The sequence below is a fragment of the Sus scrofa genome, chromosome X (genome assembly GCF_000003025.6).
Source record: "Sus scrofa isolate TJ Tabasco breed Duroc chromosome X, Sscrofa11.1, whole genome shotgun sequence".
NCBI classification, from domain to species: domain Eukaryota; kingdom Metazoa; phylum Chordata; class Mammalia; order Artiodactyla; family Suidae; genus Sus; species Sus scrofa.
The window spans coordinates 21,437,259-21,581,437 of NC_010461.5; the positions used below are offsets into that span (position 1 = coordinate 21,437,259).

The following is a 144,179-nucleotide window of genomic DNA, read 5'->3' on the forward strand; positions in this document are numbered from 1 at the left end:
TTAGATTCTCATTTCACAGTTGAAATGCCAAAATCAGAGGAGTATTGTCTCCTGTAGTTTTTAGCCATGATTTATGGAAAAAACACCTACTTATTTGCTCTTCATTACTTTAACCTTCCGTAAGAACTTGTTATTTATCACCTACCACAATTTAGACTGAGGAACAAAACAAGCTCGTGGACCCTCTGACTCATGTTGTTTTGTGATAATATATTGGTCCAAGATTAGATTGCAGCTTTATTAAGAATCCCTATGCTTCTTTGAAGAATTGCCTCACTTTTTTTTTTAAAGCAGGCAAAGCCTTTTAAATCTATAAAAGATGCTAAAATTATGATTGATTCTTCTGCTTTTAAAATCTCCAATCTTTTTTCTCATTTTGAACTGGAAAAACATATTGACTTTTTGGGGTAGAGATGTAGGAACATTCATATTTATTTAGCTGGAGAGGAAAGATTATGAATTTAAAATTTCAAAGCCATTTTTTAGTCAAAGGGTAATGGAATTTTAGAGCCAAAAGGCATTTCTAGATAGCTTTGTGGTGCTGTGTGAAGAGCAGAGAACTGAAGTCGGAAAACCTGAGGTCCAGTTCCTGCTTCCCACCTCCTCACGGTGTGACCCAGCTGAAGAGACATAAATTCTTTAAACTTGACCTCCTCATCTGTGAATGCATGATAACCCCTGCCTTGTTAATTGTATTGCTTTATTGTCAGGATCAAATGATACTGTATACCAAAAGTACATTGGGAACTGTGAGCTGCTTAAGAGATTTGCCTAAATTCACCAGTTGATTAGGGGTAAAACCAGGACTTCTAAATCAGTCTGATAGTCTTTCCATTGGGGTGTAACTTTTAAAACTTGCTCATCTGCTTAGCTGGATACTCAGAGAACTTGCCAGCACCCTAAAGTTATACCACTCTCCATAAACACATGAACATCTGAGTCTTACTAGTGTCTTTTCCTGGAGGAGAGGAAGAAAATGGTTAATTTTGACAACTTGTTCTGCCTGTAGTGGTGGGATAATTATCTAAAGCTGGTTCTGGTTTTTTGTTTTTCAGTTTTTTTACTAGGTATGTTGTGATAAAAATCTCCAGTTTATACTTCAAGTGGTAGTTCCCTGCCTTAAATCAGCTTATCATAATTATACAACATGCTTCTTCCTTGGACCTTTTTTTTTTTAAAAAAAAAAAATTAATTTGGAGCCAAGCACTGCAGAAATGGCCTTTGTTTCTGTTTCTTATTTAATAAACAATATAGAATTCCCCACTCACATTTTACTTTGCCAAATGACTGTGAAATTCTTGATTGTTTTCTTTCCTTTTATAGCTGCTTCTACAAAGTGTCAGAAACAGCTGGAGAATAACTTTCCACCTCAGTCTAAGGTCAGCTGGAACAAAGTGGTCCCAATTCTCTCCCAGAGTTCTCAAGATAATTAAAGGGAAGCTGAGTGCCTTGTGTTTAATAGAATCATTTAGGTTCATTGAATCAAAGGGTCCAGGATAAGGAAATTGAATATGCAGATTTAAGATATGATTGATCGAAGTTTATAATATTGTTCACTTAAACAGATGTGGGAAAACAGGCAGTCAGGCATTCACATAGAAAAAAGTGAAGGTTCATATCCAGCTAAAAGCAAACAAAGAGGGAAAATACGAAAACTTTATAGTCTTTTCATATGATATTTCTAGGGACCAGAATGATGCAAATTAAGAAGTCTGGAAGCTGTGAAGACACTTAAGAATGCTTCTGAATTTGTAGAGAAAGTAACCAGTTTTTCTGGCAGAAACATGTATTTTCCCATTTTCATTTTTAAGGAGAAGACTTGGCAGGCAAATGGTCTGGATATCTGCTTATTATAAGGAAGAAAGACTGAATTTTTTAAAATAAACTTTTAATTTTAGAATAGTTTTAGATTTGCAGAAAAATTGTGATGATGGTACAAAGTGTTCTCATATACTCCAACCGATTTCCCCTTTTGTGCCATCTTACATGGGTGTAGTATATTGTTCACAATGGATGGACCAGTGTTCCTATGTTAGTAATAACTAAAGTCCGTTCTTTATTGGATATTCTTGTTTTATGGCCACACCCATGGCATATGGAAGTTCCCAGGCCAGGGATTGAATCCTAGCTGCAGCTGCAAGCTTTGCCACAGCTGCAGCAATGCCAGATCCTTTAACCCACTGCTCTGGGCTGGGGATTGAACCTGTACCTCCCTAGTGACCTGAGGCACTGCAGTTGGAATCTTAGCCCACTGTGCCACACTGGGAACGTCCCATATTTTCTTAGTTTTTTTGATCTAATATCCCTTTTCGGTTCCAAGATCACATCCAGGATACCACATGAAATTTTGTTGTCATGTCTCCTCTTGACCATGATAGTTTATTAGACGTCCATTGTTTTTGATGACCTTGACAGTTCTGAGGAGCACTGGTCAGGTATTTTGTAGAATGTCCCTTAATTTGTATTTGTCTGCTGTTTTTCTCATGAACAGAATAAGGTTATGGATTCTTGGGATGAAGACCACAGAAGGAAAGTGCCATTGTTCGTTTCTTCACTGTAAAGTTGCTTTTTCTACTCTTTTCCATACTGTGTCCTTTGGAAGGAAGTCACTGTGTACAGTCCATACTTATGGAGTGGGGAGGTAAGATTTAATTTAAATTATAATTAAACAATCATTGCTGGCAAACATTCTAATCTGAAAGTGATTACTATCATATGTGCATTTGGTGGGTTCCCTTGACCGGGACACTTAGAGATGTATATCTTGCAGGTAACATTTTGGTAGGTACAATGGCCATATTTCTTAGAGGAGGACCCTCCTTTAGGGAGCTTTTTTTTTGTCTTTGGGAGATGGCCAGAATTACAGGCTCTGAAAATTCAATCTACCACTGCTACCACTTCTGAGGTATTGCAAGTCCTACCCACTCTTGAGTCAGGTTTAAAAAGTGATTCTCACATCTGAGCAAACATCTACATCACCTGGATGGTTCGTTAAAGTGCCAATCCCAGGGCTCCACCCCCAAAGGGGTGAGGTCGTAGCATTTACATTTTCGCAAGTTCTCAGGGGCTGCTTATTCTGAGGGCGGCACTTGGAGAAGCAATGCTGGAGCGCCCATAAAGAAGGACCCTGAGCCACGTTATTTTCCCCCTGTGCGGTGCTGCTACCTCAGAATTACAGCTAATTGTTAAGCCTATATCTTTCACTTAGGCTGCCACAAGAAACAACTTCTTGTATCTGTCTGCTTCAGGCTTTTCTGGGAATCTGATTTCATGGAGCCTGCTATTTGACACCACTTCCTCGATGTTAAGCCCGATTTGGATTCCTCCACCTTGAAGACTCTCTTCACTAAGAAACTGATGTAGGAACTGTTCTTGGAGAAAGAGGCTGGTATGGTACGTTGCTTTGGTCCCTGGGAGGCTTATAATCTCAATTAACACAAATGTATTGACTCCTCTGGTTCCTCTGTTTCTTTACGCCTTCGTATGATGGTTCCTGTTCCATTTTATTGAATTATTATTAATTATTTTTGGGGGGCTCCTGCAGCACGTGGAATTACCAGGCTGGGGGTCTGCAGTGACAACACCAGATCTTTAACCTGCTGTACCACAAGGTACCAAATTACCAGGCTAGCCTTCTTGGAAATTAATAATAAAACAGTAACCTTCATATACTAAGTACTTACTCATTTAGTCTTTGCAACCACCCTAAGATTTAGATGCATTATTTTTCCACTTTACAGATGAGAGAATCAAGAGTCAGATGAATCCTCTTCCTAAAGGTCCTCCAACTATGAAGTAGTGAACTGGGGGCTGAAACCCCCCTCTCTCACTCTCAGTTGGTGCTCTTCGGTTCTGAACTTAAGAGGCTGCTATGGTTTAGAAGAAAGAACTGAGGTGGCCATTTGTTGATTTTATCACTGAAATATGGAACTTCTTCCAGACTTACCTTCCTCATTCCTACAATATTGGATAATAATATTCTCCTCACAGAGCTGTCTCAAGTATTGAAGAAGATTGTGGATATAAAGTACTTTTAGAACGCCATGTTCGTGGTAAGTACTCAACAAACATGTTCTTTCAAAGCCATTTGCCCACATGAAATTATTTCATTTACTTGTGTAACAGCACCTGAGTTAATAAGTGCACTATTTTTAAAGGAATAAGTTAGGAATGAATGAAGAAAATATCACTAACTTTATGCAAATTAGCACTAGGGTTTGTATCTATACTTAAAATTCTCTTTTTTTTTGTTTTATTTTATATTACTATACATAGTTTTGAAAAGTTTAAGAGACTGATAGGGAAACAGAAAAACCATGCAACTTAAGTATAGGATTGTTGGGAGTTCCCATCGTGGCGCAGTGGTTAACGAATCCGACTAGGAACCATGAGGTTACGGGTTCAATCCCTGCCCTTGCTCAGTGGGTTAAGGATCCGGCGTTGCCATGAGCTGTGGTGTAGGTTGCAGACACGGTTCGGATCCCGCGTTGCTGTGGCTCTGGCGTAGGCTGGTGGCTACAGCTCTCATTCGACCCCTAACCTGGGAAACTTCATATGCCACAGGAGCGGCCCAAGAAATGGCAAAAAGACAAAAAAAAAAAAAAAAAAGTATAGGATTGTTATTTTATCTTTGGATAAAATAATTCCAGTGGCTGGGGAAGATAAATTGAATCTGTGTTCCTAAGAAGCATGGGTCAGAGAACTGAGTATGAAACATCAGACTGTGAGATCTTTGATTGCTACCAGCTTTTGTAGTTGTATAGTCAAACCCTCAATTGTCCACCTTGTGGTTTCATATAACTTTTTTCCTGTGAAGCTCCTTGTTTTGACCTTTAATGTTTTGGTGTTTCATTTTTTAAAACACAAACTGGATAGTAAACATAATAAATTTCATTACCCAGTAAATGCATTCTTGTTCATGATCTCATCTGAGTCACATAACAGCCCTTGCATTTCCTTCGGTTGATTTGCATTTTGCCCCTTTTTATCTGGTTGTCACTTTGCTCGTGTTCTGGTTTGATTTGTTTCTTTGAAGCAATGTTTCTGAAATCAGATTAGTTTTGAGATGGGAGGATTTTTGATCTCCCTTGTTTTTGACATCAGCCTGAACATATGAGCTGATTTTAGGAGAAACCAAGCAGAGGTTGGAATGGAAAATGCCAAACCCCGTGCCTCTGAATCAGGTTTGTCCAGTATGGGATAAAGTCTCCATTAACACAATGTTTTATAAGCTAATGTCAAAGCAGTAAGATCTTATAATAATAAGGAGGTGAGAATTTACTATTAAGATTATTTCACAGGAGGATTTTTTTTGGAGTTCCTGTTGTGGTGCAGTAGAAACAAATCTGACTAGGAACCATAAGGTTGTGGGTTCCATTCCTGTCCTTGCTCAGTGGATTAAGGATCTGGCATTGCTGTGAGCTGTGGTGTAGATCACAGATGCAGCTCGGATCCTGCGTTGCTGTGCCTGTGGCGCAGGCCAGCAGCTGTAGCTCCCATTGGACCCCTAGCCTGGGAGCCTCCCTATGCTGTGGGTGCAGCCCTAAAAAGCAAAAAGCAAAAATAAAAAAGGAGTTTCCATCATGGCGCAGCAGGAACGAATCCGACTAGGAACCAAGAGGTTGCAGGTTCAATCCCTGGCCTCACTCAGTGGGTTAAGGATCCAGCGTTGCTATGAGCTGTGTTGTAGGTCACAGATGTGGCTCGGATCTGACGTTGCTTTGGCTCTGGTGTAGGCCGGCAGCTATAGCTCTGATTCAGCCCCTAGCCTGGGAACCTCCATATGCCATGGGTGCAGCCTTTAAAAAAAAAAAAAAAAGAATATTTCATATGAGAAAAAAACATAATTTAAAGTCAGATATAATTTATAAAAGGTCTCTGTTCCCAGATTGTTTACATGTCCACTCTCCTGTTGGTATAAGCAATCCAGAATTAACTAACAATGTTCAGTATTCTCTGCCTGTTTATAAATCGGACATTTGCATTCATCATTCCTTATCATGCATTCTTGATTGGGAGAGCTGGCTCATTTCAATGCTAAAAATTCTCAGATTAAAATGCTGTTTCTTTTTTGCTTAGGCTCTTATCTGAAAACATTTTCTTGAAGTTTTGACAGCTGCAGACAAAGTGGCAGTACAGTAGGAAGAGCATAAGCTTTGGAGGCAGATAATGAGCTTTGAATCCTTGAGCAAGTTACTCCTCTTTGTGTCCACCTCCATATATACATATGTATATATATACACACGCATAGATATACACACACACACACAGACACACACAGTGCATGCACAGACATAATAGTACATAGCGAGCAAGGCAGTGGTAAAGATTAAATGAAATAACACATACACAGAGCCTTGGATGGTGTCAGGGGTATAGGAAGTACTGAAAAATGTTCATCTCCATTTCTTTGTTTTAATGTGTATTAAATGCCATTGGTTCTATATGAAAATGCCTCAAAGAAGAATACCTTGCAGCATTTTCTACCTGAAGGAAATGGGAGAACACAAATAAGTGCTCTTACAAGTCAAAACATCTCACCCCTGCCCATCATTCAGAATTGACAAATGTCATTAAATGATAAACTGATAGGTACCATTTCCTTCACAGAAATTATACTATCTAGAGGATTTCTAATAGCCTTAAGTCCAGTTGACACTCTATGACTAATATTTAAAATAAATAGTAGACAACAAAATTAATAGCTGGCATTTTAAGTGCTGCAACTTGTCACCCAATACTGTAGCTCCCTAAACCATTAGCTGCCACATTGCGTAATTGGTAGAGCAGTACTGTACTATGCACAGTATTGCTGAAATGTTCTCTAATACCCACAGACAATTCTCTGGCCTATTTTTGGTGTTCCATTTAACTTTTTGCCAAATCTGAATTACTGGGGTTTGAACTATTCAAGTGCTACCTCATGCTAGCTTTCAGATTGATCCTAATTGCATTAATTGATAGTAATTTCCCCATCTAAAATTTTTGGGGAGTAATTTAGTCTTGGTAAGACTTCTGAAGCCACCAAGGTGCCACCACCTGAAGACTTAGTGCACTACAGTGACATAAAAAATGCCCACTAGAACTCGTGAGTTTTAAAAAGAGGTTTATTTATAAACCGTATCTTTGTGACAATAGTTCTCTGAAACTGTTGGCAAATACTCTTACGGATGCAGAGAAGATGTGAGAAAATGGAAGAAAGCTTGTGTTGAGTATGGAATTTTCTTAGGTAGCCTCTAAAACCCACCCTTCTCTCTGATTTCTTGTGTTACCATTCAGAAAATCAACATATTCTGGAAGACATCTATGGGTTGAACAGGCTGTCAGGCGTTATGTATGTCTAGGGGTAAAGGACAGATAAGACACGAAAGATAGTGTCCTTGCTCTTGGATGTCTTTGCATTTTAATTTAAGGCACCTTATATCTCGCAAATAATAGTGCTCAAAGAAGGAATGTTAGCAAAGTGAATGGGTGCTTATTCTCATAAATGTGAGGAAAGAATGAGAGGTGATACAAACTGCCTGTAGGCCCAGTTGACAATATATAGAAAACATACCTGAAAAATACATAACTTTTTTGACCTAGCACTGCTGTTGCTAGGAATTTGTGCTATGGATATATTTGCACACATGTGCAAAGATTTATGTGAAAGGTTGTTCTTTGTAGTATCATGTATAATACAAACAGAAGCAGCCTGAATGTTCATTAATGTGGGACTAATTAAACAAGTCGTGGCCCAACTTGGGAACAAAATACTATATTGGAAAGGATAAGATAGCACTGTAGGTATTGACAGGAAAGATGGCAGACAGACGTTTTTAAGTGGGGAAAAAAAATGAAGAAAATATGTATATTATGGAGAAAACAGGTATGCCATATACACTGATAGAGAATATTTGGAAGGATAAGCTGTAAAATTTTACTGCTATATTTTAGCAGTATTTTCTCAATAAAGTTGGACTCTATGGACAAAAGTGGGGCATTTTATGCATATTTTAGACCCTATACTGTTGTAAAGAAATTTTAAGTTGTTTACATAACTGTATGACTTTTGTGAGTCTAAAAATATCAAAACAGGTGAATATGTTCCAAGAGTTAGAGAATAATGAAACAATGAGAAGCAGATGGCATTAACAAAGAAACATTGTGGGAGTTCCCGTCGTAGGTCAGTGGTTAACGAATCCGACTAGGAACCATGAGGTTACGGGTTCGATCCCTGGCCTTTGCTCAGTGGGTTAAGGATCCGGCGTTGCAGTGAGCTGTGGTGTAGGTCGCAGACGCGCCTCGGATCCTGTGTTGCTGTGGCTCTGTCGTAGGCCGATGGCTACAGCTCTGATTGGACCCCTAGCCTGGGAACCTCCATATGTCTCGGGAGCGGCCCTAGAAAAGGCAAAAAGGCAAAAAAAAAAAAAAAAAAAAATAACATTGTGGAGTTCCTGTTGTGGCTCCGTGGTAATGAACCCAACTAATATCCATGAGGACGTGGGTTTAATCCTGTGTTCCCCTTAGTGGGTTACGGATCTGAAGTTGCCATGAGCTGTGGTATAGGTTGCAGATGTGGCTCGGATCTAGTGTTGCTGTGGCTGTGGTGTAGGCCAGCATCTACAGTTCCTATTTCACCTCTGGCCTGGGATTTTCCATATGCTGCAGGTGTGGCCATAAAAAAATAAAAAAATTACTATTATTAATGGTGATTTTAACTAAATATATCCAGAGTATTTACTATGCCAAAAGTTGAAGACCGAACATAGATTACCACATTTCATTTCTCATACCTGCATACTCATTGAAAACTAGGGAAGCAGGGCGTTGCAAGATTGAGTAACTTGCGCAGGACAACACAGCTAACACAGCTAAGTGGAGGACCTGGGGTGGACTCTGAAATCTAGGCAGTTAACTGCTAGGCATGATTCCTTCTGTTCTGAGGCTTTCTCCATTCCTGTGATGCCTATTAAGGCACCTAAGGCTCCTGGAATGTGATGGCTGTAAGTGCACTGTGGGGCTGGGAAAGTGAAAGGAAGGGCTGTCTGACTTGCAGCATTATTTTGGAACAGAAAGGAAGGTTTAATTTCTGTAGTATCTTCACTTTTGAAATCATCACTTTTTAAATAAGCAGTGTGTAGGTCAGAGCACTGATATTTTCAGCAATTGGTAGTAGTTCCTCTGATTTTATAGAATTGATCACTTTGCTACACATCCATGCTTATAACAGATCAAGAAGGTGGCTTGGGCGGTTGTAGAGGCCGAGCATCAGACTGACCATGAATGGGCATGGGTTCATCCCCACCTGACCTACTGTAGCTGCACACGGATAAGATGACTTAACGTGGGAAAATAATTCTTTTGTCTCGAACCAACACTGTGACCGTCGTCTTGCATACTGGTAGAAAGAAAGCATCCCTCTGCTTCCAGCCACTTTTCATTGCAGAGTGCCCTCTGCTGAAGAAGCGGGGAGGCTTACCAAGATTTTTGCACTTGAATAGCATGGTACATTTTCTCTCATCATTTCTGTTGGAGGGGAGGAAAAATAATTTTCCCTGTTCCCTTCCTTGTTCTTGGCTGGGATAAAAAGACATTAACAGGAGGAAAAAACCCCAGAAGTTTAATGACATGGATACTTATTGTGTACATGGGAGAGACCTGGGAAAACTGTCAAAATACTGAAATGGCCCAAGCCACTATCTTAAGTACCATCTTCAGTTAAAAGACAAAAGAAGGTGTTGGGCAGGGAGGGGGCAGTTTCCGGAGGGGACCAGGCAAAGCACATTAAACATGGGTAAGATTGTAATGTGAATTTAAGTCCTTTGATAAGAGTTTCTAGACATTCATTCATCCTTCTCTTCTTGATACAGAAAGGGAGACACTTTATTTTTTTTTTGTCTTTTTGCCATTTCTTGGGCCGCTCCCGCAGCATATGGAGGTTCCCAGGCTAGGGGTCTAATCAGAGCTTTTGCTGCTGGCCACAGCCACAGCCACAGCAATGCAGGATCCGAGCGGCATCTGTGACCTACACGACAGCTCACGGCAATGCCGGATCCTTATCCCACTGAGCAAGGCCAGGGATCAAACCTGCAATCTCATGGTTCCTAGTCGAATTCGTTAACCACTGCGCCACGACGGGAACTCCCTTTTTTTTGGGGGGGGGAACACCCTTACAAATGGAGATTTCCCTTCTAAATGTCTCTTAGAAAAGAATAGCTTCTACTAGGTTTTTGGAACTTTTCCTATGTCTGCTGTTTCTTAAAAATGATCAGCTCAAGATAATGGATATTTTGGAGTGACGAATCTTGCTTCTCTTCATTATGTTCTGTTATTTCTATGTGTGTGTGTACATGTGCATATATATATATATTCATATATATATGAGTAATTAAACTCATTTACCTGTTATTAGCACAAACTTATATTTGACTCTAAAGTACACCATACATAACACTCACCAAACATAAAACCAAACCCAAACCACACACAACAATGAACGAAATCACCTTGCTTCTTATATATTTTTATCCTTGAAATAGCATTTGCACTCTACTTGTCAAGAACCAAAAGCCATCAACATTTCCACTTTCTGCGTTGTTGCATGAAGTGCACAGAGGCTTCTTGTCTCTTTTTTACATGCTTTTTCAAATTCTTTGTAAACCCTTTGATCTTCTTTTCTCACACTGGCCAGGAGACCTATTTCACTTCACAAGCTTTATAAGCAAACTTGCTTTACTTTGCAAATTGACAAAATCCTTTATAGAGGGAGTATGTTGTGATTAGTTTATCATGTGTCCAGTTTCTTACCCCAAAACTACCACAAATGTCTTAGTTTTTGGCATAACCTTTGTGAATTATGCATATAGATGATGGATTTAAACTTGTCTTACAACCAAGCCATATTAGCGAAATGTACCCAACTGCTTACACAATTTACCATTAATAGTAATTAAATAGAATGAGACATTCTCCTTAGATCTTGAACTTGGCTTAATGTGATGAAAAGGAAGCTCCTGAAGTATATTTTTTAGTAACATGATTGCATTTCTTTGGGCAAACATCTTTAGAAAGCTGGATAATGCCATATAGCACATGAAAATTTTTCAAAATGGATTTCAGAATAAAGAACTATAAGACCATGAATATTTCATATTTCATATTTTATATTTTCATTAGGATAAAACACTACCAAAACTCTCTGTTTCAGTCTCACATCATGTCATATATTCCAAGTGAAAGTTGGAACCTCTTATCTGTTACCTCATTTGATGGTAGGGAATCTTAATTTTAGAATTACCTGGAGCACTGCCCATGGACGTGGGATGGCATAACTATATAGGTAGAGCTATCTCAAGGTTTTGTTTGTTTTTTATCTCAAGGTTTCTTTTCCTGGGATGTTGGTTAATTGCATTAACTATCTTCAACTTTCTTTATTACATTACCAGTGAATTAAAGGCTTGAAACATATATTTATGTCTGTTTTTATCTTTGTAAGAACCTTTTTGAGTTTATTGAACATTTATAGCTGTTATAATAAGGGCAAACCCTGTTAGTTCATATTGCTCTTTGTTTGATTTTGTTTTGTTTGTGGTTACATTTAAGTCTTAGTTTTAATGTTGGAAATACGCTGCTGGGTGTGATTTTAAGACAATTTATTCTTGAAAGTGTTTTTGTTGCTTTCCCTCCTCACCTCATAAATATATTAGGTCTAGTTTACAAATTTACAAAAATTGTATTGTTGGGGGGAACATGTCAAAATATCTTTAAATATCTTCCATTATATTCTTTGTTGCTTAGTTGTCTTTGTTTCTGTTTTATTATGAAGAGGTTTTCTTTTACTTTAAAAATTTGAAGCCTGTCACAACAGTGCATTAAATGATTCTGAATCATCGTGATCCAATGATGCGTTTCTTCTCTCAGAGATGGGCAGCCTGAAATGCATGATTGCTATACATTTGCCACATATCTGTAACCTCCTCCTCACATCCCTACTAAGAAAGATCTCCAGCCTCCCTTGATGTAGGGTTAGGAAGGGAGGAAGTTGGTTGGTTAGTAAGGATGAATAAAGAGTTTTCTGGAAAGCTTGCTACTTCGTATGTTTGGAAGTATGGGGAAGGAAAAATTTCCCTCTACCCTTCGAGGTTCTTTTGGCTGGTCTAAGAATTAATTTGACATGAGACAGAGTAACAGAAAATCACCCAAAAGTTGCATAACATGTAGAAATGGGAGAGACTTAGGAAAACTGAATGACTCACCAAAATGGCCAAAGCCCTCACCTTGAGTACCATCTACAGCTAAAGGCAGAAGAGGATGTTGTGAGTAGTGATTTCCGGCTTCAAAGGGGAGGAAGGCGAGTTTCCTGGACGTGGAAAATCAAGTGTTTGTCTCTGCAGGGCCCAGCAAACAATGGGATACAGAGTGGACTGATTTTTAGGTGCTGCCTAGTTCCCTCTACCATGTCTAGCCCACATTCTTTGCACAGATCTCTGGTCATGGCCCTATTCCTGGAACAGGCCACTTAGCTACCTTAGCTGCGTTAAAGAATTTAACTAAGGTAACAAGAAAAATTCCCGAGTCTACTGTTTCTTAAAAATAATCAGCCTGAATAAATCCCCATGCCAAAGAGACACAATTTATAGAGTGGCAAATTTTGATTCTTTACAGTAGCATGACGTTTGACTTTCTTGTATCTTTTTAGCCTTGGGTATATAGAATGTTAAATTCTTTTTATTTTATTTTATTTATTTTTGTCTGTTTTTAGGGCCACACCCGTGGCATATGGAGGTTCCCAGGCTAAGGGTTGAATTGGAGTTGTAGCCACTGGCCTATGCCATGGCCACAGCAATGCCAGATCTGAGCAGTTCATGGCAACACAGGATCCTTAACCCACTGAGTGAGGCCAGGGTTTGAACCTGTGTCCTATGGATACTAGTCAGATTTGTAGCTGCTGAGCCATGACGGGAACTCCTAGAATGTTAAATTGTCCTTTCCCCACTGAGTAGTATGTTGAAGAAACCCTGTTTTTGTTAGTTTACAACTTTACTGACAGAAAAAGTGTAAATGAAAAGTCTATTTATACAACCTGTATTGATTTTTAATTCAAGTTGAAAACTTTCAAAGATAGATAAATCATAACAGGGTTACTTCGTGTGAGGGTCTGTGCGTTGTACCACTTTGTTTTGGGGTAAATATTTTGGGAGAAGTGTCAGTTGGATTTTGGCAAGTATAACTGGGTCAGCAACTGGGCCACCCAAGCTCTTTACCTCTTCTCATTAGAAGAGTGTTCTCCTAGAATCAGCTTTGACTACTAACATCCCGTGGTTGCAGGCTCCTTTCCCTTGCATTGTACTTATGTAGCAGATGGTGTTGAATTCATGCATGTATTTTTGTGATCAATGTCAAGTTGAAGTCTGAATTAGTACAGTAGAGAAGTGTGTAATGGCAACATTGCTGTAAAGTGTTAGAGTTGGGTGTTAGATTAATTCATTGCCATCTGTCTTTATTTTGCTAATCTACTTGTGTGGACACCACACAAGCATTATAAGTTCTTTTCCAAAACTCGTGTGTGGTGTGTGTGTGTGTGTGTGTGTGTGTGTGTGTGTGTGTGTGTTCTAGCACATACAATTCCAACCACAGCTACAATACCCTTCCCTTTCTCCAGGGTAAGAAAACAAAACAGTTCTTCACACATTTGTATTGACATTTCTAATCTTTTCTTAGCTTGGATTTTATCCATAGTTTTCTGTAGATAGTGAGAGGGGTAAGTCACTGTTTTGAAAAGGTTACAGAGATTTTACTCTAGAACCCTGAAAAACAAATCCGATAATTTTTATATTGCTATTTTTCTCATTTGGGCTCTCAGTATTCAACTACAAAATGGTAATAAGTGGGAAGTTTTTGTAAGTAATATTTGCTCTTTGAAAGAAAAATTTTCTGGAGAAATTTAACTAATACATGACATAGTGGTTCTCAAAACATTCTTATGTGAGATCAAATCTATATCATTAACAAAAAATGGTAGAATCTGCATATTCTGAAGGTAAGGAGCCATTTGCTTTTAAATGACACAAGGGACTTATTTCCAGGACAGTTTATAAATTTACTACAATGCATGATGAAATGAGATTTTAGTAATTTCGGAAAAAGGAGAATGAGTGGGCATTTACTTATTGAGATGTGAGTGGAGCACCCCGAATATGTCTTTTTTTTCTGTAAGAATTATTTTGGGCTGATTATTTTCTAAGAAACTGCAGAACAGGAAAAGTTGTGAAAACCTAGTAGAAGTTAAAATTTTATGAGACATTTACATTGATTAAGGAAACCTCCGTTTGTGAAGGACAAATGTAAATCTCTAGAAACTCTGTCATCGGAGAAGGCAAGGACTTAGATCTGCCTAACCGTCTTACCCTGGTTTACTGTGCTTTGCCTGGTCGCCCCCCATAACTGGCCTCACCCCTCCCCAATATCTTTCTTCTTTAGCTGGAGATGGTGTTTAAGGGTGGCTTGGGCCATTTCAGAGAATTATACTCAGTCTTGCTGGGTCTCTCTCATGTATTTTGGAGGTATCCATGTAATTAAACTTCTAGTTTTTTTTTTTTTTTTCTCTTGTTAATCTTTTATTCTCTGGGTATGTGTGGCGGTGTTGGTCAAGAAACTAAAAAAGGGTAAAAGGGAAAGTGTTTTTCCACTCCCAAAGTTGTTCAAATATATTTTAAAGTTAAAATAATACCAGAATGGGAAATATGTTTTTTTTGCTGGGGGAGGTGGCCACACCTGTGGTATATAGAAGTTCCCAGGCTAGGAGTCTAATGAGAGCTGCAGCTGCTGGCCTACACCACAGCCACAGCAGTGCCAGATCTGAGCTTCATCTGTGACCTATGCTGTAGCTTATAGCAATGCCGAATCCTTAACCCACTGATCGAGGCCAGGGATTGCACCCACATCCTCATGGTTACTAGTGGGTTCTTAACCTGCTGAGCTGCAGTGGGAACTCTGGAAATGCATTTATTAAATGCATTTTTTTGAATGAGTTAAATGCATTTTAAAATCTTTTAAAAAGCAATTATCAAGAGTTTTTTATGCTTAATTATAGAGCTTATCAAAGAACTCTAAATACTGCAATAACTAAAGGTAGTATGTTTATAGCAGGCAGTAAGCTTATTTCATAACCTTTGCTGAGACACTTGTATATCTTTTTATTAGAGTATAGTTGATTTACAGTGTTGTGTCCACTTCTTCTATATAGCATAGTGACTCAGTCATATATGTGTGTGTGTGTACATTGCTTTTCTCATATTATCTTACATCATGGTCTATCCCAAGAGATATACAAACTATTACATTTAGAATGGATAAGCACCGAGGTCCTGTTGTATAGCACAGGAAACTATATCTGATCACTTAGATATTTTATTTCTACATTTCTACACTTTATTTCTACATTTTTGTGTTGATGCTTAATTCCTTTCTAGACCTTATAATCTTAAATGTTTAAATATTTTATTTTAAAGGTGATGTGTTTAGGTGGCTCTGTGTGTGTTGGGGGTTTCCTCTCAGAAATAATACCGAAAATGAAGCCCTCTTTTACCTTGGCTTTCAATATCCACAAATATCCAACCAACACCTTTGAGAAAATAGTATGTTACATATGATTTCTACATGAAATCCTCATGGGCTTATACCCCATACCATAGCTGTCGCAGTATAAGCCCATCGTTAGTTGATGTGCTCCCAGCTCTTTTTGTTTGCCATACTCTGACATTCTTGGCTGATGTAATTTTCTCAGTTTAATATCATATATCTTGTTGTATAGATGGCCAAATCGAGTTTTCCAGCTCCTGGTCGACAATGTTTATATGTGACCAGATGGCCCAGCTTTCTTGTTTTCGCCTTTGCAAGTCTGACCCATCAATACTTGCTTCTTGACATGTCTGAATATTATGAGTGGGTACCTGATGCCTGGGAAGGTCCTTGAATTCTTAGAATAAAAGATGCCCTCTAAATACCAAGTTTTACATTATCGATTGCTTGCTAGAGTGTGCTTTGTGTGCATCCTGTCCAACCTAATTTTCTCACTGAAAAACTTTGCCATCTTGCCTGCTGAGACTTCCTTTTCACTACTTTGTGTTGGCTTCTCTCCTCTCTCTGCCCATGCTGTGATAAAATCACCATGGTTAAAGCTAGACTTGAACCTTTTAAAAACCTAATTAAGTATTGTTTTTTTTCCCTATCTATGATAAAATACCACTGACCAGAAACCTAAAGAGCATCAGGGAAAAGAAAAACATAAATAACTGTCCTAATGTAAGGATATACATCAGTAAGGAGAAAAAACAGCTCCTTGAATCACGCTGCCATGCTGGGGTACTTTGATGAGGCTTAATGTATAAAGTAGTACTTTTATAGCCATTGGTCAGAACTGTAACTGGAATAGCTGTGGCCGCTAGTACTGCTGTTAGTTCTGGTATCTCAAAACTGAGAATCACTTTTTATCTCCTTACCATAAACAGATACCATAGCAAAAATGGACTTATTCATAAATTCCACAGATTGAGAAAGACCTCAAGCTGAAAGCAGGTCAGCTTTAGCTTCATAGGCTATAAGTCCTGAGCATTTCAGAAAAAAAAAAAAAGAGCTTTTCCAGAAGTTTAGACAATTTTGGTGAATTATGAAGTCCTTGAACTATTGTTGGGGCTATAATTTCTCAGGAGGCTGGAAAATCACCAAGAAAATGACTAAGAAGACTTTTAATGCATTGCCATATAGTTACTAAAGTTCAAGTGGTAAACAAATAAAGGATGGAAATGTCATTCTGGTTTCTAAATATACCATAATTTCTTTATGAGATTCCTCTTATCAGGAAACTTCCGCCCTTAGGATTCTTTGACATCTAATTTGTTGAACTGTTTATACAACACAGAAATGTGAAGATGCATTAGATGCTGTTTACAAAATATTCATGGACCAAACTAGAAAAAAACTCCACTTTGAACTCCTAACTATTGAATATAGCCTGATTTTTTACATTATTAGGGGACTGACTTTGATGTTTCTATTCCTAGTTAAATTTTTTTTTCCATTGTGCAGCATGGGGGCCCAGTTACACATACATGTATACATAATTTTTTCTCCCATTGTTGTGCTGTGTTCTAAGTATCTAGACATAGTTGTCAGTGCTAAACAGCAGGATCTCATTGTTAATCCATTCCAAGAGCAATAGTTTGCATCCCTTAACCCCAAGTTCCCAATCCCTCCCACTCCCTCTCCCTCCCCCCAGGCAACCACAGGTCTATTCCCAAAATCCATGATTTTCCTTTCTGTGGAAATGCTCATTTGTGCTGTATATTAGATACCAGATATGAGTGTTATCATGTGATATTTGTCTTTCTCTTTCTGACTTACTTCACTCAGGATGAGAGTCTCTAGTTCCATCCATGTTGCTGCAAATGGCATTATGTGGTTCTTCTTATACCTGAGTAGTATTCCATTGTGTATATATACCACATCTTCCTAATCCAGTCGTCTGTTAATGGACATTTGGGTTGTTTCCATGTCTTGGCTATTGTGGATAGTGCTGCAATGAACATGCAGGTGCATGTGTCTTTTTCAAGGAAAGTTTCATCTGGATATATGCCCAAGAGTGGGATTGCTGGGTCTTATGGTAGTTCTATGTATAGTTTCCTAAGGTCCATCCATACTGTTCTCCATAGTGGTTGTACCAGCTTACATTCCCACCAACAGTGCAGGAGGGCTCCCTTTTCTCCACACCCCCTCCAGCACTTTGTTATTTGTGGACTTATTAATGATGGCCATTCTGACTGGTGTGAGGTGGTACCTCATGGTAGTTTTGATTTGCATTTCTCTAATAATCAGGGATGTTGAGCATTGTTTCAAGTGCTTGTCGGCCATCTGTATATCTTCCTTGGAGAAATGTCTATTCAGGTCTTTTGCCCATTTTTTCAATTGGGTTGTTGGCCTTTTTGCTGTTGGGTTGTATAAGTTGTTTGTATATTTTAGAGATTAAGCTCTTGTCAGTTGCATCATTTGAAACTATTTTCTCCCATTCTGTAAGTTTTCTTTTTTTTTTGTGGTTCCTTTGGTGTGCAAAAGCCTTTCAGTTTGATTAGGTCCCATTGGTTTAGTTTTGCTTTTATTTCTGTTGCTTTGGGAGATTGACCTGAGAAAATATTCATAAGGTTGATGTCAGAGAAAATTTTGCCTATGTTCTTTTCCAGGAATTTGATGGTGTCTTGTCTTATATTTAAGTCTTTAAGCTATTTTTAGTTTTATTTTGGTGCATGGTGTGAGGGTGTGTTATAGTTTCATTGATTTGCATGTAGCTGTCCAGGTTTCCCAGCAATTCTTGCTGAATATACTGTCTTTTTCCCATTTTATGTTCTTGCCTCCTTTGTCAAAGATTAATTGATCATAGCTGTCTGGGTTTATTTTTGTGTTCTCTATTCTGTTCCATTGGTCTGTCTGTCTGTTTTGGTACCAGTACCACACTGTCTTGATTACTGTGGCTTTGTAATATTGCTTGAAGTCTGGGAGAGTTATGCCTCCTGCTTGGTTTTTGTTCCTCAAGATTGCTTTTTCAAATCTGGGTCTTTTGTGGTTCTATATAAATTTTTGGATTGTTTGTTCTAGTTCTGTGAAAAATGTTGTGGGTCATTTGATAGGGATTGCATTGAATCTATAGACAGCTTTCAGTAGTATGGCCATTTTTACAATATCAATTTTTCCAACCCAGGAGCATAGAATATCTTTCCATTTCTTTGCATCTTCTTTAATTTCCTTAATTAATGTTTTATGGTTCTTAGCATATAAGTCCTTTACCTCCTTGGTCAGGTGTATTCTCGGGTATTTGATTTTTTTGTGCAATTTTAAAAGGTATCGTATTTCTGTATTCCTTTTCTAATATTTCACTGTTAGCATGCAGAAATGTAACTGACTTCTGAATGTTAATCTTATATCCTGCTACTTTGCTGAATTTGTTGATCAGTTCAAGTAATTTTTTTGGGTTGAGTCCTTAGGATTTTGTCTATATAGTATCATGTCATCTGCATACAGTGACAGTTTTATCTCTTCTCTTCCTATTTGGATGCCTTTTATTTCTTTTGTTTGTCTCATAGCTGTGGCTAGGACTTCCAATACTATGTTGAATAGCAGTGGTGAGACTGGGCACCCCTGTCTTGTTCCAGATTTTAGTGGGAAGGCTTTCAGTTTTTCTCCATTGAGTATTATATTTGCTGTGGGTTTGTCATAAATTGCTTTGGTTATGTTAAGGAATTGGTGAGAGTTTTTATCATAAATGGACGTTGGACTATTCCTAGTTAAAATCGAACATGAAACTATTCTTGGCTTTGTGTAGTAGATTTGATTAGTTTATTAGTCAGTAAATAATCCTCTCCCTCTCCACTGTCATGGGAAGATTGCATACCACTTAGCCCATTGATTGGGCTTGGTCTTGTGATTTGCTTTGGACAATGGGATGCTGGTGAATGGGATGTGAGTAGAAGCTTGAAATATACTAATGCAGTTGGGCTTGTCCTGTTGTGTCTCTACCTCAGCTGTGAAATATACATGCTTCAGCTAGGTCGCTGGTCCAAGGACGATTCTACTTGTTTGAGACAGACTTGAACCTAAACTGCAGCTTAGAATTAAATCTGAGTCCAGTTTAGATGATCAGAATTCACAGCTGATCACATAGATAGATGAGCAAGAAATGAATGTCTATTGTTATATTTCATGAGTTGGGAGTGATTTGTTATGCAGGAAAAGCTCAGAGATGTTTGGCATTAGTGATTTTAACATTTACAATTTCAGCTCTCCTCACACATGTCCGTGAAATTGAGAAACTTGAATTTTGCTACAGCGTGAAATTGAGTTTTGAGCACTCATCTAGCAAGTGCAGCCAGCACTTCCTTTTCAGTGTAATTTTGTTTCCTCTTTACTGCATGCATATTTTATGCATGTTGTAAGGTAGTATTTGAGAATTAAGCATTTAGTCTTAACTTTTATAAATATCTAAGGTTTACCATACATTTAACTTGAGGATGGCGAATCTGCATTTTACATTACTTAGCCATATACATTCAATTTGGTATAGCAGATTAGAAGGGTTCATTGCCTAATTTTTCTTCATTAATATTAAGAAAACATGATGAAGTGTGCAAGTGTAAAACAAGGAGTATGTGGAGAGCTTCAAAGGCCTGGTCGTACAGTAGAATATCCTTAAGTTCCTCAAACAGAGGAATCTGAAGTTTAGAAGAGTGAGACCAGGGCACCTTTGAGATTTTTTTTTTTTAGTTAGTTAGTTTCTCCTCAAAAGCTACACAGCTTTTTTTATTTCCCTTTGAGAAGGCAAAGAGGTAATACAGCAGACACCATTGGTGCATATACCCATAGCAGAAACCACTTCTTAACACACCTTTCATTACCTTTCCTCCTTTAGCTGGTTGTTTTCTACTCTCTAACAGTGATTTCTGGGATTACTTCCTAAAGAAACAACTTGCAGGGTCTGCTTTTGGGGGAACTCAAAATTCTAATTTGCATCCTAATCTGACTCTTGTTCTGACTGATATAAGAATCCTATTGGATAGAGAAGAAAGTAGTCTTTGTTTTGTTTTGGAAATTTATTGTAAAAAAAAAAAGACTGAATAGAAGAATCTTTTCGTAAATTTTTAGAGTCATATTATAATATAAAATATTACAGAAATACCAGAAATATTCAGTCATCCATCAATTATTTGACCAATGTTTATTGTTTACTACTTTGTAGAGTTTCTATCTCTAGTCCTCATTACCTAATTAGGAAAGGTTTTAGAATCAATGAATGAAAGTGTCGAAGAGTAAAACTTTTCCCTCTACCCTTATTGGTTCTTTGGCTGCTCTAGTAATCAAATTGACATTAGTTTAATAGGAGAAAAACAAATTTAATTATGTATGTATGGGGACCCCATCAGAACACAAGACCCCAAGGGCAAGTTAGGCATTTGGGGCTTAGATGTCATTCTGGGCTAAGGAAAGGCGTGGGGGCCTGAGGCTTCAAAGGAGAGGAGGGAAATTGACAAGATGCTAAGAAGAGTAGATATTACCAAATTAGATGTTTGCCCTGCTGAACAGATAGGTCATTCAGATAAGACTTGTCTCTGGTAAGAGCTCTCTCTCTGACCCAGGCCCCTTATCTAAGTTTTTTTAGGCAGTTGAGGGTATTCCTGAATCTTTCGGGCCTGAGTTGTCTTCAGCTCAAAATAATGCACATGCCAAAGGGATCCATGATGTTACGGCTTCTTCTGAATCCCTTCAGAAATAATGGATAGTACTTTGTTCATTCCTTTCAGGAGCTTATAGTGTAGTTATCAAGATGAACATGGAGGGAGTACCCTTTGTGGCTCAGTGGAAATGAATCCAACTAGTAACCATGAGGTTGCAGGTTCGATCCCCGGCCTCGCTCAGTGGCTTAAGGATCTGGTGTTGCAGTGAGCTGTGGTATAGGTCGCAGACGCGTTGCTGTGGCTCTGGTGTAGGCCGGTGGCTACAGCTCCGATTCGACCCCTAGCCTGTGAACCTCCATATGCTGCTGCTGTGGCCTTAAAAACCAAAAAAAAGATAAACATGGAAACATACTTCAGCAATGTAATCCCTACAGTCACAGAGAAATTGATTTAGGTGCTGTAGGAGCAGAGGGAAGGAGTAACTAACTCAGGTTTCCCACAGATGATGGGTAAACTGAGTCTGAGAGTTGACTTGTCAACCCACTTGTAGGGCCTGTGCAGTTTTCTTCCTAAAGTCTATCTTTCTGAGGGAGGACTATGACTCTGGTATTCATACCTTTGGGTCTGAGGGGTGGCCAAGAGGCTTGGGGAATGAGCATGGAGGATAGCCATACAGACTGAGGTGTCCCTAGCTTTGTTCTTCCTCATGGTGTAGTAAAGAGCCAGACAGGAATGAAAGAAAAAAGAAAAAGAAAGTGTAGGCTCTGCCTGAAGGCCTCCATTTGTACCCTTGTTCTGGGCTCTTTGAATGTTAGTGGTGGCTTCACTCTTAGTTGTGATTCAGATTTTTGTCCCCCGAAAGGGTAGGGGTTTCTAGGAGAGAAGTAAATGCACAGGACACGAATGGTTGAAATGATAAATATTGTGTTATGTGTACTTTACCACAATAATTTTTTTTAATAAAGGAAGAACAGATTAGGTATTTATAGAAGGATTGCTGAGAGTCACTTGGCGGCCACCTGCAGTTGGAGACCATGACTCTGTTAGGAAACCTACCTGTGCCGTGGCCTTTTTTCCCTTCCTCTCAGCAGGCTCAGCAGATTGAGTTTAGGAGAAGAGAAGGTGGTTGCTGGTACTCAAGGGAGGTAGAGTGAAGTCAGGGTCAATACCAATGAGGGATAACAGGTTAAGTGAGTTGGAAGTGCTGGCAAGAAAGTGGTTAAAATGATTCTTCATGGAATTTAAGTTTTACTGTGTGGAACTGAAAGGGTGTGCTAACCAAAGGCAAAAAGGAACAATGAGAGAAATAGTGCAGGTAGTCTGCCTAAATTAAACATTTAGTGGGAGAAGTTCTTTCAGCCAGTGGGAACTTGGAATTTGACATTGAAAGGGAGCAAAATTTGTCACCCCAAATTATGTCTCTTTGGTGTGAAGATGATTCTGAGCTGATTATTTTTAAGAAACTGCAGACACAGGAAAAGCTCTGGTTAAGTTATCCTTTTATAAGAGACATTTACATATATAAGGGAAATCTGCATTTGTGAGGGTGTCTCCTCTCTGTACCAGGAAGAGAAGGAAGACTAATTCTCTAGACACTCTCATCAATGGAGAAGGGGAGGACTTGAATCTGCAAAACAACCATGTCCTTGTTTACTGTGCCTTTACTGACATCCTCCCAAAACTGCCTTCCCCAACCCCCTCTTCTCCTTTTGCCTTTAACTGGAGATGGTATTGAAGGTGATGGCTTGGACCATTTGAGGGAGTTACATCATCTTCCTGGATATCTTCCATTTATAAGGAGGTATGCATGTTATAAAACTTCTCTTTTTCTCCTGTTAATCTGTTTTTTATCTCACAGGAGTCTTAGTCAAGAACCTGGAAGAGTAAAGGAAAAATGATTCTTCCTCCCACATAATATATTTTTCAGTGGAAAATTTCTTGGAGAAATGAAGGTCCAGGGCATGGTCTTAGGAGATAACAGCTGAAGGAGAATGGGGTTAAAAAAAAAATCATGGATCTTGGTGGCTGTAAGTTACATGAGACATGCTAAGGATGTTGACATTGCCTAGCATGAGAGTGGGCCTTAGGTTTGAATGGAGGACTGTATTTTTCAGTGACTGTGAGGGAGCTGCTTAAAATGCACATGTGACTTGGAGGAGATGAGAGGGAAGTAGAGCCAGGTAATAGAATCTTGAAAAATGGACCTTTCTACAGGAGGATAAAGCAGAACAGTGGTTTTGAACAGCTATAGGAAGCAAGAAGAGTCTACTGGGTATACAGATATTAGTATAACATGGCTCGGTCCTCAAGTAGCTTTCAGCAAAAGTGAGGAGACAGATGTATAGCAGAATTTAACATGAGAGGCAAATGACTATAGAATTATACATTGGATACTCTAATGTCATAAAGAAAAAAATATTTTCGCAATATATTGCTTTAAAGAGCTTCTGGGGAGTACCCTTCAGGGCTTAGCAGTTAACAAACTGAACCAGTATCCATGAGGATGCAGATGCCATCCCTGTCCTCGATCAGTGGGTTAAGGATCTGGTGTTGCGTGAGCTGTGGTGTAGGTAGAAGATGTGGCTTGGATCTGGCGATGCTGTGGCGTAGGCCGGCAGCTGTAGCTTCAATTGGATCCCTATTCTGGGAACTTCCACGTGTGAAGGGTGCAGCCCTAAAAAAAGCCAAAAAAAAAAAGAGCTTCTGTAGCCAAAACTTGGCTTCTGTGCACCAGTGCTGAATATAAATGTGGTGACAGGGTTTTGGGTGAAGGTTCTCCTTTTTTTTTTTCCCCGTAAAAATAGCTTTTATTGCTTAGCTAGGCAAAGGAGGCCACAGCAGACTAATACCTTAAAGACTGTGCCCTTTGGGGAAGAAATGAAGGGAGTTTTATAGTCCGAAAGGAGAAAAACAGAATTTTAGATAAGAATCAGGGCTCAGGCAAACAAAGATTTTTCTTTTTGGGGGGGAATTTTAGTCATCGAAACTACTATCAGGAGATCTTGGCCTTCTGGGGGTGGTCCTCTGGGTTACTGCCTAGAGTAACCATACTTGAAAAGGGCATATTGATCAGAGATTAGAACAAACTAGGAAAGTTCCTGAAAAACATGATGTGCTTATAATCTTTAACCCATAGGCAGTTGTGCTAAGGGTGCCTAATCTTTAACTTACGGGTGATTGTGTTTAGGGTGCAAATGAGGGAGAAGCACAGGGAAGGGCTTCAAGCCGTTCACTTTTAAAGTATTTATTCATAAAAGAAGCATAAGGAATGTAACTTTTCTCTTAGGTTTATAAGATACCTGCATCACTATGTGTATCCCTTGAGAGGGAACCAGGATCCTTCCCCAAGGCTGTACTATTGTTGCTTAACTCTTCCTCCTTTGTCTCTGTATCCTCTCCCTTCCCTGATCAGCAGCTGTCTGAACCTGTCCTTTGGAACTCAGGGAAGGCTATTGAAGCTGAATGAGGCCCATTTCCTAAAACAAGAAATGGGGAACAGAGAAAGGCTTTTGTGCCCAGGAGCCCCACAGGGCCCTGCTTGGTTCCACCTCCTGAAAGTAATCTGTTAACAGGAATATGATAAAATGACCTTCTTCACCTGAGAGGATTTCAAGATAAATGGTGGTATCTTGGGAAAAGGAGATTTTAGCTGACTAATTAAATAATAATTAATAGAAAAAAACTATTTTTTGGGAGTAAGTAGGAGAATTTTTAAATTTTTGACAACATCGCAACAGTTGGCTAGTAAATGTTTAAAAATGGGCTCTTCATTGTTAAAAACCTGTGATTGGTAGTGTTTGCTGATTGTCATAGTACAAATACTGCGATTATGGCTGATTTCAGGCTACCAAACATTACTGAATATAGAGTTGGGAGGAGGTGTAGCAGACCTGTTATGAGTCAGCTCCAGGACACCATTGAATCAAAGCTCCAGAAATAAAAGTTTGGCAAGATTTTCAGGTGGAGAAAAGGGTTGCTTAGGGGTGAGGAGATGGTGAGAGGTGAAACTAAATAACCTTAGGTGACATAGAGGGTCTTTTTGTGGCAGCCATCAAGGGTATCAGGGATAAGATGTTTGGTTGGATTGACTGTCTTTTATCAGGATTGCTAATATAATACTAGGAAATTTCATTTGGGGTCTCTCAAGAAAGTTTTGCCTAGGGTAAGTAAGAGATGGCATTTCAAAAACATCAATAGCAGGAAGTTCCCATTGTGGCTCAGCAGCAACGAGCCCGACTAGTATCCATGAGGATGGCCTCACTCAGTGGGTTAAGGATCCAGTGCTGCCATGAGCTGTGGTGCAGGTTGCAGATGTGGCTTGGATCCTGCATTGCTGTGGCTGTGGTGTAAGCCGGCATCTGTAGCTCTGATTGGACCCCTAGCCTGGGAAATTCCATATGCTGAGGGTGAGGCCCTAAAAAGCATACACACACACATACACACACACACACAAATAAAAATATTAACAGCAATGTGGAAGCTCTCAAGGAAAAGAGGAGCTAGGTTTATTGATCTGCAGGCAGCCTAGTTTTATTGTACATGAATGCTGCAGGCTATGGGGAGTGCTGAGGGTGAAGTTGAACCCAGAGCCACAGTCTTGCTCCAGTGCAGCAGCATTTGCCCAATAGGGGACTTTTCTAATGAACATTCTAGTCATATATGGAAGCTGCAACCCTGAGTACACACCCCTTTCCAAGAATATTTGTTTTTTAAAGGTGACATCAGGAGAAAATGATTGCAAGAAATGATTTAATGTTGGTGGAAATTTGGACAATGAGGCAAGATGGCAAATAAGATGTTTTTAGTTGGTATGTTTTTCCATAGCCTCTTAAATGATACGTTGGAGTTCTGTTGAGGCTCAGCAGTTATGAACCTGACTAGTATCCATGAAGATTAGGGTTCAATCCCTGACCTTGCTCAGTGGGGATCCAGTGTTGCCATGACCTGTGGTGTAGGTTGCAGATAGTGCTTGAATCCAGCGTTGCTGTGGTGTAGGCCGACAGCTGCAGCTCTGATTTGACCCCTAGCCTGGGAACTTCCATATGCTGCATGTTAGGCCCTAAAAAGAAAAAAAAATGGTATGCGATGTATTTTCAGGTGGTTGACTCTATGGATTGGCTTCCTTTGACCCAGTAAAGCTAACCAACTCCAAACATAAAGTGAGTTGTAGTTTTTGTTTTCTCACATAAGGAATTAATTTTTTCTTCCAAATAAAAGGCAAAATATAGCCACAAAGCTTTTTCCCACTTTTTTGTAAGGTAGAAATGTGATAATCTGGGTGATAGAGTCAGTATACCCAAGATCCATTCATTGCAATGTTGAAATCCAGATCTCACAGAATTCTGTTTGTTGACATGTTTTTTGCTGAGTTTACTTTTTTAAAATTTTGTTGCTTTTTATGGCCACACCCACGGCACGTGGGCGTTCCCAGGCCAGGGGTCAACTCAGAGCTACAGCTGCCGGCCGATGCCACAGCAACTTGGGATCCAAGCCACACGTCTGCGACCCACACCACAGCTCACAGCAATGCTGGATCCTTAACCCACTGAACGAGGCCAGGGATCGAACCTGCATCCTCATGTTCCGAGTTGGGTTCATTAGCCACTGAGGCATGAAGGGAACTCCCTGAGAGAGTTTAATCAGTGTTGTCTTGCTGGATGCTTGACCCTCAGGGTGTGCCAAATTAAATTTGATGTTGTCTTGGATGGATTATTGAATGTCGCTTTCCTATTTGCTTAGAAATACTTTGTTTCTGTAGCAATAAAGTGAAACTCAATTATCAACTTTGTAGCATCTGTGCCCTAAAACTTTAAGAGTATATAATGATAATTAGGGACATTTAAAGTGTAGTTCAGTCTTTGAATAAGATTTGTCTCTTTCACTAAATAGGGTTTGAGGTCAAGTTCCAAGTAAGCCCTCTGTGTTCATACCAAACAAATTCTGGATGGTCCCCAAAAGAAGTTGCTGACTAGTGGTCTGCTCAGTGAGACAAGCCTGGAGTGCATGGAGTCCAGGCAAGTTAAAAGATAAGATAGTCTTAAGGTGGAACAGTTAAGCTATCAATTCATTTTATGTTGATATTTGAAGAGAACAAATTGCTTAGTTATTTAATAAGGTTAATAGCTTGGTTTCTTAAGAGCCAGGAAGCACATTTTCTACTCCTACAAATAGAAGAAATCTTAGTATTAAATATTTAATATCTAAAATTGAACATTATGAAACAGTGCCAGTGTAAGCCAGAAGCTTCAAAGATGAATTTGGCAGGATTTACTTATAATATTGATTAGAAAAAGTCTGCATTTGCATTGAGAAATTCCATTATTATGGAAATGTCCAAAGTAGGTGGCCACTTAGGTATTTACATACTGCTGCTTATGGTGGTTGTAGCTATAAAAGCAGTGTGAGTAGTGTGATATAAAATCTTAAAAATAATCCACTCAAAGTAGTTGCAAGTCTGTATTTTTTATTTTTATTTATTTTTTTGCTTTTTAGAACTGCCCCTGTGGCATATGGAAGTTCCCAGGCTAGGGGTTGTATTGGAGCTATAGGTGCTGGCTTACACCATAGCCACAGCAACGCAGGATCCGAGCCTGGGCTGCAACCTATACCATAGCTCATGGCAACACCAGATCCTCGACCCGCTGAGTGAGGCCAGGGATCAAACCCGCATCCTCATGGATACTAGTAGGATTTGTTTCCACTGCGCCACAATGGGAACTTGTGCTAGTTATAAGTATAAATCACTGTAATCCATTTAATTAATAATGCCAAGAAAATGATGATGAACTTCCTGGTGATGGGTTTTGAAAGGTGCGATATTGGAGGAATGCAAGGAGGGTTGGAAGGTACAGTGGAAATTTTTGGTCTCGAAGCTTGGTTGTTTGTGTATCTTTGACTGAAGAATGTATCTCTCCTGTCAGGGACAGTTACACTTTTTGGTCAATTACAGAGCTTCTAGGGTAATACATAGGTAAGAAATACCTGCAAAGCAAGATGCAGCAAATCAACCCTTGTGATCTAGAGAGTAGCTACTCTGGCAGCCACATCATTCCCAAACCCAGCTGGATGCTTTAGGGTCCCAGTCAGATTAGTTATGTGTGCTATAATTTACATAATTTTGTGCTATAAATGCTTTGTGGACAAATGCAAGACTTGTCTAACTACTCATACAGTGTTCCTTTCTTCAGGTTCTGCAGAATTTTGTATACAATATGTATTCTTTCCTTAAAAATCTGATTTTTATTTTATGTTTTTTCTGGTTTAGTAAACTGATGTTTATTGAAAAGAACAGCATTGTGTAGTTTACATCACAAACTGCAAGGGCAGTTGATCCAGAAGCACCTGCAGGTCACCCACAATGTCATCCCAATGGTCTTGAATGACAGAGGTACACTCAGCCAAATGGGTTAGGGCCCTGTTTTCCAAAATGTAGTCTACAGATGATTCTCCTCCTTGTCACCTGGGAGCTTGTTAGAAAGTAGACTTCTGGACCTACAGAGTTGAGATCTACATTTTAGCGAGATACCTGGGTGACTCAAAACCATGTTGGAATTTGCACAAGCCCTGCCCTTGTGGGCATGAAAAAACATTCCCCCCCCCCTGGTCTGGTTCCTGACTGCCAGGGCCACATACTAGCTGGGAGACAAGGCATTGGAATTAATAGCCTTTCAAGGGTTAACTAAAAAGGATGCCATTCAGGAGTGGATTTTTTAAAATTCTGTAAGTTTATACAGTCGAAAACTGGGACCCTGACTCTCTTTCAGAAACCCTGCTAGAGACCAGAGTTCAAGTTCAAATCCATTTAAAAATCTATCAGGAGACACATAAGGGGAGTAAGAAATTGTAGCACTTAGTGTCATTTTGCTCTAGAAAGGAGCTAGACTTCAGCCTGAAAAGTAGGCTAGGGGCAAGATCTTGAACCAAAGGAGGGAGACACAGAGCCATTTTTGCTACCATTGCCCTGAGCTGGCAGATGAGGGCTTAAGGAGAATAGAGGCTTAGGTTTGGAGAGGTAGATGGTGTTTAAAAAAAAAAAAAAAATCAGAGTTCGTGTCGTGTCTCAGTGGAAACAAATCTGACTAGCATCCATGAGACCCAGGTTTGATCCCTGGCTTCACTCAGTGGGTTAAGGATCTGGCGTTGCTGTGAGCTGGGGTGTAGGTCACAGACATGGCTTATACCTGACATTGCTGTGGCTGTGGTATAGGCTGGCGGCTACAGCTCCGATTCGACCCCTAGCCTGGGAACCTCCGTGTGCCGAGGGTGCAGCCCAAAGTCTGATTAAAAAGATTTTTTTTTTGTCATTGATTTACAATGTGTTAATTTCTGCTGTATAGCAATGTAATTCAATTATACATATGCATACATTCTTCTTCATATTCTTTTCCATTATGGTTTATCACAGGATAGTGAATGTAGTTCCCAGTGCTATACAATAGGACCTTATTGTTGATCCATTCTATATATAATCTTTGAATCTGTTAATCCCAAATTCACAACCCATCCCTCTTCCATCTTCCCTCCCCTTGGCAACCACAAGTCTGTTCTCTATGTCTGTGAGTCTGTTTCTGTTTTGTAGATAGGTTCATTGGTGCTATGTTTTAGATTTCACATAATGTTTTACACTTTGTCTTTCTTTTCTGACTTACTTCACTTAGTATGATAATCTGTGGTTGCATCCATGTTGTGAATGGCATTACTTCATTCTTTTTATGGCTGAGTAGTATTCCATTGTATATTTTTGTACCACATCTTCTTAATTCATTCATATGTTGAGGGAAATTTAGGTTGTTTCCGTATCTTGGCTATTGTAAATAGTGCTGCTATGAACATTAGGGCGCATGTATCTTTTTGACTTAGAGATTTGTCTGTATATATGCCCAGGAGTGAAATTGCTGAATCAAATGGCAACTCTATTTTTAGTTTGTAGAGGCTCTTCCATATTGTCCTCTAGTGGCTGCACCAATTTACATTACCACCAGCAGTGTAGAAGGGTCCCCTTTTCTCCACGCCCTCTGCAGCATTCGTTCTTTGTAGATTTTTCTTTTTTCTTTTTTTCCTATGTGCAGCAGCTTGATGTGGGATCTTATTGAACCTAGGCTTCAGTGGTGAAAGCCCTGAGCTCTAACCATTAGACCACCAGGGAACTCCTATGGAGACTTTTTAATGATGGCCATTCTGACCTTTGTGTGGTCGTACCTCGTTGTGGCCTTGGTTTCCATTTCTCTAATTATTAGCGATGCTGAACATTTTTTCATATGCTTATCGGCCACGTGTATGTCTTCTGTGGAGAAATGTCTGTTTAGGCCCTCCATTTTTTGATCACTTTTGTTGTTGTTGTTGTTGTTGTTACTGAGTTGTATGAGCTCTTCATGCATTCTGGAAATTAAGGCCTTGTTGGTTGCATCATTTGCAAATATTTTCTCCCAATCTTTAGGTGTCTTCTCATTCTGTTCATGACTTGCTTTACTGTGCAAAAGGTTGTAAGTTTCATAGATCCAAAAGTCTGATTTTTAAATGAGCCTCTTCTTTGTATCTCTTACTTGATGGCATTAGTCTTGGTTATGAAAGAGCAGTATCTAACCCCAGGGAAAACATCTTGCTCCATGATCTCGTCCCTGCTTTAACAAAAACCTGGACAACTCTAAGATGCTCTAGGAAAAAAAAATTTTTAGCCTTCTCAAAGGAATTACAAAAACCAAGCCATACTTGGATCTGAATTCCATAGGAAACTCTCATGTGTTACATAGCTTGTGAATTAAAAATAAGTGGAAAAGGTTTTTTTATTATACAACAACTCTTAAAGAACATTCTTAATTCTAGAACTCAACTACTATTTAGAATGCCTGATGTGACCCCATGAAACATTGGCTAGGAGTAAAATAATGGATTTTTATGTGTATAATAAAACCTATTGTGTAGGTTGATGGATGTTTTTCATTTCAAAGAAAGGCAGTTTCCTCTTGGATGCAGAAAAAGGACCTTCAAGGAGCAGTAAATAATTGAGCAGACTAAAACCTCTTCAGCTTACGATAGTTCTTCTGACTGTTGATCACTTTTTAACCTGTTGACGGGGGGACATCTTCAACTCAAACCTTTTCCTGCTTAACTGAAAAGGGATAAATATACTAACTCCTAGGAAAATATGGCAAAGTAGGCATTTTTACTTCTATTTTAGTGTTCTATATATATGCAGTGTAGTGTTTTTTTTTTTCCTTTTCCTAACCACATCTGTCCTAACAGCATTACATTTTAAAGTATAATGTCCCCTTTCAATCACTGTGACTGCTAACTTTATCATCTGTGAAAGCTTCCCCAGAGGTTGGTCTCTTCAGAAGCAGAGATTTTTCTTAACTGGTCTATCAAGATGGCTTTTTTTTTTTTTTTTTTTTTTTTTGGATCAGGGAATTTGTCTAAAAACAGAGGTTTTTACATTTTTCCCCCCTTAGACACTTTCTAAGCAGTGTAGATTTTGCCTTAGCACATTTCTGCTTTACCCTTGGGTGTTATTAGAGTTTGGCTAGTAGAAATATGGAGACCCCTGGGGGGATTCCATGGCCTCAGAGTCAGTGTAAGCCACTTTTGCTATTTACATTATAAAATGATGTGATTAAAAGCCAGTGCGGAGGAAAAATGCTTCTCTGATTGTGTTGCAGTTCGCCATTACCTTGCAGAAAAAGAGCACAGCTGGAGAGAGCTTTGATGCCTTAAGGTCCTGATTTTTTGATAGGTTAGAAGGAATCTGTCTAGGAGGTTTTATTGATAAATTTACATTTCTCCATGTATAAGTAGCACAGTGGACAGCAGGTTTTGTCAAGGAGAGCAGTGCTGAAAAAATGATTCATAGAGAATGTTGTGCAGAGAGCAGGGTAATCATAGGTCAGAGGCAAGTGTATTGATGTTACCATGGTACCCCTTTGGAAATACTTAATGCCGACAATGTTCAGTGGTGGACAATAGATGAGTAAGATTTAAAAGCTATCATTTCCATCCCTCTAGGTTCAGGAGCACTTTCTCGAGTGACTGTAGAGCAGTAAAAGGCGATTTTTTAAAAAAACCCACATGAATTATGTATATAAGTTTTGTATTTTAATGTGTAACTTGGAGATCGGTTACTTCTTAGGCCTGTCCCATCCTCATTCTTCCCCAAATTGTCATTCAATGTCACTATTCTTTGCACTTTCATTCCCTTCCCCAGTAAGTTAGAAACTTTGAGCACAGGAATCAGGCCCTTTCCTGTAGCTCTATACCACCTGACACATGTTTTGTACCTGCTGCGCATTCAATAAAGATTTTAAAAAGAGCATATAAAGTGAGAATGCATTTCCAATGTTGGGAAATTAAACGTGGGGGGGGGAAAGAGATAAATGTTTGTTTAGTGATACCGGCATTTGGCGAATGATAGAAAGTGTCACATCTGGTCATTAAATGTAGTTCTTTGTTGCCTTTACAGTTCTGCCCTTTGGCTCTTCTCTTCCTATGTTGTTTTTTTTTCTTTTCCTACACAGCTCATCATCTCTCCATGGCGTTCTTGCAATCATCTTTGTGTTGATGACTCTCTAACCTAGAGTTTAAAGATTGTCCTCTGGTCTGATTTAGAAACTGAGCAGGACCCTGTGGGGGTCTCCTGGGACGAAAGCCTTTCTGTGTCCCCTGTTTCTTGTTTGTAGGAAATAGGCTTCATTTAGCCTCTTTGACCTACCCTGAGTTCCAAAGGGCAGTTTTAAATAGTTGCTAATCAGGGAAGGGAGGGGATGCAGAGACAAGGGAGGAGCCGTCAAGAGACAATAGTGCAGCCTTGGGGCAGGGTCCTGATTGCTCCTCAAGGGATACACGTAACAACATCTCTGAGCTCTTCTGCAGGAACTAAGGCCCCCACCCCTGTGGAGGATGGTAGCTTCAGGCTGAGCACAAGATTGCTGGAGCATCACCCTGCCCTGTTTGCTCACCACCACCAGTCAGAAGAAAGTCACACACCCTGCAGCCTTCCCACATTTTGCATATAAAAACCTCTCCCTGAAAACCATTGTGAGTTTGGGGTTTTTTGAGCATGAGCTGCCTATTCTTGCTTGGACCTGCAATAAACCCTTCTCTGCTCCAAACTCTGATGTTCAGGTTTGTTTGGCCTCACTGTGCATCGGGCACACTTGTGTTAGAACTTGTATTGGACTTAGTTTGGGTAACAATTTCTGCTTGGATTTCTTGCTACTACCTCAAGCTCAGTCATGTCCAGAGCTCTTACCAGAATCAGCTTTCTCTTCCTAAATTCCCTGTTGGCCTGTACTTCCTCCCGTGCATCAGTTTGGCAGTGGCTTTATTTTTGTGGCTCATTACTGCTGGTCTGGCTTAATTTCATTACATTTTTGTGCACTTGTTATCTCTTGGATTGAGTTCTTTTGTATTCTTGTCAACGACTCAGTCTAGACATGACCTCAAGCCAGGCTTACTTTACAGCATCCTAATTAGTCTTTTTGACTCCACTCACTTTCCTTTCTAGATTAGGGGTTGACAAACCTTTTCTTTAAAGGGCGAAATCCCACAGACAGATTAGAAAGTTGCAAGGATGTTCTACACCTGCTTGAAGGAGGGTAGCAGGAACTGAGCTATTTCTTCCTGACTACTGTGCCTGGGAGGAAGGGGGGACAAAGGCAAGTGGAAATGTCACAAAATTTGAACCGTATCGAATTCGGCTTTTTCTTGATTAGGTGTTGGGTTGCTGTAGATCTTTGACTAGTTTCCAGAACTCTTAGAAAGTTGCTTTACTCAGTCTGTAGTTATGTTAAAAAATGTTTCCATGGAAGAATGAGGGCCTGGAGCTTCATAGTCTGCCATCTCACTGATGTTACTCTCAGAATACGTTTGGAAACAGGGGGAAGCAAGTATAAGTAAACAATTGCATTTGGAAAGTTTATACCACTTTGGCTCAGAGGCTCAATGAGCCTGTTTTGGGAGAAGTGCTAGTAATATTTGTGGACATCTTTGCCTGGAATGGAAGCCAGGCCCAGAGACCTATTTGAGTATATCTGGCAGCTAGATGGGATGGGTCTGAAGGAGACCATTTACAAGAGGGAATGAGATGATCTTTGGGTAATAATTCATTCAGGGCATTAGATTATAAAAGTCAAACAGGGTGTAAGAAATGGTATATATCCAGTGAGAAGTGGTATGATCATAGTGACAGGAAGACGCCAGGTACCTTTACATAGCTTTATCACAAGCAGGGACCTCAGCAGTCACCACTGAAGCGGGGACATTCAAGAGCTTAAAGAAATGGTGCCAAATGTAAACTGATAGGACTTGTTCATAAGTGCATATGAGACACTCCTTGGTGACCCCTAGAAATAAATGATGAAGTGGCATGTGTGGGGAATACCAGTATGGAACTAGAAATCTTTTTTTTTTTTTTTCTTGTCTTTTTGCCATTTCTTGGGCTGTTCCTGTGGCATATGGAGGTTCCCAGGCTAGGGGTCGAATCAGAGCTGCAGCTGCCAGCCTGCACCACAGCCACAGCAACACGGGATTTGAGCCGTGTCTGCAGCCTACACCACAGCTCACAGCAACGCCGGATCCATAACCCACTGAGCAAGGGCAAGGATCAAACCCGAAACCTCATGGTTCCTAGTTGGATTCGTTAACCGCTGAGCCACGATGGGAACTCCTGGAACTAGAAATATTAAAAGGATGATGAGATCGAGAGAAATTTGGTTCCCTAACATTAATGGGATGCTCCACACTGAGATGAAGTCTGAGGCTACTCTCTGATAATAAAATTAATTTAAAAAATAAAGATCCTATGAAGATAGGTTTTTTAATAATTTTCCATTGCATGGTGCGGGTATAATCCCAGAGTCACTGGATACATTCCATGACACATTGAATCATTAGAGTTGTTTGTTTGTTTTTTTTTCCTCATGGCCATATCCATGGCATATGGAAGTTCCCTGGCCAGGGATCCAATCTGAGCTACAGCTGCAGCAGCCTTTAAACCATGCTGGGCTGGGGATTGAACCTGCACCTCTGCAGTGACTTGAGCTGCTACAGTTGGATTTTTTTTTTTTTTTTTTTTTTGCATTTTAGGGCCACACTTGCAGCATATGGAGGTTCCCAGGCTAGGGGTCCAATTGGAGCTGCAGCTGCTGGCCTACACCACAGCCACAACAATGCAGGATATGAGCCACATCTGCCACCTATGCTACAGCTCAGCACAGAATCCTTAACCCACTGAGCAAGGCCAGGGATTGAAGCTGCATCCTCATGGATCCTAGTCATGCTCTTTAACTGCTGAGCCACAAAGAGAACTCCAACAGTTGGATTCTTAACCTGCGGCACAATGGCGGGAACTCATTTAGAGTTTTCTCAATAGCGAGGGCTGTCAGTGAGTGTGCTTTGATCCCATCTGCCATTGGCTGTTCTTGGACAGTAGTGATGCTTAGTGGTAGGAGCAGTGACGGTGGTTTTATGCTGGGTGAGGAAGCATCTGGAGCTAGCATTCTGTTTCATTTGTAGAGTGGAGATTACTGGGTTCTCTGAATATATATTGATGGAGATTATTTATTTCAGTTCTGTGCACTAGGGAATTCAAGTAGGGGCTCACTTGAAATGGCTCAATCCAATCACTTGTAGGCGATCAAAATGTAAGCTAATTGGAGTTGCCATTGTGGCTCAGAGGTGGTAATGAACCCAACTAGTATCCATGAGAACAAGGGTTTGATCCCAGGCCCTGCTCAGTGGGTTAAGGATCTGGTGTTGCTGTGGCTGTGGTGTAGGCTGGCAGCTGCAGCTCTGATTCGACCCCTAGCCTGGGAACTTCCATATGGTGCACCTGCAGCCCTTAAAAAAAAAAAAAAAAGTAAGCTAATTATATCCTGAAAGTTGGCTTTGAAAAATGGAAGTAGTGGAGTTCCCGTCGTGGCGCAGTGGTTAACAAATCCGACTGGGAACCATGAAGTTGCGGGTTCGGTCCCTGCCCTTGCTCAGTGGGTTAACGATCTGGCATTGCCGTGAGCTGTGGTGTGGGTTGCAGATGTGGCTCGGATCCTGCGTTGCTGTGGCTCTGGCATAGGTCGGTGGCTACAGCTCCGATTGGACCCCTAGCCTGGGAACCTCCATATGCCGCGGAAGCGGTCCAAAGAAATAGCAAAAAAAAAAAAAAAAAAAGAAAAATGGAAGTAGTGAAAACTGCTTTGTAGGGGAAGAATGTTTTGAATCTTGTATATCGAATTCCTAGAGTTTATAAAATCTCCCATTTCTTCTAACGTAGGCAGATAGATTAAATTTAATTTCTTCCAGGTGATAGAATCTTGACAAGTTTGCCAAGGCATACTCTGTAGATAAAATTTAAGAGAAGGAAAAATAGGTCTCCCTTTTACAATGCAGGCTTACTTTCCTGAATAGAGAAAAGATCAGGAAGATAGCACTGAGTGATAGAAAATTGCAAGTTCTTATGTTTGTTCCCTTAAAAACAAACTTACTTTTTGTCCATTCACAGAAATTTATTTATTTAGAGCTTTAGAATGAAAATTGTATTCATAATTCATCTTTTTTTGTGCCCCACACCATTCCTTATTTTTCTCAATTTTTTTTTTTTTTTTTTTTTTTTTGTCACACCTGAGGCACATGGAAGTTCATGGGCCACGTATCGAATTCACACCACAGCAGTGACCCAAACCACTGCAGTGACAATGCTGGATCTTTAACCTGCTGCACCACAAGAGAACTCCTATAATGGAAATTTATATTCTCATTTTTTTCACATAACTTAGACATGAACCTAGTGATGTTTGTCTCCTCTCTTTCCATCTTTTGTCCCTACATCAAATTAGCCACCAAGTCCTTCCACTTATGTCTCCTAAATTTTTCTTGATTTTGTTCCCCACTCTGAAGCTTTATAGAGGCTCTCAGGATTTTAAGCCCTTAGAGTTTCTCATGTGGACTTGTTCTTAATTGAGCTTCTGCATTCCTCTCATCACCTCCACCATCCCATCCATCTTTACTCTGCTATAGGAGTCATCCTTCTCAAGTGTAACTCTGTCCTATCCATCTCCTGTTTAAAAGTATCTATTTGCTTTTTGTTTAGTGCCTTCAGTTCAAGTCATTGCCCTGTGTGACAGATTGAAGATGACCACATATTCTTTGATACTCTTCCCCTTGAAAAATGGGTTCTTTGTTAATTCCCATTGACTATGGATGGGCTTTGTGACTATTTGACTATAAAATTTGGACTAAAGTAATGGTATTGTAATTTCTGGGCCCAGGAGTTAGGAGATTAGATGTACTTCCTGCTTCTTGGACTACCTACTCTTGGGACACCCGCTCTCATAACCCAGCTGCCATCCCATGACAAGTCCAAGCCCTGTGGAAAGGCTAAGTGTGGTGCTCCAGTTGACAACTACAGCTATGATCTCACCATCCATTGCCAAGGGAGCTGTCTTAAACCTCCAGCCCAATTAATTGAGCTTTCAGATAGAATGCACCCCCAGCCAACAATTGACTACAAAAGCATAAACCTCAGAAAAGAACCAGAGAGTAGACTATGCATCTCTTACCCTGTGTGCCTATGTGTGTATGTGTGTATGAAGAGGTAAGATATGTTTGTGTGCCTGGGGCAGGAAAAATAGATTGTTTTTGAGTTTGCCGTTTTTTTTTTTTTTTCCTTTTTTGGTAAAATATGATTTAGGGATTTAGTGATGTGCTGTCTGATGCCAGAAGTTCCTCAGAGTAATTCTAACTAGTACACCCTCAAATTAAATTTCAGGCAAATGACATATATTTTATCATACATTTAGATAGTTTGTGGCAACTAGGAATACAAAAATTTGGCTTTATATAATATTAAATCAACTCAGTGATCTCTTAGTCTAATGATTGCATTTATAAAATCACCCCTAATATAACTTGACTTTGTGAATGTACCTATCCTAGTTATGCTAGGGTAGGTAATGCTACAGTAACAACCAACACCAATGGCTTGTTTCTTAAAGTCTTAGGCCCATCTAGAGATTCTCCAGGGAAGCTTCCTTCCAGGCAGGCAGTGACTCAGAAACCCAGGCAGGTACCATCTTGTGACTACACCTTCACTAAATATGGGTCCACATTTGCTAAAAACAGGCACCAGCGAAGAAGGGTGATGTAAGATTTTCTCACTGCCTCAGAGCCAAAGTGAAGCATGTCTCTTCCACTGCCTTCTCCTTAGTCCATGTGCCAGAATGAATCACAGTCTTGGCTAATTGTGAGAGGGCTAGGCACACAGGGAGAAGAAAGGGACCAGAGTTGTTGAGAACTACTCATCTCTCCTCTTCCTTAGCCCTGTGGTGCACTGGGAAGTTTAATTGTCTTTGAGCTGTTAGTTTTGTAAGAACTTTGATAAGATGTAATAAAATCTGGTTGCAAATCTAGATAGACCAGAGTTATTTTTAAGATTTCCCAAACAAAATTCTATGGTGGGTAGGAAATAGAGCAGTGGAAGTGATAGATTACATTTCTGTTCTGTGAAAGAGATGACGGACCAAAAAGATTAGCCTAAAAATGGATGAAATATGTATGTAGTTGGTTCTTTGCAGAGCCCTCAGAACGGATTATTTTCTTTTTTTGTCTTTTTGCTATTTCTTTGGGCCACTCCCGCGGCATATGGAGGTTCCCAGGCTAGGGGTCTAATCGGAGCTGTAGCTACTGGCCTACGCCAGAGCCACAGCAACGTGGGATCCGAGCCGCGTCTGCAACCTACACCACAGCTCACGGCAACGCCGGATCATTAACCCACTGAGCAAGGGCCGGGACCGAGCCCGCAACCTCATGGTTCCTAGTCGGATTCGTTAACCACTGCACCACAACGGGAACTCCAGAACGGATTATTTTCTGTTACTGATTTTGTGATACATGAACTTGATGTACAGTAGAGTGTAAATGCTCCATCAAAATTTGGCTTTCGTATCAAACAGTTGCACATGTTCAATGTGTCTTCAGCTTTTTCTCTATTTCCACTATCAAGGATGCAGTGTGGCTTTTTTCCCCTTTGCAGTATCTCTGTTATGGTATTATGTAACTTAAGAAATCTGAGTATAAGACAAAATGTTAGTCAAAGTTTAGACCCATACTATCTCAGTAGTTGTGGTCTTGTGTCAGGTTTCCCAAAGGCCATATTTGTGTTTTCTCTGTAGTTAACTGCAGGAAAAGAGGGTCAACGAGAGGAAGCAATAAGTATGGGAACATCTGGGTCCTATTGTGTAGCTACAATCAGTGCCATCATTAATCTTGGAGATCCTCACCCCCATTCAGTAATAAACAGCGAGTTCATCCAGAGTAACACAGCAATCAAAGTTAAGTGGCGAAGTTAATTGGAATCCAGCAGCCTCCCATAGCCCTAGTCTGCAGCCATGCCTCTGTGTTTAAGGACAAAAGTGCTCAATGAGCCTGATTGTCTCTTTGACTGAGAAGGAGAGATAGGAAAATGTGGTTGAAAAGATGATGGATTTAGATTTTGGAGTTGATTGTATTTTCCTTTTAGGTTTGAGACTTCAGCCACTGTGGCTGGAGGGGAAGAAGGACCAGGGATTCCCTGGTCTGCTGTTCCCTCTTTTTGGTTTTGTGAAGTTGGAGGCACCATATTCAGCAGCCTTCTTCCCGGGGGAGGAGAGAAAGGAGGAGAGGGAAGGGTAGCAGGGAGGGGCGAAGCCAGCTGGTCTCCCCAGTTTTCCCTTCACCCTATGAAAATGGGACCTAACTTTTGGACTTCACCAGCTTGACTCATTTTTTAAGGTTGCTGGTATGCTTCTTGTCTGGGGTTTCTGCGAGGGTATGCTCCACACAGAGGAAGAGTAAAACCCCTGCCTTGTCTGTTAGAAAGAGGGGCCATGCACATCCCAGCTAGAACCCCTCCACAGCTTAGGAAGCCCTTAGGTTTAGGGCATGTGCAATGCAGCACTGCAGCCTTGGGGAGATTTGATTGAAGGAAGTGACTGGGGGAATTCCAGTTACTCTGTATCCCAGGTCAGGGTAAGGATTGGGTTTCAAGTGGAACTGTCTCCATGGACCTTCCTATTCCTCATACTACACAGAGGGTCATGACCAGAGCTAGTCCCTCTAAAGTGAGATCCTGGGGCAAGGGTTCTGGTTAGCTGTTCTAAGGGCAGTACTGATGACCATATTAGGTTTTGAAACACCACAGCTGGAGACAGCAAATGAGGCCAAAATGAAGGTGGTAGTGGAAGAAAGCTGAACTTGGTTCTGTTGATTTTTATGTGAACAGCATTCCACAGATAACTTGGGAATGAGCTACCCCTGGGGCCACTCCTTTACCTCAGGTAGTGAAATTGGTTGATATACTGAAACTTCAAACTGCTAAGTTTGATCTGTGTTTTCTCACAGTTTTGAGAAACTCCAGAATAATAGCCATTGCTCTGTTTTACACATGGGGATTACGAATCAGTCACCTAGAAGAAAGAAAGCCTTGAGTAAGTGGGAGTAGGTATTGATACTGTCCTCTGAGTAACTCTTCAAAGGGGTGACATGTTGCAGCCCTATAATTTTTTTTCCCTCTTGTTAAGACAAAAGCTGAATCAAGAGCAGAGGAATGTAAATGACTGTCAGATCTTTGTCTTTAGCTTTGGCTGGGAGAGACCCCATGTTGAAGGCATTTTAGAGACTTCTTCCTTAATGACTATAATTAATGTTGCATGTGCTATGGCCCATTGGGGATACACAGAATGACCCTGAGTCGAGGTTGCTGGCTTTTCTAAGATGCTCCTTAAATGTGAAAAACATTATACTACATCAGTGATATAATGCCTTTTACTCATCTTACACTGCTAATGAAACAATTGCCTTCCTCCTTCACTCATTTCTGTCATTTAGCCATTCATTTTAATATGATGCAATAACTTTTTTTTTGTCTGTTGTCCCTACTTTTTTTCTCCTACTGTATTTCAAAATGACTCCTTTATCATAAAAGGATGCATTTATGTGTATGACTGGGTCAATATGCTGTACAGCAGAAATTGACACAACACTGTAAAGCAAACTATACTCTAGTAAAAAAATAGAATTTTTTAGAAAAAAGGCTTAAGCAAAAAAAATGACTGCTTTATCATCGTTCATAAAATCATAGAATATTAGAGTTGGAAAGAACTCTGGATCTTACCTCACATCACCCCCTAACTAAGGCGGATCTTACCAATAGTAGTGCTGAGATGGGTACTTCCCTCCTTTCATGCTGTCAAGGATGGACCCTCCTGACCCCAAAGGCAGTCGACTTGGGGAGAAAATCAGAATATTTGTTTTTTTTCTGAGTTTTGTCTGAGAGTTCAGTGCAGTGGGGGTGATGTGTACCCATACATCCCAAAGAGAGGTGCACAGCTATGCAGGACTTGCTAAGAGATGGTCAATCCAGGGAGTTCCCGTCGTGGCGCAGTGGTTAACGAATCCGACTAGGAACCATGAGGTTGCGGGTTCGGTCCCTGCCCTTGCTCAGTGGGTTAACGATCCGGCGTTGCCGTGAGCTGTGGTGTAGGTTGCAGACGCGGCTCGGATCCCGCGTTGCTGTGGCTCTGGCGTAGGCCGGTGGCTACAGCTCCGATTCAACCCCTAGCCTGGGAACCTCCATATGCCGCGGGAGCGGCCCAAGAAATAGCAACAACAACAACAAAAGACAAAAAGACAAAAAAAAAAAAAAAAAGAGATGGTCAATCCAGTCTTCTACGAGGCCAGAGGATGCAGAGTAGAGTGAGGGAGAGGAGAGAGGAGCAGCACAAATAGAGAGCTCCAGAGAGTTCCTTTTTAGTCTTCAGTTGACTACTCCATGTTAACTTGTGAGACAATTATTGAAAGCTGTGGAAGTAGTCACTGGAAAAGGTTCAAGAGAACAATCCTCGATGCTCACACAGGGCCAAGAATAGTTAGTGTTCCCACCAGCCAGAGAGAAAAACCTCATAATTCATGGGACATTGGGTAGAGTACTGAGAAATGGAGAAAAATTAATGAACCTTAGAGTAAAAGATGCTCTGGTCTCCAGGAATAAAGCTTAGAAGCAAGTCTGATATTAAAAACAGACAATGATAGAAAAAGAAGAGCCAATGAATCCAAGAAGAAGAAACAAGGATCAGAGTAGAAATGAGAAGTAGAGAAAAATCAATGAAACCAAGATATTTTTGGAGAGGATCAATAAAATTAATAAGCCTCTATCCAGACTCATGATAAAAGAAGAGAAAACACTAATCACCAGGATCAGGAGTTGAGAGGTGGTACCACTATCTATTCTATACATATCAAAAGGATAGAGGAATTTTATGAAAAATCAAAAGGATAAAGGAATTTTATGAAAAAATTATAACGATACACTTGATGACTTAAAATTCTATAGTTATTCAAAGACTCTATACTCTCCACATCCAATCATGAAGTATTAAAGATTCTGGCCCCTAAATATTTCTAAAATTGATGTCTCTCCATCCTCCAGCATCATATTCCGGCTTAGACTACCATCTGACTTGTTATAGCAAACTATTAGCTGAACACATTGGCTTTCCATGCCCTCTCTATAGTAGCCAAGAGGACTTGTGAAATATGGAAACTTGATTATATCACCCCTCCCACTCCTGTGTAAATGGTTTTCCATTACCCTCAGGAGAAGTCCAAACTCCTTAGCTGGAGTCAACTCTTGCAGCTATTTTCCTCCTCACTCTCAGCAACCAAATGTGTTTTCTATTGCCTCTGAGCACATGCCTTTCCCCACTACCTTTAACTCTTTTCCATATAAACTTGGCCAACTTTGAGTGTCTTTCAGGTCTCAGCTTAAAAGTATATTCTTACTCTTTTTTTTGTTTTTGTTTTTGCTTTATAGCAAAACCTGAAATTCAATGGCATGTAATTTTTGACACAGATTACTTTAAGCAGGGTACAAACAAGAAGTTCTTGATTCCAACTTCTGATTTTCTGCTGATTCATACTCCATATTGAAAATATGATTGTCTCCCTCTGAAATTACCCTGATTACATATATAAATGCATATAAACATTATCAATCTATTATCCAAAAGTGAATACTGACACAGTAATTCAGTTGTAGACTTTTGTGACTATTTATAAACTATGAGATGGAATTAGATAGCTTTCAATTGGCTTATAGTATTTTATTCAGACCAAGAGTATATAATTGATTGAGCAGTATATTATACTTGATGATACTACTGTGGCATTTTCCAAAGTTCTTTTCTTTTTTTTTTTTTTTTTTTTTTTTTTTTTTTTTTTGTCTTTTCATCTTTTTAGGGCCACACTTGCGGTCGAATTGGAGTTATAGTTGCCGGCCTACACCACAGGCACAGCAATGGCAGATCCTTAACCCACTGAGCGGGACCAGGGGTTAAACCTGCGTCCTCATGAATGCTAGTCAGGTTCATTTCTGCTGAGCCAGGATGGGAGCTCCCCAAAGTTCTTTTTCTTTGAATTTTTACTTGTTACCAAAGCACCTTTCAGAGTCAGACATTAAGTAACCTACACTCCAGGAGAGAGCCCTTTGCTGTCACTTATACACATTTTTGGTTCACTTGTCTTCTGTTTTAATAAATCTGTGGTGAATTTTGAACAAAAAATAACCTTTCCCTGCTAATCAGATTCTTCTTAGCAGTTTCTTTCTCTGACATATTTTCCTTCTCTTTTCTTCTAGTCACTTGTTTCTAATTATAAAAGTCTTTTTAAAAAAAAATTTTTTTTAGCTTTCAAAATTTTAAAACATACATAATGGAGGAGGGAAAGAAAAACATGCAGAGATGAAACCCTGTTAACACTGGTGTGTGTTTTTTGGTGTTCCCGTCGTGGGTCAGTGGCTAATGAATCCAACTAGGAACTATGAGGTTGTGGGTTCGATCCCTGGCCTTGCTCAGTGTGTTAAGGATCCAGTGTTGCCGTGAGCTGTGATGCAGGTAATAGACGTGGCTCGGATCTGGTGTTGCTGTGGCTGTGGTATAGGCCGGCAGCTACAGCTCCGATTAGACCCCTAGCCTGGGAACCTCCATATGCCACAGGAGCGGCCCTAGAAAAGGCAAAAAGACAAAAAACAAAAAACAAAAAAAACAAAAAAAACCCAAAACTTAAAACATTGGGGTGTGTTTTCATACCACCATGCTGCCTATTTGTGCCCCCACAGAGTAAGGTTAGTTAGCCTTTGCCACAGTTGCTTCAAAGATTTTTCACTGATTTGATTTTAATTTTTGCCTTTAAATTTTAGATCTAATATTTTTAGTATAGAGGCTTTCCTTTTTTGTTCGGTCAAATCTGTTGTATTTATTTCACTGCTTTTAGGCTTAGAAATGACTTTTTCACACAGAGTGCATAAATAAATATTGTCTTTTTTTTTTTTTTTGCATTTTAGGGCTGTACCCACGGCATGTAAAAGTTCCCAGGCTAGGGGTCAAAGCAGAGCTGCAGCAGCTGGCCTACACCATAGCCATAGCAACGTGAGAACTGAGCTGTGTTTATGACCTGTACCACAGCTCACTGCAATACATACCAGATCCTTAACCCACTGAGTGGGGCCAGGGATTGTACCCAAGTCCTCATGGATCCTAGTCACGTTCGTTATTGTTGAGCCACAACAAGAACTCCTATTTTCATCTTTTTTTTTTTTTTTAAGGTTTCAGCTTTAGAGTTAACCGTGTAGTTCACATGTAATTTAATTTTATGAGTATATTGATTATTTCCTGTAGTCAATATTTCTCATTATATTCAATTTTATCCATCTTCACTGTTGACTTAAAATGTTTCTCTAAACAAATACAAGTCTTTTATAGACTAGTATCTATTCATAAGCTATTCTGTTTATTTGATTTATTGTTGTGCCAATACAATACTGTATTAACTATTATAACTTGTATGTCTAATATTTAGTATAGGCATTTCCCCTATAACTTTTTCTTTACCCCAACTTTTTTTAGGTGTTTAAATCTCTTCTATACTTGCTAAATTTTGGACTAATATTTGTTAACATTCAAATTATCATATAAGGATTCTGGTATTTCATTCCTATAACTTAATTTGGAAATAGTTGTCATATATGTGAAATATATTTATTTAGTTTTTATGTAAAATAGGCTGTCTCAGTTTTTCATTATTCCTTTATTCTATAGGTCCCATATATTTTAGGCGAATATATTTCTAGCTAAGTTAAGTATTTTTTGTTGTTATTATAGCAAAAGTCAACTTTCTGTATTTTTCTATTTTGTGTTTTAAGTAACTATTGCTAGTGGATTGAAAAAATATTTGAAGACATATTTTAGTTTATTTAAATATATTTTTAGTGAAAAACAAGTAATATAAACAGTAGGTTTGATTCAGAGGAAGGAATCTGTCCAGGCTGTCAGAGTTGACTCAAGTTCTAAAGAAGAAGAATGATTTCAAATATGGACAAAAAAGATGAGGATGTGTTTGACATTTCAGGGCAGAGTTGTAGAGTCGAGCAAGGTGTATTCAGGCATAGTGAGCAAGACACCTAACTTTTGTTAATGTTTGGAAATAGTTAATGTTAAAAGTAGTGAGATTATGGAAAACCTTGGATGTTGACCGAAGGCTATAATTCAGACAGCATTGTATTCAAAGAGGAATAGACAGTCACATCAGCAAAATGTGTATTCTTGAGAAAGTGACAGGTCTGAAGTGCTACTTTTGAAAGGTAATCTCTAGGTAATGTTTAAGTTTGATGTAGAATTAGCCTGTTTAGGCCACCATAACAAAATATCAAAGACTATGTGCCCTAAACAACAGAAATGGATTTTTCTTACTGTTAGGGAGGCTGAGAGTCCAAGGTCCTGGGTGCTTTGCTTCATGGTGAGGGCTCTCTTCTTAGCTTGCAGAGGGAGACCTGCATCATGTAGTGTTCTCATATAACATTTTTGTGTGCACACTTGGCTGAGAAGATGTGCTTTGGTCTCCTTTTTTTTTTTTTTTTTTTTTTTTTTTTGGAGTCACACCCTCAGCATATAGAGGTTCCCAGGCTAGGGGTCGAACTGGAGCTACAGCTGCCAGCCCACACCACAGCCATGGCAATGCCAGATCCTTAACCCACTGAGTGAGGCCAAGGATCAAACACACAACCTCATGGTTACTAGTCAGATTCGTTTTTGCTGTGCCACAGTGGAAACTCCTCTTCCTCTTCTTATAAAGGACACCAATCTTATCAGATTAGAACCCCACCCTTATGACCTCATAGAGCTTCAACATGAATTTTAATAATCATTCAGTCCACCACATTTGGCTTGCAGAGGAGAGAGCTTAGAAGAATGCTGGCTAGATTGGTAACAGTGAGGAGATGAGGATATAGGAGGAATTTTGAAGTGGAGTAATGGGAAAAGGGAACATATGTCCTTCTTGGATGTCTTTTGTTCATCCTATCATGGTGCCTGTTTACATTCATATGGTCAATGCCCGAGTACAAAGTTTTAGAGAATGGTCCTATGTCCTGTTTAAAGTGAATTTTATAGCTGGCAGGAGAATACTTACTCTTTGTGTGTACTTACTACTTGAAAATGATGAATAATTATTTTGGCATCAGTAACTTGGAACAGCTTTGAAAAAAAGAAAGGAAGTTGTGAAAGAACAAGCAGCTATGAATCTGGCTTGATTGGATTTTACTTGATTTGGGAAAATAGAATGTTGACACTCTAGTCATTATTTTGAATGTTATAGAAGCCTCTGAATAGAGTTATCGGGACAATTTCTGATAAGGGTAGGAAAAATTTTTGTGAAATTGGGGGACATCATTCTAAAGTCCCCCTATGCAGGGGTCAGAAAACATTTTCTGTAAAGGGACACATAATAAATATTCTAGCTTTGCAGGTCATCAGGTTTCTGCCAGTGGTGCAAACATAGCCATAGATGATATGTAAATGCTGAGTATGGCTGTGCTCCAATAAAACTTTTTTTACAAAATAGGCTGAAGATAAAAATCATTAATAAAAAAACACTGTAAACCAACTATAATGGAAAAATAAAAATCATTAATAAAAAAATACTCCCCCCCAAATAGGCTGCAGGCTGGATTTGACTCATGGGCTATAATTGATGACTACTGGTCTAATCTCTTGTGCAGAGTATTTTATAAATGTAATCACTTGGATGATCAGTATGTTGCAGTATGTAGTTACTATGCTCTTTTTTAAAAGACCTGAAAGAACTTGGCCAATGTATTTTCAATAATTTATGAACTTTCTTCTAATACATTAGTAGTTTTTGATACCTGAAAGATGGAGATTGGGGTGATCTTTGAACTTGAAAAAACATCTATCATTTTCGTCACCCCTCTTTGACATTAGTTAAGGGTGACCCAAGTGGACCAATTTAAATTCACTTTTTTATTCCTCATGCTAGTGTCTCTGCGACACCCTCTTCAGTTTGTCAGTTGCAAAGAATACTTCCATTCTTGGCATTATATTTTGCTTCATAGCTGTTTATGATATTACAAGGAGCATTGTAGCATGCATAGAGGTTAAGAGCATAGATTGTAAGCCAGACTCTAGGAACTTGTATGAACTCTGTAAGTTACTTAAACCTCTATAGGTTTCACTTTCCTCAGCTATCGAATGGATGTAATAGTAGCTTCCATCTCACAGGTTCATCTGTACAAGTGAATAGATGTACATGAAGAAATACAAGTATACTGTTCAGAACAATTATTGATGTACAGAAACTGCTTATTAAATGATCATTTGAGTCTCCCTGTTAGGTTGAAAGCTTTATGAGGGCAAAGACAGTGCTATATTTTGCTCTTCTTGATTATAAAGCAATTTTCTTAGAGCATACTAATATTCTATGTACGATAGCTCTTACTTTCATCACATGGACTAAGCAATCATCAGCTTTTTGTTAAACTGCATCATTTCCATTCCTTTGTTTATACTTAGGAAAAGGTGTCAGCATGCAGGAAAGTCTACAGAGTAAAGAGAAACAAGGTAAATAAAGAAATGTAGAAAGGGATCTTAAAACTTAGCTAAATAACCTGTGAGTATTTGCCAAGAAGAATTTGTCAATCTGTGAGGAAGCAGCAGTGTCGACCTGAGCCATCTAGGTGTCTTCATGAGTTAATATATTGCTTAGTGTTGCTGCTTTTGATTCCTCTCAGTCTAGGGTAGTGGGCAGAGTAATAGCTACCTGTGCTATTATGTATGTAAACTCGAATCAAATTGTAAGAGAACAGAAACTAAATAGTCTCACCATCCACCAACTCCTTTCTCACCTGTAGTGTTGGTATCCCTGGCCAGCCCTCATTACTGTCCCTGGAACTTGTTACTGTGAGTTCTGGGCTGCTCTTCCGCTGGATACACCATGGCCATTTCAAGTTCTTTAGTCGTCTCTTTTCTCCTTCTCATGTTCAGGCTAATTTAATTTATTCCTAATTTGTGCTCAGTTTTACCCTTTGTTTTTTTATTTTTTGGCCACACCTGCAGCATATGGAAGTTCCCTGGCCAGGGATCGAATCTGAGCGGGAGCTGCAAGTGGCACAGCTGTGGCAATGCCAGATCCTTAACCCACTGCACTAGACTGGGGATCAAACAGGTGCCTTCACAGAGACAGGCCCGATCATTAACCCACTGTGCCACAGCAGGAACTCCTTAGTTTTACTCTTTATCTTTGCATTGGTGCCCCACACTTTACCCAATGTGGAATCTTTGTCTATCAGGGCTTAAAGATTATCCACAATTTTTAAAATTAGCCTCAAGGGTCAGCAATATTTTTTTCTTTGTCCTTGAACCACTTCTTTATTAGAAACAGTTTCTTGGGTTATTGCTAAAAAATTTTAGCAGGCTGTTAATAATCCAGACTGTCTAAAAAAGCTGGTTGGTCAAGAATCAGAGGAATTCTCTAACAGACTTAACCTTCATACTGATTTTTCTTATATATATGTAATCCCTTGGGTTTATCATTCACTGGGTTTGTAAAAATAAATTTTCCTACTTGGAGTGCTAAACTTAGAAATGAGCTTTGAATAAACAGTGAGGTTCTGGGGCTCAGTTTATTTTCTTGTCAAGATCTTTAATAGCTCTTCTTTTTGTGTGTGAGTGCAGTTGACTATTATGATAAAATCCGTCTAATTAGCTATCAATATTTGACAGTGTACTTTTTAGCAGTGCCATTCATTCAACTCAACAGAGCAGTCATTTCAATCAAGGAAACCACACCAGCCATTCAAATGAGAGAATACTGCCAGAGCTGGATTTCATCTTAATGGGCTCGATAAAGAAAATAAAACTTGAGGGTTTCTATTAGCCAATATATCTCATTAATATTGTGACTGAGACTGTCAGTATCCATTCTCCAAGCCATCAATGTTTAGAACTCATCCTGAATAGATAAAAGAGAAAACAGGCTTTATATGTTATTTTGCATCTAGCAACATGTAGATTTCTCTCTTATTGGCATCAAACAGATATCAGACATAGCCTCATAAATGTCCTTGCCTTTTTTTTTTTTTTTACTTTTCTGATAGGCACTTAGAGCTCTGTTTAATTTCTGGAAAACTCAGCATAGTACTTCTCTGAGTCTTATTTGCTCTTCTTTGCAAAGTAGATTTATCAGTCAGCTTTTGTTGTACAACAAACCACCACATTATTTCCAAGGCTTATGGCAATGTGCATTTTTTCTGGCTTACATGTCAACAAGTCCACTGGGGCAAAGCTGATGTACATTGGGTTTAGCTGGACTGGCCCCCAGGCTCCATTTGCGTCCAGGTCTGCTTCACATGTCCTTTATTCTTCTGACACCACGTTCCTAGGACGTGTTCTTCTCATGACAATGGAAAAAGCCTAATTGTGCAAGCACATTTCAAGCCTTTGGTTTTGTCATGTCTGTTAATATCCCCTTGACCAAAGCAACTCCCAAGTTCAATATCAATGGTGTGAGAAATTGCTCCTTCTATGATGTGGGATAGGGTAAGGAGTTTAAACTTAATCTGTCATACTACCTCACATTATGATTGGGAAGAGTTTATGAAATTATGTATATGGAAGCTCTTTGTTAATTCTAAAGCTGTGTAACAATGACATTTATAAATTCTCTGTTATAAATCTGAGCAAGATTTCCTTTGAGATTGACCTACTACCCATTGCATAACATTCTACCAAGAAAAGCTATATACAACACTTGTTAACAGCTGTTGACTTACAGTGCTGAGGTATCATTGTGCATTATTATAGTGGGAGGCTAAAAATCAGGAATATCTATTACAGTTTAGGATGTTTAAACTATTTCTTGGCTTACCATAAGACTTTAAATTCAAGGAGAAAGCACGCCAAGGAAAGAGGATTACGCTTGAACAGTCTTCATGATAAAATAGTAGTAATTAGTTTGAGCAAAATCCCATAATAGTTTTTTTCCCGCACTTTGCAGGAAACCAAATGGCAGACAGATAAAACAAATTACTTTACTCAGGGTAATTAGCAAGCGATTATAAGGTTCTGCCTATGTTCTCCCAAGAGTACAAAGATCATGCCCTGTTTTTCGAAGAACTTTATTTTGCTTAATACCTCATCCATCTACACTCAACTGCAAAATCTGACAGCAACCTCGTGATAGACACTAAACTACCCACAGCACCTGGAGAACAATACCAGTCGTGATTTAATGATGACAGGGAGAAGGAAAGAAGCGCAATGTTTTTCTTACTAACTTGTTTGTCACCTTAGTTAGCCCCCAATTCCCATTTCTCTTTATGTAGGCACTTCAGAGTTGCTAAGAATTAAGTTTTACATGTTTAATTCCAAGGTCTAGGCTTAAGAACTAAAATATTCTTGTGTCTTTAAGTCCAGAGCATTTCATTTGACAACAGTAACATTACTGAAAGAGAGAATTATCCTCTTGATAGAGGTCATAGAAAATGCAAATTAATTCCTAATCAAAGATGACTCAGGAAAACAGTTCACATAACGTTTTGATTGAAGGACACTGAGACCTTCAGGGTAAGGTTGTGCCAACTGACAAAAATAAGGGCATCTCTCTCAACTGAAAGTGGAGGAAGCTAGAGCAATGCAGGCTTCTTTGGACAAAGAGGCTAAATGACCAAACCACATGAAACATGGCCAACCTCTAAGATGATGATACATATTTATTTATAAACAGCATTGAAAAAAATCTCTATTTCACATGTTCACTGCAAATGAAAATATACACATAGAGCTCTATAATTTGATTGGATTAAATGTGGTCTCTTTATTTTTTAATTTAATTAAAGTATAGTTGATTTATGGGAATTCCCATTGTGGCACAGGGGAAATGACTCCAACTAGGATCTATGAGGATGCAGGTTCAATCCCTGACCTTGCTCAGTGGGATAAGGATCTGGTGTTGCTGTGAGCTGTGATGTAGGTCATAGACTCAGCTTGGATCCTGCATTGCCCATGGCTGTGGTATAGGCCGGCAGCTGCAGCTCCGATTCATCCCCTAGCCTGGGAACTTCCATATGCTGAGAGCATGGCCCTAAAAGTAAAAAAAAAAAAAGTTTATCTGTAGTGTTGCGCCAATGTCTTTTTAATGTATAAAATTCAGAGAATAGTTTGCGTCTTAACTAAATTTTATAATCTTTAGTTAATGGAACTTTTTTCAGTAGAATGATTTTTTTTTCCAAGTTGGTCAAGTCTTCCTAAGTATTGATCATGTTTTCATTTTTACTGAGAGTCCTATTTTAGAAATATCTTGTAACTTATTTTGGAAATGTGCAGATACAAAGTTTGTTGTCACCATCCTAATTCTCAAATTCTTCTCATTACAGACATGCTGATTTGTTATTTTATTTAATAAGAATCAAAAGGGTTGGAGCTCCCCCTGTAGCGAAATGGGATCGGCAGTGTCTTGGGGGCTGCTGGGACACGGGTTAGATCCCTGGCCTGGCACAGTGGGTTAGGGATCCTGCGTTTTCCCCAGCTGCGGCTTAGGTCACAACTGTGGCTCCAATCTGATTCTTGGCCTGGGAGCTCCATATGGCATGGGGCGGCCAAAAATGACCCAAAAAAAAAAAAAAAAAAGAAAGAAAGAAAGAGAAGAAAAGAAGGCGTTGGGAACTCCCAACATGTGGGAACCATTTGAGAAGGAAGAAATGCCTGATGGGATTGTCTAATACTGAATATACTTGCCCTTAAATTTCATAGAGTGAGTGTGGAAACAGAGCATTCATCTCTGCCAGATACAGTTTTGTTTAGGGATTAAGACCTGAGTTCAGGTTCAAGCTCTGCCAGTTTGTTTGTGTTTTGTGTAATTGGGAAGCTTATTTGATCATACAAAGACAAGATTCTTGGAGTTCAGTTGTGATGCAGCGGAAACGAATCCAGCTAGTAACCATGAGGTTGTGGGTTTGCTCCCTGGCCTCGCTCAGGATGCAGCGTTGCTGTGGGCTGTGGTATAGGTTGCAGACATGGCTCGGATCCTGTGTGGCTGTGGCATAGGCTGGCAGCTGCAGCTCTGATTAGACCCCTAGCCTGACAATCTCCATATGCTGCAGGTGTGGCCATAAAACCCCCCCCCCAAAAAAAGGCAAAAAAAAAAAAGATTCTTTTCTTCTGAAAAATTGAGCTTATCTCATGAGGCTGTTATAAACATCCAATGTGTAGTTGTACATAAATTAACATGGAGTTAGTGTGCAGTGAATTGTATTTATTAAAGGTAAACGAGAGGAGGCATGTACACCTATATTGTACTGAAAGATCAAATGGTGTGCTGATGAGGGGAAAGAGAGAAGCTAAAAATCTAAAAATAAGGGAAAAAAGAAAGAAAAAAAAAAAAACAAACTGGGACATGAGACTGATGGGTAAATGGAAACAAACAATATTATCCCAGGCATTTAAGGGGGTACACATTGACGATTTTACTCTCCTAAAAGTTACAGTTAAGAGTTGATTATGTTCCTAAATTAAATCTACAAGTACACTGTAAAACATTAAAATTGAATTTTGCTTTTTATTTATTTGGAGACTTTGGTAGATTGTTTACATTACAGGCCCTAGTCTTCTGTGGTTCCCTGTATCCATGCCCTATTGGGCCCGCCCACGTGGACTCTGGGCTTGATATTGGGGATGGTTAGTCTAGGATGGTCTTAGGTGACGTAATTAGGCTCTCTTCCAACAGTCTAGCCCAGGCACATTGTCATAATGGAGGCACTGATCTAAAGGAGGAAGCAGAAACAACTGCTTTTCCAAGTCTCTGTTTACATCAAACTTGTTTTTTTCCTCATTGGCAGCTCTTTTATTTTTGCCCCATAGTACTTCCCTGGAAATAACTTTATATAATCTCTAGAAAACATTATCTTTACTCAATGGGAGCAATGCTACATTTAGCAGGGATGAGTCTTACTTTTCATCTTCCACTTGATTTTCAGCCCATTGATTGTATAAACCTTCATCTAGAAAGCTTTCCAGTGGACCCCCCCCCATTTAATCTGATTAAGTAGTCCCTTTACAATCTGACCTATTCTATTTCACCAATATCATCTCTCAGTATTAATTTTACATTGTACATTCTAGCCATGTATTTTGACAAAAATTTCATGATTATGCAATCTTTCTTAACTCTCTGCTTACTTATGTATTGTTTCATTTACCTGGAAAACCCTTATCTCTGCTCCAAACTCCAATCTAAATAGTTCTCCCCCTCTTTTCCCCATTTCCCAGGAACAACTGACTTACAACAATTATTCCGGGTATTTGTGGTATTTATTATAATTGTGTAAATACAAATAATTGTAGTTATTTATTCATGTCTGTTTCCCAAATTAGTGTGAACATGTGAAGACCTAATAAGTTTTCTTTTTTCTTTTCTTTTTTTTTTTTTTTTTTTGCATTTTAGGGCTGCACCCATGGCATATGGAGGTTCCCAGGCTAAGGGTCGAATTGGAGCTACAGCTGCCAGCCACAGTCACAGCCACAGCAACACCAGATCTGAGCTGTATCTGTGACCTATACCACAGCTCACAGCAATGCTGGATCCCTGACCCCTATGCACTGAGCCAGGGATCAAGCCCACATCCTCATGGATACTAGTCAGATTTGTTTACATTGTGCCACAATGGGAACTCCCCAATGAGTTGAGGTGGTTTTTGTTTTTTGTTTTCTGTTTGTTTTTTGTCTTTTTGTCTTTTTAGGGCCACACCCGTGGCATATGGAGGTTCCCAGGCTAGGGGTTGAATCGGAGCTGTAGCCGCCGGCCTACACCAGAGCCACAGCAACACCAGATCCAAGCCCCATCTGCAACTTATACCACAGCTCACGGCAACACCGGATCCTTAACCCACTGAGCAAGGCCAGGGATCGAAACCGCAAGCTCATGGTTCCTAGTCGGATTTGTTAGCCACTGTGCCGCAATAGGAACTCCCCCCAATGAGTTTCTTAATCACGATTTTATTTTCTTTCACCTCAAATGATAAGCACAGTGCCTCATGTTGAAAATGTATTTGTTAAAATGTGATTCACCTTTAAATGAATAATTGAATAACGACGACACTGTATTTTAAAAGCTAAGACACAAGAATTGTAAACTTCTAATTAATGAAACTCGAAAGATATAGCCTTAGGAGAAACATTACGGGTCATTTTGGCAACCAGTATTTTATAGATAAGGAGTCAGTTGTATAATGCTAGATTCATACTTAAATTGGTTAAATGCTCACCATTAGAACTCATGCTGTGACTTGTTTTGATTCCCCTCTTGATTATTACCGGAATTGTAGCTTTGAGGCTATATTTCCAGAATCCAAAAAGTTATATAAATATTTTTCTGCTGTGTTTTCAAATGGGTATAATATTATTGGATTACATTTTTTCCCACCCAAACTCTCTAGACATTAATTATTCCATTGTCTACTGAAAATGGAAAGAGATAGGAATCTGCTTTCTCCCATTTGTAAATGATTTGTTTTTACTCCTGGATATGATATCTACAGGGTTCTTTCCTTATCCTAGAAGTTCAGTAATTTATTTCACTGGGCTATATCTTTATGCTGATTATTTTCATGATTTTTCAGAAAGCATTTTGTCATTCCGATTTATAGATTTGAGACTTTGTTTATTTTAGGATGGTTTTCTAGTGTTTTCTTTTCTTTATTCTGCTTTCTTTCTGGTAAATTATCATCATCACCACCACCATCTGGCCTATGGATTTCCTTTGCCTCTCTTCCTTCTGCTCTTGTGTCATTTCCCTTTATCTTCTGGACTTTTGTTATTTCCTCGTGGTTCTTTTCCATGTTGTTGACTCTTAGCAAAATGTATTTTCCTTCTTATTGTATTTATTTTGAAGTAGTTTATTTTCATTTTCAATTCCTTTCCTCAGTTTTGTTAAATTACTTTTCATCTCCTGCTGCTTCATTATCTGAAAAATTTTTCCAGTAGTCCATATTCAGTTACTTTGAGATTATAAAGATGCTTAACCAAACTCCCCTTCAATTTTTGAGGGATAATGCATCTGATAATATTTCATTCCTTTTGCTTCCTCTGTTAATTTCCATATGTTTTAATAGTGTCTATGTATATAGCTCCTTTTGAAGTCTTTGTACTTCTTTCTTATCTATGGGTGAGTTATGATTGCCAAATTTAGCAAATAAAATTTAGCCAACGAAATTTTAGCCAACCGAATCCAACAACATATAAAAAAGATCATACACCATGACCAAGTGAGATTCATCCCAGGTTCGCAAGGATGGTTCAACATAGGCAAATCAATCATCATCATACACCACATTAACAAAAGAAAAGTAAAAAAACCACATGATCATCTCAATAGATGCAGAAAAAGCATTTGAGAAAGTCCAACATGCGTTCATGATAAAAACCTGACCCAGGTGGGTACAGAGGGAACATACCCTAACAGAGTCAAAGCCATTTATGACAAACCCACAGCCAATATAATACTGAATGGAGAAAAGCTGAAAGCCTTCTCACTAACATCTGGAACAAGACAAGGATGCCCACTCTCACCACTTTTATTCAACATAGTATTGGAAGTCCTAGCCACAGCAATCAGACAAAAACTAATAAAAGGTATCCAAATTGGAAGAGAAGCGGTAAAATTGTCACTCTATGCAGATGACATGATACTATATTTACAAAACTCTAAGGAATCCACACAAAAACTACTCAAACTAATCAACAAATTCAGCAAAGTAGCCGGATACAAGATTAACATTCAGAAATCTGTTGCATTTCTGTATACTAACAATGAAATATTAGAAAAGGAATACAGAAATACAATACCTTTTAAAATCACATGATAAAAAATAAATACCTGGGACTAAACCTAAGGAGGTGAAAGACTTATATGCTGAGAACTATAAAACATTAATCAAGGAAATTAAAGAGGATTCAAAGAAATACAAAGATATTCTGTGCTCCTGGGTTGGAAAAATTAATACTGTAAAAATGACCACACTACCCAAAGCAATCTACAGATTCAATGTAATCCCTATCAAATCACCCATGATATTTTTCACAGAACTGGAACAAACAATCTAAAAATTTCTATGGAACCACAAAAGACCCAGAATTGCCAAATTAATCCTGGGAACACAAACAAAGCTGGAGGCATAACTCTACCAGGCTTCAAACAATGTTACAAAGCTACAGTAATCAAGACAGTGTGGTACTGTTACCAAAACAGACAGATCAATGGAACAGAATAGAGAACCCAGAAATAAACCCTGACACCTATGGTGAATTAATCTTTGACAAAGGAGACAAGAATATAAAATGGGGAAAAGACAGTCTTTTCAGTAAGTGGTGCTATGAGAACTAGACAGCTGCATGTAAATCAATGGAACTGGAACACACCCTCACATCGTGCACAAAAATAAATTCAAGATAGCTTAAAGACTTAAATGTAAGACAAGACACCATCAGACTCCTAGCAGAGAACATAGGTGAAATATTCTCTGACATCAACCTTATGAATATTTTCTCAGGTCAGTCTTGCAAGGCAACAGAAATAAAAGCAAAAATAAACCAATGGGACCTAATCAAGCTGACAAGCTTTTGCACAGTGACGGCATTATCAACATCACTGATTATTAGAAAAATGCAAATCAAAACTACCATGAGGTACCACCTCACCCCAGTCAGAATGGCCATCATTAACAAGTCCACAAATAACAAGTGCTAGAGAGGGTATGCAGAAAAGGGAATCCTCCTACACTGTTGGTTGGAAATGTAAATTGGTACAACCACTATGGAAAACAGCGTGGAGGCAACTCAGAAAACTAAACATAGAACTACCATATGATCCAGCAATCCTACTCTTGGGCATGTATCTGGACAAAATTTTCCTTGAAAAAGGCACATGCACCTGCATGTTCATTGCACTATTCACAATATCCAAGACATGGAAATAACCTAGATGTCCATTGACAGATGAATGGGTTAGGAAGATGTGGTATATATACATAGTGGAATACTACTCAGCCATAAAAAAGAATGACATAATGCCATTTGCAGCAACATGGATGGAACTAGAAGCTCTCATACTGAGTGAAGTAAGTCAGAAAGAGAAAGGCAATATGATATGATATCACTTATATCTGGAATTTAATATATGGCACAAACGAACCTTTCCACAGAAAAGAAAATCGTGGACTTGGAGAAGAGACTTATAGTTGCCAAGGGGAAGGGGAAGGAAGTGGGATGGACTGGGAGTCTGGGGTTAATGCAAACTATTGCATTTGGAATGGATAAGCAATGAGATCCTGCTGTATAGCTCTGGGAACTATCTCTCATCACTTGTGATGGAGCATGATGGATGAATATGTGAGGAAAAGAATGTATATATGTATGTGTGACTGGGTCACTTTGCTGTGTGGTAGGAAATTGGCAGAACACTGTAAACCAACTATAATGGAAAAAATAAAAATCATTTAAAAAATAGTTCATCCAGTAAAAATTCATCCAGTTAAAGATGAATTTGAAATAGACCATGAATATGTTTCTATGATTATAATTATATGCCACGTAGTATTTGGGACATACTTAAACTAGAATATCATTTTAGTATGATTCTAAAGGGTACTTTTACCCTATATTGCTTGTGTCTCCTGCTTTGGAAGTGGAAGGAGACACTCCTTTGAGAGTGCTCAGAAAAAAATATAAGAGATCAACATGGACCAAAAGTGGAGTCTTGGAGTTCACAAGTCTTATTTTACTAGTATCTATTCATCTTTGTTTGTAAGAGTATTCGGCTGAACCAATTGGTATTTTACCTTTTCTTCTGGTCTCACTTCTTTTAACTTGGACATTGGGGCAGAAAATAAGAGTGGAATTGTGCAATTCCTTCATCAACCTTCCTCCTGTGACATTTGGTGACTCGGAACTGGACCCCCAGTTTCCTCATAGCCTACATATGCAGTCTTGTTTGGATCAAGTATAGGAGTCTCAGCTAGGATCTTCTCACATTGCTCAAGAGCAGGAGAAGTAAGTTTTGGCTTCCAGCATCCTTCTTAAGTTCACAATTCACTGAATTTTGACAGGTGTTATTTATGAACTTGGGTTGGGGTTTTTGCAATTTCGTAGGTTCATGTGGATGGATATTTTTCCATTTATTCTGTTTTGGGGTTTTCAGAAGGAGGTGTAAACTATACATGCTTTTACTTCAACCATCTTCGATTTCAAGTTGTTTTGTTTTGTTTTGGTCATGCCTGTGGAAGTTCCTGGGCCAGGGATCAAACTTGCGCCACAACAGTAATACAAGCTATAGCAGTGCAGTGACAGTGCCAAGTCTTAACCACTAGGCCACCAGGGAACCCCCTATCAGAAGTTTTTGAGATGGCTTCTTAAGGTCATCATCAAATATTATAGGGCATTTACCACATGAAAATCACTAAATGAAGAAGTTTATGTGGGTTTATACAAAACCACCCTATTATTATGCCATCGGTATACAGATAAGAAAAAAAAGTTTGGTGAATTTAGCTAACTTCTTTAAAACTGTACAGCTATTAAATTATACAGACACAGGATTTGAATCTGACTCCAGAATCCAATCATGCCTACTATATAACTCTACCCTTAACATCAGATTGGCACTTGTACTAAAGAGGAAGACTTCGTAGTTTCCAAAATAATCAGTGTTCTGGCATCCAGTTGGTGAAAATAGTATAAGAATGGGGATAAGTGCATGATAATCAGATAACCCGGTTGTTATATATTTGGTCAAGGGGTTGGTGGAAATGTGGTCTGGATGAGGTGGTGGGGAGCCAGGAGAAGCATTGCATGTGACTGCCTTATCCACGTGTCCTGTCCTTCAGTCAAAGACACAGGTCTTCTGAGGTCTCTAAAAAATCGTTCTGCATGCATTTGCTGCGTTCTCTTTGATCAAAAGTATTTTCACAAGCTGTAGAGTGCTAGGAGCTCCAGCCTTGTGGGGATCCAGCTGAGAAACCACGGAGAGACTTGGAAGTTCATTCTGCAATTCAATATTTATGTAGCAACTATGTGGAATTGACTCAAATATTATACCAAATATATATTATTACTCTGAAAGAGTAATGAATATTCGAGATCTCTGTATTACATGTAAGGACATGCTGGAATAAAGACAAGTTAGGAAAAAAAATGTGATTGTATGTGACCTACTTTGTCTGTACTTCACTGGGGAAAGGTCAAAAACTCTGTCCTGTGCCAATTTTGCACTCATCCTTTCCGCAAACCCTTTCAAAAGAGATTAGGTTCTTATTACTTTATTACTGCAATAACATGTACGGCCAGGATTCTGGAATGAAAGAGCTGCTGGTACAGAGGCTATACTAGAAGAAGCCGTAACTTAAGTGTAGGCTTGAAAAATTGCCATAAAGGCATTCTTTTATAGAGAAAATACCTGCTAATTCTCACAGTAGAATATGCACAGCCAGATATGAAGTGCCATAGATGCTGACTTCTTTCAAGAATGACCCACATGATATCTTTGTATAAATGCCATTCTGTGAATAATTTTTGTAACAAAAAGCAGGGCATCGTTAATTGTGGTTACTGTTTCTTTGATGCAGCTAGTAGTTAACCAGTTAATACTAGGTAAATACAGTGCCTCTGCAATAAGTGTTATTTTTGAGCTTTGCCTTTGGACATCAAAACCTTTTAAAATCCTATTCTTGTCCTTCCCTTTTGCCTTTCTTCTGGTATCTCTCAATGGGTTAAAGATCCGGTGTTGCTGTAGCTGTGGCCGACAGCTGTAGCTCCGATTTGACCCCTTGCCTGGGAACTTCTAAATGGTGCGAGTGTAGCTCTAAAAGCCCTAATATATATACACACACATACATACATATATAACATATATATACACATATATAACATATATCATATATCATGTATCATATATATACATATACATAATATTTGTACTTTTGTGCTTTTGCCGAAGTCACTTTCCCACCAGAGATTTTTTTATACCTTTTCTCCCCACATACTTTGAGATATAATTGAGATATTGTATAAGTTTTAGGTTACAATGTGATTTGATACTTGTATATATTGTGAAATCATTACCACAGTAAACTTAGTTAACGCATTCATCCCATTACATAATTAGCAATTTTTTGTGTTGTGAGGATATTGAAGATCTGCTCTCTTGCTGCTGCCCCGATATTCTCCTATGTCGTCGCTGCATTTGAAGTGCCATCTTTTGTTGCAAATTTCCTCAGTCCAGCTTTAGTTCTTGAATAGTCTTTTATTTATCTCAATCCCAGTAACATTTTCTGGAGACTTCACAATTTAATACTTGATTTTGTCATTTTCTTGAGTCATGTGATTATATCATTCTCCTGATGTATTATACTTTTTCTTTCCTACCAAATGGGGAAGCTCCTCAAAGACAGGCATTTGAGCTTTTCTTTTTCATTTTTAAAGTTGTTTGAAGTATAGTCGATTTACAAGGTTGCAGTAATTTACATCATATAATGATAAGATTGAGTGATACATGTACACACCTCCATTCCTTGAGCTTCTTTTCCAACATAGCTGATTACATAATATTGGGTAGAGTTCTCTGTGCTACACAGCAGGTCCCCTTGGCCAATCATTCCATGTACCTCAGTGTGCATAGACATTGGAACTTTGAAGTTCTCATGAGGAATCCAATGCAAGTTCAATTTGGGTAAATTTAGAAGGCTTTGGTAAAGGACTATTGACAAATGTGTGGAGAAGATAGAAGGAAATCATAAGGCAGTATCCTTATTGTTGGTAACAGAATTATCTCCTCTAGGCCCCACGTGGTAAGGAAGTAGAGGGGTCTCTAAAACCCAGAGGCAGAGAGGGCAGGGTGGAGAGGGTCAGCTGATAAGAGCTGTGCTGTATGCAGGCAGCCTGTGCAAAGTAAATACTCATCTCACTCTCCTCTCACCATTTCACCTCTTGCACATACTTCTTAGGGTCCAGAGCCATCTAGAAGTAGAGGACAAGTGAACCCATGGATGTGATTCATGCATAGCACCTTTCCAGGGCACAGAGAGAAATGCACAGTGGTGAAGAGTGCATCTGGGGGGGTGATGACCAGTGCTCATGAGCGATGACCAGCACCAGCATCACACACTTACTTGCACCTCTCAAGTTCCTCCCCCATTGTAGGGCTGATGGGCAATTTGTAGAACCAAAATGGCAGGGCCATAAACATCAAATATTGTCCATCATTGCATAGTCACTCACCCGAGAGACTCTTCATGGATTTTTCCACACATATCCTGCTGAATAGTACTTTGATTATTCATCAGAATTTTTGGTTACAGCTAACCAAATATAGAACCATCATTAGAAACATCATTCAAGAATGCAAGGAATAAGAACTTTTGAATATATAGCTGTGGCTTGATAAGTGGCTGGCACGTGGCAAGATCTGACTAGGATGATTCACTGTTTCATCTACAGCCAGTTTTATAGCTTCTTGCATTTCAATGATTCCTTTGGAAAGGCATCCTACGGTTTGGAAATTTTGCTTGTCTCAAGAAAAATATTTTTATTTTCATATTCCCTGTCATTTAAATTTCAATTAGTCCTGCTAAACCCCCACAAAAAGAGTCCTTCCAGCACTCTTGTTCTTTGCCTACTTGTGACAAAATGGCTATCAGGGCAGATCTTAGGCGTCTAAGTTAGCAAAACCAAGAAAATGTTTTTAGTGAAGGTTCAGATGGAATCGATTCAAATTAAAGTCTGTTGACATATATAATGGTAAGGAAAACAATTTTCTGTTGGTAAAAACTTTCAGATAGGAAGATATTACAACCCTGTGGATCAATGTCAGAAAGGCATCTGAACAAATGCTGTTGAACATCAAAAGTCACTTGAAGTGTCAGCTGCTTTGAGAGAATATAAAGAAAACCTGATGACTTTCATCCTGAGGTTAAGTAAAAAAAGCTGTGCTAGAGATAAGGCAGGAAGAAAAAAGGTTCCATGGTTCTAAGATGTGTATACTCTTTGACCTCAGGATGCTAAAGCTTATTAAAAAATTCCACAGTTTCTAAAGCTAAAGATGGTATTAAATTCAAAGTTGAGTAATGCACTGTAAATGTTATTTACTTGCTCTGAGGCACATAAATGTCATTTATACTCTTGATCATTTTAATTTAATGTATGAACTTGCTATTTCTTGGCAGGGAGTTGTCAAACATAAGCGAATTATACCAAGACAGTGGAAGGAGAACTGAGAGAAACGATAACTGACAAGGTAAGCTGATTTAAATATTTATTGATTTCATTTCAACAAATAATGATTATTGTGATATTACTTGCAGTCATTTGGTGCATGTGTAAGAGGAGGAGGCGGGGCAGTTTTGCTTAACAGTCTGTTTTGCCCCTTTATCTTTTATCAGGCAAGTTCTGTCTTCCATCAACTCCTTGTAACTCGGTTTAAGTCTCTTTCTTCTAAGAACAGAGGGATCCCCTAGGAAGTAGACATATAAATGAGAATTGATTTTAAGTTTCAGATGTTTACCTTGTTTCTGAGTAAGGGAGTGCTTGCCCTTCAACTTTCAGTCTATTCAAAATCCCTATATGCAGCCAATATTAAGTGTTTCCTGTATACCACTTGATGAGCACTGGGAATAGAGGGGTGAATATTATGGAGACGTTCCTTGTGCCTGTATAGCATGCATTCGAATGTCAGAAACTAGGTAATACATGCATAGAGATGTTGCATCGTAATGAAAGAAAATGTGTACTGATATTTAAGTGTCATGAAGAAGACAGACTAAGGTAATGTGATAGAGGATAACTGGGGGCATGTGAGCTGTTTTAAATTGAGTGATCTTGGGAGTTCCCTGATGGCCTAGTGGTTAAGGGCTTGGTGTTGTCACTGTTGGGCAACTGTTGTCACTGTTGGGGCTTGGGTTTGATCCTTGGCCTTGGAACATCACATGATGTGGGCATGGCCAAAAAATAAAAATAAAGAGAGAAAGAAAGAAAAAAAGAGGTCTTGGAGGCTCTTTCTGAAGGAGAATATTGATGTTGAGACACAAATGACAAGTAAGAGGCAGTATGAATGGTTGAGAGGACAGAATGTTCTAGTTGAACTGAGAAGCAAGTGCAAAAGCCCTGAGGTGGGAGCATACCTTATGATCAAGGTAAGCAAGGAATGGTTGAGTAATTTTAGAGAAAAGCCTAAATGCTATTTCATTTGACATTTTAAAAATTATATTGGGTCTAAATTTATGCTCTTAAATGGTTCCAGAGTGCTTGGAAATTGAAAGTTCATTAATGAAAATTCTCATTGGATTAGGACTTTGGAAATGGGTTATTGCTTAAACATATTTCAAATGATTATGGTGAAAAATTACATTTCACAAATTGGTTAAGAATTTTAGTAACAATCAAGCCACTTCTGTTGAGTGAAAACCTACTAGGTGCTGTGTGTACTGTGAACAGGCTCTATGAGAAAATATGAGTTAACATAAGATAGAACTTTTAACCTGAAGATGAGCAGAGTTGAGATGCTGGGAAGATGTGTAAGCCCACAAAAAGATGACTAATGACACAAATTCATAACAAGTTCAAATAAATCATGACATACTAACAAGGAAAGCAAGGGTGCTTACACCTCACAGTGCACAGGGTGGCTTCTTGAAGGAAATGAAATTGGAACTGGGAGGAAGAATTAAGTGGCCAGAGCCTGGCAGAGTTTGTGGTAATGAGCAGAAGTGATGGGAAGCAGTGACATATCAAAGACTTAGGTCTTTCTTCCTTTTCTTCATACCATGAAGCTGAATAAAAGTTTCACAATTTGATTTTTGCTTTTGGCACGATTGAAATACATACCTAAATCATTAAGAAACTGTGTGATCTCTTTCTATGTTATTTTACAACAAGGCTTCCTGTCCTACTAGACAGCAGCTCTATGAAGAAAACTCTAGTCCCCCCGGTGTTAGTTTTTTATTTTGATGAAATACAGAATTTTATTTTGATGGTGCTTCACTATTACAAAGAGATGAAACAAATAGAACTTCATTCCATATTGACAAATAAGAGGAATATTATAGAATGATTCCCATTGCTGCTATCTACCCCATTTTTTCTATGATGAAGTAGATGACTTGGGGTTGCTGGGCCCCAAGTATCCCAGCTCCCTTTACAGCATCTTAAATAGTGCTCCTTGAATGTCAATCAAAGGTATATCCAAAGTTACTGGACATGTCTCTGTGGGACCTTCCTGATCCTGAAAAAGGCCTCAAAGCAAAGAAATACAGCTAAGTGAGCTGTTCAGGCAGTGGTATAAATGGATTCTTGGCAATTCATTGGCTTTCTCTGGTCATTGAGTCAGAGCCACACTGTTTGTTGAGGGTCGGTTTAGTAACTTCTTCTACCTTTCATCATCTCCTTGGTATTTCTCTGTATTGGGGGCAAGCTGCTACAGACTGTCTGAGATGTTACTTTGTGTGTGTGTGTGCATGTGCACACGTACACATGTCTATTTTCTCGAGGTCTTATTTTTTAAAACTAGCTAATCATTATAACTACTTGGTTTTTTGTTTTTTGTTTTTTGTTTTTGTTTTAACAAAATACAGATGATTGGGATTCAACCCAAATCAGTTAGATAAAAAATCTATGCTGGAGCCCAGATTCTAGTAAGTTCCCTCAGGGCTGCTAAAGTTCAGTGAGTCTTGAGCTCCTTTGACCTCTCCTGAAAGGATGAATGCCTTGATTTGTATGCATGTATTTCTGTCAGATGCTTTAAATGAAGTCAATAACCAAAATGCATTTCCAGAGTTCGGGTCATTGAGTTGAGAATCAAATGAAATACATTTCTGGGTGATGGAACAGTAAGGATGAGAAGAGAACTAGAGCAGTGTGGTGTGCACATATGTAGCTACTGTCTTTGATGCAGCACACATAACTGACCCAAGAAAGCTAGTGCCCAGGTCACAGCTGCAGAGACACTCTTAAGAACCATCAGTGACTTCACAATGCCATTACACCGGGTGTGAGGTGGTTCCTGGCATTCAGCTTCCTGTTCTTCCATCAAAAGGAAGACCTTTTCTGGCCAACAGGCTAGTCAGACTCCTCTAGCTTGCTATACCTTGGTGCTAAGAGGTTCTGATGAGGCAGTATAGTCCTCACTCCTTTGTGTAATAAGGTAAGGTTAAGGAAGAAAAAAGAATTCATAAGTGAAAAATCGTTTTGTTTTTGTAAAGGGCCACATGAATGGTACAGATCCATCTTTCTCCCTGGGGCAGTGGACTCAGATAACAGATTTAACTATAGCTACATCTCTATATCTCCAAGTGACCTTGGACAAGTTCTTTGACTTGTCTAAACCTCTTTTTCTCTGAAATGTAGACCATTACAAGATTGGTGTGGGATTACAGATAATTGTTCGTAAATTCATTTTAATGAGTATTTTGCTTTTTTTTTTTTTTTTTGCTTTTTAGGGCTGCAATAGCAGCAAATGGAAGTTCCCAGGCTAGGGGTGAAATCAGAGCTATAGCTGCCGGCCTACACCACAGCCACAGCAACGCCAGATCCGAGCCACATCTGTTACCTACACAACAGCTCATGGCAATACTGGATCCTTAACCCATAGAGTGGGGCCAAGGATTGAACCCATATCCTCAAGAACCCTAGTTGGGTTCATTATTGCTGAGTCACAATGGGTACTCTCTCATTTAATGAGTATTGATTGCATAACCACTACGAATCTGATATTGTTCTAGGAACTAGGGATAAAGCAAAAAATAGTCTCCAGCTTTCATGGAACTTGCAAGGGTATAGTAAACAATAAACAGGCAAAGGCTTAGTATGCCAGGTGGTTGATAAAGGCCTTGGAGAAGAAGGAAGCAAGGCAGATAAGGTAGGAATTTCGGGGGGAATGTGGGTTTTATGGGGAATGTTGAGATTTTGTTATCAGGAGAGCTGCATTGATAATTAAGGGCTTTGAAGGAATTAGGACCAGGTAGATATGTATTAAAAGTTCATTACAGGCAAAGAACACAGCAAGTGCAAAGGCGTGGAGGTGGTATTGTATGTGGAATTCTGGAGAAATAGAAGGAAGCCAGTAGGGCTGGCACAGAGAGAGAGAAATAGGGATACTGGTAGGAGATGAAGTCAGTTAGTCCTGAGGCCAAGTTAGGGAGGTAGCCCTTTGCATACTTAAACCTGCATGGGAATCCCTGGGGGCTGTTGTTGAAATGTGGATTCAGATTCAGTAGGTCTGGAACGAGGCCTGGGCTTCTGGATTTTGAACCTCTTCCAGGCAGACCACACTCTGAGTGGACTAGGTGTGGGGCTATGTAAGCTATTGTAAATAAAGATGTTAGCATTGGCCCTGAGTGAGATGCGGGGGGGGGGGGGGCATGGGAATGTTTTGAGTGCCTCTTCAAGGCATGGTTCTGGCTGTCACGATAATGAGGTGTCCAACGCCCTGACTGATTTTGCACATTGTCTGGGTTTTAGTCCTAGTGTCACCACTCACTCACTGCCTGTCTTTGGTAAGTTGCTTAAACTTCTTTTTCTCTCAACTTTTTGTTTTGAAAAATGCTAAACCTAGAGAAAAGGTGAAAGAAAAGTACAATTAATGCTTTATATCCTTCACCTAGATTGATCAACTATTAATATTTTTCTCTATTTGCTTATCTCATACTCTTAAGTACATATTATCTCATTATTATTAACCATTTAAGAGTCAGTTTTTGACATAATGACCCTTCAACCCTAACTAGTTCATTATGTAAGAAAAATCTCCTATATAAATACAATGAACAGTCACATTCAGAACATTTGATGTTGATACAATCATCTAATATAAAAATCTCAATTTAAATACAACCAATTTCCTTCCCAAATATCCTTTATAACAATTTCCTTTTTCTGATGTTGAATCCAATCCAGGATATTATATTGGATGTTATATTGCTTTAGTTTTCACGTCTCATTAGTCTTTTAACCTAGAACTGAATTGCTTTACCTCGGCCTTTTTAAAAAATGTAAAAAAAATTTTTTTGATGTTTTGTGCCATTGTTATTTTTGAAAAGTCTGCACCAGAGTTCTCTGGCAGCCTAGCAGTTAAGGATCCAGCATTGTTACTTCTGTCACTCAGGTCACTGCTGTGGTGTGAGTTCAAACCTTGGTCCGGGAACTTCCACATGCCTGGGCATGCCCCTTCTCCCTCCAAAAAAACCCTGGCTGGGCCAGTTGTTTTATAGAATGTCACCCAATTTAGATTAAAGGTTTGTAATGATTTAATTCAGGTATGCATGATTAGCAAAAGTACCATGTAAGTGATGTGTGCCTTGCTCTGTGCAAGCATCCAGAGGCATTTGATGTCAGTTTGCTTCATTTTAGTGATGTTAACTTGGGTCACTTGCATAAAGTGTTACAGCAGATTTCTTCACTGTATAGGTACCCATTTTCCTTTGTAGTTAACAAGCTACCTGTAGAGAAATACTACATAAGTAGCCTTTCCCTCAACAAACTCTCATCCAGTGGTTTTCCACCCATGAATAATTCTCATCTGAAAAAATTATTGCTTTAGAGGTTGCAAAATGGTTATTTTGCTAACTGTCATTACTTGTTTTATTATTTGGCTATGTAAAAGAGCTTTTTTATTATTTTGATTTGTTCTATTTGACCTTTTGACTTTAGTTTTATTATTCTGCCATCTAGAAGAGCTTTCTCTTTAGCCTGTGTGTGTGTATATGCACGTATGTATCCATCTGTGTATCCATGTCTGTATCTATCTACCTATTCCTTGTCTTGATATGAACTTACGGGTTCTTTATTTAACAATTCAGTTGTGCTATAAACCATTGCTGACATCATTATTTTGATGCCCAAATTGTCCTTGTTTTGCCAGGAGGAGCATCTTCAATCTGGTTCCCATGTTCTTTTCAGGTTTGAGTGCTTCCTCAATTTCTTGCCCCACAAAATATTCTAGGTTCACTTTGTACTTGACCTTCCCCAACCCTGGACAGCCATTTTTCCCCAAAACCCTGGTTCCCTTTGTGCAGACTTGTTTATAAGTACCAATTTTAAAAAAATTAAAATAGAACTACCATAGAAATTATGAAATTAGATGGCAATATAACTTGCAGAGTTATTTTGAGGGTTAAATGAGAAAATTTGTGTAAAAGACTTTACATTATTTATTTCAGCCATTTCCAAGGCAGTATAAATCAATGGAAACATGGCTGAGAATGACAGTAGATGGATTTAGAAAATGTAAATTATGATATCCTCTGGGGGAACACAAAAGGTTAACAGATTTACATAACAGGTCCATAAATATCTACTTTGCCTCCCAATGTATAGAAGATAAACAGTTTGCCATCACACATGGCATTTTAGCATAAAGAGTTACCAATCTGATTCTCAAGTCCTTATGCAAATAATACAGAAAAAAATCATACTCTCAAACAAATTCTTAGTTTTGATGATGTGGGAAGAGATTTTACATAAGACTTTAAATCCTAAAGCATTTCATTTAGAACTGTTTGCAAAAAGTTCTTTAAGGAGGAGGACTTCATGTGGGGAGAGATTGGTCCCATTTAGACCCAGGCATAGAATCAAGTGGCATGAGAACGTAATACTAGTCTTACTATGAAGAGGAGTTCTCATTGCTTCATCCATCATTTTTAATTTTTCTGACTGTGAACCATCATACTTAGAAGGTTGGTCTTCATATGTGTTAACATTTTCTTAGAAATACTTTTTCTTTATTATGCAATTAATAGATGTTCCTTGTAGACACATTAGAAAATATAAAAAAGTAAAAAAGGAAAAAAAATTGTCATCATCCCACTACCCAAAGGCATCCATAATGGACATTTTAGCCTATATGTTATATTTTTGTATTAGATGTATTTAAGGTTGTATATTATTGATATATAACAGATATGTGCTGATAGTGCAATATTGTATATAACTGCCTTTTAATAATATATCAAAAATGTCATTTCATGGCAAAAAGTATTCAACTTTTTCATGGATATGAAATAGTTATATAGTTATATAGAATTTTTTTAGGTATGGAGTTGAATCTGTGCATTGCTTTAGGTAATAAGGGCATTTTAACAACATAAATTCTTTTAATCCCTGACCATGGACTATCTTTCCTTTTTTTGTGTGTCATCTTCAGTTTCTTTGGACAATATCTTCTAGTTTCCAGTGTCCAGGTCTTTTACCTCAGTGGTGAAATTTATTCCTAGGTAGTTTATTCTTTCTGTTGCAATTGCAAATGAGACTGGTTCCCTAATTTCTCTTTCTGCTAGTTCATTGTTAGTGTATAGAAACACAACAGATTTTTGTATTGGCTAACGTTCTATTGGTCAAAACAAGTCGTAAGTTCATTACCAAGGTTAAGACACACGGGAATATACTCAGTCTTTGATGGAGGAAGTGCAAAGTCACATGGCAAACCTGTGGATACCAATAAGTCAATTGATCACTTCAAAGATTAGATTACATTAACCTCCTTTCTGAGCTTTTCATTGTCCATTTCTCTTCTCACTGAAGTTCTTCTCTTTAGAACTCATTCTTAGCATTTAGTTGAATTTAGTCTTGAATTGTTTGTTTCTTAATCTTTTCTTCAACTAAATTGTAAACAACTTAATAGGGAACCCCTATCTCATGTGGATTTTTTTTTGGGGGGGGGATTAGGTTTTATAACTTCATTTGATGATCAGCAGATGGTTCTTGTCAACATTAACTGTCTGTAGACTTTTAAAAGTGGTGACAGGTACATAGGGAACCAACCAATGTATAGAGTTTACTGGGTGAATCTTGATCCTCTGTATGTTTCCTGGACAGCTGTACATGGATATAGCATGTGACATTCCTTTTTCCTTTGGCCCAGACGGCTTTACTGAGCCTAGTGTCAGTATGCACATCTGCAGTTGCAAACTTCTGGATCCTTTTGTGGCATACTTCTTGAAGCCCTCTATATGGATGCACTTATGAATATTGATGGTATAGTTTCTGGTCATTACTTTGTTGTTGGCAGGATGGTCCTTCTTCTTCTCAGTTCTTTTCAGGAGATGTTCTGCTTGGCCCGGGTAGGAAGAGCTTAGGCCTTTTTAGTATTTCTTGCATGTCCTACAATACTGGTGAGCACGTATGCATATATTAGATACCAACAAAAACCTAAGTGATGTGTTTGTAGAAGTCACATAAGAAACGTTTCCTGGAGAAAAAAGAAATCTTATAGTATAGTATAATTGCTAAGATCTGAATCTAAGATTCTAATAAAAGGTAGGCTATAAGCATACAACACCTTCTTAAAGAATTTGGCATAAACTACCCTGCCCAGACCTTTTTCAAATAAATACAAATTGGAAAGCAGAAGGAGTTGTATGTTTCTGGGCTGCCTACTGCTGTAATATTAACTATTTCTGGTATAATGGCAGGCTGTCTCCTCTATAATCAAAGGAAAATGTACAAATTGACAATTCTCCCAACTATTCAAATATCTCTTAAAAATAAAATTGGTGATAAGTAACAGGCATTTTGCATGTGCTGGTTATTTTGACCTGATGGATTTGCACATTTCTTAACAGCATAAAAAATAAAAAGTGCTGCTTATTTTTAAGTACAAATCTTGTGTGCAGCAAACAAAGTCAATTTTTTTTATTTAATCATTTATTTGTTTGTGCTGTTAGAAAACCACTTTGCAACGAGTGTGACGGAGAATACTTATTAGGCTAATAACAGCAGAATCATAGAAATGAGGCCTGTAGACAAATCTGCTTCTAGAAAATAAAGTGGCGTTACAGAAGGTTAGGAATCCTTAAAGATCACTGGAGGCCAAGGGCTAAAAATAGATAAGCACCATGGAAGAAAAAAGTGACAAGAAAAAGGAAACATCAAGAAACCACTGACTGTTTAGGATAGCTATTTTGTCTCTATTCTCTGTTGAAAATTACTAAAATTTCATTAAGATACATTTACAAATTCTTCCAAATAGATCATTTTTATTTTGCACAATGTCTAAACTCCTATGGGTTTTTTTTTTCACTTCAATAGATGTAATTGTTGCCAAAACTTGGCCTCTGTCTGCTGGTGCTGAATGGAAATGTGGAGACAGAATTTTGGGTGAAGGAGAAAAAGATAGCTTTATTGCTTTGCCCGGCAAAGGAGGTCACAGCAGGCTAATGCCTTAAAGACTGTGTCCCCCTTGGGAAAGATTAGGAGGTGGTTTTATAATTTGGGGAGTGGAAAAATAGCGCCATAGATAAGGATCAGGGTAGAGGCAAGCTTGCATTGTTTTTCAAAGCTGGTGTTTAGTGGCCCCAGGACTGGTTCTGGTGGTCCTACTTGTTCCCAGAATGAAGAACGCTTCATCAAGTAGTTCTTTGATTTGTTGGGGGTTTTAGTTCTGCAGAAAGGCGTAAACATATTGTTGTGTATATTCTTTGAGGAGGCACCAGGACCCTACCCCCAGGTTGCACTGTTGTCTCTTGACTGTTCCTCCCTGGTCTTTGCATCCCCTCACTTCCTTCATTAGCAACTGTTTGAAATTATCCTTTGGAACTCAGGGAAGGTCATGGAGGCTGAAGCTTATTCCCTAAAAACAAGAAGTGGAGGACACAGAAAGGCATGTGTGCCCAGGAGCCCCACAGGGCCCTTCTCAGTTACACAATCACGCATACACCCCTATGCATATGTATGGGCCTTTGCCTTCTGTAATGAAACTCATCGTCAAATCAAAAGTACAGATAATTAAGTAAAACATGTTCATATGAGTAGTAGAAACAAAGGTGGTTGTAATGGATAAAGCTGATTCTTAAGTATAATAAGCTTCCTATATCCAAGTGGAAGGTTTCTAACTATTAATATTGAAACATCCTCACATAACTTGGGAGATAATGCATTGTACTTTTTTTGACTAAAATGCAGATGTTTAGATGAGCATTTTGTTCCTAAGTTCCTCTAAGGTTTTAGCGGCATCTTAGGCACCATGTTTGGTCTTAGTGAAGGTATCTAGTGTGTGTGAAACAGGAAGGCCATGGCATAAGACCAGACAGTTTTATTTTCCTACAGATATCTCCATGTTTTATCTATCCTGCCTGTCCCCCAAATCCCAAAGGAACCCCAGGACTCATGTTCTGTGTTCTAGAAAAATACATGACAATTACAAAAAGGCTATCCTTTTTTTGCCTTCCTAGGACTCTAGTGTTCATAGTATCATTGGCCCCAAACTGTAACTCTCACCCTATTTTGAAAGTTGGTAAGAAATAGTCAAATATATTTTTTCATTAATGTATCCCTTTGTCCCATGTATCTGTTACTATCTTTCTTCTTCTTTTTTTTTTTTTTTTTAGGGCCACACCTGCAGCATATGGAGGTTCCCAGGCTAGGGGTCAAATATAGAGCCAACGCCTCTGGCCTACACAGCAGCAATGCAGGATCTGAGCCTCGACTGTGACCTATACCACAGCTCACAGCAATACTGGATACTAAACCCACTGAGTAAGACTGGAGATGGAACCTGCAACCTCATGGTTACTAGTCGGATATGTTTCCGCTGCACTACAACAGAAACTCCCTATCTATTACAGTCTTGGAGTTGCTTTCATACCCTTACCAGATCCACAGATAACTCCAGTCTCTGACTCTCAATCTTTGGGAGTTTGACTGGGGGCTGGAATCTGCATGGCACATTGTGCTAGTCGGCTCAGGCTGCCTTATCACCGTATCACAGTGTGGGTAGCTTTAGCAATGGATGTGTGTTTGCTCACAGTTCTGGAGGCTAGAAGTCGGAGATCAAGCTATAGGTTTGTTTGTATTGAGGCCTCTCTCCTTGGTGTGTAGAAGGCTGTATTCTCACTGAGTCATTACTTGGTGTTCTTCTGTGTTTGTCTTTGTCCTTATCTCTTCTTATAAGGACAGTATTTATATTAGTCATATCATTTTAGCTCAGTCACTTCTTTAAAGGCTCTATCTTCAAATTCAGTCATATTTTGAGGTACTAGGGAGATAGGACTTCAACATATGAGTTTCAAGAGGACATAGTTCAGTCCATAACACATCTTTTGCCAGCATAGTGCAAGAATCTTTAGGCCACTTGATCTGTAGAGAAAAATCTGTTTCAAGTCACATTTTTTTTTTTTCCTGAATCACAACACTGTAAGTATTTGTGGTTCAACATATGGTTGGCAAGCCAGAAATGCCACAGGGATTTTAAAAAGTGTTTGAGGTATTCAGTAGGTAATCTGATCCTACTGGACAGCCAGCCTGAATTTCAAAACTACACTCACATTGAATAAAGGTCAGATTTTTTTCCCTCCTGCTCTCCACCCTGTACAAAGCAAGATGGAATTATTTGGGTGGAAAAAAAGAATTGTGAGTAGAAGAATTAAGGAAAAACTCCAGATTCCTTTTCTCATACTCTTCCAGGCTTTCATTTAAAGCATCATAGACTTTTTTTTTTTTTTTTTTTTTTTTTTTTGGTCTTTTCTAGGGCCACACCCTGGCATATGGAGGTTCCCAGGCTAGGGGTCCAATCGGAGCTGTAGCCGCCAGCCCATGCCAGAGCCACAGCAATGCCAGATCCGAGCCACGTCTGTGACCTACACCATAGCTCACGGCAATACCAGATCCTTAACCCATGGAACAAGATCAGGGATTGAACCCACAACCTCATGGTTCTTAGTCGGATTCATTAACCACTGACCACGATGGGAACTCCATAAAGCATCATAGATTTTTTTTGGATTTTCCAAAGATCTGTTATCACAGTGAGAAGGGCATTCCATAACACCTTTATCATATAGCATCTCTTTTAAGTGAATTGCTACAAATATCTGAGATGGCACATTCCCTCCTGCTCTGTCCCTCCCTCCCTTCCTCACTCCCTCTTCCCTCCCTTTCCTCTCCTCACCCCACCCCACCCCATTACCTTAAATCTATAATTCCCTACTTCACACATACCAGGAGGCAGGGTCAGCCTCAAGTAAACTGATTGCTAATGCAATTCATTTACCAATCAGCTGTCTGTGATGACTCTGAGTCATGTGATGAGGACAAGGAAGTTAATGAGGACATGAAAATGAGGAGAAGCAAGGAAGGATGATGATGAGTTAAAAAAGCACAGGAATGAGAAGCCCGGGGAAAGAGGGCAGGCTGTGACCTGGGTCAGGGGCACCCTGGAACCCAGAAGCGAGGGGAAAAGTGAAAGTGTCTCCCTGTGCCCCCCAGTGCATTAGGATGCAGCCGATCACATTACCCAATTCGATTTTCTGACAAAAATCTCAGTTGAAGCAAAAATATTATTCTGAAGAGAATGTGTATATAGGAATGATTATATGGTTTGGGTATATTATTTCCTTGCTGTAAAGAATATATTATTTATTTATAGAAGCAGCCCAAGCCTCACACGGTTTCCCCAGGTAGGAGGGATAATTTAGAAACAAAATATTAGAATCTACCAACATAGAAGGCCTCAAGGTTGTAATGAGGAAGATGCTTTTTTTTTTTCTTTTTTCTTTTTTTTTAAAGCAGAATGCAAAGTGCCAATGTGCTGTCACTGGGGATAACTGTCGTTGTTTGCAGGTCATGGTGCTTGGTAAACTGGTCCAATGCTATTAGGAAGGAATTATAGAAAGCACATTTGTTTTTCTGCTTCATGGCCAGAAGTAATTTTAATAGATTTCGGAATTTTGTCTCTAGGCAAACCAGGAACATATGGAAATCATTTTCCGTTGTTAATAATTTTGTTGCTGATGGGAATTGCAAAGAGGATTTATTTTAATCATTTTAGGACTTATTAAAGGGACATAGCTGGGAGCCTAGAGGATTAAGTACTGCAGGTGAGTTCACTAGCAGGCCCAGGTGAAGCCAGGATTTATCTGTCAGGAAAAAACATACCCACCATGATTGTCCCAGTGGCATGGGTATTAAAGGAACCTGGAAACCCTGCAAGGTCAGAAATCAAAGCCTGGTGACAGAACAATATACTAAAACACCTCTCCTTGTTCAGAACGTTTCTTCAGCAAAGTAAAACACAGTAAAGCAGCTGAGGTCCTGGGTCTGTCTCTGGCAGCTTAGTAGAATTAATATTCCATGATCCTGGATAAATTTCTTCACTTTTCTCTACCTCAGTGTCTCCGTCTGCAAGAATAACAATAGCAGCTACCTACCAAGAATAGGACTCTGAAATTCAGGTAGGATGATACATGTCAGTCTTAGAGCATCAAGCCTGACACAGAGCACATGCTCAAGACATTATAGATATTCTTAATTAATATTGCTATTGCTACACTTAAAATCTGTATCTGCTTCATTATGCATGTTAGAAAGAGATGCCCAAACTTAACCAATATCGAGAAAACAACAGCCCTAGGCCTTGAATTTTGATAGTATACCTTGCAAAATAATGAATCTGCAATTTGGAAAAGAGAATTTACGACATTTGCTGCATAGAAAAATGTGTGCTGTTCTAATGCTCTCTAGTTCTTGTACTGGCGAGGTATCAATTCAAGATATATTGTCATGCTTTGTTCATTTTATTTTGCTTGTACCTTTGCTTGTACTCAGAATATTGTCCTTGTCTAAATAAAGGTTTGTGGTATTTTCCTTGATTATTTTTTAAATGTAAAGTGTATGTGATCAGATTGAGCCTTTTTTACTTTTATCCAGTCTGCTTCCTAAAATTAAATATCTGTAACCTTTCCCTTGAGTAAGCAGGGTTCTTGGGGTGTAATTATAAAGCAACTTTATTTTTGTCTCCTAATATCTCTTGAAGTTTATTCTGTGGGGCTGGTTCTTTTGTTAGCCTTTGATGAATTTTAAGGGGAGTCCCTTGATTTTGATGGCCACTTTTAGGTAATAAAAGAACCCTCAATCAGTAGTAAATTTGTCCTGTCAAAATACCACATTCCATTCGAAGATAAAGGTTCTCTCTTCTTCCAGTTCACTAGCTGTGGGCTGTTTGCCAGTGGGTGGGTGGGTGGGGATTCTGGTTGGTTGGTTCTTCTTAGTCTTGCTCTTGCTTGTTAATCCCTCTTGTTCCAGAGCAATTTCAGACCCATCTAGGCTGAGAGCTGGAAGAGGCAGAGGGTAAAGAGGACAAGAATATTCTTGCTTGCCTGCCACCATTTGGTAATCTAGCATCAGTACTCCGTGGTTCTAACTGGTGTTTAAAGTTACCTTTTAGGGGCATATTTATGGGTTCATCAGAGACCCTGGGGCCCTTTTCCTCTCTTCATTTCATTCCCAAAGGTCTCTGACTCTCCGTTTTAGTTCCTTTGGTAGGGCTCATGCTTTGCTGATAGCCTTTGGCTGGATAGCTGGTTTCTAACTCCTTCCTTAGCACCTAGTCATCTGCTGGCACTTTGAGCTTCTATTTGTCCCTTTAGTGGACTCTCTTGAACAAGACATGAGATAAACGCCACCAAATCGCTCATGTGTAGACTACATTTCTCCTGAATAATTCTAGGAATGCACATGACCACCAGTGAAGTGATCTTTCAGTCCTGTTTTAAAGCAGCACGCTAGCCATATTCTGGACCCTAAAGAGGTCTGATGTTTAGTCATTGTCTTTCTGCACCTGCCTGAGAAATGGGTGAAACTTTTCAGGTGGTCTCAGTATATTTCTATCCCTAGGTTTGGGAAAAGCCATCAGAGCAAATCAATTTATTTTTCCACAGTTCCTGTAACTACTTTTAATCTTTTTATATCCTCAATTTGGGTGTGAGGTTGAGTAGGTTTTCTTGGACTCTTAACTAAGAGTCATTGTATTATTCTGGAAAACACCATTATTATGTGGGTGTACCACATGACCGATTGCTTTATTTTCAACTCTATTATAACTGTGTACCATGTCTCATTTCCCCCCTTTATTTTATTTATATTACCTCATGGAAGATATATAAATCATTGTGGTAAAAAGCCCATACCATAAATTTACCTTCTTAAACCATTTTTAAAAGCTTTAAGTAGTTTAGTAGTTAAGTATATTCATATTGTTACTATCTTGGACCGCATTTTAAATATCTCAATGTCTGCTGAAAACAATCCAGTTTTTCTGTAAGTTTACTTAATTTTTTTAAAAAAGCATTTTGATTATAGTATTGGTTGTTAGATACTTACTCAAGCTTCTTCCTATCAGGAGAACTGGTATCAGGACAGACATGGCCAATAAGGAGACAGACTCTTAGGAAAATTCAGTTCAGTAACTACAACAGTGCCAAGCCTTGTGGAGACTGTTGGAAGGAGAGGTCAGAACAGAAACAACTCTTGAAACAGCTTAATGAATCTCTTCCACTCCACATCTACCCTCTCAGCATAACTTGAGTATTCTTAGTCTGCCTGTTAGAGAACCAAAGTTGGTCCACTTGCTGTGCTCAGTAGAGAAGATCTACTGGCACCGGTTGTGGTAAAGGAAAATGCAGCATTTATTGTAAAGGTGCCCATGATACAAGGAGGGTGGGTGGCTCATGCTCAAACCCCCAAACTCCCCAGTGGTTTTGGGGGAGAAGCTTTTATAGGCAAAATTTTTGAGGGCAGGGGGTCTGCAGGATATGTGGCTTTCTTCTGATTGGTTTGTGGTAAGGTAACAGGGTGGTGCTTCAGGAATCCTGTGCTCAGCCCATAGTTACTGTCTCCCACCTGGGTGGGTGTAGGGGGGTGTTCAGTTCCTGTAGAAGAACTCAGAGACGGTTATATTCCTTGAAGAGGAACCAGGACTTAGCCCAAGACTGCACCATTGTTTCTTGACTACTTCTCCCTTGTCTCTGCATCCCCTCCCTTCACTGATGAGAAACTGTTTGAATCTGTCCTTTGAGACTCAGGGAAGGTCATGAAGGCTGAATGAAGCCCATTTCCTACAAACAAGAAACAGAGGACATTTTTTGAAAGGATTGGTACCTGGGAGCCCCGCAGGGTCCTGTTTCGTTTCATTCCCCCCTTTTCTTTGATATTCCTCAATCTTGGGGTTGAACAGGTTGTTGGACAAGGGAAGGAGTAATGTTTTGGACACAGAGGTTAATCATAAACACAGCAGAGGAACTCAGTTTTGGGGGCGTCAGTTTCGTGCCAATGTCTTTATAAACTGATTGTATCTGCTTACTGTCTTCCTTTACCTCGTGTAGTATTTCTTCATACATCATAGTTTCTGGTTCCTAATAATTTCTCTTTACTGTGTTATGGCTCTGACAAACTGTTCAGAACTCCATCTGATCTTCACACAGTAAAATTCCTCATTCTCTTGGTATTGGTATTTCCTAATTTAAATTTTCACGAGAGGAAATTGGATTGTCCTTGCTTATCTTTTCATACCATGTGGGTACTGTCAGTCAAAGGATTGACCATACTTGGGTCAAAATGTGTCTGCAGATAGCTGCCCTTTGAGCAGAGGCTAGGGGAAGGTGGTTACTGAGAAGGCATCCTGGGTATAGCAGGCCACAAGATTAATTTTATGTACTTAATAAAAATGCTTTGTATACGTGCTTAAACAGGTAAGTATTTCTTTATTCATTTTTTTTTGTAGCATTTGGCAGAAAGCAGAAACTCTTAGAGGAGGAGGATGCTAATAAAAGCTCTCTGAGAACAAAAATTGAAAAAGTGCCTCTGAGTTTCTGATTGTAGTGGACTTTTTTTGAGGGAGGGGCTGTTTTCCTGGTTTGAGTTCCCCCAGCAGGAGACCCTTAGACAAAAATGCTATTGCAAATAGTTGATTTGGCAGACAATAATAGCAAACACTGGTAAGGGAAGAGAAGAGGTGAGAGAGGACAAAGAAGGCAGCCAGTAAAAGTGCAGTATTAAGTCATTCCCAACATGGCTTATTGCAGTGGTTAATTCTGGGAAATGGACAGTGCATCTCAAAGTCATCTCAAATGGGCACCTGGGAAGCTGGATATTTATTCACCAACTCCCTATGGATCATCGATTGAGGGCTGTTTTGGGGCCATTAATTCTCTGGCACTTCTGGCCTGCCATGGGCATGGTTTATAGCTCCATGTCCAATAAAAAGCCCTCAAGCTGAGTCACAGGGGTTTGCAGTCAGCAGCCTTCAATGTGCAAGGGTGAGAGCACAGAGGCCATGGGCAGGGCACTGATGGCATTTACTCCCAAACCCCTTTCTATGTTGTCCTTTCTTGAATGAAACCTGGTTTTATTTATGTATTTATCCCTTAGGCAAGGTTACCTTACTAAAGCCCAAGGGTAAATCTGGATTAATTTTAGCCATTCATGAAGATTCCACTTCTGCTATTTGGTGTAGGTGTGGACATGTGTTTCAATGGGGTATGAAATGTAAGGTGAGGTCTGCTTGAGGGGCTGTGAGAAAATATTCTTCTTTCTTAAAAAGAGATCCATAGGAAAAGGCAGCATTGTATTTGGCACTGGACATGTCACATATTATGTGTCACTTGGAAATGTGAGACCCATCTTTGTACCATGAGCCCTGAATGAACCAACCCTACAGTTGTCCTACCTTGAGATATCTCAGTTTGAGAGATGATAGCTTTTCCCAATTGTCTAAATCATGCTGAATAAAGTTTATTTTTACCTGCCATCTAAGACATCCTAATTAGTACAAAGATAAAGTCTTAAGAACAAGATCACAAAGCTCATTTTTGAAGTTTATTAAAAGATTGTAGGATAAGGTCAATATGCTGTAACAATTCTAGCTCCCTTTGTACAACCCTTACACCCTTTTAATCATAGAGACAACATTCCGGGGGTTTTGCTGATGATTGGTCATGAATTCTAGAACAACAGTTTCTTCAATCTCAAGCTTTGATTCCATGTTGTTTTCATATAATGTGATTAAATGAGAAGTATGCATAAAACATATTTTCTACATTCTGAGGTACAGTGGTTGGCTTGAAGAAAAGCACAGGTGAAATTGGTTGAGCTGCCAACTGAACTAACAACTTTTTTCCCTGAAGACTGTTCTTGAAAGAAAGGCTGACAGAAAAAATGATGGCTACCCAGAACTGGGTATTTGGCTATTTCTCATAAACAAATGAACTGAACATAGTACCTCAAGGAAAATGGTGGACAATATTTGTTGCCAATGATAAAATTTGGGCTTTCAAGTCTGATTTTGATTTTTGCAGAAATTTTATTCACCAAGGTGATAGCTTCTCAACACTTAAAGGCTCCTTAGATGAGATTAGTGGTGATATTAACTAATGTAATTTGAAAATACTGTATAATAAAATGTGTCAATATTTGGAAGATCTGCCTAACTCAGTGAAGAAAATGTTTTTCAAATGAGTGATACATAACATAAACTCATGCATAGGCAAAATAACAATTCAAAGCACAAGATAGACTAATGGATTTTAATGTAACAGAGTAAAAATATGTTTGGTAATACAGTTTTAGGTTCCACACTGAAACTAACGTCTAAGAAACTACCATTTGTCGAGTTTTGGTATAGTGTCAAAAAATAATATCTACAATTATCTGAAAAGATTCTCAAACTAATCCTCCCTTTATTAACCACATATCTGGGTAAGACCAGATTTTCTTCATATACTTTGACTAAAATAGTGTATCACAACAGATTGAAAGCTGAAGCAGGTATAAGAATCCAGCTGTCTTCTATTAAACCAGACATTAAAGAGATTTGCAAAAATGTAAAATAATGCCACTCATCTCACTAATTTTTTTCTTAAAAATGTGTAATTTTTGGAGTTCCCTGGTGGCTTAGTGGGTTAGGGATCAGGTGTTGTCACTGCTGTGGCTCTGGTTACTGCCGTGGTGAAGATTTGGTCCTTGGCCCTGGAACCTTTCCATGCTATGGGTGCAGCTGAAGAAAAATGTAATTTTTGTTAACATGTAATGGGGCTATTATTTTTAAATGAATTAATACTTGAAAGTTTCCTTTTAATTCTGAACACAGCAGATGTTAGTAAATATAACCCATATAAACCAAAGCTCTTTGGAGGTCATCAACTTTTCTTAAGATTTTACAGGGTCCTATGACCAAAAAGCCTTGAGATTATTTTTGGAGGGCATAGTAGAAAGGGTTCAGAGCATTGAGGATAAACCAAGAGACTTGGGTTGATAACTGACACAAACAGAAGTAGAGGGTATGGTGGGATTATGGGTTTTTTTTTTGTCTTTTTGTCTTTATTTCTATGGCTGTGCCTGCGGCACATGGAGATTCCCAGGCTAGGGGTCTAATCGTAGCTGTAGCCACTGGCCTATGCCAGAGCCACAGCAACACGGGATCTGAGCCGCATCTGCAACCCACACCACAGCTCACGGTAATGCCACATCCTTAACCCACTGAGCAAGGCCAGGGATTGAACCTGAAACCTCATGGTTCCTAGTTGGATTCGTTAACCACTGAGCCACGACGGGAACTCCGGGATTATGGTTAATGATCTTGAAATAAAGAATGATGGAGAGGTTAGTAGGAAGGAGGAGCTGTGGGGGATATTTCTAGAAGCAGGGAAGTTCTGGACTCCCTCTTGATCCCTGTAGAAGGAGGAATGGAGGTCAGTGGAAGGGAAGAATAGATCTGGGGTGATGTCTTTTTTTTTTTTTGTCTTTACTAGGGCCGCACCCGCAGCATATGGAGGTTCCCAGGCTAGGATCCGAGCCGCATCTGCGACCTATACCACAACTCATGGCAACAGCGGATCCTTAACCCACTGAGCGAGGCCAGGAATTAAACCTGTAACCTCGTGGTTCCTAGTTAGATTCGCTAATCACTGAGCCATGATGGGAACTCCTGGGGTGATGTCTTATTGCATCCCATGTAGTCATGGTTCTGGATGTTTAAACTAACAATAAACAAAAGAAAAACAGGGATGTTTCTAAATTTGAGGGAAGAAGACTTGATGGAATTTTTGCTCTCCAGGAGGTATGTGACCTTTCCTAGGAAACCAGGAAGCATATTGGTGTGTCTGAATGAATGCATCTCAGGTTGTTGGGGAGAACCCTGCCCAGTGTGCTGAATATTGAGTGTTCCAGATGTGCTTCCGCTATCTAGACTGCACCTAAAAACTGAGTGATGGGGACCCTTAGAATGAGTAACAACATTTTACTGAAACTGAAAATCCTGACTTCTGAATTCAGAATCTCCAATGTCTAGCCCGAGCCTTGGTATTGCACCAATTTTAATTGTAGAATAGGTCATCCTTGCTCCCTAGATGATGTCTTGCCTTTTTGACATTTAAGTTTCAAAAGGTAGGCTGCTTCTTAAAAGAAATCTTGTTAATTTTTTCCCAGTAGAAAAAGAATGATGGGTTAAAGTAAATACATGCTGTCAAGCTGTCAATAATTATTTAATGCCACTATGAACAAGGAATGATCCACATCAAATTGCTCTGAATGAATTAGACAAAGGCAGAAACTACATTTGCTGAGTTTTGCGGTAGTCACATTAGTACATAATTATAATATGTAACATAATAATGGAAATTTGAGACAGGGAGGTGGGCATAACCACTACCAAAACCAAGTCAAAAACAATAGGTATGTTTGAGTCAATTATGAGCAATAATTTTTACTCTAAAACCAGTTGAGAAATGGAGAAAAGGCTGTTACCTTACTGGAAAAGGAGGGACATCACCAAAGAAGCTAAAATTGATGGATGCCTCCCCTGTTCCAGATCCTCTGTATCCTTCAAGAACTTTTGAAGTTTTTTTTTTTTTTTTTTTTGCCTCATGTTTCATAGATGAATAAACCAATATTGAGGGGAGTTCCCGTCATGGCTCAGCAGAAACGAACCTGCCTAGTATCCATAAGGATGTGGTTGGCTCCCTGGCCTCACTCAGTGGGTTAAGGATCTGGCTTTGCCATGAGCTGTGGTGTAGTTGCAGACACGGCTCACATATGGTGCTCCTGTGGCTGTGGTGTAGGCTGGCAGCTGCAACACTTGGATATGCTGCAAGTGCAGTCCTTAAAAAGAAAAAAAATTGAGGAAGAATTCCCCCAAGATGAAGGATTTAGAAGGTTGCACAACTGAAAGATTCAAGCCCCAGATATTTTTGTCTTTGAAGGCCATTCTTTTTATGACTCCTTAGAAACTCCCAACTCAGAGCCTCTAGAGAACGCACCCATTAAGTGTAGGGGAATGTGAGAGAAGACCATATTGCTGCAACTATTGTTTCTATTTTATATTGCCTAGTTTATTAAAATAAAGTTCTACTCTCCATTTTTATTGTTTCTCAAAATAACTGAGGAACAAGTAAGGAAGCTGTCTTTAAGAAAACAAACACAACTCTGGAGGATTTTAGGGGAAGACCTTCCAAATCAGCAATATGGCTGCTATTTGCTCCTTTGTCCATTGAGCCAAATTGCTACCAAGATATCCAAATGGGTACAAAGACCTCATTTTTGCTGCCTCAAAATAGATGAAATAATAACAGAAAGCAAAGCATAGAGAATTGCTAAGCTGGAAAACACCATCACTCTCAAAATAGACATCTGCAGGCTACATAGCTCTATAGTGTGGGCATCAGAGAAAAGATTCCTCTTCAATGACGCTGAGCTCCATGGAAGGAGGCACAAGGAGTTTAATAGTGGCTATGATTATCATTCTTTAAAGTACTCTGAGGGTAGGTCCCAATTCTTAACTACTTACCTAATTTGCTGTCATTATGTCATCAGCCTTCTCCTCTTAAAATTACCCACTCCACTTCGAATTTACTTACTATTCTGTTCTTTTTTTGTCTTTGTAAAGTTCCCACAGTGCCCTCAAGTAGGTTTTCTCCTGGGCACAGTTTACCCTAAGTTAGATCACTTGTTTTGTGTCTTGGTTTCCTTTTCCCAGGGATCTGCTGGCCATGGGAGCCTGCCACATACTACTTAAGCTGAACTTGCTGACTCTCCTCTATGTGAATAAGACATGGTTGCATCCAGTGCTGGACTGTAGTGTTTTCCTTGACAACTCTGACAGCAAGATAGCAGTGGGCAGAAGTATTGGGATTTCTAGTCGCCAGAACAGGCAACAGATAGCACTTGCTTGACAGGTCTGTCTTGACCACTGATGCTACTGTTTTACTTGCACCTTTCCCCAGTGCATGCATCTTTTCTCAACACCTACTGGCTCAGGGTTGGGTGTTGGGACTGGCTTCCCGAGTGGAGATGATGATCTTCCTGGTGGGACTTTTGCCTTCTTTTGTAACTCTTCCTCTGGAGCTCATGTCATCTAGCTGCCCCACCCAATGCTTTTCTTGTTGCTGTCCTTAGACTCATTGTCCATGCTATCATCCATTGGATATTTGATACCTGACTTGCAGCATTATTTTCTATCCTGTGGTAATATTATGTGAATAAGGAAGACCTATACAACATGTAGATGTCTTCCTATCTTGACCTCTGTGCTTCCCTGAACTTTGGTTCCATCCCATTCACCCACCTAGTCTCTTGAAGATAACCTCTCACCACCTAGAATTGTTTCTCTTCTGAAATCTTAAAAATGTGCACATCTTGATTTTTCACTATGCCCTGTATAGTTCTTCTAGTTCTCTCCTTTAGTTTTCGTACCTCCCATTTTCTTTGGTCTCATTGAGACCTTTAGTTCCATGATCCCTCTAGTTTATTCCCAGACCTTTTATGATCCATCACTGCCTCCACTCTCTTGCCAATACTCTGATCATCTTGCACCATTGATCCATTGCATTCACTGAGTTGAAACAAACAAACAAAAGCCCAACAGCCCTCTCTGTCATTGGGCTTTTATGTACCCCTAGACATGATTGCTTTCCCTTAGCCTGGGGCTGCTGCAGATGCATGATTGTCATCCTTAGCTGGCTGTCTGCGCTGATTGTTTCCTATTCATGTCAGCATCTGTGTACATCTCCACTCTGCTCAAACCTAATACTGTACCATCTCTTCAGTCACTTTGTATACAATTCTGCCAACCACTGTGCATCTCACAAGAGAAAAAGAAACCAACTTCTTCAGCTTCTGCAACCACACCTAACTGTATGAAAATTTTTAGCCTGCCTGAATGGAAGGTATTCCTCTCACCAAAACTAAGCTTTTCACTCATTCTCTGAAGGCCAGTATCTCCTGACTTCTTAGGAATCACATTTTCTGATACTTGTCTGCTCTCCTGTGCCCCATCTTATAAACTCAGCAAAAACCCTGAACCTTTTCTTGACAGTTTGTTCCCTTTCAGTCACTATACTCTTTGCTTCCTTTCACAGTCAGGCTTCATCATGACGTTACTTGTATCTAATCGCTTCACTTCCTTATCTCCTATGAAATCCTCAACCCACTGAGACATTTAAAGTTGTTCCTAGAGTTGGTTCTGATCTCCTTAGGCAATGAAGAGAAGACAGTATAAACAGGGACACTGTGTTCAATGGCTGTTAAAAGGAAATGTCTGTTCAACAAAAGAGAAGAAAAGGTCCTGCACCTACATTTCAAAAGGAAGTGGTTGATTAGAAACATGATTAGAGAGGCATTGATCAAGATTATAGGTATTATTTTAAAGAATGTGAAGAAATACTCTGCATTTGTATCTATTGTTTCAGCTGGCAACTGGACAACCTTGAGTGTAAGATACAGTGTGCTAGTGAGGGCCCTCAAAACAACCACTTTGTGCTTTAAAGAGGCAAGCTACCTCCGTCACATCTGCAGGTGGGACATTTTAATTGTGAACATGGAATAGCCTACTAAGTATGTAAAATCTCCCCCACCTTGATTGAAAAAAATCAGAATACCAGTAGAAAGGAAAGGAACTTCCTTAACAAAAAGTTGTGAATTTGTAACAGTTCATAAAAACATGGAATAGATACTGAAGAAAAATGAACAGGGATTATCAGTTGCCTGCAGCTTAATTTCTGATAACAATGACTCGTGTGTGTGTATGTGTGCATGTGAAAATAAGATCTTCCTAAGAACCTTCAATATTTATATTTTTTTCCAAAATAATGAATAGTATATGACTCATAATTAAAGAGCTTGAAGTGGTACATGTTAAAATTGTAGGTGGAAGTGGCAAAATGTTTAGGAAGGAAGGCTGACTAGGGTTAGCCATGGCCTTGCTCAGAAATATTTTTGGGGTAGGTGCACAAAAAAATGGAGCCAAGGATCAGGATGCCAGTTGATTAAGATCCTGGGAGAATAACTGTCCCAGCCCTGGAATACAGTGTCTGTGTCTGTACCTGTGGTCACTTCAATACATGATTCAAAGTTGCTAAGTGAGAAATAAAGCTAAAGATGGTGTCATGGAAAATAGTTTAGAGGAACAAATCTTCCTACTTGAAGAGCCACTTTACTTCTGGAATTGGGATATTGGAAGTTGCTTGGCAAATGCTTGCTTTGACAAAGCTGTGTACCCATTGTTGATGTTTTGTATCTATCCATCATCTTCATTTATGCTTCATTTGACGTTCTGTAAATAGCCACTTTCTCTTTGTGTCTCTAGGTACCAGTACAGCAGTCTTCGAGGCAGTTCTGGCAGTCTGACATATTCCTGGGTTGCCGGGAGCAGTAGTGCTCAATGCTGGCTTCACGTTAAAAATCACCCAGAGGGCTTTTAAATATATCAATTTAATCAATTAAATCAAAATCCCTGGGATTGGGGCTCAGGCTTTGACAAGTGAAAAAAAAAAAAAAGACCAAAAACCAGGTGATGCTAATGTGTAGCTAGGGTTGGAAGTACTGTGCTAGGGCCTTGGAGAAGGCTGCTTACTTAACCTTTTTAATCTGGTTTTTCCCCCCAGGACTAAGTTAAGCATCTCTGTAGCACTTTTCTTTCTGTGTTTATTTTCAGAAGGCAGTCTTTGTCTGAATTTCCAAGTATGTCTTTGTAGCCTTAAAGAACAGTCAATAATAGACAAATGCTATACTTTAAAATGATTTAACTTTGCCAGGTTAGGGCTTTTTATTGCTCTTTCTCAATAGTTGAATGTGCAGTGTTTCTCAACCTTGATTGCATTTGTCTGCACTTGACTGTGCCTGGGGAACTTTAAAAAATACCAATGTTCTGGTAGAGTTCCATCCCCAGAAATTCTAATCAAATTGGTCTGAGGCCAACCTGGACATTGGGATTTTGAAAGAGATTCCCCAGGTGAGAGTGTAATAGACCCTTAGTGGAAAATTCTTGGGAGTTCCCATCTTGGCGCAATGGAAACTAGTCCGACTAGGAACCATGAGGTTGCAGGTTTGAGCCCTGGCCTCGCTCAGTGGGTTGGGGATCTGGCATTGCCATGAGCTGTGGTGTAGGTTGCAGATACGGCTCGGATCTGGCATTGCTGTGGTTGTGGCATAGGCCGGAAGCTGCAGCTCCACTTGGATCCCTGGCCTGGGGATCTCCATGTGCTGCGGGTGCGGCCCTAAAAAGACAAAAGACGGGGGTAAAAAAAAAGGAAAGAAAATTCTTGTAATTTCAAGATGAGTAAACTACATGTTAGATAAATGATATGCCTAATCTGTGGTCAAACTGAGGCTGAAAACCCAGTAACTCCACTGGCAGCCAGTCAGCCTTGGCTGCGTGTGGGAATTGCTTAGGATCAGAGAGCTTTAAAAAACACTGATGCTTGTGCCCTAGCCCTAGCCATTATGATGTAATTAGTCTGCCTTATAGCTGGGGGTTCAGGACTAGCAGAGGCTTTCCTGGTGATTCTGATACATAGCAAAGATTGAGAGCCACAATTTAGTTTGGCCTAACAAACGTATGCCTCTTTAGTCAGTTTGAATAGTTTAAGTCATATTAAGTCCTTCATGTGAATTTGATGTAATAGAGCCTGCAGTGACCTAATAAATCTATAGTATATTCTTGCTTCCTTTCTCCCCAACCACAACATATGTTAATTTCAGAATTAAAGAACTAAACTGTGGATATTGAATGTGAGATGGAGATCTGCAGTTCATTATTTTCAGTTGCTTATTCTTCATAACTCTGTTACTGAATTGTTGCTTCCTTTGGTCTGAGTTCTTTTGTTGTGTTGAACACAGGTTTCCAGAGGGCAAACCCAACTTTTTCGACTTGCTTTGTTGCCCTTTTAACACACATACCTATCTTTTCATATTTCAATTGAATTACTAATTATCTTGCCAAATTTCAGTTAAGACTTACATAAACAGTTGCTGATTATATTCTTACTAAGGCTGACTCTCAGAACCCTACTCGCCACACTTAGGAGTACAGGTTGTAGGGGAGGAAAAGATTTTCCTCTACCCTTATAGGTTCTTTGGCTGGTCTAATAATTAAATTGACATAAAACAGATTAACAGGAGAAAAACAAATTTGTTTTTGGGAGAATCCAAAGACAGAGACCCAAGGGTAAGTCAAGCAATTGAGGCTGATACGCCATCCTGAGCTAAGGAGTGGGGCAGAGACCTGGGGCTTCAAAGAGAAAGACAATAGGGAGTTCCTGTTGTGGCTCAATGGGTTAATAAGAACCTAATATCCATGAGGATATGGGTTAGACCCCCGGCTTCCCTCAGTGGGTTAAGGATCTGGCGTTACCGTGAGCTGTGGTGTAGGTCGCAGACGAGGCTTGGATCTGGTGTTGCTGTGGCTGTGGTGTAGGCTGGCAACTATAGCTCCGTTTTGACCCTCAGCCTGGGAACCTCCATATGCTGTGGGTGCAGCCCTGAAAAGAAAAAAAAAAAAGAAAGAAAAAAAAAGTATAATTCACAGGACAATAAGAAGAGGAGCAGATGTGTGTCCTGCCATACAGATAGGTCATTTGGATAACAAGTTGGCTATGGTAAGAGCTCTCTCTCTGAGCCAGGTCCTCTATCTACATAGAAGCAGTTGAGGGTGAGGTAAAAGGCTCTTGCTGAGTCTTTTGGGCCTTAGCTGTCCTCTGCTCAAAGTAATCCACATGGCAAAGTGGCACATTTGGGGGAGGCTCATTCTGAACCCCTTCCAGGTGAAACCAAGTTGGATTTAGGTCTCCTTTTTACCTGTCTCCCGGGGAAGAGAAAAGGTCCATTATACCATTGCTAAGCACGCTTTCCAGAGACTGGGCTCCTTGTTTTAAAAAGAGCCTCTTCTGAAAGGAAAACTCATGTGTTTAACTAGTGACAATAAAGTAGAGGAGGATATTGATTTTTTGAAACCAACATACAATTAGTTTTTATTACAGTTCAACAAAATTGCCAATATCCTTCTTAAAGAAAGCATTTTAATGAAATTGGCATCCTTGCCAGAGAAACGGTGCCAGTTTTTCATTTGCAAACAGTTGCCACTGGGGGTCACCATTACAATAGCTAAGCTTTGCCAGCTGTTGGAGCTGTGACTGCAACTTGCCTGAAATGAGGAGGAAAATGAGGGAAGGACCAATATCTTCTTTTCCTTAGTATCTCAGGGAGGCATTATTCAGATACAAAGATAAATATTTGTGTTTTGTGGCTAGGATGCCCACCTGTGATAAGAAAGGATTCAGTAAATTGCCTTGTCTGTCTAATGCATAAGACAGTTCTTCATGGTTATGGCTCATCTCTGAGGTCTATGCCGTTCCTCGGAAAGGGTGATCAGTATGCACTTCTCTGCCCTTCTTGTTTTTCAAAAATTTAACTAGGATTTGTCTGCAGCATGGTTGGAATCACTCAGCCTTGTTTATTTTATGAGTACCAACCCTTATGTTATTAGTCAGTACATTGTTTATGCCTACAAAATCCCTTCAGCTGTTTGCTTCTTACATATTAAATCACTGCCACTGTCATTACATAAGGGACATCTAATAAACCAAAGCCAGGGTCCCCTAGAGTGGGAGTCAGCATAGGACAGACTGGGCTTTAGGACCATGGGCTGAGCGAACCTTGCAGTGTAGACACTCAAGGTAGCAGCCCAAACAGGAGAGGGGGTGACAGCAGGTGGCACTCCTGATGGGTCTTAAACAGGCTATCTTAACTATATGGTGGCCTCCGCTCATGTTAAACTTCTCCTAAATAAACCTCCCCTTGCCATATAACCCTCCTGACCTTCGTTGTTTATTTGGTACATTTAATCAACATTTTTGGTACATTTAATCAACATTTATGTAACATTCTCATGGTGGGAGTCATGGTTAGGACAATGCATAAGACAAAATTATTAATGTTAGGTCCAGTGGCTTGGGTTGCGAACTAGGCACACAGCTCAGAAGTACCTCCTCAGCCCCTGGCACTGTCCTGAAATTTAGGATCCTTTTGAAACAAGGGGCCCTACATATTGATTTCACTTTGACCTGGCAAGTTATGTAGCTGGTCCTGACTGCCTCGAAGAGGTTCACACTGATCAGGGAGATAAAAGAATAAAGTCTAACCAGTAATAGAAGGCTAAAATTTTTTTGGCAGAAAAGAAACAGATTCACAGACTTTAAAAAACTTATGGTTACCAAAGGGGGCAGGTGGGTGGTGGGTGGGAGTGATGCACTAGGGATTTGGGATTGGCATATGCACACTGAGATATATAGAATGATTGGTCAATGGGGACCTGCTGTATAGCAGAGAACTCCACCCAGGATTCTGTGTTAATCTATGTGGGAAAAGAATATGAGAGAGAATAGATAGGTGTGTACATATGACTGGATTACTTTGTTGCAGAGCAGAAATGATCACAGCCTTGTAAATTAACTATACTTCAATAAAACTTAAAAATAATAGTAGGCTAAGATTTAAAAAATGATTAGCTCTATGAACACAATGCTAAGGAAAGAGGAGTATTCTGTCTGCAAGGGAGAAGAGTGACTCTTGGAAGATTTTATTCATGATTCACTTATTAGCAAGTACTTACCATGTGCAGGGCACTGCTAAATGGTTCAGAGGACTCAAAAATAGACTGGCCATGAATCATGCCATCCATCACAAGCTAACTCAGTGTATGAAAAACATATATAGGGCCAGGATGGGTTTGATATCATTCAGCAGGACATGTGACTGGGGTGGAATATTTATGTGAATAATCCATCTTTCCTACATTGATGTTTTCTTTTTTAATCTATTCCACACAGGTATGCCAAACTGATCTTTCTAACAACTCCCCTGCTAACTCCCTTAGACAAAAATATTCATGGATCCTCTCTGCCTCTTCAGATAAAGTCTAGACTCCCTGAGCCTGACACTCAAGAAACTCTGTAGTACAGCTTCAGCCTTCATTGTTAACTTAATGCTTTTTTTATTCTCTTGAGTGGTTCCTTCCACTCTGACCAAATTGGGCCATTTTAAGTCCTAACGACTTAGTTCCATTTTGCTATATAAAAAATTACCCCCAAATTTACCATCTTAAAACAAGAAAGCACTTGTTATCTCCCCATTTCTGTGGATTAGGAATCTGGCAGGAACTGTGCTGGATGGTTCTGTACTTGATTTGGCACAAGTGAGAAAACAGGAGAGAGAAGCTGACCATGTAGAGGGAAGCTGAAACAGAATCTCAGACATAAATGGGGTCACATCTCTGGAGAAAGGGGCAAAGGTGCTACCAAATTCTCAGACCTCTTGGCTGAGTTGAATCACCCTCAGTAAAACACCTCCTGGCTATGCAGTGCTGGGTGCAGACATGGGGATCACTGAATGGGCTATGGAGAAGTGAGGGCTTGGAGTTATTTTTCCCACTTCCTGTTGGAATATTTGGATTTGAGCTATTGATAGTTTAATACTGTTCTGGCTTTTATTCACTCTTGTCTATAGGGTTAATTATACCATTAGGTCTATGAATATAGAGTGATTAGAACTACTACCTTAATAGGATAGCAGCAGAACTCAGGGAGAAATGGATATCCCCTGAGAGTCATAGACTCTGAAACCCACGAACAGTTTTCACGTTGGTTCCCAAAGCCCCCTCTTGGATGAGTGACTATCATTTTACAGAGGAAAGCGGAGAATATGTTTTCACTTGTTCAAGGGTCAGTTTGAATCTTTTGGTTAGGGCTCATTTTTGAGCTTATATGTCTACGAACAACACTGTTTTGTTCCTGGCAGCAAGAGAAGGTTGAAATGTACTAGTGCTATTGGGAAAGATCTGATCAGATCCAGGAACCATAGGCATGTCATTGGGAACTTCACATGGACAGGAGCCATGAATCATGTACCCATTAAATCAACTTTGATTTTTTTGTTTTTGTTTTTTTGTCTTTTTGCCTTTTCTGGGGCCGCTCCCGCAGCATATGGAGGTTCCCAGGCTATGGGTCGAATCAGAACTGTAGCTACCGGCCTACACCAGAGCCACAGCAACGTGGGATCAGAGACACGTCTGCGACCTACGCACAGCTCACAGCAAAGCCGGATCCTTAAACCATTGAGCAAGGTCAGGGATCGAACCCGCAACCTCATGGTTCCTAGTCAGATTCGTTAACCACTGAGCCACGACGGGAACTCCGCAGTAAATCAAATTTGAGCCCACTTAATATATCACTAAACCTGAATTTTTCCATCTAAGCCATGAGGATATTATGATACTCATCAAGAAAACCCAGAGGCAGAGGGAGAAGAAAAGTTTTGGGAGGAGAGGCAGAGAGATGCTCTTCTCTCACACAAATGGGGCCTTAGGGATTATGGGCTTTCTGTCCCTGATCTTGGGTATCTGTCTCTCTATATTTATCTTGAATGGGTATCCTGGGAGAAGCTTGTTACCATGGGACTAGAAGTGAAGATACATTTTCAAAGGAGGAGGTAGCTTTCAAATATGACCTGAAACTCTTGCAGTGTTCTGTGACACAGCTCTTACGGCCCTGCCCTAGTTAGAACTCTGGAAATGAACTCAGTTAGTTGTGGATTAGGATGATGGAGTTGCAAGGTTAGAAGGAATCTCAAAGGGCATCTTGTATAACCTGTGTCTGAGTTTCCTTTACAAAGCAGCCTCTGTCAGAGATAAGTCCACACTTTTACAAGATGCTAAGTGACAGGGAAGTTTTGCTGCATGGAAGTCCTGCCATATATTGAACTGAAATCTTTCTTCCTGTAGCTTCTCCTATGGTCCTTTGGGATCATAATGAGACAATTGAATCTCTCACAAAACAGTTCTTTAAATTTTTCATACAGCATGATTCCTAAACTCAAATCACCTAGTACATCTGTTCTCTTGGTGAGACAATGAAAAGATCAGAAGATGTTAACTTTCAAACCTAACCCTGTTTAATAAGGTATGACTCTCCTGTCTGTAACTTACATGCCTCTGCTTCTATTTCTGACCCCTACAGTCTAGTTTCAACCTGGCAGCTAGAGTTGACTTTATTTTTTTAAACTAATTATTTAATTAATTTTTATTAGAGTTAGTAGTTAAAATTTTTACTGTAGTATAGTAGGCATATAACATATAGGGGGTCAAAGGCACAAATTTCCAGTTATTTGAGTTAACTTTAATAAACTGAAGTTAGATCATGTCATTCTTCTGCTAAAAACCTGTCATTGGCTCCACATTTCACACAGAACACAATATAGAGTTCTCATAATGGCCCATGAGTCCTGTGTGGTGATCTGTCCCCCATTACCTGTCTGTGTCCGCCTTGCCAGCCCCCTGCACCATCCACATGGATTGCCTTGCTGTCTCTGGAACATGCCCCCATATGAGGATCCTTTCTCTAGCTGTCTCTCTGCCTCTAACGTTCTTCTCCCAGGTATCTCCTTGATTTATTCTTTCATTTTGCCCTAATCTCACCCTTTCAGTGACACCCACACTTCCTATCCTATTTCATATTGCAAACTGCACTTTGTGTCTTGTTCAATTTTTTTGAACAGTGTCTTATAGTTTTCAATGTACAAGTCTTTCACCTCCTTGGTTTAATTTATTTCCAGGTATTTTTATTATTTTTGTTATAATTATAAATGGGGCTATTTTCCTAATTTCTCTTTCTGCTGGTTTGTTCTTAGTGTATAGAAACACAGCATTTTTTCTTACATTGATTTGGTACCTTGCAAATTTACTGTATTTGTTTATTATTTCTTCTAATACTTTTTGGTGGTGTCTTAGGGTTTTTTATATGTAAAATCATGCCATCCACAAATAGTGACAATTTTACCTTTTCCTTTCTAATTTAGATGGCTTTTGTTTTGTTTTGTTTTTGGCCACACCTGCAGCATGTGAAAGTTGCTGCTGTGGGTTGGGTCACAGCTGTGACATGGGTTTGGTCTCTGGCCCTGGAACTTCTGCATGCCTCAGGCACAGCGAAAAGAGAAAAAGAAAAAAAAAGGTGATTGCTATGATTTCAGTCTTCTAGAATTTATTGAGACTTATTTTGTGTGTCAGCATATGGTGTATATTTGTGAATGTTCCATGTGCACTAGATAAGAATGTGTGTTCTGCTTCATTTGGATAGAACGTTCTATATAAATCTATCAAGTCAATCTGGTCCAATGTTTCATTTACGGCTACTGTTTCCTTGTTGATATTCTTCCTGGATGATCTCTCCACTGATATAAGTAGAGTGTTAAAATCAAGTCCGCTATGATTGCGTTGCTTTCAAATGTTCCCTTTAGGTTTGTTAATTGCTTTATGTATTTTAGCGCTCCTATGTTAAGTGCATATATATTAATAACTATTATATCTTAATGAATTGTCCCCTTTATCATTATATGATGTCTATATTTATCTCTTGATAACATTTTTGGCTTGAAGTCTGTTTTGTCGATAAGAGTATGGCTACATCAACTCTCTTTCGGCTGCCATATGCTTAGAGTATCATTTCCCATCCCTTTACTTTGAGCCTATGTTTTTCTTTAGAGCTGAGATGAGGTGGAGGCCGACTCCATCCAGTTGGGTCTTGTTTTTAATTCATCCAACCACTCTGTTTTTGATTGGCGAATTCACTCCATTTGCATTTAGGGTGATTATAAATATGGACTTAGTATTTATTGATAAATGAGGACTTAGTACTGACATTTTATCTAAAATTTTTTTGTCTTAAATTTCCCCTTTTTATGTTGTTGTTAGCAAATTGAAGTAGCTGCAGTTATTTTTACTGCTTTTTCCCCCTTTAACCTTTTTTAAACATTTGATTATAGCATAATCTATTTTGATAGAGACTTGCAATTTTCTGACTGTCACCTTACTCAAAGTTTTGTGTACTTCTTTTTGTTTCAGATCCTGTCAACATTTCTTGTGAGACAGGTCTAGTGTTGATAAACTCTCTTAGCTTTTGTTTGTATGGGAAAGTCTTTATCTTTCATATCTGAATGATAACTTTGCTCGATAGAATATTTTTGGCTGACATTTTTTAATCCTTCAATATTTTGAGAATGTTATTCCATTCTCCTGGCCCGTAGAGTTTCTGCTGAGAAATCTGATAGCTTTGTAGATTACCATTCTTTTTTTTTTCCCCTGGCTACCTTTAAAATTGTGTTTTGACATTGATTTTTGACAGTTTTAATATAATGGGTCTTGGAGGTCGTTGTAAGTTGAGGTAGTTAGGTGCCCTTCTAGCTTTATGGACTTGTATATGTAGTTCTGTCTCCAGGTTTGAGAAGTTCTCAGCTATTATTTCCTCAAAAAAACTCTGTGTTCCCTTCTTCCTCTCTTCTTCTGGGATATTCATGATCTTAATGCTACCCTTCCTAATAGTGTCAAATAGTTGTCATAGAATTTCTTCTCTTTCTCCTCCTTCTCTGCCTCCCTCCTCACCTCTGCCTTCTCCTCCTCCTTGTTTTTTAGACCTTAATTCTTTCTCCTCCTATGTCTATATCTTTTCTAGAATTCCGTCTTCAAGCTCACTAATTCTGTCTTCCATATGGTCTGCTTTATTTCCAATACCTTTAATGCATTCTTCATCTCATTTATTAAATTCTTCAGCTGAAAAATTTTGTTTGGTTCTTTTTTAGAGTTTCATTCTCTTTGGTAAACTATTCCTGCTGTTCATTAATTTTATTCCTGAGCTCATTAAACTGCCTTTCTGAGTTTTCTTGTAGCTCCTTCATGACAACTATTTTGAATTCCCTATCAGAACGCAAAAAAAGTTTGGTTTCTGGAGAATTGTCTTTTTCTTTTTGTGATACTGTGTTACTATGGTTCTTCATGGTGCTCAATGAGTTGTTTCTCTGCTGGTACATTTGAAGTAGTGAAGAGCTTTCTTCTTTAGGTAAAACTTAAAAAGTTTTTTTTTTTATTATAGCAATTCAACAGGTTAGTAATTACAGCCCTTTCTTTATTTTTCAAGTACGCAGCACTATAGCATGAGTTTTGACTTCTCTTACCTGAGTTGTCTCTGGTTATATTTGAGAGTGAGCTCTTTGCGTCTTCCACCACCTCTGTCAGTGGTATTTCCCAGTGCTCTCATTGTTGGTAGTTGTGCCTCTGGAGTCCTTGGTGTCTTGCTTCTGCCAGTGTTGCTGGTGTTGCCACCTGGGGCATTGTGGGTTCCCGTGTCATGTCTGGGGTCTCCTTGGCTGTAAGGTCTGCCACAGTGAGGGTAGAAGGGTAGGGAGAGAGCCAGGGTCATGGGTGTCTGTGCCATGACCAGGATTGTTGGGTTTTCAGGCACTACTGCTGAGTGGAGGGAGGGAGGTGCTATCTCAGGTGCCCTCACAGATGGATGGAGAGGGTCACAGGCCTTGCTGCTGGTGTTGTCTGGTTCCCTGTGGCTGTGAGTGCTGCTGTGGCCAGGAGGCCAGTGTCATGTGTGCTACCTCCCCTAATGCTACCAGTTTATTGGGAACTGCAGGCTTAGCTGCCATGGCTGGGAATCCAGGATTGCAGGTACTTCCTCCACTGTACCTCTAGTTCTGCCTGCTCCATGTGCTCCAGTCCATCTACCTTTAGATAAACAGATATGTGGAATTCTGTGGTGTCCTGGTGTGTTGGGCAGAGCCACCGTTGTTGAGTTATAGATATTTTACTGGTTGTAGGTTTAAGAGGAGAGACAAAAGGGGGGTGTCAAATCACCATGATGGTGATGTCACTCTCCTATTATATTTTTATTTGTCTACTTCAAGGGTAGGATCCTTGTCTTCCTTGTTCTCTGCTGTATCTAGGACTTAGAAAAGTGCTGAAAGCATAATAGGTGCTCAAAAAATTTGTTAAATAATTAAAATAATACTGTCAGCAGCTTATAGTGAAGGAAGGAGCCCTATGGCATGCTATTGGAGACAACCTTCCCCACTGAACGAGAACAAATAAATAATGCCTATAGGCTTCAATTATTTAAATAACTATATGTTGCCCTAACAAGAGAATCTTGAAGGCCATGGTTGAGTATCTCATCTATAAGAGCATTGTAGTAGGGTGACCAACTTGTCTTGCTTTGCCTAAGACTTTCCTGGTTTTAAAACAGAAAGTCCTATGTCTGAGAACATCCTCAGTCCTGAGCAAACCAGAACACTTGTTATCACACTAACATGGGATATGTTTTTGAATACTAGGTATGTAATTTTCGTGTCGACCCTCTGAGATACTATATTGGTTTCCTATCAAAAAGATTGAAAATTGCTTGCTTTGCTTTCTTAATAAAGACATGTTGATATTTAATGATCTAAGTGTTTGTAATTCATCTTTACTAATCACTTCTAGTACTTTTTCATGGATTAATAGCAAGCTAGCTATCCCGTTCCTCCCAGTAGCTCAGTGATAACTAGCCATACTAGTATCCATGAGGACACAGGTTTGATCCCTGGCCTTGCTCAATGGGTTAAGTATCTGGCATTGCCGTGAGCTGTGGTGTAGGTCGCAGATGCTGCTTAGACCCCACGTTGTGGTGGCTCTGGCATAGGCTGGCAGCTGCAGCGCCGATTTGACCCCAGCCTGGGAACTTCCATATGCCCTGGGTGCAGCCCCCAAAAGACAAAAGACAAAAAAAAAAAAAAATTAGGGCCATATAAATCAGCCTGTAAATGAAAAATATATAATGTATCATGAAATTTAAAACAGAAAGTTCTTTATGCAGGCTAATTCACAGCCAAATGATTAAGAATGCAAATTGAGAGGCAAACTAAAAGAATGTGTACTTCCTCGGTCTTTTTTTTTTTGGCTATGCCTACAATATGGGGAAATTCCCAGGCCAGGGATCAAACCTGCACCACAGCAGCAACCCAAGCCACTATAGTGATAACACCAGATCCTTAACCCTCTGAGCAATAAGGGAACTCCTGTATTTCCTGCTATTACCATCAACTGGCATTCTATTAAGGAACAGACCCACAAATCCCAAAAGAGTAACCCTCAGACCTTCCTAGAACCTCAGGCTTTTTTGACAACAAATGCTTCAGGGCAAACATTGCCTTCAGACATCTTAAGGACAAAGCAGGTACAAAATCTTGGCACCACTGTCTTTCATACTTGAAAATTCTGGGGGCTGGGGGGAGATGCCAGAGTATTTGAAATTCAAATGTTCCCATTTTGAAAAATGAATAATCATTTCTTAGTTCAATTAGTGAACTTAGTGAACCCGATCCTAGTTCAGGTTCATTTCTTAATCATTGTCCTGTGAATTAGCCTGCATAAAGAACCTTCTGCATAAAGAACCTTCTGGAATTTTTTGTATTAAATCTCATAATACATTGTATATTTTTCATTTACAGGCTGATTTATACTGCCCTTAGTTATTTTTGTCTTGTTATTTTGTATTTATCTTGTATTTTTATTTTTTGTCTTTTTTAGGGCTGTACCCTCAGCATACGGAAGTTCCCAGGCCATGGGTCAAATCAGAGCTATAGCCACTGGCCTATGCCACAGCCACAGCAGTGCAGGGTCTGAGCCGCATCTGTGACCTATACCACAGCTCACGGCAACACCAGATCCTTAATCCATTGAGGCCAGGGATCAAACCTGTGTCCTGATGGATACTAGTTGGGTTCGTTACCACTGAGCCATGGTGGGAACTGCATACTGTCCTAAAAATATAAATTAAAAAAGTCTAGAGGGAGAGGACAAGATGGCGGAGGAGTAGGGGGACACGCTCGCCCTCTCCCACAAACACAACAAAAAAAGCACATCTACAGAAGAAATGACTCGCACAGAACAACAACCAATCGCTGGCAGAGGAACCTAAACTCTAATAACGGCAAGAAGTTCGTGACATTATTGGGCAGAACGGGAGAAAAGAGGAGAGTGAGAGAAGGTGAATCCGAGCGGGACGGGCGCTCCCGAAAGGGAACTGTGGAGGAGAAAGGGATCCCGCACCCTGGAAAGTCTCCTACCGGGGGAAAGATCAAACGAACCGGAGGAATCTCCAGATGCAGAGAAGAGTGTAGCAGTAAGTCGGAGTACGGAAAAACGATCAAGAACCCAACGGACCATCTGAACTACGGGCACAGTCACCAAAAATTGAGACGCCTGGGTGGGGGCTGGGCACCGAATCCTCGGCTCCAGAGGTTAGTCCCCGGGAAAGGGCCGGGGGACGCCTGGGTGGGGGCTGGGCACCGAGACCTCAGCTCTGAAGGTTGGTCCCCGAGAGGGGGCCGGGGGACGCCTGGGTTGGGGCTGGGCACCGAGACCTCGCCTCCGAAGGTTAGTCCCCAAGAAAGGGCCGGGGGACGCCTGGGGGGGGGGGCTGGGCACCGAGACCTCGGCTCCAGAGATTAGTCCCCGGGCTAGGGGGGCGGGGAAGAGCGGAAACTGCTTGGGAGGTCTCTAAACCATTTGACGGGGCAGAGACTGCCTGGGAGACTAGAAAACAAAGCTGTCGCAGAGGAAGGGAGCAATACTCTAGGGGTGGGGAAGTGGAAAGCCGCCTCAGAGGGAACCTGGGAGAAGAGCCTGGTCTGCGCCCGTGCTGGGGAGGGGAGAGAAGAAGGGGTGGGTCCCCATAGAATACCCCCACGCCACAGCAAGCTTACAGGCCCGCTAGCTAGCAGAAAGCTGTGCTTCCCAGTGCATTCCCTCCCCCCACCCCCGCCACCCCCTACGCTCTCGCCGAACCTGGGGCTGCCTGCCATCCAGGAGGGCTGGCCTCAACAATTGCCTGAAGCCTACCACCGCAGGGGCTCTCCCTGCACAGGCCTGCTTGCCCTTTGGAGGGGCTACACTTCCACAGAGCAGCACCAAACACCACCAGCCCCCTAGAAAAGGCCTGCAGCCCAGAAAAGCTAGAACAAGCCTAGCCAGGCCGTGAATAGATCGAACTAATTCTCCGACGGTTTTTCTGAGACGGGCTCCCCCGGGGAGGAGCCTCTTGAGTCTCCAAGGGCCTTGCTACACGCCCAAGACCCCAGGGGGTGCTAAGACCTAGTGGACCAGCTGCATAGGACTGCCAGCTGCAGGCAGGACCCCCTGCAGCCCAGAAAAGCTGCAACAAGCCTGGCCGAATCGGGAAAAGATCTCAGACGGTCTTTCTGAGTCGGGCTGTCCTGGGGAGGAGCCTCTTGAGTCTCCAAGGGCCCTGCTACCCGCCCAAGACCCCAGGGGGTGCTGAGACCTAGTGGACCAGCTGCATAGGACTGCCAGCTCCAGGCAGGACCCCCTGCAGCCCAGAAAAGCTGCAACAAGCCTGGCCGAATCGGGAAAAGATCTCAGACGGTCTTTCTGAGTCGGGCTGTCCTGGGGAGGAGCCTCTTGAGTCTCCAAGGGCCCTGCTACCCGCCCAAGACCCCAGGGGGTGCTGAGACCTAGTGGACCAGCTGCATAGGACTGCCAGCTCCAGGCAGGACCCCTGCAGCCCAGAAAAGCTGCAACAAGCCTGGCCGAATCGGGAAAAGATCTCAGACGGTCTTTCTGAGTCGGGCTGCCCTGGGGAGGAACGTCTTGAGTCTCCAAGGGCCCTGCTACCCGCCCAAGACCCCAGGGGGTGCTGAGAACCAAGTGAAATCTGCTACCATCGTGGGGTGGACCTCCCAGTCCTGTCTGCCCTCAGGAAGTCCTCCTTTGCTTCAAAGAAACACTGTTAGTCCCATCAACACTCCAGAAAAGCCACACTGCCTCAAAAAAGATTGACCAACAACGACAGCCCTCAGGAAATATTCCAGGGCAGTGACAAGGCAAACACTACCCGATAAAGGAGAGTACAACTCCCTCAGGAGAAAGAAGACAACAAGCAAGATGAAGAAGCTGAGAAACCACCCCCAGTCAAACCAACAGGAGAACTCACCTAAAACAGTCAACAATGAAACTGATCTCTGCAGTCTGACAGACCTGGAGTTCAAAAGAGAAATAGTGAAAATACTGAAGGAATTAAGAGAAGATATGAACAGCAATGCAGATACCCTCAGAAAGGAGCTAGAAAATATAAGGAGGAGCCAAGAAAAACTAGAACATTCATTTGCAGAGATGCAAACTGAACTAGGGGCAGTAAAAACCAGAATGAATAATGCAGAAGAACGAATCAGTGATATGGAAGATAGAATAATGGAAATCACTCAATCTGGTCAACAGACAGAAAACCGAATCAAAAAACTGGAAAGCAATATAAGAGACCTATGGGATAATATAAAACGGGCCAATCTACGCATAATAGGAATTCCAGAAGGAGTAGAAAAAGATAAGGGAATGGAAAATATATTTGAAGAAATTATCGCTGGAAACTTCCCAAATCTAAAGGATACTGGGTTCAAGATACAAGAAGCACAGAGGGCCCCAAACAAACTGAACCCAAACAGACCCACACCAAGACACATCATAATAAAAATGGCAAAAGTTAGTGATAAAGAGAGGATCCTAAAGGCAGCAAGAGAAAAACAGAATGTTACCTACAAGGGAACCCCCATAAGAATATCAGCTGATTTCTCTACAGAAACACTACAGGCCAGGAGGGAATGGCAAGAGATATTTAAAGTGCTCAAAGGAAAAAATATGCAACCTAGAATACTTTATCCAGCAAGAATATCATTTAAAATAGAAGGGGAAATAAAAATTTTTCCCAACAAACAAAAACTTAAAGAATACAGCAACACAAAACCCAGGTTAAAGGAAATATTGAAAGGGCTTCTCTAAACCAAAAAGAAAGGAAGGAAAGGGAAGAAAAAAGAAAAGAAAAAAAAAAAAAGAAGAAGAAGAAGAGGAAGAACTAGGACTGAGGAAGATGCAATCAGAGAGCAGTCACTCAAATAAGCCAGCATACAGATTTAATCATGAACATGCTTCAAACAAAATAAAATTAAAAAGAAAAAAATAAAAGAGTCATCAAAACCATAAAATGTGGGCAAGGGATGTTAGGAGGTAAATAATCCTTTTTGTTTGTATGTATGTCTCTCTTCTTAATTTTAATATAATAATGAAGTGTTTGAACTTACAGGACCATCAGGCTAAAACACACAATTATGGGAAGGGGTTAGCATACTTAAAAAACAGGGCAACCACAAGCCAAAACCAAATATTGCATTTGCAAAAAATGAAAAAAAAAATACACTCAAGCAGATAATAACAGGAGACCATCCAACCAAAAAAAAAAAAAAAAAGAAAGGAAGAATGGAGAACCATAGAATCAACTGGAACACGAGGTTCAAAATGGCAATAAATAATCATCTATCACTTATCACCTTAAACGTCAATGGACTGAATGCCCCAATCAAAAGACACAGAATGGCTGAGTGGATAAAACGGCAAAAACCTTCAATATGCTGCCTACAAGAAACTCACCTTAGGACAAAAGATACATATAGATTGAAAGTGAAAGGCTGGGGAAAAGTATTTCATGCCAATAGACATGACAGAAAAGCAGGAGTCGCAACGCTCATATCAGACAAAATAGACTTTAAAACAAAAGACATAAAGAAAGACAAAGAAGGACACTATTTAATGATTAAGGGATCCATCCAAGGAGAGGATGTTACTATCATCAACATATATGCCCCAAACATAGGAGCACCCAGATACATACAACAAATATTAACAGACATAAAGGGAGATATTGATGAGAATACAATCATAGTAGGAGACCTTAATACCCCCCTCACATCAATGGACAGATCCTCTAGACAGAAAACCAATAAAGCAACAGAGATCCTAAAGGAAACAATAGAAAAGTTAGACTTAATTGATATCTTCAGGACACTACATCCAAAAAAATCAGAATACACATTCTTCTCAAATGCTCATGGAACATTCTCAAGAATCGACCACATATTGGGACATAAAGCGAATCTCAATAAATTTAGGAGCATAGAAATTATCTCAAGTATCTTCTCTGACCACAATGCCATGAAATTAGAAATCAACCATGGGAAAAGCAAAGAGAAAAAACCTACTCCATGGAGACTAAACAACATGCTACTAAAAAACCAATGGGTCAATGAGGAAATCAAGAAGGAAATTAAAAACTATCTTGAAACAAATGATAATGAAGACACAACCTCTCAAAATCTATGGGATGCTGCGAAAGCAGTGCTCAGAGGGAAATTTATAGCAATCCAGGCCTTTCTCAAAAAAGAAGAAAGATCCCAAATTGACAACTTAACCCTCCACCTAAATGAATTAGAAAAAGAAGAACAAAGAAGTCCTAAAGTCAGCAGAAGGAAGGAAATTGTAAAGATCAAAGAAGAAATCAATAAAATAGAGACTCAAAAAACAATAGAGAAAATTAATAAAACCAAGAGCTGGTTCTTTGAAAAGGTGAACAAAATTGATAAACCCCTGGCCAGACTCACTAAAAAGAGGAGAGAAAGAACCCAAATCACCAAAATTATAAATGAAAAAGGAGAAATCACAACGGATACAGCAGAAATACAAAAAACCATAAGAGAATACTATGAACAACTATATGGCAATAAGTTTGACAATCTGGAAGAAATGGACAATTTTCTAGAATCTTACAGCCTGCCAAAACTGAATCAAGCAGAAACAGACCAACTGAACAGACCAGTCACTAGAAATGAAATTGAAGAGGTCATAAAATCACTCCCTACAAATAAAAGCCCAGGACCAGATGGCTTCACAGGTGAATTCTATCAAACATATAAAGAGGAATTGGTGCCCATCCTCCTTAAACTCTTTCAAAAGGTTGAAGAAGAAGGAATACTCCCAAAGACATTCTATGAGGCCACCATCACCCTCATTCCAAAACCAGACAGAGATACCACCAAAAAGAAAACTATCGCCCAATATCATTGATGAATATAGATGCAAAAATTCTCAACAAAATCTTAGCCAACCGAATCCAACAACATATCAAAAAAATTATACACCATGACCAGGTTGGGTTCATCCCAGGTTCACAAGGATGGTTCAACATACGCAAATCAATCAACATCATACACCACATTAACAAAAAAAAAGTCAAAAATCATATGATCATTTCAATAGATGCAGAAAAAGCATTTGACAAAGTTCAACATCCATTCATGATCAAGACCCTCGCCAAAGTGGGTATAGAGGGAACATTCCTGAATATAATCAAAGCCATTTATGATAAACCCACAGCAAATATAATCCTCAATGGGGAAAAACTGAAAGCCTTCTCACTCAAATCTGGAACAAGACAGGGATGCCCACTCTCACCACTGCTCTTCAACATCGTTTTGGAAGTCTTAGCCACAGCAATTAGACAAACAAAAGAAATCAAAGGCATCCATATAGGAAGAGAAGAGATCAAACTGTCACTGTATGCAGATGACATGATTCTATACCTAGAAAACCCTAAGGACTCAACCCCAAAACTCCTTGAACTGATTAATAAATTCAGCAAAGTGGCAGGATATAAGATTAACATTCAGAAGTCAGTTGCATTTCTGTATACCAGCAATGAAACATTAGAAAAGGAATACAAAAATACGATACCTTTTAAAATTGTACCTCACAAAATCAAATACCTCGGAATACACCTAACCAAAGAGGTAAAGGACCTATATGCCGAGAACTATAAAACCTTAATCAAAGAAATCAAAGAAGATGTAAAAAAATGGAAAGATATTCCATGTTCCTGGATTGGAAAAATCAATATTGTGAAAATGGCCATCCTACCCAAAGCAATCTACAGATTCAATGCAATCCCTATCAAATTACCCAGGACATTTTTCACAGAACTAGAACAAACAATCCAAACATTTATATGGAACCACAAAAGACCCAGAATCGCCAAAGCAATCCTGAGAAACAAAAACCAAGCAGGAGGCATCACTCTCCCAGACTTCAAGAAATACTACAAAGCCACAGTCATCAAAACAGTGTGGTACTGGTATCAAAACAGACAGACAGACCAATGGAACAGAATAGAGAATCCGGAAATTAACCCTGACACCTATGGTCAATTCATCTTTGACAAGGGAGGCAAGAACATCAAATGGGAAAAGGAAAGTCTATTCAGCAAGCATTGCTGGGAAACCTGGACAGCTGCATGCAAAGCAATGAAACTAGAACACACCCTCACACCATGCACAAAAATAAACTCCAAATGGCTGAAAGACTTAAATATACGACAGGACACCATCAAACTCCTAGAAGAAAACATAGGCAAAACACTCTCTGACATCAACATCATGAATATTTTCTCAGGGCAGTCTCCCAAAGCAATAGAAATTAGAGCAAAAATAAACCTATGGGACCTCATCAAACTGAAAAGCTTTTGCACAGCAAAGGAAACCCAAAAGAAAACAAAAAGACAACTTTCAGAATGGGAGAAAATAGTTTCAAATGATGCAACGGACAAGGGCTTAATCTCTAGAATATATAAACAACTTATACAACTCAACAGCAAAAAAACCAATCAATCAATGGAAAAATGGGCAAAAGACCTGAATAGACATTTCTCCAAAGAAGATATACAGATGGCCAACAAACACATGAAAAAATGCTCAACATTGCTGATTATAAGAGAAATGCAAATCAAAACTACCATGAGATACCACCTCACACCAGTCAGAATGGCCATCATTAATAAATCCACAAATAACAAGTGCTGGAGGGGCTGTGGAGAAAAGGGAACCCTCCTGCACTGTTGGTGGGAATGTAAACTGGTACAGCCACTATGGAGAACAGTTTGGAGATACCTTAGAAATCTATACATAGAACTTCCATATGACCCTGCAATCCCACTCTTGGGCATCTATCCGGACAAAGCTCTACTTAAAAGAGACACATGCACCCGCATGTTCATTGCAGCACTATTCACAATAGCCAGGACATGGAAACAATCCAAATGTCCATCACAGATGATTGGATTCGGAAGAGGTGGTATATATACACGATGGAATACTACTCAGCCATAAAAAAGGATGACATCATGCCATTTGCAGCAACATGGATGGAACTAGAGAATCTCATACTGAGTGAAATGAGCCAGAAAGACAAAGACAAATACCATATGACATCACTTATAACTGGAATCTAATATCCAGCACAAATGAACATCTCCTCAGAAAAGAAAATCAATCATGGACTTGGAGAAGAGACTTGTGGTTGCCTGATGGGAGGGGGAGGGAGTGGGAGGGATCGGGAGCTTGGGCTTATCAGTCACAACGTAGAATAGATTTACAAGGAGATCCCGCTGAATAGCATTGAGAACTATGTCTAGATACTCATGTTGCAACAGAAGAAATGGTGGGGGAAAAACTGTAATTGTAATGTATACATGTAAGGATAACCTGACCCCCTTGCTGTACAGTGGGAAAATAAAATTAAAAAAATAAATAAATAAATTAAAAAAAAATACTCCCACCAGCTCCAATATAATACAACAATTTCTTTAAAAAAAAAAAAAAAAAAAAAAAGTCTAAGAAAGTGGGTTGTGTGCTTTGTTTAATCTGGGTATAATACTTAGGATTGTAATTTTTTGTTTTTTGTTTTTTTTTTTTTGCTTTTTAGGACTGCACTCACTGCATATGGAAGTTCCTCGGCTTGGGGTTGAACTGGAGCTGCAGCTGCTGGCCTACACCATAGCCACAGTAATGTGGGATCTGAGCCACGTCTGTGACCTACATCACAGCTCACGGCAACGCCAGATCCTTAACCCACTGAGTGAGGCAAGGGATCGAACCCACATCCTCATGGATCCTAGTCAAGTTCTTTAACTGCTGAGCCATGAAGAGAACTCCCTATAAATGTTTCTTAAATATTATTCTTTTCTGTCATGTCCAAATGACCTTATACTTTCTACACTGCCCCTTAAATATTAATGTTCCCTAAGTTTCTGTCACCTGTGCATTTATCATCTCATAGGTTAGCTTCTTTTTCACCCATGGGTTCAACTACTTCCCATAAAACAATGTCTCCCAAATCTAATTCATACTGCTAGTGCTTTTTTTTCCCCCCTGAGCTTGTTACATAGCCAACTACCTTCACTAAGGATTGCATCCAATAACTCTCCACCCTTCCTGTGCCTTGCCTTATCCCTCCATGTCTCTTATCTAATAATATGTTAAGAATATAACCAAGATACCTGGCCCCAGTTCCAGGTCACAAGAATGTGGCTAGCAGGGGAATACCCTAAAATAAGCTCTATGCCAGAACCTGGAAGGCCAGGTGGGCATCAAGGACAAACAGAAACATAAGCAAGCAAAACCTTTGGATATCAAATGCAAAGAGATAGGAAACAATTTTGAAGGAATGAAGAAGAAAATTGGCATAAGCCAGGAAGATGGAGGTCTAGGCGAGTCAAAGGACAATTGAGGAAGGATTCTACCAAGACTTCGTTCCATCTCTAACACTTGTCTCTTGTGTAGTGTACTTGGTGCTTAGGTCCAGTTACTTAGTAGGCAGACTATCAATGTGCTGGGGAAAATGATGCATGGACCAACCTGGCTTCTGAATTACATGTCATTCCCCAGTTTACCAATTGCATGCAAACTAATTTATACTATAGAAACACATGTAATGGAACAGTTGGTAATTTACCTATTATCTCATTAATCTTTATCCAGCCCAATGAAGCTTAGTCCATTTGGGCTGTTATAATGGAATACCATAGACTAGGTGGCTTATGTACAACAGAAATTTATTTCTCATGGTTCTGGAGACTAAATGTCCAAGGTAAAAGTGCCAGCAGATTTGGAGTCTGGTGAGGACATAATTGTGGGTTCAGAGATGGCCTTCTTTTCACTGTGTCCTCACATGGTAGAAGGGGTGAGGGATTTCTCTGGGCCCCTTTTATAAAGGCACTAGTTCTAATAATTAATTCATGAAGGCACCACTTAGAAACACACTCACAGTGGGGATGATATTTCAACACATGAACGTGAGGTGTATGCATTCAGTCCATAGCAAGATAGCATTCCTATTTTTCTGATGAGAAAACTGAAGACTGAAGAAGTCTTGAAGTTCCTGCTGTGGTGCAATGGGATTGGAGGTGTCTCTCCAATGCCAGGACACAGCTTCTATCCTTGGCCTGGCACAGTGGGTTAAAGAATCCGGTGGTTGATGCAGCTGTGGCATAGGTCACAACCGAGGCTAGGATTTGATCCATGGCCTGGGAACTCCATATGCTACAGGGTGGCCAATAAATAAATAAATAAATACATAAATAAAGTTACATCCCTTGTCCAAATCCATGTAATTAATGGATTTATTAAGAGAGGATTAAATGGAAAGAATTATCTCTGAAATCTAAGTGTTTTAACATAACAAAGTTTTCCTGTGCTTATTATGTTTGTTTATTCTTATTTGTGGCACATATCTGATGTGGGTCAGTCAGGGAATTTACCTCATATAGTTACTAAAAGAACCAAGATGATGGAGACTCTGCCACTTTCTCTGTCTTTCATCTGGAGCAGGTTTCCACGAAAGCAGAGGAGGAAGTAATGGACAGGACACGGTGTTCTTAACTGCTTCTCATTGGTCAGAACTAGTCATGTGACACCAATCTACCTGGAAGGGAGGCTGAAAATATGAGGTTGCAGATGGAATATTCGGTGAGCACCATCTTTATCAAACTAGTGAGTGTTGGGCCAGAGATATAAACACAGGTCTGCTTAGGCTCAAATCCTATTCCAAATTCACACCTAACCCTCTGCCACATGTTTCTCAAAGGGCAGGGTCTCTGGGATCAAGGTCAGGTGTCAGAGAGAGCCTTGGATAATGACTTTCACTCCTCAGGGCTGCTTGTTGGGGTCGACCACCAAGAGAGTCTAACAGGACCAAATTGAATAGATGAAATCGGAGCAGTCATGCCTAGAACAAGCCCAGCACCATGGAATAGCAGGCAAGCCAGGGGAGCAAAAAAAGTGGGAAGGTTTTGAGGCAGAGAAAATGTAATCAATAGAGATGTCAAAGTATAAAGGCCAGAGTAAACAAGGATTTGAAGACATCAAGCAGCAATCAATATAGAGTAAGCAAAGATGGATAAAGGAGTTGGTAGATGAAAGGCGATTTAAGAAGCCACCAGGGACATATCCTACTTATGCTGACAGCAGGCCACAGAATCCTGTCAGTGTGCCAGTTGTCAAAACCCATGCTAGGCAGGAAATGTCGTGAAAGTATCGAGATATTGTTTGAAAATCCATCAGTGACTCTAGATTCTTGCACCAGCTGAATCAGGCCCATATCTTTGCTGCATGCCAACCTTGCTACTGCCATAAACTATTCACAGATCTTCAAGTAGCTATGCTTTTTTTTCACACCTCCTTGCCCTTTATCAGTGGGATCTCTTAGAATTCTTTTTTTTGCTCCTCATCCTTCGGGCTAAAATCTTCCTACTTTCTTTGAAGCAATAGGTAGCAGAGAAAGTGGTCCAAACATACAAAAGAGGCCTTTTGTTCCCATGGCAACCTGAGCCTATTCCTATCACTGTATTTATCACATGATTTTTTAACCGTTGGTTTTCTTGTAGGTAAGAGCTTTGTCGCATAGAAGGTGCTCTGTAAATGTTTGTTGAATGAACAGAGCTGCAGATTAATTTTCTTAGGTGTCATCACATGGAGTTTCAGATCGGATCTGTGCATTAATTTAAGAGTGAATGTGAATACTAAAAGCAACCTATGGAAGATCAAAATTTATTTATTATTTATCTGATATTCTTCATCTGGCACAAAGCAAGACTATATAAGTATCAGAGTTTGAATTGGTTTTATGCAGGAAATAAAAGCAATATTTACTATCTTCAGTTATTTTTCATGCATTAGCTTCCTATTAGTGAGAGTTGATATATATATATATACACACACATATATATATATATACACACACATATATATATGTATATATTTTAATTGAAATTGTTGATCAGATATTAGAGAACCAAAAAAGGCAAAGTGAGGACATGGCGGCATACCAGTGGCAGTAATAGCAGGAAACTGTCAATGCTCTTAGGACTGTGGGAATGAAGGAAAGAGGTTGGGATTATTTCAATACAGACCTTAAACGAGTCATCTCAGGAACTCGGTTCAGACCTATGAAGGTGGAGTGTGGGCCATCTGTGAGAGGGTACAATGAGGCTGGTTCTGGATATATGAAAAAAAACTACAGACTGCATCTAGAAGCTGCTGCTGAGGTTAAGAATCACTATTGAGATGACTCCAAAGAACAAGAAACAGTAATTTCCTTTTGTCATCCTTCAGTTTTACCAGCTTCCTCTAGCACTCCTTAGTGGTAGAGCCTAGCAGCCAGCAGTTGGTGAGTAGAACCAGGCTTTGAAGTCTTGGTCCCAACAGCACAGAGCTGTATACGTGAGCAGGTTTGAAGCTCAGAGATAATGTCAATAACCAGTACAGAAAATAAAAAGAAAGCCCACCAACCACCATAAAACATCTGTTTTAATTTTTGCAGCTTAACTTTCATATGTGAATTCTTATTTGCATATTTTCAGCATTATCCTAATTTATTTGATATTAAATCAATTATTTTTCATACTTCTATATTATATTTATAGTTGTTATGTTAATGGTTGCGTATTAGTGCATTGTTTTTCAGTACCATAATTTATTAAATTGTTCCCTGAAAGTTGCACATTTATATAGTTTCTGATTTATGGATGTTGGAGAGAAAAATCTTTGTGTACATACTTGTTGCCTTCAATTTAATATTCCTAGGAGTGGAATTATTATTTTAAAAGATTTGAGCATCTTTATGTGTTGTCTTATTCCTCAAAAGCTGTTTATGCTACCATCAGCAATAAATGAGTACACCTGCTTAACCAGTAAATACTGATTTTTAAGCATCCCATTGAAATCAAGGAGAAACAAAGGCATGTATTTTGGAGGCAATGGCAAAATAAGTTGTGGGGCAGGGGATTTGAAGTTTTGCTTTTTATTTTTTTTAGGTTTTTATTTTTTCTATTATAGTCAATTTACATTGTTCTGTCAAATTCTACCATACAGCAAAGTGACCCAGGTATACATATAGATATATTTACACATTCTTTTTCTCACATTATTCTCCATCATGTTCCATCAAAAGTGACTAGATATAGTTCCCTGTGCTGTACAGTAGGATATAATCGCTTATCCACTCCAAATGCAGTAGTTAGCATCTGCTAACCCCAAACTCCCAGTCCATCCCACTCCGTCCTCCTCCCCCTCAGCAACCACAAGTCTGTTCTCCAAGTTCATGGTTTTTCTTATTTGTAGAAAGATTCCTTTGTGCCATATATTAGATTCCAGATATAAGTAATATCATATGGTATTTGTCTTTCTCTTTCTGACTTAATTCACTCAGGATGAGAGTCTCTAGTTCTATCCATGTTGATGCGAATGGCATTATTTTGTTCTTTTTTATGGCTGAGTAATTTTTATTATTTCCATTATAGTTGGTTTACAGTATTCTGTCAGTTTTATACTGTACAGTAAAGTGACGGAAACAAAGCGTGGCAGAAACAAATCCGACTAGGAACCATGAGGTTTTGGGTTTGATCCCTGACTTTGCTTAGTGGGTTAAGGATCTGGCATTGCCATGAGCTGTGCTGCAGCTCACAGACAAGGTTTGTGTCTGGGCTTGCTGTGGCATAGGCCGGCAGCAACAGCTCTGATTCTGCTGCTAGCCTGAGAACCTCCATATGCCACGGGTGCGACCCTAAAAGGACAAAAAAAAAAAAAAAAAAAGGAAAAGAAAAAGAAAAGGGGCAGGAGGCGGTAAGATTGCAATGAAATTTGGGGTTAAAAAAAGTTCTAAAGTAGGAACTTGCAAAGTTCCATGCTTTCCATCTTCATTCTGTTAGGACTTCTGATCACGAGTAACAAAAATCTGACTCAAACTAGTTAAAGAGGAGAATTTTTCTGATCATATAACCACAGCATGCAAAGCTGTGGGTGAGCTGGGATTCAGGGAGGTTGGAATTAAAGGCTTTCTCCATTTCCTGTGTCTGCCCTTGTCCTGGCTTCTTACATACAGCCGGGAACCTGGCTGCCCAAAACCCTGGCTCAAGTGGTGATGATGGCGATGATGATGAAGAAGAAATAATAATTAAAGCTGACTTTTTGGTGTGTTCTAGGTACCATGCTGAATGCTTTCCATGTAGCTGACATAGATGATCTTTTATTTAGTGTACATACTTTAAATTTAAGAAGACTAAGTCTTACAGGGATTCAGTAAATTAGCCAAAGTCACACAGAAAGTGCTAAGACCAGGACTCACACTCAGAAAATCTGACTCCAGAGTCCATGTTCTGGATGTCTGTGGGCAATATATCAAGTGGCCAAAAGGGCCATTTGTAAAGGGTTGGGGACTTCTCTTTGAACCGCACAATTAGGATATAGAAAGGATCATTTTGCAGGAGACATGGGGTATTGTTTTGAGCAAAGAATACAATAGCAAGAGAAACTGAGACACATTAAAAGTTTTAAGAGTTTATCTATGCAAAAACTGCACGAATCAGGCAGTGTCCAATCTAACAGATAGAAGCTCTGAGGAGTTGTACAAAATGAAAGACTTGTATTAGCAGGAGGGGACAGGAACAAGAAAAGTATACCAGGCAAAAAAAGACCTGGGTTGGTTATTGCAAAGTTACTGTCATTTAGAGGATGACAGGGGTCTGTTGGACAGATGACCTAAGTAGTGCTGATCAGATGATTCCTGATTAACTGGTTTATGATTCCATTTCTGGGAGAGCTAAAGCTATAATTAAGTCAGGTCCTGGTTTGGTGATGTGGGGCTTAGTATAATCATTTAGAAAGGGCCTGTGTGCCCACAGTGCAGAAAGGCAACTATGACAGCAGATGTTTGCAGCAAAGTAAGGGTTTATTGCAGCACGGCAAGCAAGATTTTGGGAGACAAGCCTCAGATCCATTGCAACCTGGTCTTCCAGTTCAGAGTTTTTAAAGGGGAAGAACAGAGAAGGTGAGATTAATCACATCTTGTGACATTTCTTAATCGTAGTTTGGGGAGTCAGAATGTCTATGGTTTATGGCAGGCCATGCTTTGTGGGTCTCTGAGCTCAATTTTTTGGTCTCTTTTAGGGCCATACCTGTGGCATGTGGAGGTTCCCAGGCTAGGGGTCAAATCAGAGCTGTAGCTGCCGGCCTGCGCCACAGTCTCAGCAACACCAGATCCTTAACCTACTCAGTGAAGATAGGGATCGAACCTGTGTCCTCATGGTTACCAGTCAGATTTGTTTCTGCTGAGCCACGATGGGAACAACTTTTTGTCTGAGCTCATTTTGCCCTGAGTTTGTATGTTAATGATATTAATGACGATAGCTCTTTGGTCATTTGTCTCTGGTTGATTAGTGTTCAGTTAGCACAGGATTGAGGTCAAAGGGGACAAGAAAGGGAATAAAGTTTTGGATAGAGAGGGTAATCATAAACTTGGCAGGGAAATTTGCTTTTGGAGGGACTCAGTTTAACATAAGGGACCGTACTTAGCCTGTTGTCTTATTTTATCTTTTGTTCTGTTTCTTAACATAGGACACTAAATCCTAACTTGGACAATGAATACACACTTCACAGTTTTAGAGAGTTTAAGTTACTTACCTCAGGTAATTCAGTAATTCAGTAGCAGAGTTGGAACTAGAAGTAGGTCTTTTGACTCACATGAGTGCTCTTTTCATTATAAAATTCTGTACATTCCTATCTGTCCCATTCTCTTACTCACCAAATTAACTTGTCCTTCTGGGTTCATCCTGCTGCGATTGTATGAACTTTTCTGCCTTGGCTGGACAGAGCCTATGTCAGCTCTTCTCCCCTTCAGTCTGCCCAGCTCTCCCTCACTCTCCAGCAAACTAAGGGGCAGCATCATCCAGGCTCCTGTTTTTCTTGGTGTACGCCTCCATCATTGCAAGCATCTTAATTACTTCTACTCATTTATTGGTGTAGAATGTATTGGTGTATATTCTCTGTACCAGAATATAAGTACGGGGAGAGCAGAACCAAGCTTGCCCCACAGGTATGCACAAACAAGTCCCATGAGAATCACACAAGAAAACTAATGTATGCCTGAGTGGTTAAATAGTTTGAGACTCTTTATTTAGTTGTTTCACAAATATCTATTGAACAACTCTCCCTGAAAGATGCTGTGAGAGGATAATTGAAAATAAGACACTCTGGCCTCAAGGGATTCACTGTCCTAACAGGAGAGATAAGTCATAGGTTGTAAATAACTATTATACAGGGGAGAAATTTAGACCTGGAATAAAAATAACCCTTTCTAGAATGAAAACCTGCCCCTGCTCAGTGTCAGCAAATGACTATAGCAAATGCAACCCAGACCTGCCTCTGTAAAATAGATTTCTATTAAAGTGAATCAGACAGAATGGAAATTTCATCTAGTCTCCAGTGCCACTGCTTAAATGGGGTCTCCAGTCACCAGGTTATTGTTTTCCATTTCTAATGTTAGTTGACTTACCTTTGTAAATAGATGTTTGTACTAACCTTACAAATCCACTTTAGAAAAATAATAAGTATCTTTGCTGGGCTAATAGCACCTTCTTGGGTTGTGGTAAGAAGTAAATGAAATACGTCTTAACACATATTATATAATAGGTATCCAAAATACTTTTCTTGGAACCAGGGGTGTCAAAATAATCTTGGAGAACTCCACATTCAAAACAAGTATCAGGGAGTTACTGCTGTGGATCAGTGGGTTAAGAATCCCATTGCAGGGAGTTCCTGTCATGGCTCAGCAGAAACAAATCTGGCTAGTATTCATGGGGATGTGGGTTCGATACCTGGCCTAGTTCAGTGGGTTAAGGATCCAGCATTGCTGTGAGCTGTGGTGTACGTCACAGACGTGGCTTGGATCTCGCACAGCCACAATAGGCTGGCAGCTGCAGCTTCGATTTGACCCCTAGCCTGAGAACTTCATGTGCCACGGGTGTGGCCCTAAAAAGCAAAAAACAAACAAACAGACAAACAAACAAAAAACAGAATCCCACTGCCGTGGCTCAGGTTGCTATGGAGGTACAGGTTGGATCCCAAGCTGGGTGCACTGGGTTAAAGGATCTGCTTTTGTTGCAACTGTGGCATAGGTTACAGCTGCAGCTCGGATTAAATCACTGGCCCAGGAACTTCCATATGCCACAGGTTTGACCATAAAAAAAGTATCAATAAAAACATATATTTTACAGATTGAATCATTATTCTATGTTAAAGAACATCCTTGATAGGCTTCAAGCATGTACAGAATGGCCCAAGTCTCACTGGATTTGACATCTCCGTATCAGACATGTTTGGAACCAGACTTCCTTGCATCAGTGATGTGAAATCTGAAACTAACAACTCAAGCAATCTATCACAATCCACATTGTGAGACAACCAGAGGACTCAATCCAGAGTATTGCTCTATCTGGAGTATGTTTTCCTGAAGGAGAGGCAGAATTTGCCACCCCAAATATGCCTCTTTGGCAGAAGGATTATCTTGAGCTGATTATTTTTTAGAAACATCAGACACTGGACAAGCTTTGAAAACCAAGTAGAAGCTACCATTTTGTAAGATAATTTAAGTTTATGAATGCAGTTTCCACTTGTAAGGTGTCTCCCTCCTGTTCCAGGAAGAGGAGGATGACTAAGTCTCTAGAAACACTCAACAGTGGCGAACACATGGATTTTCATCTGGAGAACAACCTGACCCTTGTTTGCTGTGCTTTTCCTGGTCCCCTCCCATAACGGGCCTCTCTCCACGCCAACACTTTCTTTTGTCTTTAGCTGGAGTTGTTATTAGACGTGGTGGCTTTGGAGACTTGGACCATTTCAGAGAGTAACTCAGTTATTCTGAGTCTCTTTGATATATACAGGAGGTATCCATGGTATTTAAACTTCTTTTTATTTTTCTTTTGCTAATCTGTGTTGTTATGGGGTTGAGTGTGTCACAGCCAAGAACCTAGAAGGGTAGAGAAAAAAATTGTTCCCCTCAACCCTTTTCCCTAAATATTTAGCTCTTTGAATTCTCAGAGAGACCTGCTGAATGCATCTCTAAGGGCCCTGGCTATCCCTGGCAAGGCAAACAAACAAATGAATCTTTGTTTTGTAACATTTAACCCCTGTCTTCTGGCTTCTTCTAACTCTGGAAGAGCTACAGGTCTATCTTAGCTTAAAAGAAATGAGCATTTTGGGGAAATCCATCATAGAATATAAAATACTTGCAGCCTGATAAAGTGCTCAAAAGGATGATGATATTAAATCTTTATGGACTATAAAATCACAGTATTTGCTCTTAAAAGGATAGAACAGCCTTCAAATATTTTAGGAGTGAAATGATGCCATTTATAAAAAGGAAAATTATACCAACAACTTCATTTCATTTTTAAAGTTGTGGTCTTTTTCTATATGTTGCTAAGGTTTTGTTGGCCTACTTGCTTGTTTGTCTTTCCTCTACATTGTCAATTTATTGACATACGTTGGATCACCCTTAATGCAGCTTAGCTAAATGATGCTGTGGATTTCTATTTCTTCTTTTCTTTTATTCCCTTTTTTTTGGCCACCCCACAGCATATAGAATTCTCAGGCCAGGGATCAGATCAGAGCTGCAGTTGTGACCTATGCCACAGATGTGACAATGCCAGATCTTTAACCCACTCTGCTGGGCCAGGGATGGAACCTGCTTCCCAGCACTCCAGAGCTGTCACCAATCCTGGTGTGCCACAGCAGGAATTCCTCTTACTTTCTTTTATCTAGCCTTTTCTGGGTAAAATCATGTTGAAAAGATTATAAAGGGGTTTTGAAACAAGAAATAAGCCATAAAATAAGCAACTTGAGGGATAAGGGTAGCAATACCTATGGATAAAAGGAGAAATATTCCTATTCATTTTTGCTCTCCTTTATTCTGATTAGGTGGAAAGAGTATTGTTTAAGAACTGACTGTAGGCATGTAAAGCTTCTGTCAGAGCTGCATCATTGGCAGTTTTCTTTCCAAGAGTGAAAATATATTAAAGATATGATTGTAGGAAAGTAATAGAACTGTTAGCTCAAGTTCGTGTGCTTAATACACAGTGAGGCCAAACAAACAGAAATGTCAGAGCTTAGAGCAGAGAAAGTTTTATTGCAGGGCCATGCAAGGAGACAAGTGGCTTATGACCCCTGAAACCTCAAATTCCTTGAAGAGTTTTAGCAAAGCATTTTTTAAAAGCCATGTGAGGGGAGTTCCCATTGTGGCTCAGCAGTAATGAACCTGACTAGTATCCACGAGGATGTGGGTTCAATCTCTGGCCTCACTCAGTGGGTTAAGCATCTGGTGTTTCTGTGATCTGTGGTATAGGCTTGGATCTTGAGTTGCTGTGGCTGTGGTGCAGTCTGGCAGGTACAGCTCTGATTTGACCCCTAGCCATGGATGCAGCCCTAAAAAGACCAAAAAAAAAAAAAAATGTCTAGGGAGGGCGGTCACAGGTGTTGCAGAAACTTGACCTCTGTCCACTGGTGCTGAATACAAACACAGAGACAGAGTTTTGGTGCGGGCAAACAAAGATAGCTTTATTGCTTTGCCAGGCAAAGAGGGCCACAGCAGGCTAATCCCTTCATGACAAGGCTAATGCCTTGGAAGAGATTGGGAGATGGTTTTATAGTTTTGAGAATAAAAAATTGGGCCACAGTTAAGGATCACTTTAGATGCATGCTTTCACTGTTTTTCAAAGCTGGTGATCCTTCTTTCAGGAATGAAGAATGCGTTATAACATCTTCCATTTGTTGGGGGTTTTAGTTCTGTGTAAGAAGTCAAAAGATATTGTTATTCGTTTTCCTTGAGGAGGAACCAGGACCCTACCCCCAGGCTGCACTGTTGTCTCTTCATTGTTCCTCCCTGGTCTTTGCATCCCCTCACTTCCTTCATTGGCAACTGTTTGAAATTATCCTTTGGAACTCAGGGAAGGTCATGGAGGCTGAAGCTTATTCCCTAAAAGCAAGAAATGGAGGACATAGAAAGGCTTGTGTGCCCAGGAGCCCCACAGGGCCCTTCTCAGTTTCACAGGGTAAGTGGTCAGCTCCTGCACAATTCTCTGATGCGTTGTTGGTGAGGTAACAGGGCTGCATCACAAGGATAAACATTATCAGTCCTCAGGCTCCAGGAAGCCTGTGCTTATGGTCTTCAAGTTGTTAACATTTTCCAGTTGGTGGGGGATTTCACATCTGTGAAACAACTCAACAAATGTACATCAGATACTGTTATCTAGGTACTTCAGAGAGAAGCTAAAGTAGAGGGAAAGAGGAAAGGGCCTGTCCTGGGAAAGCCCGTTAGCATCCTTCTCAGTTATAGAACTTTCAGCCTACCTACCTACCTGCCATCTCTTAAATTAACCACTTGCATTGTCTTTCTCCTTTTTAAACTTTCCCCTCTTATCTCTTCCTTCTGGGTGTGTTCTCTCTCCTATACAACATCCGGATTTCGCCCTTTAGCCTATGTCTTCCTTCCCAGCCCTCTCTTTAAAATTGGTTATGGTGATACTGACTCAGAGCACAACAATTTTCAGCATAGGGCTAGTGCCCTGTAAGTCTGCAGAGAATTGGATTAGCTGTTTCTTAATTTGTCAAGAGGCAGTGGGGCAAACTTGACCAAATCCTTAGCAGTTAGAATATGAAAAACAAAGAGAAATCGTACTTTTCCTTTCAGTAATGATGATGACTGTACGATGCTGGGGGTTGATGACTATCTTTCCCCTGCAGATATAGGCAGATATTCTATCTTGTGGGTGATGTGGATGTGTAACTCTAAAAGAGATGGGCTTGGAGTTCCCATTGTGGCTCAGTGGTTAACGAATCCGACTAGGAACCATGAGGTTGTGGGTTTGATCCCTGCCCTTGCTCAGCGGGTTAAGGATCCGGCGTTGCCATGAGCTGTGGTGTAGGTTGCAGACGTGGCTTGGATCCCGCGTTGCTGTGGCTCTGGCGTAGGCTGGAGGCTATGGCTCCGATTCCACCCCTAGCTTGGGAACCTCCATATGCTATGGGAGCGGCTCAGGAAATGGCAAAAGGACAAAAAAAAAAAAAAAAAAAAAAGATGGGCTCTATGGTTTACTGTTGTCTTGAAAAACTGCAGCAGTAATTCCCCTTTTGTGCTGGCTTCTTTTAAGGAAGTTTTGTGAACCTCAGCACTCACAACTGCCAAATTAAAGGTTTCTTGGAAAACTGAGGGAGAAGGTTCTCATACCTCCAGCTTGCTTTCTGTCCTTCAAGGTGTTCTGTGACATTGTGATGAAGGAAAGAAAGAGCCAGCAAAATTCTGCATAGCAAAATAATGACAAATAGTGCCTGGCTTTTGTGATTACAGCCAAAGCCATTCAGGCATACCACAAGATTTCGGAAAGTCAATAGTTGAGAAAATGTATTGATTATTACCAGGACCCTGAGAGAATGACCCAGAAATTTCCATTTGTACAAAGGTGACATTCTAAGAACAGTGAACATTTCCAGACAGGAAATAACCACCAGGGATGTTAAAATTATGTAAAGACTTTGAGTGCTTTGATTTGGAAAGGAATGGAAGAGTAATTGAAGTTAACATATGTGCTAATGGCAACCACAAAATGATTTCCCCACTCCTCAGATTGACTTAGTGCTCCTAAAATTGATTTAATACAAGCAATAGAAGAGAAAGGCAAATTGGCAAACTCTAAAATAAATTTCATTAATAAACAATTCTTGATTATGAACACATTATAATTAAAAAAAAGAACATTAAGTTGTGAGTTCAAAGCTGTGTGGGCCAGTAATTTGTATGATAGAATTGCATTGTTTCCTCCATCCCAGCCCCGCCATAGCAAAATGTTGAAACAGCAGGCGCTTTACAAATTTATTAAAGCAAAAGTACATCTTCAGAGAGAGAGAGTGCGTGCCGTGAAAAAGAGGGCCCTCTTGACTTTACCATTTTTTTTATATCCCCATGTTGGGACCTGATTTCCGCCGCGCCCCCCCGCCCCCGGCCGCCCCGTGGACCAGTGTGTGTGTGTAAGGGCAGAGTGTTGATTGGTCTTTGTATAGGGGTGCATTTTGATCCTCTGATTGACTTTGGGCAGGATGCCTCATCTGCATGGGGAAGAGGAGATACAGAGGTGGGGTGAGGAGTCCACATACCTTTCTTTGTAGGGAGTAGGGAGAAGCAGACCAGGTTGCTCAAGGTGTTGGGGAAGGACATTAGAATGAGACATGACCAGAGGCTTTGGGTTTAATCTCCTTGAAGGGGACTTGAAGCCTATAACAATAGGCCCCTGGGAAATATAACCTCTTGAAACCTCTGTTTTCTTCTTTGAGAAATGTAGTTAATCTCTGCCATGGTCTGGAGTGGGTGTTTAATAAAAGTTATATTGTATTTCTTTATTTTCCCTGAGCATCTGATGACTATATATTGGAAGAATTAGTGGCCTTATTTGTTTGTTTGTTGTACACATCAGTCCCTAAAGGCATCTCACTTTTGAGAAAACATCTGCTTTTTTTTTTTTTGTCTTTTTAGGTCTGTACCCGCGACATATGGAAGTTCACAAGCTAGGGGGTCAAATTGGAGCTGTAGCTGCTGGCCTATGACACAGCCACAGCAACACCACATCCAAGCCGCATCTGCCACATACACTGCAGCTCATGGCAACGCCAAATCCTTAACCCCCTGAGCGAAGCCAGGGATCAAACTTGCCTCCTCATGGGTACTAATCAGATTCATTTCCTCTGAGCCATGATAGAAACTCCCACATCTGCTATTCTTAGTTTATTTGGAATGTTCTGATTAGTTTCTGAATGGGAAGCAAAAAGACAGCCTGAATGACTTCTCAAGGCTTCATGGCACTAAAGTGCCTTAGTCGCTGCAAGCAACTTAAATGTCCATTTTCTTCATGATGCCTGTGCAGAGCAATGCCACGCCTCTCCTTTCCACTTAGTGTCTCTGCTTTGGCCACTGTCTCATGGTCTGTCTTTGCTCTAACAGAGCTGCCTCCTGGTTAATGTGTTCAATGTGTTTTCTACTGTGCACTCCCAGGAGCTTATTGATGTGCCACTTTGGATTATAGGAAGCTTCAGTGATATATAAAGTGCCCATGTAGTAGGAATGTTCACTTTAATAACTGTTTCTCACTAGCATTTCTACACAGTGTGATCCCCAAGCAACTGAATATCAGAAGAGCACACAAAGTTATTTAGTCAGCTAAAAAGTGTCTAATAAGTGAGTTCTAGGTTTTACCTATGACATCATGGCATGCCTGATAGATGAATTCATTTAGCTCCCCACCCCCTGGGTTGTAGGTTCCACACACATAAAATGGAACTATTTAACCTCTCCAAGATTTGAATTATAATGAATACTAACCAAATATACTACAAATGAAAATCAACATTTTTAAAAGAAAGCTGGTGCTTTGATTTGAGGCTTAATTCATCAGTTTATATATCTTCACTTGGGTACCAGAAGATCACAAAACTGACCTACACTGTTGCCTATTGGGGATCTAGAACATTTGCATGTATCTTCTTGACTTTTTACAGCTCATTTGTTTTGACAAAAGTTAAACTTGAATGACAGAAAGGGTTTTGGCCATATGCAGGTAGTTGAAGGTAACATTTTTTTAAGAATGGAGACCCAGTCTTTTGGTCACCGCCATCTTTCAGTAACTCATGAACATGACCAACATAAAGGGAAAAGAGATGGGGCGCTGCTATATATATGTTCTCTAGACCTTTTAGAAAACATGGAGTTATTCCTTTGGCCATACATACATGCAAATCTACAAGAAAGGTGATATTGTAGACATCAAGGGAATGCTCACTGTTCAAAAAGGAGCATTGCACAAGGAGCATGGCAAAAGTGGAAGAGTCTACGATGTAGCCCAGCATGCTGTTGGCACTGTCACAAACAAGTTAAGGGCAAGATTCTTGCCAAGAGAATTAATGAGCATATCGAGCATATTAAGCCATCTACAAGCTGACACAGCTTCCTGAAACATGTGAAGGAAAATTATCAGAAAAAGAGAGAAGCCACAGAAATAGGTACTTGGGTTCAGGTGAAGCGCCAGCCTGCTCCTCCCCAGAAAAGCACATTTGGGAGAACCAATGGAAAGGAGTCTCAACTATTGGAACCCACTCCCTATGAAACTGGACTGTACACATGTTTCTCTTAATTGAGTAGAAGTGTTGTGTGCCTTCGCTCAAAGAAACATGTAAAGCAGATTCTGTGTTTGAATTCAGTGGGTGACGTCTTTATTATTCAAATGTAGTGATTTTTTCCCCCTGAAAGATGTGAGGTAGTTCATTGTGAAATATACTCCATTGGTTAATTAAAAAAAAAAAAAGGAATGAAGACCCATGTTTAATGAAATCATTTCCTTAAATAAGGAGGGAGCCTCTCATCAGGCATTTGGGAAACTGTGGGGTTGATTTCAGATCTGTTTATATTTCTAGCACTTCCATTAGAACATGAAGTTACAGATACTGAAAGTATGTCTGGGTTGCTTTGTGCAAGTCTTCATTTTAAGGGGCAAAGCATACATTAAAGACGTGACTCTAGGAAAGTCATCTGACCTGCCTTTGTCCAGACAGGGCTCATGTGGAGAAGAATAGAATCTGAAGTGCTGAGCAGAAGCAAGAACTAGTTCCTGATGCGGAGAGTGGGAAATATTGCCTTCATCTGGGAAAGGACCCTAGAGGGCTTTGGAAAGGACCTGAGAGGACTAAAACTTCTTGGGTTCTGCTCTATCCAAGGCTCTGAACTTCCTTATTTAGTATGTTATATCATTTAGTTATTTCAATGACCAGCAAATTCTTTCCCTGGAAGTAAACTATGCGTGAAGCCAAATCACAATCATAGCGTTCTTGGGTAAGCATGGAATCTGAACAAAAAGAGTTTACTGCATGATATGAATGTTTAATGTTTAAATATATGCCTGCACACACAGATCAGGGGGATTCTGGCCTTGGGTGTGGTTCACCACACCTGTGAGTGGATATTGGCTAGATCCATTTACCTCGCAGGCTTTCTCTTCTTGTTTCTGTGGCTGACCACCCCTATTCTGACAAACGATGGCCTGGGAGAGACTCTCTATTTAAGATGACTGTATTAGTTGTTAACTGCCAAACAAACAGCTTGAAAATCTGACTGGTTACTGCATCAAATATTTATTTTTACGCTCCTAGGTCTGCAGGTCAGCTATGATTCAGCTGATTTAGCTGAATTTGGCTGGGACAGGATGTGCACCAGGCTTCTGTTCAGATTCAGGCCTTCGGCAGTCAAGGCTAAAGGTGCCATGGCTGTCGGGGGTATGCCCTTCCAATAGCAGCTCAGAGGAGTGCAGGAAGGCAAGCAGAAATTCAAGCTCAAGGACTCATCTTGGAACTGTCACTTCCCCCACACTCTATTGACTAAAGTCATGGGGCCAAGCCCAGCATTACTGGAGTGGGGAAGTGTGCTCTTCTCAAAGGGGAAATTGAACTGAAAAGTGCATAGATATAAATTCTCTAAGAAAAGAGAAGGAGGAGTATAGAATTGGGAACAATGACTCCATCCACCATAACTCTGAAGCTATGTACTCTAATCTGTTATGTGTTGATTTCATAGTTTAGTTCTCAGAGGACAAATTCCTTTAGATTCTTGGGGGTGGCAAAGGAGCATGGCATCTCATTTGGGCCTTGCATTCTCACCTGTGGTTGGGGGGCAAGATTGAATCCTCTGGCTTTGCCTTTAAGCATTTACTCTGTAAGCCAAACTGACTCTTAGCCCTGCCACCAGGTATATTAATTGATGTCAGGAATTGTGCAAGAGATCAAAAACCTGGGGGATGCCTTCCTTGGCCTGATGTCAGGGTAGATGACAGATTCTATTAAATCAGAACCTTTTCCCTTCCTGGTAAATAAGCCTCATCCATCTTTGCTAAAGTTAATTTATGAGCCATCCCAAGGCATCGATGATACTTGGGTATCTGCGTGTCTGCTATATTGGTTGCTCCTGAAAATTAAATTGCTCCCCTATTTCACCAGATATAAAGATGACTATTTTCATTCTGAAAAAAAAATATGAAATATTTCATACATACAGGAGAGTGTACTAAAATATATGTACAGATGAAGACTAATTCTGAAGCTGTATTCTAAATTAGGAATATAGCACAATTGATTGATCTATTCTCTTGGTGAACATTGGAGTTTTTTTCCAATATGGAACTATTATCAACAATACTTCTATGAACATATTTGTTTATATCTCCTAGGGACATTTGTGTTTCTCTTGGGAGTTTCTCTAGGCTACAAAACTAGGACTGGACTTTCTTTGAGTCAAAGAATGTGAACAACAAATCAGTTATCTCTTTCTGTGTAGCAAGCCACCATAAATGCAGTGACTTAGAACAACCACCATTTTATTTGGTCGTAAATTCAGCATTTTAGACTGGGTTCAGCTAGGCAGTTCCTTCACTGCTCTGATCTGGGTTCATTCCTCTGGCAGTGGTCATCTGGCAGCTCAAGTAGAGTGAGATGGTTCCAGATTGCCTCATTTATAAGTCTGGTCATTAGTGTTGGCTGTTGACCTGACCCTTTTCTCCATGTGGTCTCTATTCTTCAAGGGCTACCATGGTTTTTACACTTAGCAGTCACATGGCAGCAAGGTAGCAAGAGTGGAAGCTGCCAGGCTTCTTGAGGGCTAGACTCAGTATTCCCACACCACCCCATCTACCTCATTCTACTAGTTAAAGCATGCCATAAGGCCATCTTGAAATAAAGAGTGTGGAGAAATAGACTCTACTCATTGATGGTAGGAGCAGCAAAGTCACATTACCAAGGGGGCATTGGTACAGGAATAGAAAGGATTTGTGATCATATTTTGTACAGGACGTCTCTTAAGTTTACTAGGCAATCATGAACCGCTTTTCCATGTGGTTGTACTTTATTTAAAATTTATGCAGCCACTGGTAGTGAATGAGAGTTTCCACCTCTCGATTTCCTCCCCAGCTCTTGGCAATGTTAGATTTCTAGTTTTTGCTTGTCTGCTGAGTATATAATAGCATCTAGTTATAGTTTTAATTTTACATTTCCTAAATAGTAATGAAGTTGTGCTTATTTTCTTATATTTATTTGCCATTTAAATTTCCTTTTTTTATAAAGTGCCTTTGTCTTAAGATTGTTTTATGTTTTTTTTTGGTTGGTTTTATTTTTCATTTTACTGACCTATGGAAGTTTTCTTTGTATATTCTGAATATCAGTCCTATGTTGTTTATGAAACTGGTGGATTATCTTTCTGCTCCTTTTAAGGTATCTTTTGATGAATAGAAGTTGTTTATTTATTCTATTGAAGTATATTCGTTGTACAATATAGTGTAAATTATAGGTATGCAATATAGTGATTTACAATTTTTAAATGTTTACACTTCATTTATAGTTATCAAAAAAATAGCTGTGTTACCTGTGTTGTATGTCATATCTTTGTGGCTTATTTTACATAATAGTTTGTACTGCTTAGGCTTCTACACCTGTATTGCCCCTGCCTCTTAACTCTCTCTTCCCTCTTCCCACTGGTAACCACTAGTTTGTTCTCTATATCTGTGAGTCTGCTTCTTTTTTGTTATTTTTATTGTTCATTTTATTTTTTATATTCTACATCTAACTGATAACATACAGTATTTGTCTTTCTCTTTCTGACTTACTTTACTTAGTGTAATGCCCTCCAAGTCCATCCATGTTGCTGCAAATGGCAAAATATCATTCTTTTTTATGGCTGAGTAGTATTACATTATATGTGTGTGAGTGTGTGTGTATAAATAGCACATTTTTTTTTTTGTCTTTTTGCCATTTCTTGGGCCACTCCTGCGGCATATGGAGGTTCCCAGGCTAGGGGTCGAATCAGAGCTGTAGCTGCCGGCCTACGCCAGAGCCACAGCAACGCGGGATCTGAGCCGCGTCTGCAACCTACACCACAGCTCATGGCAACGCCGGATCCTTAACCCACTGAGCAAGGGCAGGGACCGAACCCGCAACCTCATGGTTCCTAGTCGGATTCGTTAACCACTGCGCCACGACGGGAACTCCCCGATAGCACATGTTCTATATCCAGTCATGTCTCTCTCTCTCTCTTTTGTTTTTTGGTTTTTAGGGCTGCACCTGTGGCATATGGAAGTTCCCAGGCTAAGGGTCAAATTGGCGCTGCAGCCACTGGCCTGTGCCACAGCCACAGCAACACAGGATCTGAGCCGAGTCTGCAACCTACTCCATAGCTCATAGCAATCCTGATCCTTAACCCACTGAGTGAGGCCAGGGATTGAACCCACATCTTCATAGATACTAGTCGGGTTTGTTACTGCTGAGCCACAAAGGGAACTCCCTATCCACTCATCTCTTAATGGACCCTTTATTTGCTTTGGTTCCTTGGCAGTTGTAAATAATGCTGATCTGAACACTGGGGTGCATGTGTCTCTTTCAATTAGTGTTTTGATTTTTTTTTTTGTGTGTGTGTGTGTATACACCCAGGAGTGGGATTGCTGGTTCATAGGGCAACTCTATTTTTAGTTTTTTTTTGAGAAATCTCCATAGTATTTTCCATAGTGGCTACACCAATTTATATTCCCACCAATAGTGTTCAAGTCTTCTCTTTGCTCCACATCCCTGCCAACATTTGTTATTTGTGTTCTTTTGCTGTTGTTGTTGTTTGTGTTCTTTTTGATGGTAGCCAATCTGACAGGTGGGAGGTAGTATTTCATTATGATTTCAATTGGTATTTCCTGAATGATTAATGATGTTGAGCATCTTTTCACGTGCCTCTTGGCCATTTGGATTTCCACTTTGGAAAAATGTCTGTTCAGGTCTTTTGCCCATTGTTAAATCAGGTTGTTTATTTATTTTTTGGATGTTGAGTTATATGAGCTGTTTATATATAGCTAATATCATAGTCAATGGTGAAAAGATGAAGACATTTCTCCTAAGATCAGGAACAAGACAAGGATGCCCCCTTGTCCCACTCTTATTCAACATAGTTTAGAAGTCCTATCCATAGCAGTCAGAGAAGAAAAAGAAATAAAAGACTCCAGATTGGAAAGGAAGAAATCAAACTGTCACTGTTTGCAGATGACATGATGCTATACATAGAAAATCCTAAAGATGCCACCAGAAAACTACTAGAGCTCATCACTGAATTTGGCACAGTTGCAGAATCCAAAGTTAATATATAGAAATCTGTTGCAGGTTTTTAAATTACTCAATGAATTATGTTACATTTATAGTTGTACAACATGTTGTATTTCTATATACTAACAACAAACTATCAGAGAAATTAAGGCAACAATTCCATTTACTATTACATCAAAAAAAAAAAAAAAAAGAAAACCTAGGAATAAATGTACCTAAGGAGGCAAAAGATGTGTACTTAGAAAACTCTAAGACTTGATAAAAGAAATTGGAGACAACACAAACAGTTGGAAAGATATTCCATGTTACTGGATTATAAGAATTGATATTATTAAAATGACCATACTACACAAGAAGTTGTTAATTGTAGTGGAGTACAGTGAAAATTCTCTTGCCTCTGGAGAAAAGTGGGGACTAGGGAATCATTTTTCCCATTTTCCCCTCAGCTATATTTCTCTTCATCACTAAAAGGATTTGTCAAACTGAGAAACTTTACTTTACCCCATTTTACTCATATGAATGAGTTCCTTTTGAAACCCCCGAACCAGGCAAGGCAGTCATGAATTGCATTGATAATCTAGTCTTCATTGTAAAGTGAACTGATCTAGGTAAGAGTCAAGATGCTTGTATTCTACCCTTGATGATGTACAGGCAGAAGTTGCCTTCTTTTTCTGGGCTTGAGGTTCATCATTGGCAAAAATAAAGGAGTTTAACTAAATGGTCTACAACTAAATGCCAATAACCTCATTGGGGTTCCCTTGTATGTGATTTATTTCTTTTCCCTAGCTGCTTTCAAGATTTTCTCTTTGTCTTTAATTTTGGTCAGTTTGATTAATATGTGTCTCAGTGTATTCCTCCTTGGGTTTATTTTATATGGTACTTGTGCTTCCTGGACTTGAGTGAGTGGTTCCTTTCCTATGGAAATGGAATATTTTTTATGTCCCCTTCTCTTTCTCTTCTCCTTCTGGCACCCCTATAATATGGATGTTGGTGCATTTAACTTTGTCCCAGAGTTCTCTGAGACTCTCTTCATTTGTTTTCAATCTTTTTTCTCTTTTCTGTTCTGCATCCGTAACTTCTACTAATCTGTCCTCCACTTCACTTATTCGTTCTTCTGCCTCCTGTATTCTGCTGTTAGCTGCTGCTTCTAGTGAATTTTTTATTTCAGTTATTGTATTTTGCATCTCTTCTTGTTTAAGTTTTATGTCTTGTATCTCTTTTCTCAGTGTTTCCTATAAGTAATCCATCTTTACCTCCAGTTTATATCCAATGTCTTGCATCATCTTCAGCATCAACAGTCTAAAGTCTTTTTCCTGGAGGCTGAGAATCTCCTCATCACTTGGCTGATTTTCTGGGGTTTTTCCTTTCTCCCTCATCTGAGTTATAGTTTTCTGTTTTTTCATTTTTATAGGTTTTTGGTGTGGTGACCTTTTTACAGGTAATAGAGTAGTAGCCTCTCTCACTTCTGGTGTCTGCCCCCCTTGTGGCTGAAGTCAGTATGGGGACTTGCTGTAGCCTACCTGATGGGAGGGGCTGATGGCTGCCCCCTGGTCGGTGGAGCTGATTCTCATCCCTCTGGTGGGTGGGGCTTAGTCTCTGGTTGGGATTAGAGGTGGCTGTGTGCCTGAGGGGTCTTTAGGCAGCCTGTTTACTGAGGGGCAGGCTGAAATCCTACCTGGATTGTTGTTTGCCCTGAGGCTTCTCAGGGCTGATGGGTGGGGCCAGATTTTCCCAAAATGGCCACCTCCAGAGAAAGGCAGCTGCTGAATATTCCCTAGAGCTTTGCTTCCAATGTCCGTCCCTCACAACAAGCCACATTCACCCCTGTCTTCCCAAGATGTCCTCCAAGAACTGCGGTCAGGTTTGACCCAGATTCCTATGGAGACCTTGCTCTGTCCTGGGACCCAGTGCACATGAAAGTCTGTGTGCACCTTTTAAGAGTGGGGTCTTCTTTTCCTGTAGTCCCATGGAGCTCCTGCACACAAGCCCCACTGGCCTTCAATGCCAGATGCTTCAGGGGCTCTTTATCTCAGTGCCAGATCCCCACATGTGGGAGTTTGATGTGTGGCTCAGAACTCTCACTCCTGAAGGTGAGTCTCTGTGAACCTGTTAGTTTCCAGTCTGTGGGACTTCCCACCCAGGAGGTATGGGGGTGTTCACATCATGTAATCGCCCCTCCTACCTCTTGATGTGGCCTCCTCTTTTTCTTCTGGAGTAGGATATCTTTTTAAAGGTTTCTGGTCCATTTGGTTGAAGATTGCTCAGCTTTTAGTTGTGAATTTTGTTGTTTTTAGGAGAGACGTTGAGCTCCAGTCCTTCTATTCCACCATCTTAATCCCTCTAGAACTCTTGCTTGAGAACTGATTAAATCTGAGCTATTTAGTGAGGCCTTCCCTGACCAGTAACAGCCCCCAATGATTGCTTCTTCTGGAATTTTCAAGCACCCAAAAGTAAATATAAAAAGTATTATCTTAGTCCACTCAGGCTGCTCTAATAAAATTCCTCAGACTGGGTAGCTTAGAAGAAACAGAATCTTATTTCTCAAAGTTCTGAGACTGGAAATCCGAGATTGGGGTACCAGTGCGGTCAAGTGAGGACCCTCTTCCTGGTCCCAGACCTCTGGTTATGTCCTCAGCTGGTGGAAGGGGAAAAGGGAGCTCTCTGGGGCCTCTTTTACAGAGGCATTAATCCCATTCATGAGGGCAGAGCCTTCCATAGGTCCCACCCTCTAATACTATCACCTTAGGGTTAAGGTGACAACTCACACATTTTGGGGGACACATTCAGGTCATAGCAAGTAATTACTATTTTTTTTAATAATCTCCTTATTTTTCTTAACTGTCCCCTTACTTATAAAAAGATATGTGAAGACAGGGTTCTTGCTCTGTTCATCTAGCATATCCCATGGAGCACTTTATTAATATTAATTATAAGAAGGGAGACAGAGAAGAAAGGAGAAAAATATTAATTTGAAATTTCCTATTTGTGAAACACCTTGAGATTTGCTTCATAGAGAGCAACTTAGTACACACAACCATTGTAGGAGGTGTTATTATATCCCTTTGAAACCAGCTTAAGGGAGTGACACTCAAACAATGGTCCAGGGCCAGCAGCATCAGCATCAACTGGTAGCTTGTTGGAAATGAATGTTTTGGGGCCCCACCCTAGACCTACTGACTGAAAAACTCTGGGAGTGGGGCCCAGAAGTCTGTGTTTTAACAAGTCCTCCAAGGTATTCTGATACACACTAAATTTTTATATCTACTGAATTAGACTTTCAATTAATGAGCCATAGTTAGAGAACTGGCTAGTGACAGAATTGGTCAGTCTGTGACTCAAAGCGATTCTCTGAATATTATACCACAGTGTTTCCTTGACCAATTAATAGGCCTTTCTGGATGACATCTAAAGTGTAAAACCTGAATAGATCCTATTCATTTTCCATTTTAAGACTCTAGAGTGAAATTTCATGAAAAAAATAATTTAAAAAATTTAACTCTTACCCCAAATGACTGTAGCTATAGAGATTATTATAATACAAGAAGTTCATACTGCTTCTGTTGATGTAAATTTGAATTTCTAGGAGGCTAGAAGTACCAATGACTAAGAAAAGCATAATTAAGCAACTATTCTAAACCTGCAGCTTACAGGTAGTATATACAAATTGGCATGCAAATAATATAATACCAGCATTTAAAAGTAATCAATGCTATAATAATAATAATAATAATAATAATAGCATCGATTATTCCATTTTAGTCAAATACTCCACAGACCAAATGGTAAAGACTGAGTGAGCTTTTAACAGGCAAAGCCATCTCAGTTGCCTTAATAATTAGAGGAAGGAGAGCAATGTGTAGCCACTGAGCAAATTCTATCACCTCTTAGAAGAAAGACTATAGTTCCAAAGGTCTCCTCACAAAGTCTACCACAAAAGCCATATTCACAAGCCAGGTCTCATGAAATATCTTTCCAACACATGAAAACATAATGGAGGCAGTGTCTTATAGTCGTTTTCATACTTAAAAAAAAATCATTGTTTATTTTACAGCAATAAGATCAGGTTGCTATTTTATTAAAATCTAAAAAAAATGATAATACAAAAAGGCTTTTTTTTCATCATGTGATGATTGTTCTGTAACCCTTTGTGTGTACATATAAAAAACAAATGATTGCATTCTATATAAGGGGTTGAACCCGCGTCCTAATGGATACTAGTTGGGTTCATCACCACTGAGCCCAAATGAGGACGCCTGAATGTCTCTGTTGCAAGGCAGTTTCCGACTGTAAGCTGATCCCCACAGGAAGGACCCTCAGAAGAGAGTTATTATAAAGGTCTTGGAAGGTTTTATAACTAACTGTCCTATCATTTCTAAATAACATTGTGAATATTGGCTTCTGTCACCCTTTAACTGTGCACTCCTACATCATGTGTCAGAGTTAAATAGTATTTTCCCCATAGCCTTTTGGGAAATGACACAAAAATCTTGTCCTGGTTCTGTTCTGGGATGAAAAACTCAAATGGAAACGGGAACTAATGAATTACATGGCAGGGAAAATATGGCTGACAGGGAGAGCATGGAGCCTAATACCTTCTGCTATACTTGTCTCTTAGTTAATCCAGAGTCCTCTGAATTAGAGGCAGGTAAAGGACCCTGGAAACCTCAAGTGGCATTTTCCGCAGGGATCTTTTGACCCAACATCAAGGGAAATCTCTCTGGTTGCTTTTGGAGAGAATCCTCTGTGTTCATATTTCATTGCTCCTTGTGCACTGAGAGATTGATTGGGGTCCTGTAATAGGAAGAAGGATGAAACATTTCACATATTATGAATTAGTGTTTCAAAATCAATGTTCACTGTCAGAGAAATAGATATCTGCTCATCCACACCCTCTCCTGAAGGCATCACAGCCAAGATGACAGAAACATTTGGACAGCCTGTGCCCTATCAAATATCCTTACCTGAGTCACATCACTCTTGCTGGGATGGCATAGCAGGCGGTCCAGAGTAATGGGCTCCATTTGATGTCCCTGAAGTTGATCTGCAGTGTGCTTGTTGTATTAGCAAGCTGGTATGTCCAGAGACAGTGGCGGGACAGAGCAACAATAAGCAGACCTTAAAGAAATTTGCCTGCTTGACAGTGACAAATTAAGGTATTGCCACCTCTGGCAGAGTGATGAGCCTTGAAACCATATTAGCTTGAAAGCGTTGGCTTTTGGAAGTTTGTAAAGTGCAGCTCTGCTCCCTGTCAGGAGTGGCATTGTGACACAGGGAAGAGACATTTTGGTTAATAAGCCCCAGATTTTCTTCTGTCATTCCATCCATCCCCTGCCCCATGCTGTCCAGCCCACACTGTCTACCTTTCCCTGCCCCTGCAGCTGCGAGAAGATTTTGGGAAATGTGCTTTATGACCTTTCTGCTTATTTCCATCACAGCCACAGATAGTCTTTCTGTAATTAATAATCATATGCTCAAAATGCAGAAATGTTCAGGGAAGGGGTCCTTAATATTGTAGATATTAGATCGTTTATATACAGTAAGAGAGTAAGAAAGGAAAAGCTACTGGCTCAAAGCTTTAACTGTAAAGGTTGAGATTTTGCTTTATTCTTTCAAATGCAGAAAGGGAATTTCAGGTTATTTGGTGCCTAATGAAGGTCTGATACTAGTATGAGGGTCAATTCATGATTCTTACTAGTTGATATTCCCTGTTCATGTATATGATACTATTTTTTTTTTTTTTTGGTCTTTTCTAGGGCCACACCTGCGGCATAGGGAGGTTCCCAGGCTAGGGGTCTGATTGGAGCTGTAGCTGCCAAGCCTATGCCAGAGCCATAGCAACGTGGCATCCGAGCTGCGTTTGCAACCTACACCACAGCTCATGGCAACACCGGATCTTTAAACCACTGAGCATGGCCAGGGATCAAACCCGCAAGATTCGTTAACCACTGAGCCACGACAGGAACTCCTATGATACTACTTCTTTTTTTTTTTTTTTTTTGCTATTTCTTGGGCCGTTCCCACGGCATATGGAGGTTCCCAGGCTAGGGGTCAAATCGGAGCTGTAGCCACCGGCCTACGCCAGAGCCACAGCAACGCGGGATCCAAGCCTCATCTGCAACCTACACCACAGCTCACGGCAACGCCGGATCATTAACCCACTGAGCAAGGGCAGGGATCGAACCCTCAACCTCATGGTTCCTAGTCGGATTCATTAACCACTGAGCCACGACGGGAACTCCCTTATGATACTACTTCTTAAAGGCAAGAAATATGTGTAGTCTTGCCTTTCTGGAACCAGAGACGTGGCAGAGATAGGTACTAGGAGAACAGAAAAACGGAGGACAAGTTAGGTGACCTTGGGTGAGTGTTGGTTGCAAGTTCATGTGGACAACACACATTGAGGCCAAAGTGAAACCTTGAAAATTTGAAGCAGAGGAAGGTCTATTGCAGGGCCAAGCAAGGAGAATGGGGGATATGTGCTCAAAACCCCAAACTCCTGCCATGGTTTTGGGGGAGAAGGTTTTATCGGCAGAATTTGGGGGTAAGGGCTGTTCTGGTTGGTGGTGCGGTAACAGGGTGGTGCTCTGGGAATCTTGCTGTTAGCCTGAAGTTACCATCCTCCACCTGGATGATGGTGGTAGGGGGTGGTGCTCAGTTCCTGTAGAAGAACTCAGAGAGGGTTATTGTGTATTCCTTGCGGAGGAACCAGGACCTGCCCCAAGGTTGCACCATTGTTTCTTGACTGCTCCTCGCTTGTCTTTGCATCCTCTCCCTTCCCTGATTAACAACTTTCTCAACCTGCCCTTTGGAACTCAGGGGAAGTCATGGAAGCTGAAAGAAGCCCATTTCCTACAAACAAGTAAGGAAAGGATTTGTACCTAAGAGCTTTAACTGTAAAGGGTCCTGCTTGGTTTCACTAGTCATGTATCTTTTGTTTTGTCACTTGTCTATCTTTCTTAAAATACTCTTAATCCTCATTTCTGATTCATGGGCCGATAAGTGTTTCATAATAAGTCCTTGGGCTTCTAAAATAAGAGACTATAAATCATTCAAAGGTCATTTATTTTCAGGTGCATGATTGGAATGAAATTAATATTTGTTCATGGCCTAAAAGGTATTCTAACAGTGTAAGACTTTTCATTAGTCTTCATTTAATGACATTTATTTCTGTCATGTTTTTTTGCTTTTTGTTGGTGGTGGTTTTTGAATCATTGTCTTCCTCTAGTATCTGAAGCTAAATATATGTTCCATTTCCCCTTTGGAGCTTTTCCTAATGACTCTAGAAATTTCCTTTTCTTCTTTTCACTTGCTAAAGAACTTAGAATCACCCCAATACCACCCTACTCCATCCCATCCATTCTACTCATTTTCCCAATGTACAGCTGGATTATATTCTTTTTGGTGAAAGTAGTACACTGTTTCTCTTTATTTTGTAGTTTCCATTTCTAATACAGAGTGGACACAGGTGCATCTGACCTCTTTTGATCAGATTCTAGATATATACCAATTCTTCCAATCCTATGATATAAAAAGAATGTTAGGTTTGCTGAGGGAGGAATGTGCAAGGGCTGGTTGGTAAAGCAAAAGAGATTTATTAACGCATCAGAGGGGCAAGGGCTGAGCTCAAGATGGTGCCAGCCCTGACCGTGAGGAGGTGCTAGGCTTATAAAAGATCTGTGGCGGTGGAGTTCCCATCGTGGCGCAGTGGTTAACGAATCCGACTAGGAACCACGAGGTTGCGGGTTCGATCCCTGCCCTTGCTCAGTGGGTTAACGATCCGGTGTTGTCATGAGCTGTGGTGTAGGTTGCAGACATGCCTCGGATCCCGCGTTGCTGTGGCTCTGGCGTAGGCCGGTGGCTACAGCTCCGATTGGACCCCTAGCCTGGGAACCTCCATATGCCGCAGGAGCGGCCCAAGAAACAGCAAAAAGACAAAAAAAAAAAAAAGATCTGTGGCGGGAATCTATGGCTGGATGGAGTTTATGGTGGGAACTTGTGGCAGAAGCGATGAAGGAGGAGGAGGGGAAGGTCAAGGGAAGGGTAGGTGGTCCAGTCCTGTGACAGAGGGCGGTGAATCCTTCTAGGTGGTTAATCTATGCTCCACATTCTGGGAAAGGGTGTAGATCTTGTGGGGGGCCGTACCCATGTCTGCAGTAGGTCTCCAAGGTCAACAATCACATTTGGGGGGTGGGGTCTGTCTCCATACTTCTGGGAAGAAGTTTATAATATCATATATTTATGATATAAACAGAAGTAGTAAGGTAAAGGTTTTGTCCAGAAAGAATAGTTTCACTGATAAACAAAGGAAGAACCTCTGAATGTCTGTACTGACCTAAAATTGTTGAATTAATTTCAGAGACTCATGGCCTCCTGAATAATAAACTGATTTTGCCTCAAAGTGGAGTTCTTTTATTAGATTTTGTTTCTTCCACCTTATGAAAATGTTCACCAACTAATATATATTAAATGCCATCAGCTTGATGGAGTTGTGTTATGAATTTTATGGAAATTGTGGAGATATGGAAATATAGTTATATTCGGTCACTTTCTACTTCATTTAGCTTATAAATCATCTGAATACTATTATCATGATTACACATCTTTATAGAAGATAAAGAAATATTATTTTATAATATAAAGTGAAGAACTTGTTAACTTAAAAAGATTTAGTAAGGACAAAATGGAGACTGTTCTCTTGGGCACATTAGTAACATAAAGGTATGTACGATTATGGATAGGCTCTTGAGCTTTGTCTAAGGACACTTGTTTTACTTCCCATAATTAGCAATACTTATGTATACCAGGGTATTTCAGATGCTTTAATTGGTTTCGTGATACATTTCTTTGTATGCACTGATGTCATTGTTAAAGAATTTCCCTTTAGGAGTTCCCATCATGGCTCAGTGGTTAATGAATCCGACTAGGAACCATGAGGTTGAAGGTTCGGTCCCTGCCCTTGCTCAGTGGGTTAACAATCCGGTGTTGCCGTGAGCTGAGGTGTAGGTTGCAGACACGGCTCGGATCCCGCATTTCTGTGGCTCTGGCACAGGCTGGCGGCTACAGCTCTGATTCGACCTCTAGCCTGGGAACCTCCATATGCTGCGGGATCAGCCCTAGAAAAGACAAAAAGACAAAAAAAAAAAGAATTTCCCTTTAGCCTTTCAATATCACTTTCCCCAAGTCCATCCTGTTGAGAGTACATGATGACATCAGAATGAACATGTAGACCAGAAGAGTGGCCAGAGGCTGACTCTGAGAGCTTCGGACAGACCTGAGGTGCAGACTAGGTTGGCCACACACGTATGTGCAAATTTGCTACAGTGATTGGGGAGAGGTCAGGGCAAAGAAGAGAGGCAAGCTGGCCACGGGTTTTCCATGGGGCCATGTTCTCACTCAAACACTCCTAGAAATCTAGATTCAAACATGGATTTCCAAGTTGTTACAAAGACATGTGATATGTGAGCCTCCATGGATACTCTTGCCCCGATCCTGCAAATGTTAGGGGGAGATCTTTCAGCAATAATCCAAAAATTCAGCATTCCCTTCTGGCTTAATGGGTTAAGGATCTGGCATTGTCACTGCTGCAGCTTGGGTCACTGCTGTGGTGTGGGTTGAATCCCTGGTCCAGGAACTTTCACATGCCATGCGTGTGGCCAAAAAGAAAAAAAACATCTGGGAGGCATATGTATCCCCCCCCCCTTTTTTAATCTGCCTATGCTTTTCTTGTTAAATGGCAGTCACAAACAATGTTCCTTGAAAGTAGTGAGATGACATTATCAGCCAGGCTTTTCTTCACTGAGATGTGTCAGTACCCCAGATGTCTGTAATGTCCATATTTAGGCAAATTGTCTTTTTACTTCACTCCATGGTCACTTATGAAAATAATGAACACTTGCATGCCTTTCAATGGTAATCTGATCATTTATGACAATGATTGGGGCAAACAAATGATTTCTTCAGTGAAAGTCTTAGAATTGTAGGGGGTTTGAGTTAACTGGCATTTGGTATTCATGTTGAACAGTGAGTTTTTAGCAATGTGTAAAAGAAATTTTACTCATGATAGTTTAAAAGGTATAAGAAATGACAGCTCAGAAAAACATGAAGAGAAAGCAGAAGACAAAGGAGAAGGTACCATTTAATAAAAAGGACTTAGAGTAAAGCTTTGCACTCACCTTGAGTGAAAAATATCACAGTTCTGTCATTAGGTCCAGCTATACATAAGCAATTATGTTGCTGACCTTCCCGTTCGGTAGTTGTTGCAAAGGTAGTCTCACTCAATTGAATTTTTATTATTATTTTGTCCCTGTCCTCGACTTTTAGAGAGAGGAATTTTTTTCCTTCCTTCTATCACATCAATTTTTTCTCCTAGCACATTTTGTTCTAGGGAATTGTTTTATGGCATTATCATGGGGTTCTTTTACTCTCAAGTGCAAAGCATTGTCGTTGATTCATCTTCTTTGTCAAACACTTCACTCATTTTGACATTTGCAGGCTTCAAAGGTGTGTCTTCTATTAGTAATATTAAATTTCAGTTGCTCTCATAATTTTCAATAGAGTTTGAAGAGGATGCAGAAAATTGCTAGACTCTCTGATTTTGGCATTTGTTAGCTGAATGATGCATTGTCAGCAACCTTGGCTTTTTGTTCTGTGCTGTTCAATGAAGTAAGAAAAGCCCTCTGAAAATAGTATCACTTTGTTTCTCAAGAACAAACATGATTAGACAGTATATGTGGTATTGGTTTTGATTTCTCTACCTCTCTGAGCTTTCCATGATACACCAAGTGGTTCAAGCTTTCTTTGACCCCTCCCTACAACTCAGCATGTCTTCCTTATGAAATAGCCTTTAAATTAGAACAGCAACCTTGAGGAATCTGTGTTGCACATATAAAATACTCATAGAAATAATTTGCTTTAACAAAAAAATTGGAAATAACCTAAATAGAATAACAATCAGTAGAAAAAAATAGATTGTGATAGTTATACAATGGAATACTGGACAACAATGAGAAGGGACTGATGAAACATACGTGCACTAATGTGGCCAAGTCTCAAAAGCACATGGAGAAAATAGCAATTTGCACAGGAAGGCTCGTAGTACATGTGTCTGGCATTGCTCCTGTTTCCCAATGTCTCATTCCCCCTTCCTAAGGGCAGGATTTCATTTCATTTTCATTTCCTGTTGCTTTGACATTAGGTATGGCCACATGACATGCTTTGGTTCATAAAATAATGAGCAGTAGTGATGTCCGTCGCTTTGTGGGACCATAAATGCTGCTTGTTGGTACAGAACTCATTGCTTCTCCTGCCCTGGTGACTAGGAGGCATGGGTTCTATGGAGATGTGACAGAGGTCACCTGTTCACTGAAGAGCTGTCTAGAACTGCAGCCAACTTGGGGTGAGAAAAGAACCTTTGTTGTTTTAAGCCACTGAGATTGCTCTACTGGGTGTTGGGGAAGTTGGAATGTTTATCCACCAAGTTCTTTTGCTCATTGGTTGAAAATGTTAAATCCCTAGCATTTCTGGACTGCCTGAGCTCCGTCACTGAATAAATCCTCAGGTATAGAAATGCAGGAACCTGGGTGCTTTAAGTGAGAAGCTGTCACTTAGCATGAATTGTCTGTTGCTCTGGCTGAAGGCAGAGGTGGACCCAGGGAACATGGAGTAGCCTCTGTTATGGATCAGACAGTCAAAAATGCACATGTGCTGGCTATTGGTATTACAGATATATATATATATTTTTTTTTTTTTGGTAACACTTTTCTGGCAAGTCATTACTATGTTTTGTAAATGTCAGGGAAAGAATGGCAGGTGAACATGGAGGATCAAAACTGTTAGTGAAAGAGGAGAAAGGAAACCTCAGAAAGATGGAAACTGAGGACTGTAGACAATGGTGATAGGAAGAGAGAGTGGCGAACCGAAAGGTATTGGTTCCCATTTCTGAGATGTGGTTTTTTCCAACCACCAATGAAGAGATGAGTTGTTTCTTCTAGGGAGCTTTCCCTGCATTTGTGTGTTGATGTCTCCAGGAAAATTATAACTCATCCCATATGGCCTCTAGCATCAGAAGAGTTCTTATAAACTCAGTAGTGAAGCCAAACAGATCTGCATTCCTTTCTTTTAAACTTTATCCTGAACCATTGAAGCCAGATATCTTTTGGACTTCATAATTTTTTTTAGAGTTCAAAAAAATAATATGGTTCAGGTATTTTATATTACCTAACACTACACAGGAGTCTGGGATTGCACCACCTAAATCAAATGGATTTATATAGTAAAATGTAGAAATATTCACACAAAATAGGATAAATAGGGACTATAATTAGCCTCTTAGCAGTTTAGACCAGGTTTTCCTGGCAGATGAGTTCAGGTTGGGTAAAGTTTGGCCAGTAACAGAGTTATAAGGAAAATACTTGTTTTCAGAGCCTAATGGATTTTGCAATCAGAAATATAGACCTATTAAATACTCTTTAAAGTTACTATACTTTTTTTTGTGGTCTTTTTGTTTTTTCTAGGGTCTCACCCATGGCATATGGAAGTTCCCAGGCTAGGGGTCTAATCGGAGCTGTAGCCGCTGGCCTACCCCAGAGCCACAGCAATGTGGGATCCGAGCCATGTCTGTGACCTACACCACAGCTCACTGCAACACCGGATCCTTAACCCACTGAGCGAGGCCAGGGATCAAACCCGCAACCTCATGGTTCCTAGTCGGATTCCTTAACCACTGAGCCATGACAGGAACTCCTAAAGTTACTGTACTTTAAATGAACTATATTACTATATAGTTCCATGTAGTTACTATAAACTATAGTAAAGTTACTATACTTTCATGGAACTAAAAACTGTAGTGCAGTGGCCAGCCACTGAGATGGCCCTTAGTGGCTTCTCATCTCTACACTGAATAAGGTTATCTGCATGTATCCAAGAAAATATTGTAGAAGTGACTAAGTATAACTTCCAAGGCTAGGTCATAAAAGACATGTGGCTTCTGCTTTGCCCTTTCTCCCAGATCACTAGCTCTGGGGAAGCCAGCCGTCATATTATGAATATATTTAAGTTATCAGGTATGTGAATGAGGAAATTTGGAAGCAGATCTTCAGCCCTAGTCAAGTCGTCTGATGGCTGCAGCCTTGGCCAACATCCTAATGAAAGACCTTGAGTCAGAACCATCTAGCAACTGCACCCAGGTTTCTGACCCACAGAATCTGGGTAGGATAATAAAGTTTATTGTTTTAAACTCCTGAGATTATCTAGTAGCTGTAGATAACTAATAGAGATTTTGATATCTGGAAGCAGAGTGCTCTCATAACAAAAAAGTAATGTAAAAGTGGCCTTGGCACTAGGCAGCGGGTAGAAACTGGCAGGACTCTGGGGGGTTGTTAGTAAAATCCAGGCATGTGACTAAAGCACAGGCAGACCTCTGGGCAGACCTCCAAGATACTGCAGGTTCATTTCCAGACCACCGCAATAAAGCAAATATGGCAATAAATTGAGTCATGCTAATTTCTTCGTTTCCCAGTGCATATAAAAGTTATGCTTACACTATAGTCTATTAAGTGCGCAATAGTGTTATGTCTAAAAAAATACGTCTTAATTAAAAACTACTTTATTGGAGTTCCCGTTGTGGCTCAGTGGCAACAAACCTGACTAGTATCCATGAGGGACTCGGGTTTGATCCCTGGCCTGCTTAGTGGGTTAAGGATTCAGTGTTTCCATGGCTGTGGTGTAGGCCGGCAGCTGCAGCTCTGATTTGACACCTAGACCAGGAACTTCCATATGCCACAGGTGTGGCCCTAAAACAAAGAAACAAAACCTATTTAATTGCTAAAAAATGCTATGTATTATCTGAGCCTTCAGTGAGTTGTAATCTTTTTGCTGGTGGAGGGTGTTGTCTTGATGCTGATGGCTGGTGACTGAACAAGTAGTAGTTTTTGAAAGGAGTGGCTATGGCAGTTTCTTAAAACAAGACAACAATGAAGTTTGCCATATTACTAGACTGTTAACTTGAACACTGATAGGGCATTATAGGGTTATTAACTGCTCTAATTTCAATATTGTTGTGAGGCAGTAGGGAGGCCCAAGGAGAGGGAGAGAGACAGAGGAATGGCTGGTCAGGAGAGCAATCAAAACACACACAACATTTATTAAGTTCACCATCTTAGATGGGTGTGGTTTGTGGTCCCCCAAAACAATTCCAACAGTAACACAAAGATCATTGGTCACAGATCACCATAGCAAATATAATAATAATGAAAACATTTGAAATATTTTGAGGATTTCCAAAATGTGACACAGGGATCTGACTTGAGAAAATGCTTTTGGAAAAATGGCGCTGGAAGGCTTGTTCAGTGCAACTTGCCAAAAATCTTAAATTTGTAAAAAATGCAGTATCTGAGAAGTACAGTAAAGCAGTGCACAATAAAATAAGGTATGCCTCAACTTTAGAAGCAGATCTCCAGCCCCAGTCAAACCTTCAATCACTACAGCCCAGGTGACATCCTGACTGCAACCTCATGAGAGACTTGAAGTAAGAACCATCCAATTAAGATATCTGTGAGTTCCTGACCCACAGAAACTGTGTGCAATAATAGACAACTATTGCTATTTTCAGTGGAAAAGTTTGAGGGTAATCTATTATACAATAATCATGATCAATATATACCATCAGAAGTTAGATCAAAGATGTATAAATTGGATCCTTAGAAATCATAGATCTTGTGGTAGTTCTCCAATAGCTATAACTTAGAGTCATTGAATTTTTACTTTCTGTTATCAAGAAAATTTTTGCTACATGTTTGCTTATAATATGTATGGTTTGGTAAAACTCAGACTTATTATTTACAGAATTTAGATTAAAAATTATTGAAGTTCATTTCCCTATTAGTGGCATGAGAATCAGCCTACAAAAGCTGGTCTCCCTGCTTAAGAGAGAGTTAGTCTCTTTTCAAAATGACTTTTATTCTATATGGAGACTCTAGTCTCCTTTTTCTTAGAGATTAGGAACAGAAAATTGAAGCCAATAATACCTCCGTATTCTCCAGTTAACTAAAATGAAAAAAACTTTTTTTAGCAATTAAGTTATTAATTAACTCTTCCATTCCTGTTAGGAAGTCCATACCATGAAAGAGGTTGCTTTACTAAAGCTTTACAGGGTTGGAACTTCAGTAACTATGCTAAGACTCTAGAATACAAGGGGCGAGTAGACTTGTTCAAAAGAGCCCAATAATAAATATTTCGGGCTTTGTGGGCCATATGCTTTCTGTCACAACTACTCACCTTTGCAGTACAACAGTGGCCATAGACAATATGTAAATGAATGAGCATGGCTACATTCCAATAAAACTTTATTTGCAAAAACAGATGGCAGGCTAGATTTTACCCATGGGCCTTAGTTTGATAACCTTGTTGTATATGTTAATTTTTAAAAAAATAGAGTGGTTAATAGTTCTTTCTACTTTATTCATTTCAAAAGATGTTTTATACCCATCCCATGATAGATTTTGGGATACTCTGGTTATGTATCCCAAAATCTATCATGAGATATGTATAAATAATGATAAAAGGTTTGCAAAGTGTGTTTGAAGACATAACTAGAAAGATGGTCTTATATAGAGAACAGATACAGTAATGCTGGACCCTTAATGAACAAGAAGATCCCTTCGTGTTCTAAGAGTTATCATTCAAATAAAAGGATAATTATCAATAACCTATACTTTGGAAGCGTTTAACTGAAATCATGAACCATCTTTTACCTTTCTCCAAACCCTGTAAGCTTGGACTTATGACTGTTTTTGCTTTGCTAAATAATATTATTTGTCAAACTATCAGCTGGTTGAACAAACTACCTCCTATCTGAGAAGATAATAATTCCTTATGTTCATTTAGTATTTATCAGGTTTACAAATTTATATAAATGCACTAAGACATGACATTTTTACATCTCTCTCCCCCACCAAAGGGTTATAGATTGGGATAAACTAATATAAATACAGAAAAGGAATAAAAACTGCCCACTCGATGTTGTCTTCATCTGCTCAGTAGAATTTATAGTAACCCTGGTGCTTTCTAGCTCAAAAACAAAAGAACAAGGTCTGCTTAGGGCAGAGCCAACGAGTATCTGACCTATCACTCTAGCAAGTCACCCTGATCTAAGTAAGATTCAACTTCTGACCTGTGAAAAAGAGGTCTAGAAGTTTCTGATGAAAGTTATTGTCAGTGGCATCCAATTTAGAAGCTGCCGAAATAAGCCCAAGCAGACAATTGGAAAAAATGTGTAAGGACACCTACCAGTAAAAGGGTAAACAAAATAGAGAGATGGAGGTTTCTAAACTGGTTAGTCATGGAAGAGCAAAGCCAAGAGCTCAATTCAGCTATGTAACAGGTATAAAACCACAGATTTTTAAGGATGAGCTTTGTATGTACTACTTTTCCTTCCAGTTATCTTAAAATACACAGACATAATTAAATGCACACATATACATGTATACATACGTAAATTAAGTTAGAAATATGATTGACT

At 39.8% G+C, this 144,179-nt stretch overlaps 1 long non-coding RNA gene and 2 pseudogenes across 1 annotated transcript; 2 read left to right on the top strand and 1 right to left on the bottom strand.

The window, feature by feature from the left end:
• On the top strand, positions 2,495–64,405 carry LOC106506927. The gene is made up of 4 exons (XR_001302579.2): positions 2,495–2,641; positions 3,249–3,393; positions 3,741–4,052; positions 62,773–64,405. It is a non-coding gene; the product is annotated as an uncharacterized LOC106506927 (long non-coding RNA).
• On the bottom strand, positions 69,571–96,891 carry LOC110257843 (annotated as a pseudogene).
• Positions 121,754–123,138, top strand: LOC100512510 (annotated as a pseudogene).